The sequence below is a fragment of the Meriones unguiculatus genome, chromosome 12 (assembly GCF_030254825.1).
Source record: "Meriones unguiculatus strain TT.TT164.6M chromosome 12, Bangor_MerUng_6.1, whole genome shotgun sequence".
NCBI classification, from domain to species: Eukaryota; Metazoa; Chordata; class Mammalia; order Rodentia; family Muridae; genus Meriones; species Meriones unguiculatus.
Window position 1 is genome coordinate 68,200,295 of NC_083360.1, and position 144,179 is coordinate 68,344,473.

At 42.0% G+C, this 144,179-nt stretch overlaps 1 protein-coding gene and 1 long non-coding RNA gene across 4 annotated transcripts; one reads left to right on the forward strand and one right to left on the reverse strand.

Annotated features, from left to right (window-relative positions):
- Positions 1 to 11,944: 11,944 nt before the first annotated feature.
- Positions 11,945 to 33,728, reverse strand: LOC132646830 (uncharacterized). Its single transcript, XR_009585152.1, has 5 exons — positions 33,418 to 33,728; positions 31,800 to 31,890; positions 31,166 to 31,238; positions 17,841 to 17,919; positions 11,945 to 12,056 (listed from the first exon to the last, which is right to left on the reverse strand). It is a non-coding gene; the product is annotated as an uncharacterized LOC132646830 (long non-coding RNA).
- Positions 33,729 to 33,783: 55 nt separating this feature from the next.
- On the forward strand, positions 33,784 to 109,155 carry Mtap (methylthioadenosine phosphorylase). Of its 3 annotated transcripts, XM_060365836.1 has the most exons (9): positions 33,784 to 33,881; positions 51,950 to 52,031; positions 77,019 to 77,105; positions 78,080 to 78,138; positions 82,214 to 82,381; positions 98,897 to 98,999; positions 99,799 to 100,038; positions 105,670 to 105,792; positions 107,406 to 109,155. In XM_060365836.1, the coding sequence occupies exons 1-9, from the start codon at positions 33,799 to 33,801 to the stop codon at positions 107,442 to 107,444; spliced, it is 984 nt and encodes a 327-aa protein (XP_060221819.1). In that variant the 5' UTR covers positions 33,784 to 33,798; the 3' UTR covers positions 107,445 to 109,155. The 3 variants fall into 3 exon arrangements, with proteins under 3 accessions (XP_060221819.1, XP_060221820.1, XP_021502697.1); XM_021647022.2 differs by lacking the exons at positions 33,784 to 33,881; positions 51,950 to 52,031 and adding an exon at positions 63,616 to 63,777; XM_060365837.1 differs by lacking the exons at positions 77,019 to 77,105; positions 78,080 to 78,138; positions 82,214 to 82,381; ... (2 more) ...; positions 105,670 to 105,792; positions 107,406 to 109,155 and adding an exon at positions 54,244 to 61,121 and having other exon boundaries at positions 33,841 to 33,881.
- The last annotated feature ends 35,024 nt before the right edge of the window (positions 109,156 to 144,179 follow it).

A 144,179-nucleotide genomic window follows, 5' to 3' on the forward strand; every position in this document is an offset into this window, starting at 1 on the left:
CATATTGAGCTTGGACGCCAATAAATGTAGAAAACAAGCTTAATAGGCAAATACTATTGACAAGATCCGGCCACGTCAACACTAAGTAGGCACTAAGGCTTAGAAAGTACTTGTTGCTTCTCTCATTTGGGGGGGGGATGCTGTCACACGGGTAGGGAGCAGACATGAAAAGACTGGGAAATTAGTGTGACTGGGGTGCATGATGTGATTTCCCTAAGACTCAATAAAAATATTATGGTAAAAAAAATGCAAATGATGGGGGAGGGGGAGTAATACAATATGGGTCCGGCAAGATAAAGGGTAAAGGTCCTTGCTCTTTGCCTGATGGTCAGGCCAAGCGTAATAACCTGAATTAGACCACATGGTAAAAACAATCAACTCCTGCAAGTTCATCTCTTACTCTCTCTCTCTCTCTCTCTCTCCCCTTCTCTCTCTTTTTCTCTCTCTCTAACACACATACACAAACATGCATGTGAGCATTATTATCATCATGCATTGTACGGCACTCATATGCTTGTATGTACAGACATACACATGCACTATATAAATAAATATTAAATACAATTTCAAAGAAGTACAGTAAGTCCTTTGGCAAAATGTATCTTTTTTCCTACTTGTGGGTCCAGGCTTTTATATAGTTACATTAAATCATTTGCATACATGAGAACAGAAGTAAAACTGTCAAGGGGAAAGACGAGGATGAATGGGGAAGAAAGTGGCAATAAAGGGGAAAGCAGGAGAATATAAAATTTTAACACTGACAATGAGTCATCATTGAATATCTGTGGGTGATTTTAACATGGGCAGAGTTGGTATGCTCATGTTGTGGACCTTTGAAGGCCTGATCCATGTCAAGAGCAAACTATCTAAACCTAACGAAGATGGCACAGCATAGTGATAAGCTCTGAAGTCAGTTTGCTTTGGTTCCAAACCCCACATCTTATGTCTCCTAAGTTCAACCTTTCTGAGTCACACAAACTCACCTGGTATCAATTTTTTTTTCTGTCCACAAAGCTAACAGTTTCACCTTGGGAGGCTGGTTTGATACTTAAATAAAACAATGCGTGTATTCAGCTGTGGCACAGACACTATTCCACGTGAAGAGACAAGGATTGGTGGAGGAGTCAGACTTTCTCTGCACTCTCACTCATACCTAAACCTTTCCTTAGTTAGGTCCTCGGCATAGTCCTTAAGACCGAGCCTTGGTTTCCTCATCAATATGCAAGCAATAAAAACACGGGGTTCTTATGGAATTCAATAAGGTTTTCTGTGGTTACCAAAGCACACGGCACACACAGTGGGTATTCAAAAAGACAGCTGGGGGTGGTGTCATTTTAAATTTTCCTCGGTGGCAAAGCATTTGTCTAGCAAGCATGGGGCCCTGGGTTCAGAGATGACAAAAGAAAAATGGAGAAGCTACAGAAAGAGAGTGGTTTCTAATATATAATTTGTACCTATGGGCAAATAAAATTTTCAGTAGCCATAGTTTCTAAACAAAAGGCAAGTGGTGACACACGCCTCTAGGCTCAGTACTCAGGAGGCAGAGGCAGGCAGATCTTGTGAGTTCAAGGCTAGCCTGGACTACAGCGCTGACTCCAGGACAGTTAGGGCTACATAGAGAAACCCTGTCTAAAAAAAAAATCAAAAACAAACTAACAATAACAGAAGTAACTTGAGGGAAGATTGCATGAGTGCTGGAGTTCATGGCTACCTGGTAATACAAGGCTTTGTCTCAAAACGAAAACAAGAAAGAAAAAAAATCAAGTAACGAGTGCATGATGTTAAAAATACTACATGTTCAATAACTTTAAGCATCAATCAAATGTACTTTGCAAACTCCATGGAGACTTCATTGCATCCCAGTGAAAATGTTTGTCATTCAGAAAAGAAGAGTGAGAGACGATGTGGGGAAAAGAAACCATTACACACTGCTTCTGGAATGTAACTTTGCTCAGCAGCTATGGGAGTCAGTTTCCCCAAAAATAAAAATTAAAAACTAAATGTAAAAATACCACGTGACCCATACATGCCACTCATGCTCACATACCTACAGAGCAAAATCAGCCTTTTGTGGGCGTACCTGGATGGCTACATTTCCACAGCACCCACAATAGCCATGGCGTAAAATTAGCCTAGCTGCCTCCCAACAGATGAATGGGTAGAAAACATGCTGTATCTAGACGTGAAGTTTTAGCTAACTATAAAGAAGAGTGAAGTTGTGGGATTTTCAGTAAAATGGATGGACCTGAGGGTCCTCAGGTAAGTGAAGTAAGCCAATCTCAAAAACGTTGAGTGGCACAGGAAGTGGAAAGGGGTGATTAAGAAAGGATAATAGAGGTGGATATGATGAAAGTTTAAAACAGGTCAGAAAAGAATAGGATGAAACCCATTATTTTGCACAATTGATGCCAATTAAAATCATACACAGCCGAGCACAGTGGTGCACACCTGTAATCCCAGCACTCGAGAAGGTAGAGGCAAGTGAGTCACTGTGAGTTCAAGGCTAGCCTTTGTCTATAAAGCAAGTTCAGGACAGTCAAGGCTACAGAGAGAAACCCTCTCTCAAGCCACCCCCCCCCCAAAAAAAAAAAACCCAACACAATGAAGTAGATGAATGAACAAAATGTTACTCTCTCTTGATCCCTGCCCTTTTTCCTTCTATTTCTGCTGCTCTGGACTCAGGTATAAATGGCTGTCCCAGGTTTTAGCACCATCTGCTTCATTCTGAGCTCATCCCCTAGAAGCTGGGCTAAGAGAACATTTAGCAATTACTCACTGATGACTACGTCTCCAATATTGTCCTGGGGATCTAGATTCTCAGAGCCATCTGATGACACAGATAACCCCATTTCTTTCACATGTGCAGGACTGTTAAGCAAGTTTCACAAGCCCTACAGATAGAAATGGATTTTAGCATTGAAGGCCTCACTCCAGAGTGAGTCTGTCTGGCTTTGTTTCTGTAGTTAAGTCTGAGGATCAAGTGTGCTGGCTCTTAAGTACATCCTTAAATGGGTATATGCGGTGTAATTCCATTAGTAAGGGTGTACTTAAGAGCCAGGCATATTATGACAAATATGTAACTGATTAGAAAATTTGAATCAAGTAAAGGAAAGTCAGCTAAAAGTGATAACTTTAGAAAAAGAATTAGAAAAATGAGCTTCTATCTGCCTCCTAAGTTCAGTTAGCTATTTAAATTTAGAAGACAGCTATGGTAATCACTATACCATCACCTAACCTAGCCATTTAAATTTGGATAAATGATGTGACCACTCTGTGGTCCAGTTTTCCTAGCTGGAAAATGAATGTACAAGTTTGGAAGAACTGAACAGACTGTATTTAGAAAAAATATTTTTTCCTGAAAATTTTAATGGATCCATAGTAACCATATCTATTTATAGGGTACAGTGTGACACTTAACACAATGTACATGTAATGATGGAATCAAGGTAACTGTATGTCACCTAAGATAGTTATCATGTCTTCTTGTAGAGAACACTCAAAATCCTCTATGCTAGCTATTTGAAAATATCATTCAAATATTATTAATTATAGTTATCTTACTCTGCTTTAGGACATTAGAAGTTATTCTTTCTTTGGTGTATCCTGGTAGCCAATGGGCATCTTCTCCCCATCCCTACCTCCCTAAAACATTTTCCAGATTCTGCTAAATACTATCCTATGCTTCCATGAGGTTAGACATATATATGAGAACATACAACATTGGTGTTTCTGTGTCTGATGTTTCACTTAACACAAAGCTTTAAGAAAGTATTTCTAAATATTAATGACTGTCACTATCTCCATAAAATATTATTATTAACAATTTTCTGTGTATCTATTAAATTTTATAACAGTTTTTACATCTCCAGTAAAAGACACAGGAGTCTTTTGAAGTTAATGAAATAGAATACAATATGAACTTAAAGTTCAACAACAGCAAAAAGCAAGGGGGAACTGCAAAGTAATTAGACCTAAGACTATGATGACTACACAGCATAGAGGCTGGCTACCCTTGCTTGTGCTGACAAATCTCATTTTATTTTATGGTTTATGACAGCCAACAAGAAGGGAGAAACCCTACCCACTGGGGTTGAAAATTCAGCCAATTTTCCAGATGACAATGAAACTAAATTTCTGCATTGGTTTGCACAAAGTCTTGAGTGGCATCTTGAGCAGTATTCTAGCAACTCATATATACTTTCCTCACTACCGCCTGATGACAACACATTAGGTTATGATTATAGAAAATAACTCCTGGAACTACTCACTGTGAAGCAGTCGAAGGCATTTGACTCAAACTTAGGTCAGCTTTTATAAGATCTAATTAAATCAATAAAACACAACCTAATGCTTACAATAACAATAGTAAGATGGTAATTATTACAATAGTAAAATGCTAATAACTAATCTTTCCATTGTTTAACAGCCATTGAACAAATCCTCCATGAAACAGCCACTTCAGACAGAAGTGGACAAAGCTCATGAAGAGTCCTGGTCTTGTGGGCTTTCATTTTGTGCAATGAAGGCACAAAACAATAACATGTCTGGTAGTGATAACTACTACAAAGTAAATAAATAAAACAGGGAGGTACAATTTAAAGAAAGCAATGCCAGAATTACAAGTCACTAATTCAGCAGTGTGCAGCCTCATCTAATGATCACCCCACAGGACATACATGAAACATTTAAAGGCTAACATGAAGAAGTATACACACACATATATATGCATATAGATATTTTTTCCTGTGAGTCATTTCAATTAAAACCTCTATGTAAACTGTATGAAGGTTGATGAGCATACTAGTAAACAGAAAGTGAAATCAGCAATGAAAACTTCATTTGAAGCTACTACAGTATGGGAAAGAGGCCAGAGCTCAGCCTAACTCAAATGTAGTAAAACAAAAGACCTTTTGGGGGCTGGGATGAACAGCTGGAAGAGCTCCAGGGGATGTTGCTGAAGGGGTGGCCTTGGTGAGGCTGAAGTTTGCAAATGCTTTTGTCTGAGGCTGAGTTTGCAAATGCTTTTGTCTGTGATTAAGTCATCTGTGTTTCTAATTGCTGCCCAGTTATTCCCCTACTTCCCAGAATAGAGGAAGTGGGGAGTCCTACACTCCTGCATGAGTTCATTTCAAAAGGATGGTGGCTGGGTCCTCATGAAAGGCCATCCTGAGCTGTAAAACTAGCAAGAGGGTGCTTAAAAAAGATTTATATGTCGGAGATACACAGAAAGAATGTACAGTTACAGGTGTTCTAAGTAAATGTTCTAAGGAAAAGGAGGTTAGGAGCTTTGAATCAGAGAGCAGCTTGTCAAACTTTAGTAAAGCTGAGTGACCCTGAAGACCCTGCTGGTCAGTGCAGAGACACACACACCACTGTTGCTCAGAGTTGATTCTCAAAGCATCAGCTATGCTAGCAGTGTTCACATGTTTCTTTTTTTATACTTGGATCATATTTATTTTATTTATTGTATTTTAATTTTTATTAATTACAATTTATTCACTTCGTACCCCCCCATAGTTCCCTTCCTCCTCCCTCCCTCATCTCCTTTCATGTCCCTCTCCCAGTCCACTGATAGGGGAGGTCCTCTTCTCCTTCCCTCTGATCCTAGTCTATCAAGTCTCATCAGGACTCGATGCATTGTCTTCTTCTGTGGCCTGGGAAGGCTGCTTCCCCCTCAGGGGGAGGTGATCAAAGAGCAGGCCAATCAGTTCATGTCAGAGACAGATGTAGCCCATGGCAGTTCAGTGTCCAAGTGGGTTCTAGAGTAATGGGTACATGTTTCTTAATTGTGTCATTTACCTGCTAGAACATGAACAATAAGCATTTCAGAGTATGTTTTAATTCTTTGAAGGTCACCTTATAGCACAGATGACATCAGGGAGCAAATTACCAATAGGATATAGGCATTTATAGGATATAGGATATAAACCGGTTGACAGAGGGAATTTTTTTCAGCCACTGGTTCATATTAATGTGTACACTCTTGATGCTCAATAAATGTTTGTCTGTTGATATTTGAAGATTGGTGGATTATACAAGTTGTTTATTCCTAAAATAACAATCGTGGCTACTAAGCTGTTCCTTACGTTTTAAAAACACTTGGAGAGTATTTCAGGGGGTATCATAATACAAATGGTGGCATTGTGAAATACCACATGTGATATCCCAGACCCTCCACAAGTTTCCAAGGAGGGAACTTGATTATATTTACAGAGGCTATATCTTGGCATTCAAGTTTCCACTGGGTGGAGGACCCATTCAAGTCAAACACAGTTACTCCACCATCCAATGAGAGATTAATTGAACAATGTCCCCCGGTTCTACAGTGAAAAAACGTAACAGTCAGAAGGTGCCTAAGAGTAACCAAGACACGTCATTCTGGATGGTACCGAGACCATAAGAGTGAGGGTCGGTCACCTTCCTCCAATATACTTCATAAAGACCACAATCAAATCCTTCAATATCATTACTAACACCAAGGTAGAAAGAGCTAACCATCTTAGTGAAGGTCAGTGGGTGACACTGAGGGTTATACAGATGAAATTTGATAGGACATGGATTTTTAAAAGAAGAGAAAACAACATAGGACCAAGCCAGATAGCACAAAATAACATGAATTACTGTAACTTTTGGAAAGGCAGAATAAGACTTTTGAAGAAATTCTACAAATTTTTTGCTTGAAATTTGTCAGTCATTGTGCTTAAGATAGTGGGAACTCAGTTTTAATTTCCAATGCACACATTCAGTTACTCCACTAAGACCTTGATTTTTGTTCGTAAGTCCAGAGATAAGAGACTATTCTGGATATTTAAGTTGGGAAACCAGATCTGCGAAACTCTCAGACAATCACGATAGGTAAGATTTCAGTGCTACGCAGGGTAGAGAAGACAATCAGGGCCATGCTGGGTTGCTCCTGTACTGTAATCTAGGGTACCTGCCGCCTGCTTCCCCTATACTGCAGAGCTCAATGCAAAGATGTTGCATCTTACGAAACACAGAAGCAATGTTTAAGGACCCTTGGCAGTGCGCCTAGCAAGATGAACTTTTCAGGCTAGCCGCTGAAGAACACGGTGTATTTTTAAAATACAGGTGAAGATTAAACTTAAAGTATTTGCCTGAATCTTGTCAATAAGATGACTCCCTTAAAAAGAGGGCTCACCTCCTCCTGCCTGGACTCAACTAAGCCCTGGAGGGTAAGACCACGTGGCATGCCTAACCTAACATAGCACGGCCCTCTAGCCTTTTGTCAGCACGGAGGCATAAGAAGCACTAAATCTCACCCATTATTTCCTTGTTTTCATCACCCTCACTTCCACCCATCAATGCCATGTGACTGAGATAATTATGTGCAAAGGAGAAGGACAAGGAGTGATACGTGGGCTTTTGTATCTTTTGTATCCAGCTTGGTCGATCATTTCAACGGGGACAGTTCTCATATGGGAATTACATCAGGTGGGATAATTCATCTCTGTTCTCCTGGCAGTCAAGAAGTTATTAAATAGAAGGTATCCCATATCTCTTTGGCCTATGATTTCTATCTTTAAAGGAGAGCAGTCAGCTGAAAGCAGCATGGAATTGTTTAAGTGCAGGTCCGTTTGTGTCTTGTTACAGATGTTTTGTTTAGGGGGTGGGGGTTAACTTCTGTATGTTCATTTCTGTTTTAGCTCTCCCAATGTTTTCTACTCCTGACATTCCCAGGAGTCATTGGCACCTTGTTAATTACAGTAGACAATGATTCTACCTGAAAAACTTCAGGAAACTGGCAGGTGTGTGATGCCATAGAGCCTGAAAAGAATACAGCAGAGGCTCCAGACTGTGGACAAAGTAGCTCTCAAATGGCCAAGGGCAATATCCTTTGCTGATTCCCCATTAGCATTTATTGTGATTCGTCATTTTTTCCCTGGAAAAATAGAGATCACTTATGAACTGTATAGTACATCAAGGTTTTCAGTCTCAACAAGGAAGCATTGTACTTAAAAACTTAACAAATAGACAGTGTTGCTCCCAAATTCCAGGAGGAGACGGAGGAGGCTAAAATAATTAAACCATAGAGTTAATAATTTAATAAAGTGACCCTGACAGACCCTGGGCTTGTAAATGAAACATATTGTTTCTTTTATTTTGAGTTTCTCCTTTCATGAGAAAAACTCCGAGATACACAGAATGGGTTCTTCTCCATGGCTTGAGGCTCTTATATTGCTAATGGCTTTTGACAGTGGGTTACAGCTTGTTTAATCCAATTGAATTTGATTATTCATGTCACTAACAAGATAAACACGTTGACAGAGGGAATTTTTTTCAGCCACTGGTTCATATTAATGTCTGAAAATTCAGTTGTCCAGAAAAGGAGAAGGGGTGGGAGAGAAGCCAGTGGGATGGCATTTTAAGCCAGACTATTCTTGTAATTGGAATTTGACTGTGGAGAAAGGATTGACTGTGAGGATTCATGTAAAAAAACAGGAGAAAAATGTTTTGGTAAAGTGCACACTTCCCATCAAAATTTAGTCCCCAGCTGTATATTAAGCATATCCAGTCCACTTGTCTACTATACATGGGCATGCTACATCACATGCGCGCATGTACACACACACACACACACACACACACACACCTTGGTGTCTCCTGGATAAAACTGTTGGAGTACTTTTTTTTTAATTTTATTTTTTTCTTATCAGTTACATGTTATTAACTCTGTATCCCAGCCGTGTCTCGCTCCCTCAATCCCTCCCAGTCCCTCCCTCCCTCTCTCATATCCTCCCTGCCCCTTTCCAAGTCCACTGATAGGGGGGACCTCCTCCCCATTCATCTGATCCTGTTTTATCAGGTATCTTCAGGACTGGCTGCAAAGCCCTGCTCTGTGGCCTATCAGGACTGCTCCTCCCTTGGAGGGATGGAGTACTTTTTAAAAACTTTTAAATTTACATTTCTTTTATCTTTTTCTACCTACTCCACCCCAATCCCTTCCAAAACCCCAACACCAGGTAGGAGACAGAAAAGGTTAGTGGGAGAAAGGGCACAGTTCTTTCTTAGCTGCTTCCTGCTGGTTAGGGTTGTTGGGTCTCTTGGAGCCAGTCCAGTCCTCATTTCAGGAGATCTCCATCTTCTTGTCTCACAACAGTAACCAAGAACAGCAAGGGGGAAGCATGGGCAGCCTTGATCTTTCTCTTTGCCACGCTCTCTTTTTCTGACTTCCACACTCTTTAGGCTCTGGCATTTATTCTCTCTCCAGAGTCCTCATATTTAAACTATCTGTAGCTATCAAAGAGCTCCTCTCAGAGCCCAAATGAAGCAAATAGTCTGATGCTGTGGACCATCTAAATCAGTCCCACATCCCACACCTGAGACCAAAACAAAAACATGTTTATATCCACAACATATAACCATTTCCTCTTTTTTTTTCCCCATAGCATTGTATGTTAAAATTTCTATGTTTTTTTTTTTTTGTTTGTTTTTGTTTTTGTTTGCCTAGAATGCCTCTGGACAGACTTCTGATTCCTCCAACAGGAACAAAACTATTGTCTGTTCAATGATATCATCTGGGGTTCCCCCAATGTCCTTCAGAAATCTATATGTCCTATTAGTCCATGTCTCTCAACTTTTTTCTTCACATCCCACATCCCTGGGACCTAACATGGTCCTGTCAGTCATGTAGCTCAGTGGAATGCCATATGAATAGAGGCAATGGTGGCAGGGAGATGAGGCTGAAATTTCATTGTTTGAACATAGCTTAAACCTTGGCCATTTTCTACCACAATAGCAACCCTATCATAAATCCTGGTATAGCCATCCTTGATTCCAGAGCCAATTGCCATTCTGCTTTTTTTTTTTTTTTCAATGCAGTTTATTCAGAAACCTTGAACAATCCTCGGACCCTGGGGAAAGCCAGCCCACAGCTTAAATAGCCTCTGGGTAGCCAACCCAGGCGTGCCACGTGGGCAATGCAGATAGGTCCACATACATGGAAGCAGCCAGATCCTCAGCCTTAGCCAAATGTGGAATTGTACGTGACAGAGAGCACTCACCATCGGGAAGGTGGAAGGCGGAAACCAGCTCCATCTTTAAGGCATAGCATTCCGCAGCTCTCTACAGTTCCCCCTTTTTGTTTTAGATGCATCAGGCAAGAGTAGAGGTCTGATCTCTGATATTAGAAATAAATTGGGACTTTGTACCGATGTTCGTTTAGGTGTCATCCACCCAAAGAGCATCAGATCCGTCCGATACCTTTTTCTCAGAGGCGGGACCTGGGGCATCAACCCACATGCAACCAGACATGCTCTTCTCTGGGTCCAAAGTGGCTGACCCTGAGTGCAGTGCTTAGCCTCACATCCTGAGCGTAACATTTTAGCTTTTTATGGTATCCAACCATGCTTGGGGAGAATGTCCTGCTTCAATGGCTGTAAGGCCTGAATGATCAAGGCTGCATCACACTGTTGTGAGACTCTAATCTTGTATATACACCACAGGCAAACCAAGGAGACCAACACCAGAAGGCCTGCTAACGCTCCCATGCCCGCCCATTCCTTCAGATGATTCATGGCTGCAGCAATCCATGATGATAATCCTGTGGCTAGTCCTGCGTCCACTCTGGTAGAATTTACTGTGACAATGGCCACTCTCAGCTGCTCCATCGTAGTATCGAATTCTCCAGTCCAATTACCTAAAATATAGCTCAACAATTGTTTAGACAGATTTGCAGCACAGGAAAAATTCTCATGTTATATGCTAGTGACTCAAAGTCCAGCATATTTTCATTGACAGCCAAGTTGAGCGATTTGCCATAGGGTATCAATTTGCTCCTGCACAAGGTCAATCCTCTGATTGAACACCATCAAGCTTCCTTTTAGTTGAGCATTAATGCATTTATGTACAACTAAGGCATGAGTTACATTGGCTAAATGATTGTTCAGGGTCTGAGCAGTCTGCCCAGTATGACTCATGGCTAATGCCCCGGTGGTAGCTCCAACAGCCGCCAATGAGATGGTAGTAACAATGGTGGCTGTAGTTCCAAGATCCCTTTTCTGTCTGAAGAGAGTCATAGCGTGAGGGGCATCAACGAACACAGGCATGCAGTGAGGCATGCGAGTAACCAGGGCATACCTAAATTTACTAGCATTCCAGCATTGGGCAAAAAAGCAAGTATCATCACCACAATTACTTGGCTCTATCTGGCTAATAATGAATAAAAATGGGGGATATAGACAAACAGGTGTGGGCTTATAGGAAATATTATTAGAAGCCTTAACCCCCTCGTTGGAACATCCTGCGTCAGTTCTAGAACTAGCAGTGGTGGTGTCCGAGGTCTGAGTAGGTTCAGGAGACCATTGCCCCCAGGGGCGAGACGTGCTCCATGCCAATTGACTAACTCCATGTTTTCCTCCATTTTTGAAAGTCATTTAAGTTTCTTAAATTATTTTTTTCCCTTTTATTTTAAATTTTTCATCAATTACACTTTATTCATTCTGCATCCCCCCATAAGCCCCTCCCTCCTCCCCTCCCAAACCCACCCTCCCTCCTCCCTCTGCTTGCATGCCACTCCCCAAGTCCACTAATAGGGGAGGTTCTCCTCTCCTTTCTGATCTTGGTCTGTCAGTTCACATCAAAAGTGGCTGCATTGTCCTCTACTATGGCCTGGTAAGGCTGCTCCCCCCCAGAGGGAGGTGATCAAAGAGCAGGCCAATCAGATTATGTCAGAGGCAGTCCCTCTTCACATTACTATGTAACCCAATTGGACTCTGAACTGCCCTGGGCTACATCTGTGCAGGGGTTCTGGGTTATCTCCATGAATAGTCCTTGGTTGGAGTATGAGTCTCTGGGAAGTTCCCTGTGTTCAAATTTTCCTGTTCTGTTGCTCTCCTTGTGGAGACCCTGTCCTCTCCAGCTTTTACTATTTCCCAGTTCTTACCTAAAATTCCATTCACTCTGCCCAACAGTTGCCCATCAGGCTCAGCATCTGCTTTGATAGTCTGAAGGGCAGAGGCTTTCAGAGGCCCTCTGTGGTAGGTTCCTAGGTTGTTTCCTGTTTTCTTCTTCTTCTGATGTCCATCTTCTTTGCCTTTCTGGATGGGGATTGAACATTTTAGTTAGGGTCCTCTCTCTTGCTTAGTTTCTTTAGATGCACAGGTTTTAGTGGGTTTGTCCTATGTTGTATGTCTATATGAGTGAGTATATACCATGTGTGTCTTTTTGCTTCTGGGACAACTCACTCAGGATGATCCTTTCCAGATCCCACCATTTACCTGCGAATTTCATGATTTCCTTATTTTTCATTGCTGAGTAATGTTCCATTGTGTAGATGTACCACAATTTCTGCATCCATTCTTCAGTTGAGGGGCATCTGGGTTGTTTCCAGCTTCTGGCTATTACAAATAAAGCTGCTACAAACATGGTTGAGCAAATGTCCTTTTTGTGTACTTGAGCCTCTTTTGGATATATGCCCAGTAGTGGTATGGCTGGATCTTGAGGAAGCGCTATTCCTAGTTGTCTGAGAAAGCGCCAGATTGATTTCCAGAGTGGTTGTACAAGTTTACATTCCCACCAGCAGTGGAGAAGGGTTCCCCTTTCTCCACAACCTCTCCAGCATGTGTTGTCACTTGAGTTTTTGATCTTGGCCATTCTCATGGGTGTAAGGTGAAATCTCAGGGTTGTTTTGATTTGCATTTCCCTAATGGCTAGTGAGGTTGAGCATTTCTTTAAGTGCTTCTCTGCCATTCGGTATTCCTCTACAGAGAATTCTCTGTTTAGCTCTGTTCCCCATTTTTTAAGTGGATTACTTGGTTTGCTGCTTTTCAGCTTCTTTAGTTCTTTATATATAGTGGATATGAGTCCTCTGTCAGATAAAGGGTTGGTGAAGATTCTTTCCCAATCTGTAGGTGGTCGCTTTGTTTTGATGACGGTGTCCTTTGCTTTGCAGAAGCTTTTCAGTTTCATGAGGTCCCATTTATTGACTGTTGCTCTTAGAGCCTGTGCTGTTGGTGTTCTGTTCAGGAAGTTTTCCCCTGTACCAATGAGTTCTAGGGTATTTCCCACTTTTTTTTCAAGCTGATTTAATGTGTCTGGTTTTATGTTGAGGTCTTTGATCCACTTGGACTTCAGTTTTGTGCAGGGTGATAAGTATGGATCTATTTGCATTTTTCTACATGTAGACATCCAGTTAGACCAGCACCATTTGTTGAAGATGCTATCTTTTTTCCATTGTATGGTTTTGGCGTCTTTGTCAAAGATCAGGTGTCCATAAGTGTGTGGGTTTATTTCTGGGTCCTCTGTTCGGTTCCATTGATCCACCATTCTGTTTCTATGCCAGTACCATGCAGTTTTTAAAACTGTTGCTCTATAGTACAACTTAAGATCAGGGATGGAGATACCTCCGGAAGATCTTTTATTGTAGAGGATTGTTTTAGCAATTCTGGGTTTCTTGTTATTCCAGATGAAGTTGAGAATTTTTCTTTCCAGGTCTGTAAAGAATTGTGTTGGTAATTTGATGGGCATTGCATTGAATCTGTAGATTGCTTTTGGTAAGATGGCCATTTTTACTATGTTAATCTTGCCAAGCCATGAGCATGGGAGATCTTTCCATCTTCTCATATCTTCTTCTAATTCTTTCTTCGGAGATTTGAAATTTTTTTCATACAAGTCTTTGACTTCCTTGGTTAGGGTTACTCCGAGGTACCTTATGTCATTTGTGGCTATTGTGAAGGGTGTTGTCTCCCTAATTTCTTTCTCAGCCCTTTTGTCTTTTGTATACAGGAGGGCTACTGATTTTTTTGAGTTAATTTTGTATCCGGCCACTTTGCTGAAGGTGTTTATCAGCTGTAGGAGTTCCCTGGTAGAGTTTTTGGGGTCACTCACGTATACTATCATATCATCTGCAAATAGTGATAATTTGACTTCTTCCTTTCCAATTTGTATCCCCTTGATCTCCTTCAACTGTCTTATTGCTCTAGCAAGGACTTCAAGCACTATGTTGAAGAGATATGGAGAGAGTGGGCAGCCTTGTCTTGTACCTGATTTCAGTGGGATTGCTTTAAGTTTCTCTCCATTCAGTTTGATGTTGGCTATAGGCTTGCTGTATATCGCCTTTACTATGTTTAGATATGTGCCTTGTATCCCTGATCTCTCCAATACTTTGAACATGAATGGATGTTGGATTTTGTCAAAGGCTTTTTCAGCATCTAGGGAGATTATCATGTGTTTTTTTTCTTTCAGTTTGTTAATATGGTGGATCACATTGATGGATTTCCGTATATTGAACCACCCCTGCATACCTGGGATGAAGCCTACTTGGTCATAGTGGATAATATCTTTGATGTGTTCTTGGATTCGGTTTGCAAGTATTTTGTTAAGTATTTTTGCATCAATGTTCATAAGGGAGATTGGCCGGAAATTCTCTTTCTTTGTTGAGTCTTTGTGAGGTTTAGGTACCAAGGTGACTGTGGCTTCATAGAATGAATTTGGTAATATTCCTTCTGTTTCTATTTTGTGGAATAGTTTGAAGAGAATTGGTGTTAGCTCTTCTTTGAAGGTCTGGTAGAATTCTGCGCTGAAGCCATCTGTTCCTGGGCTTTTTTTGGATGGGAGGCTTTTGATGACCGCTTCTATTTCTTTGGGGGATATAGGACTATTTAGTTGATTTACCTGGTCCTGATTCAGCTTTGGTAAGTCAAATCGATCAAGAAAATTGGCCATTTCATTTAGATTTTCAAATTTTGTGGCATATAGACTTTTGAAGTAAGTCCTAATGATTGTTTGGATTTCCTCAGTGTCTGTAGTTATAGCCCCCTTTTCATTTCTGATTTTGTTGATTTGGGTGGTGTCTCTCTGCCTTTTAGTTAGCCTGGCTAAGGGTTTGTCGATCTTGTTGATTTTCTCAAAGAACCAGCTCTTGGTTTCATTGATTCTTTGAATTGTTTTATTTGTTTCCAATTGATTGATTTCAGCCCTGAGTTTGATTGCCATTCTGCTTTTTATTTGTTTGGTTTTGGTCAAGGTGTAATTGGGACAATGTTCTTGAACTCACTATATAGCCCAGGCTTAACTCAAGTTGTCAATAATCCTTCTGTTTGAGTGTCACATGTTGTGAAATTATAGTCCTGGGCCACCATACCCAGCTTACAGTTTTGTTTATTATTCTTGTCTACCTTTAATGCCAGCTGGAGCTCTTCATCATTACTTGTCAGTCATCCTGCCCCTCTTTTTTTCTTGAAGTCCTCACACATGGTAAGTTATCAACAAATATTTGTTAAAAGAACCAGAGAATGAGTGAGTGAATAAAAATAAAAAATTAGGGAAACAGTGTGAGTATGATCAAAATACATTGTATGAAACTCTCAAAATCTATTATAAAAAATATATGCTGAAATTGCTTTTGAAATTCAACAAGTTTTCCATGCATTTTTTGCAAGAGGTAAAAAAAAATATCATAAGCAACGTGCTCTGCAAATAGATGCTTGCCTTAAGTGGTAGGGTAATGACTATGTATGATCGTGCTCTCTCTCTCTCTCTCTCTCTCTCTCTCTCTCTCTTTCCTTCTCTCTATTGCTCACTCACTCTCTCGCTCTCCTTTCCCATCTCTTCCTTTCCTCTCTCCTCTCCTCCTTTATTATGTAAATTAGTCTGTTTGCATTGGTATTTATTTTGATCTATAGCAACAGCAGGAATATTTTATACCATTTTGGTACAAGAATCACTAACATGTTTCTACATAATTTCATGACACCATCCTGAAGCATCAATGACTTGTGTTTATAACTAGTCCAGATTTTCTATTGTTAAGAAAACTCTAGTCACCTTTTCTGTGCCTCAGGGCAGGCAGAATTCCTAAGGAAGCTGTAGTGGGCAGAACTGTGTCTCCTCTTATACACACCTCAACACCTATTCCATGTGTTGAAGGTCTAGCCCTCATGTGGTGAAATTTGGAGGGCTTGGAGGTAATATAAGGTCATGAGAGTAGTACCCTTATATTAGTGTCCCTATATAAAGGGTCAGAGAACATATGGTCAAGCTCTCTCCCACCACTGTATAAAGACATTGCATGAAAACCAGCTTCTTCAAGTCAAAAAGAAACTCTCATCAGGACCAATATATGATGATAACTCACTCTCCTCCCAAACTCCAGACTGCGAAAAGCACACTTCTGTTGTTTCTGTCACCCAGTCTATGATATATTGTAATCTCAATCTAAGTAAATTGGTAGAGAAACTCAGATTTGTTGGTGTTCAGCATAGAATAGTCCTTGACCAACTGAACAAAATGACTCGCTACCAAGATGTAATTTTATTTTCTCTGTAATTCAAGGAATATATTTCTAATCTAGAGTTTATTTGTGAATTTCAATCTGGCAAAATTGCATGCATTTTTTTTCTGACAAGAGAATTCATCACTGTTATCAACTATCAAAAATAATCTGTGACCCAAATATAATTTTATAAACGTTCTGTCATATTTCCTTTGGGCCCTTAAGTTCAGAAGCCAAAGAGAAATCTCAGGCTTCTGCACATTGGATAGATGACTGGGTGTCAATAAACGAAGGACAAATGGAAGGAGAAGGGAAGGGCAGGATGATGGGGAAGGTGATGAGGAATTAAAGAAAGCATTAAGAAAACCAATGGACAAAAAAAAAAAAAAAAAGCATTGAGTCAATGTGTTGGTCACTTTTCTGTTTCTGCAATAAAACACCAAGGCCACTTATGGAAGAAACAGTTTATTTTGGTTTAAGGGCCCAAAGGGTTGGGATCCATAATGGCAGGACAGCATGGCAACAGGTAGCATACATAGTGGCTGAAGTCTGAAGCTGAGAGCTCACATCTCAGACTCAAGCACGAAACAGAGGCACATCTGGGAATAGCATGAGACTTTAAAACTCCAAAGCCTATCCCCAGTGACATAGTTCTCCACCAAGGCCACCTTTTAAACCTCCCCTAATAACGCTACCAATGGATGTGTGTTTGGTGGGGGGAATCAAGTATTCTAATATTTGAGCCTGTGGGGGACATTCTCATTCAAACCACCACACTCAGCTTTGAGGAGCATAGCACTGAGTGATAGGGAACTCCTCTTAGAAAAGCATATTTGAACACTCACATGACCTGCTCCTCTTCCCTTTATTCATATCCATATCCTTACTTCCTTAGTTTAACAAGCCAACAGAGTGTAGTTATATATCAAAGGATTTGGTTGTTCTGTCTCCAACACTGAAGATAACTTATTTATGCCCTAGGGTGGTAAGACTGGATGTCAGCCTATCCATCAATGTGAAATACACAAACACCTATTGATTTAAATACAAATATCTGAGAAACAACTAGATCCTCCTATTAATTTCAGGTTTCAGAAATATCTAGGTGTGTGAATATTGTGGTAACTACATTACCTACTTTTCTTGTTGCTGGGACAAAATACCTGACAAAAACAACCTAAGAAACTAAGAAACCTAAGAAACAACTCTGTTTTCCTCCAGAGTTGAGAAGCATCCATCATGGCAAGGAAAGTGTGTTGGCAAGAGTTGCTCAAGATGTGTCTGCTCACATTGTGTCTGAAGCAGGAAACAGGGAGAGAAGAATGCTGGTACCAAGCTTACTTCTCCTTGCCTCTCTTAATCAGTCTGGGTCCCCAGTCCATGGGATGGTGCCACCCACATTCAGGCTGGGTCTCCCCTCCAGCTAATCCTCTCTGGACACTCCTTCACAAACATACCTGGAGGTGTGTGTCCCAGGTGACTCAAAATCTAGTTTAGTTGACAATATAACTTAATGATCACAAACAACTGATTAAATTCTAATTTTCTTCCAGACATCTGGAAATTTTTGGACCAGAGCTCTGTCAATCCTAGTAGACTTTTCTCTTACCTGTGTCCTGAATTTGTATTTCAAAATATTGCTCATTTCTTCTGTTTCCGGTACGGCTTTGTGCTGGACTAGACAATTCCTGGGAAAAGAGAATTCAGTAACATAGTAAACTGGGAGAATTGCTGTCCACATGACAGCTGCACTAAACTCCAAGCTGCCAAAGCAGAGTTTCCAGCTCACCCATGCAAGGACTGAGGGATTTGCTAATGCTGTTGCAGTTTCTATTTCTGTTCTGAATTGTTCTTAAATCCCTATTGAATGAAATGGTGCTGTCATCCTACTTTTATATGAGTAATCACAAACCCTCCAGTCTTCTTGTCTGAATCACCATGAATAGTGCTGGGAACCATTGTGGCTGGGTCCTTAAGTAGCTCCTAGTCCCCAGGGGAAGTGCTTGAAAGGTGCTGACTCACTGTCTAGTGAGTATAATGGTCTTCACGCTAACATTTACTGGGAAAACTTTCTCCAAGGTTTTAAGTGTCTTTAGGTAAATTTAGATAAACATGATAAGATGTCAGAAAGTTCTAGTTTTCCACCAATACCAGGGAAACTTACTGAAGGCTGAACTGAGGATTCAAGTAAAACCCAAGGCTCTGATTCTTGATTCTATAGTTTTACCTCTGCAAATAAATACATAAACAACTTGCCTTCTTTATTAGATTCTAGAAGAGAGGGGACAATTTGTATAGATAGATGATAGATACATACATAGATTTGCTGACCATCAACCTAGAAAACTGGTTAAGATACTGTGCCCATGGAGCTCACACTGTGGAATCAAGGCTGCTAACCAAGGAAATTCTGACCAAGGTTAATGTGTGTTACCAGAGGAAATACAGTGTGCTGTGGTGTCAAGGGAAAGCTCAGGAAAGCACCTGAGCTAAAGATTGCTTAGCAGGTAAGAACGCTTGCCAAGCAAGCCTAACAACCCGAATGAACTCCAACCCCAAATCCTCTGGTAGAAAAAGGGAACTGACTCCCAAAAGCTGTCCTCTCGACTCCACGCATGTGTCTGTACTCATACACACTTTGTTTTGTTTGGTCTCTTTATTGCTATAATAAAACACTGACTAAAAGAGAGTTGCAGAGAGAAGAGGGCATTTTATTTTTTTGGTGTTTTCAAGACAGGGTTTCTCTGTGTTGCCTTGGCTGTCCTGGACTCACTTTGTAGACCAGGCTAGCCTTGAACTCACAGTGATCTGCTTGCCTCTGCCTCCCAGAGTGCTGGGATTACAGGTGTGCGCCACCTCACCTGGTGAGAGAAAGAGGGGTTTTTTTTTGTTTTGTTTTGTTTTGTTTTTTAATCTTACAGTTTAGAGAGCCCATCATCAAGGGAAGCCAGTGCAGAAGATATGCTGAAGCTTGAAGCAGAAACCACAGAGGCACGTTCCCCACCAGCCTGCTTTCCATGGCTTTCTCAGCTTTGTTATACAAGCTAGGACTGCCTGCACAGGGGAGGCACAAACTTACAAAGAGCTGGGCCCTTCTTCCTCAGTCATTGATCCAGAAAATGCCCACAGGCCAATCTGATGGAGGTAATTCTTCAGTTGTGGTTCCCTCATCCCATGTGACTCTGGTTAGTATCAAGTTGACAAAACTAACCAGTGTACACACCCATGGGTATACCTGTGAGTGCACACACACACACACACACCATCATCATCATTATCATACACACCTTATTAATAAATACAATTTTAAAGATACAAATAAAAGGTACCTGAAGGCTTGGGGATCTGATGCTTAATCTTAGTTATAAACTTGACTACATCTGGAATAAATTAAAACCCAAGCAACTGGGCATGCCAATGAAGAATTTTCTTGATTGGATCAGCTGAGGCTAGAAGACCCACCCTAAATCTTGGCCATACCCCCAAGTATCAGCCTGTATAAAAAGGGCATGGAAGAATGAAACTTTTGATTTTTAACTGCTTGCCTAACTCTCACTGGGAAGTTCATTTATCCTGCTGTTGAGGTATTCCTTCTCTGGTATTAGAACCTACTTCAGGATTCCAATGTAGACTGAAGACCACCTGAGACATCTAGCTTTGGGGATTAAACAACTCCAGGATTCTTGGCTTTTGTTTGTTTGTTTGTTTGTTTGTTTGGAAACAAGCCATTGTTGGACTAGTTGGACCACAGCACGTAAGGCAATAAATTCCACATATTCATGCTCTTCAGTTCTGTTTCTCTAAAGAATTGATAAATTAGCCAAAGGAGATGAAAAAGAAGAGGTTTTGAGCATTCCAAAGCATTACTTGTTCTTGCAAAGAGAACACTGTGAAAACAGAGAGCCTAAGGAAACTCGGAACTTCTCAAGATTGTGGTGGGATGTGTCTAAGAGTTTATGTGGTGGAAAGTAAATCCCTGAATTCCTATGTTGACAAAATGAGACAGTGAAGTCTTTGGGTGAATAACTACACAAGACTATGATGATAGGACCCCTATACTGGCAGTAATGGCTTCATGAGAGGGCAGAGAGACCCAAGCTAGCTCTGGCTCACCATCCCATGACCCATGTATTTGTTTAATACAGGAAGACTGCCCTTGACAAACAAAGACACATTTGGGCTTCCTAGCATAAACCTCTATTATTCACAATGTGTCTAATTCTGGGTATTCAGGTTTAGTAACAGAAAATAGCTTTCTTCCCTCAGATGACTGAAAACTGAGACCACTGGCCTATACAGACACCCCTCACCCCCACCCCTCACCCTGACAGATTAACTAAAACTGTCTCCTTGCTTAACTGTGTACCACGAAGCTACCTCTTCATTTGGCTTTATACAATAAACCTGTTTCCTCAATTCAGATGTAAATAAACAAGCTGAGCGCTCAGGTGCTGCTGTTGCTGTAGTTAGCGTCCTCCCTCAGAGCAAGCTCAAGCCGCTTCCCAGCTTGCCTATACCCGTAGTGTCTGCATGTCTACCCATTCTTCATTCTCTTTTCTCCCCAGTTAGGTCAATCCCTGAAGAGTGCCTTGGAGAGCACAGCAAAGATGGAGTATTGTGAGATGAATCTGAAACCCAACAGTCAGGTTGTTGGGAACATGGTTAGCCTATTTGTAAATTGTGTTCTGATGAAAATAGGGCATCGATTAAGTAGTGTCTTTCCTCTCCCCCACCCCTCCTATTCTCCACTTCCTTCTCCTTTTTCTGGAAAATATGGCACTAGAGGCAATATGACCATGGGATCAGGGGCAAGTTAGGATGTAAGATCAGGAAGTATGAATGAATGCAAGTAATGACTTATTATAGGAGCAGAGAGAATAAGATGGAGTCAGGGGATTATTAGAAAGCCAGGTAAAGATCTTTTCCCAGTCTGTAGATTTCTATTTTGTTCTGTTGACAGTGTCCTCTGCTTTACAGAAGCTTTTCAGTCTCGTAAGGTCCCATTTATTAATTGTAGATCTTTATCCTGAGCTGTTGGTGTTCTGTTCAGGAAGTTGTCTCCTGTGCTGATGAGTTCAAGGCTCTTAACCACTTTCTCCTCCAGCAGATTTAGTGTATCTGGTTTTATGTTAAGGTTTTTGATCCACTTGGATTTGAGCTTTGTGCAGGGTGATAAATATGGATCTATTTGCACTTTTCTACCTGTAGATAGCCAGTTAGACCAGTATCATTTGTTGAAGATGCTGTCTTTTTTCCATTGTATGATTTTGGCTCCTTTGTCAAAAATCAGGTATGCATAGGTGTGTGGGTTTATTTCTGTGTCTTCGATTCAATTCTATTGATCAACCAGCACAGACACAGACTATGTTGCTTGCTTTCTGATCACTTCCCCCTGATGGGACTTCCCTACAAGACCACAGGGGAGGAAGATGAACTCAGTCCTCATGTGAATAGATGAGCTGGGGGTGTCTGGGTAGCCCCCCCATTCTAAAGAATAGGGAAGAAAGGATGCAAGAGGGAGGTTGGGACTGGGAGAAGAGAAGGGAGGGGCCTAAGACTGAATTAAATTGAATTAATTAATTTTTTAAAAAACTCTAAAAAGAAGAAGAAAGTCTGGTACATTGAAGGAAAGGGGAAACAATGAAGAAAGTATTGGATACACTAGAGAAAGGGCTCAGCTGGTGCTTGCTGCACATACATGAGGATCTGAGTTCAGATCCCTGGGATGTATATAAAAAACAGCCATGGAGGTCATGTCTGTAGGTCCAGCATTGGTCAAGTAATACAGGTGGATCCCTGGAACTCACTGATTGGCCAGCCTAGCATATCAATAAACTCAAGGTTTAGTGAGAGACCCAGTCTCAAAAAAAAATAAGGTGGAGATCAATGAGGAAAACACCTCTGGTCTCCATGTATACATGTACACACCCATCTGAATACAAAGATCATACACAAAAGAAAGGGGAACTGGATACATAGGGATCGAGATGACTGCTTGAAAGCATGGCTGTTTGCTGAGCTCAAACCTGCGATTCCAGAAATATGAGACAGAGCTTTTTTTTCCCCCCACAGGAAGGAAGGAAGGAAGGAAGGAAGGAAGGAAAGAAAGAAAGAAAGAAAGAAAGAAAGAAAGAAGGAAAGAAAGAATAGAAATCTCAGTTCCTGTTCATTGTTTCTGTTTGTTTTTTGTTTTTTTTAAGTCATATGGTGCTGGAGACAATCTAATTTTCAAGTTACCATTGGCTGTAAGTAAAACCTACAATACTATTTTTAAAACACCAGATGGAAATTTATAAATCAGTCCTCAAAACAGGAAAAATATCCTGGTTTAGGAGGTGGATCCAATGCTATCTCAGAGTTATTGAATGCTGGAAAGGGAGCCGGAGATCTGATGTCAAAGTGATGCAGCAAAGTCATGATGTACCCCACAAAGTCATTGTATCTCTGGCTGTTGCTAACTTCAGAGGTGCCAGAACCTGGGTAGCCTTGGGAACTGGAAAATGAAGGAAGTCTTTACCCTCAGGCTCCAAAAACCATGCAACTCACCAGCCCCTTGATTTTAGGTCAACATTATGCTTCCAAGCCTCAGAGCCAAAAGGCAAATGTGTGGTTTCAAAAAAGCTTGTGGTTGTTTCTTGTATACAAGGATGTAGTATTATAGCCCTTAATGTTAATGTACATTTTGAGTTCCAACTTAGGAAAGTTAATTGCTTCAATATGCAAATACATGATCAAAGTGAGGTCTCATAACTTGAAGGGAAGCAATAAGATACAATGGTTCTGATTCTTATTTCTAAAAATGTTTTTTACTACGATTGTATATGTCATACATGTGGCACATGACAAGGCATGGAGTTCAGAGGACATCTTGTCGACTCTGTCCTCTACTTTGCCTTTATGTGGGTCGTAGGGATTGAAATCAGGTCTCTATGTCTGTGCAGCTAGTGGCAATGCCTGCTGAGAGATCTCAATGACCGTAGTTTCTGTTTATGTAGCTACCACTTCATCACTCTCACCTCCCCAAATGGCTGTATAACACTAATAAGTTGCACTTATAATCATATAACATATGACTTTGAAAAATACAAAAAAAACCCACTTAGAGGCATAATAACATTTTTTGAGACTTCAACTCAGTCATAAGATGAATCTTTTACATAGCTGAAGAGGTAGAAGAATCCTCACCAATAACATACTTTTCCATGTCAGAAGTCTAAAGACTCAAAGTGAATAAATGGGACGAAGTATCGTGAAGAAATCTATGACTTAAACTGGGAATAACTGTGGACCTCTCTAGCCAAGCACTGTTAAAGCACCAGTCCTGCTGTGTATCCCACAAAGTCATTGTATCTCTCGAAATAAGCCTCCTCCCAGGAACTGGCAGCTTTGTCAGCATGTAGCAGAGCCTCAGTACCAGTGCCAAGTTCCCTCAGGGTGTCAGACACACCACACCAGCATATTTCATGATAAGCTTCATATGTGTTTCATTAACTATTATAGTGAGTCCCACCTGCAAAACTATGAAGAATGTATCGCTGTGGTAATTCCTTCATCAAGAAATGATCTACACTGAGGACGAAAAATTGCCTTCAGCAACTTCATTTTTAATCCTTTGTTGCAATGCCTTTAATCTACAGCTTACTTCATAAGCAAAATACACCAGTATTTCTAACAATGCCTAAGTCCTATTTAGCTGAAGGCAGCATTCTACAAGGATATGAAATGAAATGAGGTCTATTAGTAACATGACAGCTATGTACCAATTCACTAATTTCACTTGTAAAGCAGGAGGGTGGAGAGCCAAGACAGCCATTCCTTTATCCCTTTGTCCCTTAGCCCATTTCCAGTGACAGGCAACCTTGGCCTGGCCTCCAGGGGGATGCTTACAAGGCTGGCTGGAGAAGCACCCTTTCCCTGACAGGGCTTCCCTCTGCCTTTCACCCTGCTGCTTATTCTAGTCCTGCAAGTAAACCCAGTAGTCATTCCATTCCTCATGCCCAGGCCATGTCCGGCTCCTTCATCCTGGAGCTTCATTTCTGACTTTCTCTACTTATTAACTCAGAAAGGAAAAGGAAGAATAGTTTTCTTCTTCAGCATGTCCAGTAAATTTTAGGGCAAAGCATGTTTATATTAGTGGTCTGGAAATATAATATGAATGTGTGTGCATGTGTGTACATTAAAAGTTATTTATTTTTACACTATAGGTCTGTAGGTACATAGTTTAGCTAACCTAGACTCTATTTCAGGCTGTACATTAGCTGATCTTGGCTCCCTGCTGTAAGTTCATCTCAAATCTGTCCCACCTATGTTTATTCTAGGAAACCACTATCCAGGCCATGTTCTTATTCTGGAACACAAAAGGATAAGATGAGTATTCAAGTACATTTCTGGGTGTTTTTTTTTTTTCTGTGTACCAAGATCCTTACAGCCAAATCAAGTTACATGTTTAAGCCCAAAGTTGAGGAATAGGAAAAATGTAACTCACTAACATGAGGGTCAGGTGAGAAAGGCCATAATGAAACTTGTATCATGAGCCAAAGAACCACTGAGGCCAACACACTGGTCCTGGCATTAGGGGATGTGCTGCATTTTCTTGTGAGCCAAGTTCTGAGAAGAGCAGGAAGGAGAAAGGGGAAGAAGATCAGAGAGCATTTGTGATAGATTTGGGATAGCTGAGTTCCCAGCAATAAATCCTAAAACAGTTCCAAATTCGGGTAACATGAGCAGGCTTTATTTAGTAGTAAATTTCATTCTTGTTCTTTTAGTGTAAGACATCCACCCCATCTTCTCCAGCTGCTTTTCCCATGTCCCACTCACTTAGATATTTCTTTACTAGCACTGAGATACATGAAAACTATGCCAGACCTGGAATTTGAAAGACTTAAGTTTTGACCATAGACCTTTGAGATAGTTGTGGAGTAACTTTGAGTAAGCCCTTCATTATCCTGAGCTTATGTTCTTGTTAGTCTTTCAATTATGATGACACCTGCTGCAAAGTTCTTACAAAGATTAGCTATAACAGTGTGTATGGTGTGTAGAAGGTTACAATATATAAAGACTAATTTTCTTATAATCAGTACTTAGTCTTCACTCTCCTGTCCTATATTTCACTCAGAACTCTACTGGCATAAGCAATCAACAGATGGCAATGATAATCTGAGCCATGGCACTGGGAGTTGTTGAGAGCACACCTGTAATATAAATTATATTGGAAAGCTGTCATGTGCTCTTCATGCTTGATGAGAGCTTAATGATGAGAATAAGAGACACTGCCCTTGCCTCAAATGCATCATGTTTATTTGAGCTGAGATCCCTTGTCCCAGGTCAGGCTGACTCAATGACTCTGTAACAGAGAGGACAGGAAACTGAAAATGTCTCCTAACATTAAATACTTTGTGCCTTTGGGCAAAGAAGGTGGTCCAGTGGGGAAGGGTGCTTGCCACCAAGCCTGATAATCTGAGCTCAGTCCCTGGGACCCACATGCTGGAAGGATAGAACAGAGTCCTAAAAGTTGTCCTGTGATGTCCACAGGTATGCTGTAGCATGTGAGAACACACATACACACACCACAGGCACACACGCATGCACAAACACACAGATAAATACGTAAAATGTAGTAAACATTTTAAAAATTAAGAACAGATACAAGGTAAACCATTCCCAACTGAGGTTACTACTGTTTATCCAACAGGATGAAAATGAGAAGCACCGCTCCGCTCAGCCTGTCACTCAGGCAGGAACCCCGGCAGACTGTTCCATCGAATTCGCCAGTCATGTCTGCTGGATACCATAACTTGATGATACCATGACTTGATGATGTTCTACGGACTATGTGCTACCCTCAGTTTATTCTTTTACTTCTGCTTGCTGCACATAGGTAATAAACTCACTTGATGCCGAAAGTACAGCTCTCTAAGCTCATTCTGTGCACGGAGCAACACTGTCTGGAGGGCGGTGTCATGGTCAACAAGCTCTTGGCTTTACTTTCATTCCATGAACCTATAGGATGTGGTATACACTATAAGAAACACAGATATGGACTCTAAAGAATAATTGTTGGGAACTATCCAGTCATTTTCCATGAACTCAGTGGTTCTTAACCTCCCTAGTGCTGTGACATTTTGATATAATTCCTAATGTTTTGGTGACCCCCCCACCATAAAATTATTTTCATTGCTACTCTGTAACTGTTTTAATCATTTAAATTTTAGTTTGAAGTGAATTAGTTGAAGGGCCAACAAAGAATTGTATAGACACCGGATGATAGATGGGTGTTTGCTTAGACAGAACACATGTTCTGATTTGTTGCTTGATGTAAATATGTGTACTATACCTAAGCTCTATATTTTATACGTGGTTTTATATAACATGCATACAATGCAAAATCTAGGTTTTTTTTTTCCATTTCTCTAACAAACGTTTATTGAATGTTTTTTATGTGATAGGCAGGATGGAAAAGAAAGGTGATTAGGACCATCCACTCCAAGGGTCCATTTGGGGACATACATTTGAAAACAAGGGTAAAGCCATTCAACAGGAACTGTAACAAAGGTTTCTACAATGTCCTCCTGGAACATGGAAATGTTAAGACGCATATTTGGCCATTTCCTGGGAGAATCTCACTGGAGCAGGGCTGTTAGAGTTGTTCATGTGCACAGTTTCCAGAGGTTAGACAATATGTGACCTGTTACAGAGATCTTATTGCAGAAACAGAGGCAGGAACTAGTGTACTTTCTCTCTCTCTTCAGAGGTTTTATTTTATTTTACTTTATTGCTTTTTTCATTTATTTTAATTTCACTTTGTATCCCAGCTGTGGCCCCTTCCCTCATTCCTTCCCAATCCCTGCCTCCCTACCATCCTTTCTCCCTCCCTCCCTCCTTCCCTCCCTCCCTCCCTCCCTCCCTCCTCTCCCTTCATAGCCAAGCTTTGGGAAGAGTACAGAGAATCTTATGAAAGAAAGGGGAGATAGAAAGACCTGGAGAGGACAGGAGCTCCACAAGGAGACTAACAGAGCCAAGAAATCTCGACCCAGGGGTCTTTTCTGAGACTGATACTCCAACCAAGCCCCATTCGTGGAGATAACCTAGAACTCTTGCACAGATGTAGCCCATGTCAGCTTAAGGGGAACAGGGACTGTCTCTGACATGAACTCAGTGTGTGGCTCTTTGATCACCTCCACATGATGGGGGAGCAGCTTTACTAGGCCACAGAGGAAGACAATGCAGACAGTCCTGATGAGACCTGATGGGCTAGGGTCAGATGGAAGGGGCGGAGGACCTCCCCCATCAGTGAACAAGTGTACTCTTGAATGTGCATCTGAATAAGAAGGAATAGAATGAGAAAAAAAATTTCCTGTTAGCACTAGTAGGGCTTTATCCCTGGAAATAATAGGGGAAAAGTTAGGGTCAGAGGGTCAGTTTCTAAGTTTAATTGAATTCCCAGGACACACATTAACTGAAATAAAATATAAGGAAAGAAAATTTGCTTAATGGTGCTAGTGAGTTTATTTGGGACATATTGACTTTGTAGGGGTACCAAAATAAAGTTCAAGGTTCAAGAAGAGGCAAGCCCTAAAACATAAGTCCACTTGTCATTGTCACAGGCGTGCGATATCTAGTTTTAAATAAAGCATAAAATTTCAGAGTGCCTTTTTGTGGAAAGGTTTTTAAATAACATAATTTTACTTAAATTTTAATGAAAATTATATATAAATATATTATTTATGTATGTGTATATACAGAGGAAATTAGCAAAGCTGAAGTGATATTATATAGCACAATATTGTTTTTCTTCTGTTATTCAACAATACATGTTATAGAATGATTGTTTCAATATCTACTTGAATCATTTTAATGACTATACAGCATCCCACAGCATGTACTTTCATTGTCCTCTAATGTCAGATACTCAAGATGTTTTAAAAACCATAGTGCCATATAAAAGACAGAGGATGACAAAGGAAACAGACTTTGACTTTACTAAATTGAAGTTTTTGAACTCTCAAACCAGACCAACTAGCCAATAAGCAAACTATAGTATTGTAGAAAATGAAAATGGCTAATTGGCTAATAATGTTTATTATTCATGGTGGTGAACACCTGTAATCCCAGCACTCAGGGAGGCAGGGGCAGGCAGATCTCTGTGGGTTCAAGGCCAGCCTGGTCTGTAAACTGAGTCCAGGACAGCCAAGGCTACACAGAGAAACCCTGTCTCAAAAAAAAAATAAGCCTATAATTGTTGTGGTGGGTTTATTTAGCTTGCTATCAATAACAGAAGACACAGACACTTGACAGAATTTTAAATAAGCCTTATTTCATAGGGCTGGGCAAATAAAAACTAAACTACCTTGTTACCTCCCAGCCCTATCTCCCATGCCATTTGCCTTAATCTTTCCTAATCTGGGCTACTTCCCATCCATAATTTCATAAATACTTGCTTATGCTTTCTATCTGGACGGCTTCTCTACAACACCACCTGAGAGCAAATTCATGCCAGCCATGCTAACCCATAGCAGTCCCACTTCCTTCTTCTCTTCTCCTACCTGTCACTCCCCTTCCCATAATCCTTCTGTCCTCCAAGCCTGTGAACCTTAGCTCTGCTTCTCAATTCTATCCTGCCCAGAAGTGTAGGCCTTTCATTCAGCCAATCAGGTGTAATTTTGGAGGCAAAGTTACACAGCATTACTTGGAGTACATGATAGTCTGCAGACAGCAAGCTGATCTCAGAGAGCAAAATAATTAATAATCAAGTACAAAGGCGCCAGACCATGCCACAGCACTATAGATTAGTTGTTCTTTGACTGTGTGTGAACGGCTGATTGAACCAGTCAGAATCATCAAAGATCATTCCATTCACGGGTGCTGTGGGACTTTTTCCGGGGAGAGATGAGAATGCTTATTCATCCCAGAGAGTACACCAATGTCAGACCTAAGAAATGATTCACTCAAGTCTGGCTCGGTCAGCTTTGGCTCTATATGGATGTACTTACAGAAGCATGAGGGGTTACTTACAGGATCACCTCACAAAAGCTACATCTCTAACGATCCCCACAGCACAACTTGGAGTCAGTGCCAGAGGACAGACTCCTCTTCTCCCAACAAGTGCTGGTGGATTTTGTAACTTTTATGAACTTTCCAAGCCTGTAACTTTAATGATGTGCCTGGGTCTTGAGCCTCTTCCCACCCCAGACAAACCCTCACTGCCTCCCCACCCCAGAATGTTTTAATTTGCAAGAAACAGCTGCCCAGCAGAGAAGGAAAAGTACTACACAAGGCAGAGTGTGCAGTAATTAACATTCAGAGGTACTCAAGACAAATAGAGGTAGAACTTGAATAGCAATGCCTTTTTTATGAACAATAAATTGGTATCAGGCCTGGGAAGATGGTAAAAGTTCTTGCTGTGCAAGCCAGAGAATCTGAGTTCCAACCCCCAGCACCTATAGAAAGCCAGGTATGGCTTGTGTCTGCCTATAACTCCTGAAGGAGGATCTCAAGAGCTCCCTGGCCAGCAGCCCAGCCTAAATGGCAAAAGTTTGGTTAAGTGAGAGAATTTTTATGTATGCATTAGGGATGCTATTTAAATAGAATAGCCAAACCTTCTGATTTTGGGGGCTTATATTTTGCCAGAAGAAACAAATAATAGAGTAAACAAATATTAGAGTTTAAGTAGTAAAGAGAAACATGGAGGAAATATCAAAAAGAATGAGAAATGACTAGGCAGATTGGCTTCAGTTTACACAGGAAGGTCTTGGAATATCTTTGCTTTGAAGGCACCCTTTCTGGACTCTTACTATGGGATTAGAAAGTGAGCATTGTGAAGAACTAGGGGAATATCATTCCAGGCAGAATAAATGACAAGTGGTAAGACCTAAACAGAGGCCAAACTTGGTGCATAAGAGGGAGCAAGGGAAGGCAGCTTTGGCTAAGTAGACTGAATGGAGTGATTCACGGTTAGTTAAGAAGTGTCCATGGCTGTGGCTAAAACACCCATGACCAAGTCAACTTATAAAAGAAAGCATTTAATTTGGGGCTCACAGTTCCAAGGAGTTCATGGACATTATGATAGGGAAGAATGGCAGCTAATAGGCATGTTATTGGAGCAGTGACTAAGCTCACGTCTGAACCCATCAGCACAAGATAAAGAGTTCATTGAGATTTGCATGGACTTTTGAAACCAAAAGCAGGCTCCTGGTGATACCTTCTCCTGCATGGCCACACCTACTAATCCTTCCCAAATAGTTCCAGTCAATTATTTGAGCCTACAGGGCCCATTTTTCTTTTAAACCACCACAGTAAGCTTGGATTAAGGACTGCCCTTGTTCTTGGTTTCACACCAAGTCACGGGAGAGTATTAATCCAAGTTAACTGAACATATTTATATTTTGAAAAATAACCCACGCATGTATGGACAATTCATTAGGAAGACATTGGAATAAAAATAGGAAAGCCATCTAGAAAACCAATTTCACTTTGTAGCTAAATATAATGACAACATATTTGGTTTTGCATGGTGGTGCACATCACCTTTCCATCCTATTACTTAGGTCGAACGGGCAGGTGGATCTCTGTAAGTTTGAGGTCAGCCTTGTTTATAGAGCATATATATCATATATAGTCTATATAGCATATTGCAGGTCAGTGGGGACTACACAGGGAGATGTTGTCTAACAACAATAATGTCAGAAGTGGAGGTGGTAAGATACTCTCAATCATGGTATGTTTTGATGACTGAGCTGTCCAGACTTACTGATGGGAAAGATGACAATTTTAAGAAAACAGACAAAAAATAAAGGCCAGGGCTGGGGCTCAGGGGCTGCATACCTGTCTAGCATGTACCAGTCCCTGGGTTCAATCTCCAAGATGGAAGGAAAGAAGGTGTGAAGGAAGCATAGGAGAGAAGGAAGAGAGAGAGGAAGGGCAGGCAGATCTAGATACCTGAATATTTGATTGTGTGACTCCAAGCGTAATGGCACCATATGCTGGGCAGGAAATCGCTATAAAGAGCAGACTTGAGAAAAACAAAATAAAACAAGCAATCTTTGGTTTAACATTCGATGTGATTTATACAAACCAGTAGATATTCAAACCTGGAGCTCCGAAGAGGCTGGGGGGTGGGGGTGGAAACTGTTATCTCTGTGAAGATGCTGTTTGAGGCTGTGTGCTCAAACGAGACTGCCTGGGGAAGGAGACCATCAGGGACTGCAGTATCAAGAGCTTCCAGCTAGGGCACCCAGCCCTGGGAGCTGAGAGGGAGGGTGGTGTTTACGGAGAAAACTTGAAAGCAAGAGCATCTACGTGATCTGACAGCATCCAGGACAGTGTGATGTCTACACCCAAAGGAAGGTTCCGGAGGAAAGTGCCTCAGGGCAGCCAGGGGTTGTGTCAAATCTGCTGCCACGTTGCATGCATCTCTGAGTCTTCCTCAGCTGAGGTAAGGGTAATGTCAAAGGGCAGGGGGCTACAGCCCTGTCAACTGTGAACTGCAAGCCACCTGGCTCTCACAGCAGTTACATGGTCTGAATCATAGGTCTTAGGAAATTAGGTTGCAATCATGTGATTAGGTGCGTACCTGCAGCAGGATTCTTTTCCTTTTCACTCAGGGAGTCCAACACAGTGCCTGGTATGGATCAGGTGACTGGTGTCTGATAAGCCAAAGTTAACTGCAGGAAAAGGAAAGGATGACGTTTTGTTGTATTTTAGTCAAGTAAAGACTGAGGCAATCTTTTCTGTTAGCATTTCTGGATTGTAGCTTTACCTGGATGAAACTATCATAAGTATGCTAACACTTTGTAACCATAAACAGTGTTTGTTTGCTTTTTTTTTTTTTTTAACTCCTGGAAAGAACTAAATTAAATTAGCTTTGGCCAAGACTTGATATATGTTTAATGTTTAACTTTAGAGGAGGAAATCAATACTTCTACCTTATAGTGCACACATTAGACATCATTTGATTTAAAAACACGAACACAAGGAATATAAGAGCACTCAAGAAGAAATATAAATTGCAAATAAGCAAACTAGCGAAAGTTTAAAAATTATACACATCCAATGGTTATATAAATGCCATTGAAAAGATGCTTGAAATATTGATACATTGCCTGAAATATTGTAACTTAGAACAGCCCTTTTGGAAAGTTATACTGAAATGTCATTTTGTATAATGTTTATGTTTTATATTTAGCAATTCCACTTGCTAAGCAAAAAAAAACAAAAAACAAAAAACCCACAAAGAATACAATTAATTCAAAAATGTTTCAAGATGTTCACTGCAGAATCATCTATAGTTATAAAATAATAATAAAGCACACATTCTAAAAGAAGATTTCATTGCACTATGAGCCCGTAAAAGATGAATGACATTTTTAATAGCTGAAATTCAACAACTCCATGGAATTATTAGAGATTATGCATATGGATTTTATACAGCCATGTGGAAAAGAGATTCATACAGAAAAATGAAAAAAGCTTAAAATTACACCCAGTAACAACAGTCTACTATGAAATGAACCATACTTCTAACATGATAGCATAAAGTCTGATAATCGGGCAGCTAATATTTACTGAGCACTTACTTTGTAACAGACCTTACTCTGAGAGCTTTGGATATTTAATCCAGCATAATCCTCGTGCAAGCTTATTAAATGGTATTGCGTAAGTGAGGAAAACAGATTGAAAACAGGCTGATGGCATTTTTCAAGATCACACAGCTCCAGAAAAGCAGGGAGAGAAATCAGCCTCAGGTACCCAGCCTCACTCGTAGAATCACAAGTTGTTAGCCTTCGAAGGCTGTGCTGTGCCGTGCTGGTGATGTTGATTGAATTGCGGGAAGTGGGTTGTTGTTTTTAAGATTTTTCAGAGCTAAAAGTACGTGGCTCTGACTTGAGAGTTCACGCTGCTTCTGGACAGGACCAGGGCTCAGTTACTACCACCCTGCAGGACTGCTCACAACTACCTGCCAGCAGCTCCTACTCCAGGGTGGCTCCAGTCGCTGAGAGTGTCCTTTTGTGTGTGTGTCCACACACACACAAACACAATTAGAAACAAAAAAAAAAAAAATCCTACCAAGTAAAATCTTAAAGAGAATTTTCTGTAACTTCTTCTGCCCTGAGGACATGAAAGGGATAGAAAGCCTATCTTTACATAGCCCCGCGGTTTCCCTGTGAGGGTGATTTAAGTTAGAAAGGCACCTGGGGACGAGCATTAGCATTCTGCTGCCCACAGAGCTTCCGCTGCAGGTCCACGAGGAGGGTTATGCAGCCGGCTGTCGGAACCACAGCTCTGTAGTGCCTGCTGGGAAAAGACCACGGCCACGTGTGTTCACTTACAGGGTGAACACAATGCACACTGCCGCGAGGACGTCCCGCTCCTCGTAAGAACGACAGCGACCTTGCCGGCCACCGTGCCTTTCCTGACACAGAGGCACCAGCAATGAGAAAGTTGCAAGAGCTGGGGTTTCCCCTGTGACGAATAAAAACCTTATGGGGATTTCTAACAGGCTTTTTCCCAGATGACGTAAAATCAGTTTTACTTTCACTCGGGTGCTTCCTGCCTAGACACACCCCCTGCGGATGAATTTAGGGTACAATCATCAGATTCTCTTTCACAGCTCAGGAGCACAAGATTGTGATGACATTCTCTCGGTGGATCTCAGGTATCTGTTCACCATTTTAAATGACTCTAATCCATGCTCTCTAATCCACGCCTAACAACAAAACCCTTTGTGTTCATATGTTTTAAGATGTTAAGATTTAAATACTTCATGGTCTTTTCCTTCACGTTTTTAGCTGCAATGAGAGATCTAAAATAGGAGAAGGAAACAGCAACTGCTCAGAGACGGCCTTTCATTTGAGATGCTTTACGTCCACTGTTGAGTTTCTGCAGCTGCTTGACTTGGCTGGTTTGTAATTCAGACAGCGTAATATGTTTGGCCAGCGGGTAACAGAAACCATCACTTTATCCTGCCTCAGACTATCAAGCAAGTGCCCTAGCCACTGAAATTCCGGACATGCCGTCTTCCCAGCACAGGAGGTCAGCCAGTGCGGCTCCTGTAACAGAACGGAAGCGTCCCTGGCCACTCAGGCCTGCTTTGTTTGGCCTTCCCTACTTGGCAGAAGTCACTTCCGGCTACTGGTGTCGCTTCGTGGGCAGTTGAGAAGGGCAATCAAAACCCAACCGTTGCAGTTCCTAACACACAGAAACAATAACATTTGAAGAGACGAGAACGCTGACTGCTCTGAGTATTGTTTTGTTGCTGTTTTAATTATTCATTGAAATTTTCATATATCGGTATGCTGTGTTCTAAGCATGTCACTTACCATTCTTGCCCTCTTTCATCCATCCCCCAACTGGATCCTTTCTTCATCTCACACTATCCCTGCTACTTTGAAGTTTGTTTGTTTGTTGTTTGTTTTTTGACCCACTAACTTTAATTAAGGTTCTTTGTATTCGCACGAGGGGAGGCTTATGTATTGGAACAATTTATCACCCAGTGATAAATGACGGCCCTCCTATGGCAACCAATTAACTTCCCACAGCCCCTCAGTGAGGGCTGAGGCCTCCTGAGCCCTCCCACCAGCATGATGCAAGGGTGTTGGGCTCCAGATTTTGCAGATAATCGTGGTGGTAAGTGATAAGTGTGATGGCTGCCGTGTCCACAAGACCCTGTTTTAAAGTAGCACTCTTCTACAATCTCAGGATCTTACACATCTGTGTAGCTCCCAAAGCTTGGTGGGAGAAGGGGATTTAGATGTCCCATGGGGGACCAAGCCCTCCACACTCCTTTTTCTCAGAGCTTAGAGCGGTTGTGAGTCTCTGCCCTTGATTTTTCTCGAGGTTTCTATGTAACCTGGGCTGGTCTTGAAGACCAGGTTATTCTCCCTCAGTGCTGAGATTATAGATGCATAGATGCCCACCCCTACAACCCAGCCTAACTGCCCTGATTTAATCATTAAATGTTGTATAAGTGTATGTAATTATATTGCAATCCAAAAGAAATGCAAACAGTAAATTACAGCTAAGACAGAGTGACAAGGGAGAGCCTTTTCTTGACTTATTTTTCCATTAGTTAATTATTTATTTAACCACTTTACATCCTTATCCCAGCTCATCCCTCCTCTACTCCTAGTCCCACCCTACCCCAATCTCCCCCTAAGTGTTCTCTCTCCCACTGAGACCAAACAAGGCAGCCCAGCTAGGGGAAAGGGATCCAAAGGCAGGCAACAGAGCCAGAGACAACCACTGCTCCCATTGTTAGAATTCCCCCAAATGACCAAACCAAAGAACTTGACCTATTTTTAAAAGGCACTTTGAGCGCTCCTAATGGGATTTCTCCTATAAAGTACAAAACAGTAAATTACATCAACTATATTGAATACTATACTGAGGGGAAATTACATATAATTTATGACAGATTGAATTTAATATATAGAAAGCGGTATTGCTTGCTGAACAGAAAATGTACGTATAAAACACATGATATCATATATTACTTGAAGATATATAAGATAGACACCTGGAAGTTACACTGTCTTCTAGAAAGCCTAGTGTCCTACATTTACATTTTTAAAACTTCTACTTAGGAAGAACATAAAGAAAGTGTCCACTAAGACAAAGGGCATTTTTCAGGAAGATATTATTTGGCATAAAATCTGTAACAGCTGACCTGAGCAAAGATTTATGACCAATATCTCAGACCGTGACTTTTAAGGCTTAAAGTGCGTTGTTTTGAGTCAGTGTGTTGGTTTTCCTTGACATGACCATGGAGATGTGTGGCTGTGAGCATGGAGGGGCATGGAGGCATGCTTCTTGAAGTCTCTGGGAATGGAGCTGGGTCTTAATATCAATGTCTGATAGAAGGTTAGAGTACATTCTCACCTACTGAGCTCCATCCAGATGCTAGAAGCAGAAAGGACATTTTCAAAAAAAAAATTTGGGGGAAAAAAGAAAACATTGATTTCATCCTTTCCAAAAACTCACTGGAATTCATTCCCAGTTGAAATTAAGTTGCTTGTGGCTGTGAATTCTCACGCTACCCGTATTCTGATCCTTGCTTTGAACTGCAGTCTGATCTTCACTAGACTGTACAATCCTTAAGGACAAAACCTGTGTCATTCATTGATAGATACCTGCAGCTTGAGGGCCATATAACCTAATGTCCAATCTTGGACAGTTACAAAAGCAAAAGGAGAATTTAAAATTCGTTCATTCATTATTATGATTGTGGGTAGCTGCAGAGACCAGAAGAGGAGGACAGATCCTCTAGAATTGGAGTTACACCTGACATGAGTCCTTTGAACTCACCCCAGGGCCAATGAAAGTGCAGGAAGTGCTCTTAAATGCTAAGCTAAACTGTCTCTCCATCCCCCAAAGGAGAATTAAATACATATTCCTGACTGTTTCACACTGATAAAACAATTCAATGAGATAACTTATAAGAACAGCTACATAACACGCTGTTCTGCAGAGTCTATTATACACTTTTCTCAGAACTATGACCAACTAGCTGTGGGAAGATTTGCTTCAGCTCATGGCTTTAGGGGCTGCAAGCCATGGTGGCTTGAAGGGCAAATTGGCGGTAGCATTGTGTGTGCGGTCAGGAAGTAGCTGAAAGCAAGTTGCCTCCAGCTTCGTCCTTTTGTACTTTCCATTCGGTCTAGGACCCCAGCTGTGGAGTAAGATGGGACTAGCATTCAAAGTGGGTCTCACCTCCTCAGCTGAGTCTCTCTGGAAATACCCTCAGAGACACACCCAAAGGTGTGTGTCCTAGATGATTCAAAATCCAGTCATATTGGCAGAGAATTATGAACATCACATACAGGGAGTATTTAGGGGTCAGGGGACTGAATCCTTCAATGAAATAAATCTTTTTTTCTTCAAAATATTTGAGGTGTTTTTTTTTTAACTTCTACTTCCTCTCCTTCATGATCTTCATGTGGCTTTACTACTTCTCTCTAAAACTGCTTTAAGAGTTTGTGGTTTTTATCTTTCTGTTTTGCTTTGTTACAGTGGCAGGGAAGATTTTTTAATTCATTCACTCCGTGAGCGTCTGCAGAGGACTGCTTGTATGCTCAAGGCAGTAACAAATCTCTATGCCAAGAAACCGTTCACACTATAGGCCTTCCTGAGCCTCTGTCTTTCTGATCTTTCCCACGTCTGCTCTGAGTAATTCATTTTGAGGTCTCCATTTTCCCATGTATGCTAGCCTGGCATTTATAAACCTTTGGCTTCCTTGAGTATGATTCCTCAAGGCTGTGTTGGCACAACTAATTTGCTGAATTAATGGTCATGAACTGGTCTATGTAATCTGCACCCTCAGATATGTATGAGAAGCTGAACTATATATATGTATATATATATCATATATATATATGATGTGATGTGATGAAAGCATATATATCATATATATATGATATGATGTGATGATGCTTTCATCACATCACTTCATATTCTCTGGTCAAAGCCTGCTCTTCTCCAGTCTCATTCGTTATCTTTGTTTCTTTATGGATGAGTGAAGAGCTTGTTGGTAGCACTGAGATTGATCCACTTTCCCAAGCTCCACATAGTAACAGGGTCCCAATATCAGATCTCCTATTATTGCCTACTACCAATAAATTTTAGCTATAATAAATACATGTACCATTTAGTCACCAATATATGGTCAAGTTTTAAAAAGTGTTGAAGGACCAGAGTGATGGCTCAGCTGGTAAGATCACTTACTGTTCTTGCAGAGGGCCAGGTTCACACAATGCCTCATAATCGTCCATAACTCCAGGAGATCCGAAACCCTCTTCTGGCCTCCAAGGAAACCTGGCACAAATAAATGAGAACCATATACTCATATACATGTAATAAATAAATGTTTACAAATAAAAAGATGACCCACCTCTGTCAATGCATTGAGTAGAGAAATCAATTTCACTAAAAGTGGACTGACCCTTTCTATATTTCTCATCCTCCCCAAACAATCCAGAACAATGTTAAGCCATCAACAGGCCATAAAATTGGTTCTTTTTACTAGATCTTTGTGACCTAATGTAGATATTCTATAGAATGCATTCATGCAGAGAATGTAGTGAGAATAAAGTCAATACCAGGCCAGACTACAAATTAATACAGAAACCTATTGCCAAATTATAGCTTGCCACCTTCAGCAAGTGAGCTAAGAGGAATTTGAGTAGCTTTTAGTTTTCTGGGATTTTACAAATGTTTTATTTAATATTTAGATATTCATATAATGTGTTTTGATCAAATACACTCCCTATTCACTTCCCTCCAGCCCTTTTCCTACTACGTTCCCCTCCAAACCTTATGTGTTCTCTTTTATTATTCAATACCCAGAGTCCATCGAGTGTTTCCTTTTAATGTAGTTCAGAGAATTTATACAAAGCATACACTTAAACTCGTGCATTTGAACTTTCCTGATATAAAAGCCTGGCGATTACATGGTTGTAATAACTTCTTAGAGCATTTAGGATTCTAGCACTCGATGTTAGACTCTAAGAACAGTGTTTAAAATTCAAAACTCAGAACAATAAATGGAGACTATAGAATTTCTTTCTGTATGAGTCTAGACTTCAGATCAATGTCAGGTCCTACCTGCACACAGATCTTACTCTTGTATTTTGGCTTCCCAGGCCCCAGTTTACATTGTAGTATGAGAATGGGAATAAACAGTCTTTCCCAGGGAAGAGCACATCAATTGCTTATCCAATACCAAAATGATTAGCCTTGAAAACGTACAAGTAACATTATACAGACCAAGCAGGTTACACTTGTGTGTGTGTCCTATTGGTTCTCTTTTTCTTGAAAACCCTAATATAGCTGGCATAAGTCTCCCACTAAAAACCAACTAGCATTGTTACAGTATAGTCCCCTGGAAACCAACCAAAGGCCATGCATTGAATACAGAATGAGTTCATCCACTTCTCATCATTAACTTCCAGTCTCCCACTCCCTAGTCGGTGTGAGACACTTCATCCTGGCCTGCATCATCCCACAATCGGATCAAAGCACAGCCGCTTCTGTTCGGTGTGTGCTAATTCCCAGGGTACTGAAGCACAACCCGGGATGGAACCCTCTGGGTCTGTCTGCACATCAACCTAGTTTAAAATAACATCTTGCCTCTAGAAAGTCATACATTACCCCATATGAGAGGTAACCTTTAGTATTAAGAGCCAATTTCAGATGCAAATTTCAGTCTACATGAACTATTTTACTACCTTTTAATAAATGTTGTGTTCTACCAGCCACTCCCTTAGTAAATACATACATTCCCTCTAGTCCTTTTCCAGGCGTGTCAATACCTGAATCTTAATTCCGCATTATCAGTTCCAGTGGGGACATCTGCCGATGTTTATAGGACATGCCACACTAGAATGAGACTTCTTCTTAAAGGGCTCACGTAAAAGCAATAAAGCACACTTGCCTGAAAATGAGCCACTCCTCCATAACAATATCAGAGACTAAATTTCTAAAGAACAGAATCTATTGTCTAAGAGAATTTAGCAGTAAAACGTAATGATGCTCAACCGTCCTTACATGTAAACGATAACTACTTAAAATGAAACTTTTGTTAAAAGATTAAAATTTATTATATCCTCCTTCAATTTATCTCTTCCTTCAATTTATCCTCCTGACAAAAATATGAGTCCGAATCAACTGGCTAAAGAGCAAACATGCAGTGCATGTCCTGTGGCATAAAAGCGGAGCTCCTCCGAGAGAATGTAGAAAGATCCGAGATGCCAGTGCACATAGTATTCAAGATAATGTCGATGGCTGAATGGGATGGAGAGCGTCTGGGACCAGAAGGACATTGAGTGTCGCCCATGGATACTATACTAGATTACAGAATTGAAGCACTAGACAGTGCAACTTCCCTGGAAATCCTCAAACTTCAGGTTTTCCTACTTAAAAGATACCAAATTTTAAAAGTTGACATTTATTTTGTATGGGAGGGGGTGCAATTGTGTATTCGTCTGTGTACAGACATGTAGAAGCCTGAATTTTATGTCTCATGTCTTCTTCGGTCATTCTCCACCTCATATAGTAAAGCGTGGTCTCCCAATTGAATCCAGAGCTTACTGATCATCTAGCCTAGGGTAGCCGGCTTTGTCCCAGGGATTCTGTGGCCTCTGGCTCAAAGTGCTCAAATTACAGGTAAGCTACATCTGCTCAGCTTTTACATGGGTTCTGGAAATCTGAACTCTGGTCTTTGAACTTACATGGCAAAGACTATATCCACTGATCCATCTCCTCAGCCCAATACATTATTTTAAAAACAAAAATCACTGGGTGAGCCAAAGGAAACTTGACTGTTTCAGAAATGCTGCCCAGGCTCCTCCCACAATGCTGCACTCTGACCTCTGACCACTAGCCGGACTTCATTTCTCACTGCCCTCTAAACACGTAGTCCATGCTCAAATCACACTTCGACAATGGCATTTCTGCAAATGTAACACACTGCTCCACACTCTGATGTCTTCGGTATACGTCCTCTAGCCTGGCCTCAGCCACACATCTTGAGAGCCTCCCTTTGCCCTTTTCTTATCTGTGAACACGTAGAAAGTCTCTTTCACCCCTGGCTGTGCTAAACCTAACACGCCCTGAGATCACGTATAATATCTTGCTCTTACTAAACTGACGCCTGCTAAAACTTCTCCAAAGCAGAAGTGCTTTGTCATTCTCCCTTCATAGTCTCAACTTTCCTCCTCCTCCTTTTCCTCCTCCTCAGCTGTTTTTGTTTGTTTGTTTTGTTTTTTTCAAAACAGGGTTTTTCTGTATAGTCCTGGCTGTCCTAGAACTGGCTTTATAGCCTTGAACTCAGATTCACCTGCTTCTTCCTCCTAAGGACTGGGATCAAAGGTGTGTGTCACCACCTCCTGGACATATTTACAACTTTCCATGCAACTCCTTCGCACGGACCAGGGAATCAAACCAAATCCAAAGCTCATTCCCTCCTACCTGGCCATTCCTCAACGTTGCTAGTCCTTCTCTTACGTGTCTTTCAGTTGATAATCAAATGCAGTCTTGCAATAGTCTCCCAAAGAGTGATTTTGGGAAAATAGTGCAGTTCAAAGACTACCTCCAACTGGCCTTCCTGAATCTACATTCGCCTGATTCAGACTTGGTGAAAACAGACATGAGAGGCCTGACCCTCTGATAACCCTACTAGGCAGTTTCTTTCAGTGCACACAGCAGTTTAACCAAATATGCCCTCTTGTTTTGTCTAGTGCTCTTTGTCATTGCAGTGAAATCCAAGTTGTGCTTCCCGTGAGAAATCAAACAGCAAAGGCTGGGAGATATGTTTTTTTTTTCTTTTTGTCATACATAAAAATGCAGCGGAATGTCTTTCATTCCCATTCAAGCAGGTATTACTTATCTACATGACTAAAAAATGGTGGCTCTAAAGAGAAGCTCTGTGCAGGTCTGGCATCTGCTCCTATACCCGGATAGAAGTTTCACAGGCATGTTTGAAGTTTCGGGTCAGGGCCGGTCACTCTCAGAAACCAGTGTGTCTGCATTTTCGTTTGTACTACCAGCGCTTGTACTTCAGACACTGTTCCTGGTTTTATCTGATTACAAATATCCAACTAAGGTAACTAAATGTTAAAAAAAAAAAAAAAAGTGATCTGAGACTACATGAGGCCCTGTGTGGATACTTGGATAATTTATTCAGGACAGCAGGCAAGTCAGTCCATACAATTAATCACCAGTTCAAGAGTATTGTGTCTGTGTGAACGGTCTTTCTCCAGCTGACACCAGTGAATTGACTGGTCACAGGCTGATAAAGGAGTGTTCCAAAAGTTTGTGGCAAAACACAAATGATTTCCATCAGTTACAGTCCAATTTTTTTTAAGGATTAAATGTAACTTTTGACACTTTAGTTGCCACTTGCTTCAAAACAGATCATGTACTTGTGGTTAAAATTCTATGTCCCTTTGTTTTGCACTTACAACATAAGAAGTTTTAATCTTTTGTTTAATGATAATTTTATTTCTCTAGTTTTTAAACAAAGTTTCATTCCCTATACATTTTTTTAATAAACTAAATTAAATTTATTAAAAGTTAAGTTTGTTTGTGTTTGCTTTTTTCTCCTGCCTTCTTCACTCTTTGTTTATTTACTTTACATTCCAGTGGTAGCCCCCTTCCTCCTCTCCTTCCAGTCTCACCCTCCCTCCCCAACACCCTCTCCTATTCCTCAGAAAAAGGGAGCCCCACCCACCCACTTTAGCTCATCGAGTTGCATGAGGACTAAATTTGTCCTCTTCCCTGCGACCTGGTAAGGCAGTCCTGTCAAGGGGAGGTGATCTAAAAGCAGACGACAGAGACCAAGTCAGGGACAGCCCCTGTTCCCCTTACTAGGGCACCTACACGAAGCCTGAGCTGCCCATTAGCTACATGTATTGCAGAGCACATAGGTCAGGATTTGACTCTTTTCTATAGCTTGTGTCTCGGGACAGGCCAGACACTGGTTGGACATTTTCTCAATCTCTGCCCTATCTGTCCTATCTTTGTCCCTGCAGGTCTTATAGGCAGGGTGAGCTTTGGATGAAAGTTTTGTGGGTGGGTTGGTGTTCTCCTCCCTCCACCAGGAGTCTGGTCTAGTAAGAGGGTGTCCCTCCAGACCCCTGCTGCTAGGAGCCTAAGCAAGAGCCCCTCTCGTATCCTTCCAGAGGCCTACTCTGACATATTTTTTTTTCTAAAACCAAAAATCTGTCTTTAATCCACTAAAGCTTTTAATTGCCACTTCACAGTGCATTTTATTTGCATTTCTTCCTATTTGTTTTAAAATCAATTTATTTTTTATTAATTACAGTTTATTCACTTTGTATCCCAACTGTAGCCCTCACCCTCATTCCCCCCCAATCCAACACTCCCTCCCTCATCTCCTCCCATGCCCCTCCCCTAATCCACTGATAGGGGAGGTCCTCCTCTCCTTCCATCTGAGCCTAATCTATCAGGTCTTATCAGGACTAGTTGCATTGTCTTCCTCTATGGCCTGGCAAGGCTTCTCCCCCCACCCCCCTCAGGGGAAGGTGATCACAGAGCAAGCCACTGAGTTCATGTCAGAGACAGTCCCTGTTCCCCTTACTAGGGTTCCTACTTGGACACTGAACTGCCATGGGCTACATCTGTGCAGAGGTTCTAGGTTATCTCCATGAATGGTCCTTGGTTGGAGTATGAGTCTCAGAAAAGCCCCCAGATTATTTGGTTCTGTTTGCTCTCCTTGTGGAGCTCCTGTCCCCTCCAGGTCTTTCTATTTTCCCCTTTTTTCATAACATCCCCTGCACTCTGCTCAAAGTTTGGCTATGAGTCTCAGCATCTGCTTTGATACCCTGCAGGGTAGAGCTTTTCAGAGGCTATTTCTCCTTCAAAAATCTGATTTTATATTCCTGACTCGTGAGCAATGCTGCCACCTGCTGGTCATAGGTACTTGACGTCTATGAACCTCGGTCAGGATCTGGAAGGAACCCAGGGCTGAAGCATTATTCTACAACTAACTGATGTATATTACAACACAACACATTTACCACTTTAGAACAGGCCTTTACGTTAAGCATTTTTCACACTCTGCATCTTTCTCTTTCACATGGGAAACTAATACTACTGAAGTGCTAGACTATGTTGAAAGCCCATTAAGGAAGGGCTCAATTTACTGCCCTCTGCTGTTCAGACTCCATAGCGCCTAATGCTCTTTTTTTATTTTTGAATGACATGAAATAATTGCATAAGGCAATGCATCAGTACAGGGTGATGGTCATATCATTATGATTGACATGTCTACCACTTCTAACATTTATCATTTCTTTGTTAAGGACTGAAAATCCTCTCTATTCTGAATTACTTGACTCTTTATCCCATTGTGTCATAGAACATCAGGAGCCATGTCTCCTAACCAACTGCCCCCCCTACATGTTTTGTTTAAACCAAAACAAAAATAATTAACTCAGTTAAATGAATATGAATTTATGCTGAACCATTCAAGATGAATGAATTTTGAAACTGGTCAATGTGGAAAAGAAAAAGAAAAAGAAGGAAGAATTTCAAGACAAGATTGGGTGGAGATAAGTTTCAAAGTGTTTCTCAGTGACCCATTCAGTTGCCAAAGCAACTTCTGGAGAGAGGGGAAGAGGATAGAGAAATAAGATAGGAAGAAGAAAGGAAAGATGGGGAAAGAAAGAAGAGAGGAAGGGAGAGGGAGGAGGGGTGCAGAAATGATGTAGCCAGTCATGGAGAGGACAGCTCAATGCTTCCTTTTAAGTCAAGTGCTTTGTATACTTGAAACTCTTAAAATAAGGGTTAGACAAGAGTAAAGAGAGCAAGATATGTCTAATATTCGTAGTTCGGTGGGAAGAGGATACTTTATTAGCTTTTCCGTTAAAGACACTTCACTCATTTTCATCATCACTGGTCCCAACATGGGGGAAAATGGACATCCTACTATCATGTAAAAAAATTAAACTTTAAAATTAAATCTATGAAAAAAAAAACAGAAAATATCTGTCATGATTAAAAACTTTCAATCAAATTGTGGGTTATATATTTTACAAAAATAGGAAAAACAAAATTATTAGACTAAATCCAACTAAGAACAGGTAAAAGATCTATACACTAAAAACCAACAATCATTGGTGGAAGAAATTAAAGATGGCATACGTAAATGAAAGTTCTTTGTGTGTTCTTGAACTGAAAAAGTTAACATCATAGATATGTCCATCATACTGAAGGTACTCTATTAATTGAATGTCATCCATATCAAAATCCAAATGGCACTCTCCATAGAAAAATAAAAAATCTGAAACTTTATATGGAAATACAAGACCCTAAGTAGCCAAAAACAATGAAATCAATGAAAAGAAATAAAGCTGGAACATCACAGTACAAAGCATAATTTTGTATGAATATTTTGTATAATTTGCATGAATGTTATCACTATACACACACACACACATTGATTGAAATAGCTACATTAACAAAAAAATTATTCTGTTCCATTTTTCCCAGTGCTTTATGAGGACTATTTTGGATATGTGTGTGTTCATATGAGCCTGCACATATGGAAGCCAGACACTGAGTGTCTTTGTTGATCTCTCTTCAGCTTACATTTGGAGGCAGTGTCTCTCACTTGAGCCTCAAGCTCACTTACTCAGCTAGCTAGACTTGCTTTGGGGATCCTGTCTCTGCTTCTGAGTATAGGCAGTCACCACACCTGCTCAGGTTGTACGTGAGCCCTGGGAATCTGAACTCTGGCTTTCAGGCTTGCATAGCCAGACACTGGAAGGCTGTAGGTTCTATACCATGGCTTGCCTGTCTCCGGATCAGTACCAAGCTGTCTTTGCCTATGGCTTTGTGGTCTGTTCAAACTCAGGTATTATAGCACCTTCAGCATTTTTATTCTGCTTCGGATTAGTTTGGCCCTTCTGGGTCTTCTGCTTTGTATAAGTTTATCATTTTATTTTTTAATTTCTCCAAAGGAATTTTAGTGGAGTTTTGATAGAACTTTATCAAATCTGTATACCACTTTCGGTAGTACGTCTATTTTTACAGTATAGTGCCTGTCAAACCATGAGCAGAGTAGGTCTTTCTCAGTTTCTTTGTGTGTGTGTGTGTGTTAAAGTTTTCATTGTAGAGATCTTTTGCCTTCTTGGTTAGTCTTATTCCTAGGTATTTTGTTTTTATGCTCCTATGAACAGAAAACTATCTGCCCTCCCCCCAGCATGTTCTTTACTTACACTGTATAGATGAGCTGCTGACTTCTGTGTGTTAATTTGTTCCTGCTCCTTGGCTTGAAAGTGTTTGTCACATCTAAGAGCTTTCTAGTACAGTCTTGAACGTCTATTAAGTATGAGATCATCTTTATACAAATAGGTACACACTGCTTTCTTTCTTTCCCTCTCTTGTCTTATTTCTATACCTAAAACCTTAAGCATCATATTGAGTAAGAAGGGAGAATGAACACCCTTCCCTTGTTCTTGAAGTTAGAGAAAATGCTCTCACTTTTTCACCATTAATTTAATGTAAGTTGTATGCAGACTCTACTGTGTTGAGACATTTCTTTTATTGCTAGTTTCTTCAGGGCTTTTGTCAGGAAGGTATTTTGACCTTTGACAAAGGCCTTTTGAGCTTCTGTTGACATAATCAGGTGACCCCTGTCCCATAAGTCTATTTATACCATGCGCTATGTGAAAAGAGATCTGCTCCTGGCAGCCAAGGGCTACTCTTCCATGTGCACTTTGCTAATGGAGTCAAGACTCATGCCAGGTCCACTTCCACTTATCAGCTTGCCTTCCTGTTCTCCACAACTGCCTCCCAAGGCTCTCTCTTGTCTTGAGGCTATGGAAGATTAAATTGAGGTTCCTTGTCTCTCAGAAGTTCTTCAAATCCATGCTCCCAAGGGAGGCTTAGATTTACAAGATTCTTCCCGTGCTGGTACCCATACCCCTGCCCACTGAGTCCTGCAAAATAACAAAATGGGATTTGGGTCCAATGCTGACCCATCTACTAGAGAAATTGTTGCTTACCAAAACACACAATTGGCTTTGAAGCTTGTGAGTGCTGTGTGCTTCTCCTGAGGGTAGGATCTGTGGTCTCTTTTTGCAGGGTTGGAGGATGCTTTTGGTTCCCTTCCCAAAGGATGGAGAACAGCATGATTGGAATCGTATTCAGCTTGGCTTCTTTCCCATGAATCTATGGTCTTTTTTCCCCCCTGTACTTTTAAAGTATCTTTTAATGTATTAAATCAATACCAGGAAAATTTCTAAAGCTCTTTCTCTCCCTGAGAGTCTATTTTTTTATTCTGGTTTTCTACTTTATAAGAGTATATAAACTGATGACATGACCACTCCATGGTATGATTGAGGGGAAGGTTTTTATTGCAGGAGAGAGAGAGAGAGAGAGAGAGAGAGAGAGAGAGAGAGAGAGAGAACAACCAGGAGGTATCTGGAAGAGTCCAGAGCAGAGAGAGAAAAAAGTACACTGAATATGACCAACAGACTGGACCTTGGCAGCGCTATCTGTGAAAGAGGGAAGAATAGCAGGGCATGGAGAATAGAGAAAACATAGAGAAAGAAGCATGAGGAGAGAGAGGGAGAGGTGTGAGAGAGAATATAACAGGGTTATAAGGAGAATTGAGCACTTGGGGAAGAAAGCCCATGAGCTGAAGAGAGTTTAGGGTGGAGGAGGAGGTGAGAAGGACTAGAATGCTGGCTTGTACTCTGAAATGTGTACAGCTATTTGTGATGCCAAGGAAGCCTGGAGGCCACTGTGAGCCTTGATACGCTGACAGGTACAACAGGTAAGCCATATATGTCCCTTCTGCCAGAGGTAAGGGAAATTACACGTTTTGGTAGATGGGAAATGGCCTCACAAGTTCCTAAGGAATGCTGGCTTTTCTCTAACTGCTAGAAATTCTCCTATGGTCCAGGCTGAGCTCATTTCTGGATATTTGGTCTGCGTTTTGGAGTTTAGGGAATTGGAGTTTCCTTTTGGACCTGACAAATAGAGGGACTGTCTCACCCTCCATGTTACCCAGAATTCTATTATTTTAGGCAAAGTGGGGGATTGGTTGTGGATTTTTTTTGTTTGTTTGGTTGGTTGGTTGGTTGGTTGGCTAGTTAGCTGGTTGCACTGTACAGGCTGGAAAGGCCTGAAACTTTCTATGTAGCCTAGGCTGGCCTTGATTTCCCAGCAATCCAACTCCTCAGTCTCCTAAAGGCTGTGATTTCACGTGGACATTTTCTACTATACTCTGAAATACTTAAGTACTAACAAATTCCACTACAACCTCAACCTTATCGAAGGTGATCTTTCCCACTTCCTTGCCTTTGTTTAAGTTGTATCTGTCTTCTCTCTAAACAATGGATAGTCTTCCAATCCCAACTCACCACAGGACAACCGTGAAGGATGGCATTCTCCTGGGTCCCCTCTGCTCATCAGAGGCCAATTTGCCTCTACAACCTGTATGACTAACAGTATCAAGCAGAGCTCAGTACAAACCATGATGCACCTCCTGCCCTAAGTTGGGCCAATCACTGGACCAATCACAGTAACCTAGAGATGCTATGACTGTGAACAGCACACACACCAAGACTCTCTTCCCTATCTGGTTATCTCACTCAGCTGCCCACTTCCTGTATCTTGCTGTAACTTTTCTTGCCGTGACTCCTTTATCTAAAGCCTTGAGCTTACTGGCTTCCCTCTGGGTCCTTCTCAACTTCCACTTTTCACATCAAGCCCTAGCTTTATTGTTCTTAGATTCCTCTGAGTCCTCCTGGTCCTCGACCCTGCCTCCACTTTCACTTATCACCCAACTTCCTCCAAGCTTCATTTTTCTCCTGCAAGTCTTGAGTCCTGTGATTGATAACATGAATTTGTATTTCCCCCAAAATGGCCTCAATTCCTTTAGGGCCTATCTTGTTTTTTCTACAGGAGCCTAGCCAAGTAGAATATAAACCTTTGCAAACTAGTATCATTTTAGGGTCATGGTCCCTAGTTTGAAACATCACACATCCATGTGGGACACATGAACTGTGTGACTGGAGAAACCAGCATGGAGCTAGAGTGAGGTCCAGATGTGTCTAAACCTCAAAAGTCTCAATCTTGAGACTGGCAGGAGTAAGGATCCTTCCCTCCCTGTTCTGTGCCTGCATGCCCAGGTGCACAAAGCCTAGCACCCGGACTTCCTCTTCATTCGAACGAAGCATTACCAATCCCAGACAAGGATGGTCACTCACCCAAAAATTCCTATCCACTTCCCCAGGGTTTATACAGCCCCTATTCCGCCCCACCTCCAATAAGAAGAGCTGGGAGATTTGTGTCACTAAAGGAGATGTAACACTGAAAGTGCAGTATCGAAGATGGTGAGACACACACACACAGCACCAAACTCACTGCTGAATCAGGATCCTGCAGACCCGACCACCTGGCTAAGCTTCATCCCGTCAAGCTCAGAACCTGAACACATCGATGCCTGGATGTCCTGGATGCCCTGAAGGGGAGTGGACCCTGCGCTCCAGACCAACACAGCCGTGCCATGCCCCTACCGTGTGCATGTACCCCTTAACCATGTATCCCCTATCTCCTACTTTGTTTAGAAATCGGGGCCACAAGAACTTGTTCTCCATGAGGTTCTCCACAACTACTACTGTGTATTCTAGTGTTTCTATTCTTCCCTCCTTTCCTGTAGCCTCAAGTCTCTGTCTGAGTATATGACAATGATCTCTGAAAGTGCTTCTGGTCCCGTGTCTCTGTGTTTCTCTGGGATCTCACCCCATGTTCTGTTGGTGTCATCCAATTTTTCTTCCATTGGTTTATTCGTTCCAAAATACAAATATTTTCGAAATGCTCAGATCATTGAAAGGAGAAATTCTAGCTGGGAGTGGTGGTGCATGCCTGTAATCTTAGCACGAAGGAAGGCAGAGGCAGGTGGATCTCTGTGATTTCGAGGCCAGCCTGACAGCCAAGCCTACACAGAGAAACCCTACCTCAAGAAGGAAGGAAGGAAGGAAGGAAGGAAGGAAGGAAGGAAGGAAGGAAGGAAGGAAGAAGGAAGAAAAAAAGAAAGAAATGAGAAAAAGATGAAAAGAAAAGAAAGGAGAAAATTCCACCCACTAGAAGAAAGGTCTTCTAGTTATTTCCCAATATCTTCTCCCTTTTCATTAAAACTATGAAGGAGAGATTCTGAATTTATAAAGAGGCCATTAAGATGTCTGGGTTATACATAGAGAGATGGCTTGGTGGTTAAAGACCCAGGTTTGGTTCCCAGCACCCGCATGGTGGCTAGCAACTCCCTGAACTCCACCCCAAGCAGGCGAAACACTCATAGATATAAAAATAAAGATTATAAAGATGTTTGGCTTTAGTAGTCTTCCTATATACCAGAGACAAAAATATCAAAAAAGAATTCGAGAAAACAATACCTTTCACACCAGCCTCAAATAAATAAATGCCTTGAAATAAACCAAACCTAGGAAGCAAAAGACCTCTAAAATGTAAAATTTAAAACACCAGAGAAAGATATGGAAGAAGACACTGGGAGATGGAAAGACTCCCCATATCCATGGATTGGCAGGATTAATATTATGAAAACGATCATACTATCGAAAGCAGTCTACAGATTCAATGCAATCTTCGTCAAATCCTAATTCAATATTTCACAGAAATTTTTAAAACAATAATACAATTCATATGGAAGAACAAAAGAGCTCAGAGAGCCAAACAAGCCTGAACAATAAAAACTGTGCTGGTGGTATCATCATAGCTGATTTAAGATGATACTGCAGAGGCATAGTTGTAAAAATAGCATTATACTGGCACCAAACCAAGAATGTTGTCAATGGAGTAGAACTGAGGACCCAGATATAAGTCCACACATCTACAGCCACCTGAGTTTTTATAAAGACACTAAAATCATATATAAAAGAAAAGACAGCATCTTTAACAGTGTTAGGAAAACTGTATATCTACATGTAGAAAAATGAAACTTGATCCTTTTCAGCCTTACACAGATCAATTCCACGTGGATTAAAGATCTCAAAGTCAGACGTGAAATTTTTAGAGGGAAAAGTAGAAGACAGACACAGGTCACAATGTAGACTCGGGTAAGAACTTTCTGACTAGAACTCTTGTTGACCCAGGTATAAGACCAACAATGAGCAAGTGAAATTTCCTGACATTAAAAAGCTTCTGTACTGCAAAGGAAACTGTTAACGCAGCCTACACAATGGGGAAAAGATCTTTGCCAGCTATACATCTGACAGATGGCCAGTGTCTAGAACACACTAAAAACTTAAAAGCTTAACACCATAAAAATAAACTACCCAAATAAACTCTATGGGACTGAACATTGAGATTTCAAAAGAAAAAAAATATATTTAAATGACTACAAAATATTTTAAAGCATGTTTTCACCTCTCACCATTTGAGAAATGCAACTTAAAACTACTCTAGGACTTTTTTTTATCCCAGTAAGAATGAATAAAAATAAAATTTAAAAAAAAAACTAGCAAGGATGTAGAAAATTGGGAACCTCATACACTTTGGCAGAAGTGCAAATTGGTGCAGACAGGACGGAAATCAGTGTTGCGTTCATCAGAAAACTAGAAATAGATCTATCCTATGACCCAAATATACTACTTTCAGACATACAGCCAAAATACTATACCCTACTACAGAGACACATGCTCATTCATATTGGTAGCTGCTTTATTCACAATAGCTAGGATGTGAGAAGAGCTTAGACATCCATTACCTGATGAATGGAAAATGAGGATATGGTATAATTATATATATTAATATATAATGGATTTATATATAAAAAATCCACTTATATTCAATGGATCTTTATTCACCTATAAAGAAAGAATGAAATTTTTAAGTAAATGGATGGAGATGGAAAACATTATTCTAAGTGAGATAACCCAGATTACATATTCTCACGCATACCTGGATCTTACCATGGAATCTTTAGATGTGTATGTTTAAGTTGGAGTACTTGTGAATCCAGGAAATCAGAACAAGAACACAGGTGGGAAGGGGAAAGACCTCAAGGGAGAGCAGAGCATAGGTGATATGGCCTGGAAAAGAGAAATGCTGGGGTGGGAGGAGTAAGTGGAGAGAGGGATGAGAGGGTAGAGCAAGGGAAGAGGTGGAGATGATCTGAGACAGAGGATGTTTGAAAAGGCCATGTGGAAGCCTAAATTAATATATATGTTGTCATTCCAGGGTCCAGGGTCTTCTTCTTCCCTTCAGAGCATCTAGGCACCAGTGTTGTACACAAGTGGGTCAGCAGGACTTCAATCGTGCAGTGAGTACCTGGGGGGAGGGTGCCATCTCTGATACAGCTCTTTCCATGCTCCAGTCCTTTTAGAGACACAGCTCTTCCAGTGACACAGCTCTCTTTATTGGGGGAAATAGGGCTATATAAATCTTGAGGAAGGGGATAAGGGTTTTCAGATGAGTGTAATCATTGTCTGGGGCTGAGGTGTTTGGGATGCTTCATTTGCATGGAGGAGTTCCAGGTGCTGGCTGGACATGTCCTGGTCCCCAGGTTATGTGACTACCTTGAGAATGGTAGAGGTGAGGGTCCAAGACTATGTTTGCTGGGGCACGCAGGCACAGAACAGGGAGGGAGCGATCCTTATTCTTGCTGGCCTCAAGATTGAGATTTGGGGGGTTTGGACACATCCTGACCTCACTCTAGCTCCAGGACAGTTTCCCTGGTCACACGGTTCCTGTGCCCCACAATATGTATTTATATAAAGAGTTTAATAACAGTTACCCTACATAGGGGATTATGTTTATCTAAGGATCATAGGTTGCCAAAAAAAAAAAAATCTCAGTGCCAGGTATGGGATAACTTCCCTGAGTTGCTTCTCAGAGGTGTCCCAGAGACCATCAAAACAATATAAACTGTTGTCACTGTTCTTGATTGCCCACCAGAACTTGATGGCAGGACCCCATTACTGAAACACTGTCACAGGTCATAAAGAACTCAAGTTGATGTTGACCAGGAAGCTTCCTCCATGCCAGCTGACTTTCATAGTTCCAGGTTCTACGTAAGCTGTTGGAGGATAAGGGGTTGTCGTCAACAGCCTTACCCAGCTGTGAACCCTGTGAAATGCAATAACTACTGATGACAATATATGCCCATGAGTACAATATTGGCACATTGTTGTGATGATAAAAAATAAAGCACGTCTGGTTGAATTTAAAGCCTACCCCACAGAGGGAAACATAATCATAATAATCATAAACATAATCATAATCATGTAAGTTTGGCCGAAAACTCAAGTATGGGAAGTTCACAGACCCAGGTGAGAACCAATTACTAATATTCAGCTAAATAGACAGTATCAAGCTGCCCTCTTAATTTTATCTCTCTACCCATCAATAAGGAGTTTCTTTTTCAAATGAATGAAAATGAAAAATAAAAAATAAAAAGAAGGACATGACTGCTCCTAGGTATGGTGGAGGAGAAGGCTTATTGTAGATAAAAAGGAAAGCATATCTAGAGGCAGAGACAGAGACATCTGGGTGACTCCAGAGTGAGCATGGCTAGACCAAGTTGGGCCATGTGAGGAGAACAAGAAGAGAACAGCCAACCAAGAGGCAGCCTGAGTCAAGAGACAAAAGGGCCAAGAAAGGACCATGTAGCCAAAATGGCTAGATTCTAGAGGGAAGAGCAGCTGGGCTGTGGCGTTCAGGGTAGGGCACGGTGTGTGCTGGCTAGGAGGATGTGGGAGAACCTGGAAGCCACCATCAGCTAGGTGCCTCAATTAGCTGTTTCCACAGTGGATGTCAGTTAACAGAACTCACAATTGGTCAAAGCACAGAGGATGAGTATCAGTGGAGTGCTTTGTCACTAACAGGACATCTGTATCAAGTCCTCTCCCAGAGGCCCAGGGAGCATCACAGAAGAGGGCAAGGAAGAATTACAAAGGCCAGAGGTCAGGAAAGACAAGAGCAAAGAAGTGTCTTCTGGACATGACAGGACCTTGGCAATCATGAACTCACAGCAGCTGTGGTTGTCTGCACAAGACCTGCCCATGACCAAGCCAGTCAACATCCCAGCATAGAATAAGGATTTTATAAGCCCCTACTGCTACATGAGGATCTATGGATAGCTAATAACTTCTGGGTCGGCAGAGTCAGTTTTTTTTAAAGGTGTTATTTCTGATAGGTTGATTACACTCTAATGTAGTATACAGTACACAGCCATTGTAGTATAGTATATAGCCAGGAGTATATGGGCAGCATAAATTGGAGTTAATGGCTAACTAATAAAAGAAAGAGCATGAAGTTGTGGGGTAGGAAGGTAGAAATGGGCCTGGGAAGAGACAGAAGGAGGAGCGGGAAATGATCAAAATACAGTATGTGAAATTATCAAAGAATTAATAAAAAATTTTTAGATATCTGGAGTTGTACGTTAATTTATTACAATTGGAAAGAATGCAGGGCTGTTCCAAACCAGACTGGCGGTCACGCATAGCGATTCATTTTTTAATTTGTTTGAACAGATTTCCTCGGTCAACTGTTCTTGGTCACTACCTGGTTGTATAGGTCAGAGATTTGAGGCCAGGACTCAGCACCCAGAGACTACATGAGAGGTTCTGTCCATGTCACACAGCTTCTCCTCTACAAGGGGATATTGAAAGACTATTGCTTCAGACCTGAGGTGACAGCCACTCCTGACAAGCACTCAGTACTTGTTGACTAGCAGCTGGAAGCTGGGAGGCATAATATAAAATGTTAAAAACAGGGGCGGACAAGATGGCGGCGCCAGGAGAACACTGCTTCTGAGGAGCAGGACATTTCCCATACAGCAACCAAGAGGCTGAACTCTGGGCCCTAAAACAACAGCGATCGTGTTTCCCAGGTGAGAGGAAACCCCCACGACGAGGGAATCAGTCGGATCCACGCTCAGGCCACCCAGCCAGACCCGGAAGAGATCCCGGGTCGCGCAGGCACTAGGTCCCCAGACCAGAGCCACACTCCTGTGTGTCCCCATCACCTTCCCAGGCTGATCTGTGGACACAAAAACACCAGAGACTGGGAGTCCCAGTCGGGAGAAAACCCCACAGGGAAGGAAGGAAACGGGACTGGCCTCGGGTCACCCAGTCTTTCCCTGGAAAAGGACTCACAGACGAGCGGGTGTGCGCTGACGCCATCACTGAACTGGGCTCCAGCCACGAGCACAGAGACTTGGTAGGCGCCCAACTTTCCTCTTCTTCACAAACAGAACTGTGCGCCCCAGGGCATTGAGACTAGGAATCCTGTCAGGAGGAAACCCCACAGGTAGGAAGGAAATGGGGGCTGAATTAGGTCATCCAGTATATCCCTGGAATAGGTCCCACAGACCGGCGGGCGAGCATGCTGCCAGCCCAGAAACCTGCTGTGCACCAACTATTCGTCACAGACCGAACTGTGTACACCAGGGCACCAGACACTTGGAGTCCCTGTCTGGAGAAATCCCCACAGGGAACGAAGCAAATGGGGACGGGCTTAGACCACCCAATATATTCCTGGAAAAGGTCCCACAGACCGGCCCAACCCGGGGACCTGCTGTGTACCAGCTAGCCTGCTGCTACCAGGAGAGCGGTACTCACCTGCCACAGCGGTACTCACCTGCCACAGATTACTGTGGGTACTGGGGCACAGAGCTCCAACGTCAGACCTACAAGAGCCCAGAATCCCTGAGATCAACCCCCAGATACTGCTCCAAGGGGCAACCAGTTATCCCTAACAAAACTGACCAAGTCACAGGACACTCAGGCTACAGAAGCAGCTCACTAAATTCACAGCAAGAAATCCAGAAGCAGGACAGCTGTCTCCGGGACTTCTCTGGGTGAGAGGAGAGCCCTCTCAGCTAACAAGGACGACAGTTACCACTCAGGTCTGTACCCCTGAGGTGAGCTGTGGCAACTCCTGAAAAACACCGGCCATACAGTGGCCATACCCAAAAAGCTGAGGAGGCTTCCTTCAGGAAAAAACCATCTTTCTACCAAGGGAATTCTCTCCACTATAGGATTCTAGGAACCACCAGAAACTAACACCCAATACCTAAGATAGCCTAATGGGTAGAGGCCAGTGTAAAAGCTCAACCAACAAAAGACAGAGGAATATGGCATCACCAGAACCCTGTTATCCAGGGGCAAGTAGCCGTGGACACCCCAGCATAACTGAAATTCAGGAAGATGACCTAACATCTATGCTCATGAAGAGGATAATAGAAGAAACAAATAAAATTTATCTTCCTAGAGGAAGATAAATTCAAACAGATTATGGCCATCCGTAAAGAAATACAGGAAGTTGCAGCTAAACAGTTTGTGGCCTTTAGAGAGGAAATACTTAAATCACTAAAAGAAATAAAAGAAACAGAGGATTGTTCAAACAAACAGCTGAAGGAATTGAAGGAAAAACAGGAAAACACAGTCAGACAGGTGAAGGAAATCAACAAAATGGCTCAAGATCTGAAGATAGAATTGGAAAAATTAAAGAAAACACAAATGGAGGAAATTGTGGAGAGAAAGAACTTAGGGAAGAAAACAGGAACCACAGAGGTAAGCATAACCAATAGACTACAAGAGATGGAAGAAAGAATCTCAGGTGTGGAAGGTGCAATGGAAGAAATCGATGTATCTGTCAAAGAAAATGTTAAATCTAAAAAATTCCTGACAAAGACCATCCAAGAAATTCAAGACAACCTAAAAAGACAAAACCTAAGAATAATAGGAATAGAGGAAAAAGAAGATTCCCTCCTCCAAGGCCCAGAAAATATTTTCAACAAAACCATTGAAGAAAATTTCCCCAAATTAAAGGAGAGCCCAATAAGAATACAAGAGACCTACAGAACACCCAATAAATTAGACCAGAAAAGAAAATCCTCCCAACACATAATAATCAAAACAATAAGTATACAGAACAAAGAAAAAATACTAAAAGCTGAAAGGGAAAAAGGTCAAGTAACATATAATGGCAAACCCATCAGAATCACACCTGACTTCTCAACAGAGACTATGAAAGCCAGAAGGGCCTGGACAGATAACATGCAGGCCCTAAGAGAACACAGATGTCAGCCCAGGCTACTATACCCAGCAAAGCTCTCAGTCCTCAGAGACGGAGAAAACAAGATATTCAATGACAAAAACAAATTTCAACAATACCTACACACAAATCCAGCTTTACAGAAGACACTAGAAGGAAAAATACAACCCAAGAAAACTAGTTACTTTCAAGAAAACACAGGAAATAATTAACCTCACTACAATAAAATGAAAAGCAACCAAGCACACAAACTTATGACCACAGCTAACATAAAAATCAAAGGATCTAACAGCCACTGGTCATTAATCTCTCTCAACATCAATGGACTCAATTCTCCAATAAAAAGACACAGACTAAGAGAATGGATGCATAAACAAGACCCAACAATCTGTTACATTGAAACACACCTAAACACAAGAAACACACCTAAGTCAAGAAGATAGACATTACCTGAGGGTAAAGGACTGGAAGACGGCTTTCCAAGCAAATGGACACAAGAAGCAAGTAGGAGTAGCCATTCTAATATCTGATAAAATAGTCTTTAAACCAAAATTGATCAAAAGAGATAGGGAAGGACACTTCATACTCATCAAGGAAAAATTCCACCAGGAAGACATCACAATCCTGAACATCTATGCCCCAAATACAAGGGCACCCACATTTGTAAAAGAAACATTGATAAAACTTAAACCACCCATAGATCCCCACACATTAATAGTGGGAGACTTCAGCACCCCACTCTCAACAAAGGACAGGTCAACAAAACAGAAATTAAACAAAGAAATAATGTCTCTGACAGAGGTCATGAATCAAATGGACCTAGCAGACATTTACAGAACCTTACACCCAAACACAAAAGAATTTACCTTCTTCTCAGCACCTCATGGAACCTTCTCCAAAATAGACCATATGGTTGGTCACAAAGTGAGCTTCAACAGATACAAGAAGATTGAAATAATCCCTTGTATCCTATCTAATCACCATGGAATAAAGCTGGACCTCAACAACAACAGAAATAGCAAAAAGCCTACACATACATGGAAGCTGAACAACTTGCTACTAAATGACAGCTGGGTCAGGAAAGAAATAAAGAAGAAATAAACCCACACACTTATGGACACCTGATCTTTGACAAAGATGCCAAAACCATACAATGGAGAAAAGATAGCATCTTCAACAAATGGTGCTGGTCTAACTGGATATCTACATGTAGAAAAATGCAAATAGAACCATACTTATCACTCTGCACAAAACTAAAGTCCAAGTAGATCAAAGACCTCAAGATAAAACCAGATACTCTAAATCTGTTAGAAGAAAAAGTGGGGAACAGCCTAGAACTCATTGGCACAGGAGACAACTTCCTGAACAGAACACCGACAGCACAGGCTCTAAGAGCAACAATCAATAAATGGGACCTCATGAAACTGAAAAGCTTCTGTAAAGCAAAGGACACCATCATCAAAACAAAACGAATTCCTACAAATTGGGAAAGAATCTCCACCAACCCTTTATCTGACAGAGGGCTAATATCCAAAATATATAAAGAACTAATGAAGCTGAAAAGCAACAAACCAAGTAATCCAATTAAAAAATGGGGAACAGAGCTAAACAGAGAATTCTCTGTAGAGGAATATCAAATGGCAGAGAAACACTTAAAAAAATGTTCAACCTCATTAGCCATCAGGGAAATGCAAATCAAAACGACCCTGAGATTTCACCTTACACCCATCAGAATGGCCAAGTTCAAAAACAAAAGTGACAACACATACTGGAGAGGTTGTGGAGAAAGGGGAACCTTCCTCCACTGCTGGTGGGAATGTAAACTTGGACAACCACTCTGGAAATCAATCTGGAGCTTTCTCAGACAACTAGGAATAGTGTTTCCTCAAGATCCAGCCATACCACTCCTAGGCATACATCCAAAAGAGGCTCAAGTACACAGTAAGGACATTTGCTCAACCATGTTTGTAGCAGCTTTATTTGTTATATGGAAACAACACAGATGTCCCTCAACTTAAGAATGGATACAGAAATTGTGGTATATCTACACAATGGAATATTACTCAGCAATGAAAAATAATGAAATCATGAAATTTGCAGGTAAATGATGGGAACTGGAAAGGATCATCCTGAGTGAGCTGTCCCAGAATCAGAAAGACACACATGGTATATACTTACACATATAGGCATATAATATAGGATAAACCTACTAAAGTCTGTATATGTAAAGAAACTAATCAAGAGGGAGGACCCTGACTAAAATGCTCACACCCCATCCCGAAAGGCAAAGAGGATGGACATCAGAAGAAGAAGAAAACAGGAAACAAGTTAGGAACCTGCCACAGAGGGTCTCTGAAAGGCTCTGCCCTGCAGACTATCAAAGCAGATGCTGAGACTTATGGCCAACTGTTGGGCAGAGTGCATGGAATCTTATGAAAGAAGTGGGAAATAGTAAGATCTGGAGAGGACAGGAACTCCACAAGGAGAGCAACAGAATCAGAAAATTTGAACACAGGGGTCTTTTCAGAGACCCATACTCCAACCAAGTACCAGGCATGGAGTTAACCTAGAACCCCTGCACAGATGTAGCCCATGGCAGTTCAGTGTCCAAGTGGGTTCCATAGTAATGGGAATAGGGACTGCCTCTGACGTAATCTGATTGGCCTGCTCTTTGATCACCTCCCTGAGGGGGGAGGAGAGGAGCTTTACCAGGCCACAGAAGATGACAATGCAGCCACTCTTGATGAGATCTGATAGACTAAGATTAGAAGGAAGGAGAGAGGGACCTCCCCTATCAGGGGACTTGGGGAGGGGCATGCGTGAAGAAGGGGGAGGGAAGGTGAGTTTAGGAAGGGAGGAGGAGGGGGTTTATGGGGGGATACAAAGTGAATATAGTGTAATTAATAAAAGTTAAAAATGTTAAAAACAAAATTATATAAGTCAAGGCTCAGGGGATGGCTCAGTGGGTAGGAGAAGTTGATATGCAAGCATTAAGACTTGAATCTGAATCCCCAATACATGCTTTATATGTCTTCACGTACTTGTAATCCCAGCATTGCCAGGTGGAGGCAGGTAGATCCTGGGAGCTCACTGGCCAGCCAGTCGAGCCTAGGCCTCCTGGCAGGCTTCCAACTCAGCGGAAGACACTGGATCAGGCAATAAGGCAGAAAGTGACAGAGGATGCAGGTAACATCCTCCTCTGGCCTTCACATGTATGTGCACAGGCACACTGGCATACTCACATGCATGCTCCAAACATGCACAACGCATAAAAGGATAAGCCACTGAATGTCTGTATAGTTTTATAAAGCAGTTTCATAAATGTTGGCTGGGTGTAGTGGTGCAGGCCTGAAATCCCAGCACTCAGGAGGCAGAGGCAAGTGGCTCTCTGTGACTTTGAGGCCCACCTACTCTCCATAGTGACTTCTAGGACAACCAAAGCTACATAATAGAGACTCTGAGAAAAAGAGGCATGGTTATAGCGTGTCTTGGGTACTTGTTTAGAATTATCTTCATAAAATAAGTTTATAGGTTGGTGGAGGGGAAATGTAACAAGAATGGGAATCAAAAGGTATAACAGATATTAGTTACTTTCCCAGATTTAGCCTTGGCATTTCTTGTCTCATGGTATTCCCCATAATAACCCAAAACCCAAAAAGGAAACCACATATTATTTAATTTTTTTGCCATTCTTATATTACATACTTACTAAGAAAAAGAAAATCCAAAAGTGTATATAATATATATACACAATAGGGCAAAGTTGTTAGCACCAACCCTTTCATGCCACCACAGCGAAGCATGAACCCACAAGTCTTCCTAAGAGCAATCCCATCTGCAAACTCTGAGTAGCAAAGGAGCAGCTGAGTTCTCCATTTGTTTTCTACATCTCTTCAAGGTGACTTTGTAATCTTAAGTGTCTGGAAAAATCACCAGACAAAAGTGTTTTGTCATGTTAGTGCCTATAAATGCACAGCTACATGGGAATGCGGCCACGGTCATTTCTTCAGTTACTGCCTGCATCTTTGAGTTTCACAGGCTGCTCAATTTTGGCTCCTTCCCCAAGGGATAAAACTTGCCTTATTGTCTCTTATTGGTAAGAGCTCAACAGTTATGATTTTAGGTATTACTTTGCAGATTATTGATGTTATAGGTTGGTGTGATAGTTCAGTGGTGAAGGGAGCTTGCCATGAAAGCCTACTGACCTGAGTTTAATTCATGGGTCCCAATAAAACTAGGACAGAAATGACTTCACCAAATTGTTCTCTACACATACACACACACACACACACACAAACTCACATAAATAATAACAAATAATAAATGAAATTTGGTATCCCATTCTTCTTCAGTCACAGATGTGAACTGTATCTGCTGATCAGAAAGGATTCCATAGGAAATAGATGCATTGCCTTGATATATATATATATATATATATATATATATATATAATCACTTTCGTATTTTACTATTTTAGCGTTCTCTTTCTGCTCATTGTTTCAACTTATCATATCCTGCTGATTCTTTTATTAATCAGTGAAACCTATTTCTGACAAGGCTGGATTGTATTTATTAGAACGTATGGTTTGGTTTCTTCTCTTTTTTAGAATGTAGCTGTGGCCTGGAATTCACTATGTAAAGCAAGCTAGCCTCAGACTCAGAGATCTGCCTGCCACTGCCTCCCAAATGCTGGGATTAAAGGTATGCACCACCATGCCTGGCCCAGAATATTATGTTTCTAAACTTTCTACAACTCCAGTTTGACATGGTCTTCTAAAATAAAATATTTGACCTAACAAGATCACTCAGTGGGTAGAGGGCCTTGTATCCAGAACTGATGAGTTTGAATCCCAGTTCTCACAGGTGGCAGCAAAAAATAAAAATTAAAAAAAAAAAAAAAGAGCTATTCCTATGAATTGTCTTCTGACCTCTGGAAGCACAGCTGGAACTTTCAATATCCCAAAATCACAAAAAGTACACACACTCAAACACACACCTCTTTTAAATAAAAGTTTCAGAAAATAGAAAATCAACCATAGAAAATCCTATGGTTGTCATTTGTAATGTAAAATCACACACTCATCTCTTTTCTGTAACGTACAATGAAGGAAGCTGCTAAGACCCCTTGGAGGGTGGGGTGGGAGTGGAGCAGCTTTTCCTGAACCACGCATCCCCATATATGGAGAAGGAAACAGTACCCAACAACTTCTAAGGGGCGCCACATTTCTTAGAAGAGCGCAGGAAATTGTTTCAATTTAGTCCAGAATTACAGATTTATTCAGTGAAATGTAATGTAAGGTATATCACTGGGAAAGTCCGAGCAGGCTCGGAACAAGTCCATCCTCACAGGCGTCCATGGTCTTACAGGAACCGCTTGAGTGTGGCCGGCACCTCACAGGAGGAACTCCAGGAAGGGCGGTATATCCCACTTCAAACTTCTTTTCTGTCTAGGAATCTATTATATAATACATCTATTATGTGTGGCTAGCTTTCCACAGAGAGGCATCGATGAGAAGAGCCTAGACCTGCTTGCACGAAGTTGGGTTAAGATCTGTCTCATCTACAGGATGTAAAACTCTGAACCGAGTCCACGCTGCATAGCAAGCTTCCAAAGGCCCAACAGATCCATCAGCGGAGAGGCCTTGAGAAAATTGCTCTCATTCACCAAGTATTCTCAAGCTCCTGGCTTTTCTCTAGTAGATTTACTGTGTGTGTGTGTGTGTGCTTGTGCGAGCGCGCATGCTCGCTCGTGTATGTACATGCCTTCAAGCATGCATGAGGTCAGAACAATCCGTAGGAGTTGGTTCTCATCTCTTACCATGTGGGTTCTGATATCAAACTGAAGCCATCAGGCTTGCAGCAAGCTGCACACACACACACACACACACCCAGAGAGAGAGAGAGAGAGAGTTGCAAGCATATGCGTGCACACATAGACATAAATAAAAAAAATCTTAAAAAAATAAAACAAGATAGCTGCTAAGCCAAATTTTGCTTGAGACAGCTTATTCCATCAAAGGCTATAATAATCATCCTAGCGGAGAAAGGATAGAGCCTGTGAGGGTGAGTATCCAGGGAAAAGGTCACTGGGGTCTGAGTGAGTCCTGCTGGTAATTCATCATGGCAACACAGGTCCTGACTCTGAAAATCCTGCTGTACTGTATGCTGCCTTGGCAAGGGACGTTTTGTTTTATTGGGAATCCTTGGATGTTAGATAAACACTCTAGTGCAGAGCTAAATACCAAGCCTTCTTATTGCTTTTTGAGTTAGGCTCTTATGATTGCTCAGAATGGCCTTGAACTCACTCTGTAGCCAAGCCGGACCTTGAACTTGCCATACTTGGGCTCTGGCATCATGAGTGGCTGGGACTGCAAATCTGTACCCCTAGGCACTGTATGAAGAATTAAAATAATGATAACAAAAATAATAATAAAGAAAGAAAAAGAAATGCCCCTTGCTTGGTAGCACTAGGCAGGCAAACTGAAGGTGAGTAAATCAGTTTGTAAATCAGAGCTCTGGGGGCGGGAAGCTCCGGTAGCACCCTTCAGCCTCCTTTCGCTCTCCCAAAAGCCGGGCTGGAATGCCGCAGGGCCTGATTTTTCAGCCCAGGCCACCGGAGCAGCCAGTGCAGTCCAGAGCTGCACCACCTCCCGAAGTTCTTGTGAAAAAGTTAAAAGACTAGGCGCCGAGCACGTCCTCAAGTGACTGCTTGTCTACCTCGATCGCGGACACGCCGTGGAACGGCACAGCCACAGAAGCCCCGAGAAACCGAAAAGTGTGCCCAGGGGTCGGGAGGCGGGAACCTGATTTGAGGAGGAGGGTGCCAGAAGGGCAGCCAATCCCGAGCTCCCCGGGAGGAAGAGGCGGAGCCAGAGCCCGCGGGCCCCCGCACTGCTCACTCCCGCGCTGCGCTGGCTCCGCCGCCGACTCCCGGTCCCGCGCCGCCGCCTGCTGTGGACTTCCCCGGTGCAGACATGGCCTCGGGCGCCGCCTGCTCGGCGGTGAAGGTGAGATCACCCTACAAGCTGCAGAGGGGTCAGCCCTGCCGGGTTCCATTGGCGCCTCCGCTGGGGCCGCGCCTCCTGGGTGGATCCCCAGCCTGGTCGCCCCCCACTCGTGGCACAGCGGAGAGGGACAGGGGCGCGGCACCCGCCGCCAGCACACCCCCATTCCCCCAGCCTTTGAACTCATCGGCATACCGGGCCTGTACGGTGGTAACCGGTGCTCGGATGGGTTGGGGACTGGGGGTGAGGGGAGCTATGCGCAGCCTGCAAACGGGATGCCACCCTTTCTTAATGCCCGTAACTCCTCTCCGGAGATGCCCCGGCGGGAGCTGACGCGTGGCCCAGCTCCTGCGGCTGCTGCGCCGGTCCTTTTAGCCTTACGGGATTCGCGCTTCCGCTCCCTTGACTTGGCCCACGTGGGAGAGCTGTGCACTTGCTCTTTTGCACGCCTCTGGCTTCGTCTCCTCCTCCTCTCCCCCCCGCCCCGCTCCCCAACTTAGATTTCCTTTTGCTTTGTTTTACGCCGGTAGCGCAGAGCTGTGTGAGCTTTGAGACTTTTAACGGCGGCGTGCAGACCGCTCCCATCTGTTAGGGCCGCTCCCAGCCTGGAGGCCTCTGTCCTTAAACCGTTTTGCAGCCGTGAAAGTTAGAGCTATTTTCTTGGGCCTCGAGTCCCCGGTCCCCAGAGATCTCTACCCAAGGGATTCTTGTGCGCCCGGGAACCGCTGGCTAGAGGAGACCATGAGTTCTGAGTCTTCCCCTGGGTCTTTTAAACAAGTCCTGATTGATGAGTATGGAGTGGAAAAGTCTAAGTCCTTTCTAGGCTGTTTATTATTAGCCAAGAGCGCAATAAACTTGATTCACTTTAGGAATTTCTAGCTTGTGGTACAGGAAATGCACTGTGTTCTCCAGGCATTCTTTTTGATTCCCTTGAAAGAGGCCAATACCTGCAGTTAGCCTGCAGCCTGCCTGTTTTGTTTTGTTTTGTTTGTTTGTTTGTTTGTTTTTAACATTTTGAAAAGGATTATTTACATTTATAAAAAGCCTCCGTTCCAGTCAGCAGGAATGGGCCAGAAAAGGTCAACACGTATTTATAAAGTGGGAATTTTGCTACAGTGTAGGCTGGAAAGGCTAGAATCATAATGTCTGTATTGGGAATACTTGAGTTTTTAGGAGTGGAGATAATTCCAAACTATGTCCATCATTATCATTAGGCCACAGCGTCACACCTCTCCCTAAACTTCGTATAAAGTGGGGGACAGATTAATAAACTGTCCTTAGGGTATCTTGTCGTGTCGAACCCAAATACTTTCACTGAGGTAGAGGCCTATGATTAGAAGATAGATTCATCTCTGACCTACAGTGTGAGTAAAGCCAAAATGGCTGGTACTTCTCACTCACTCGGCCCAATTGGGATAATACTATCCATGCAAGGACCAGTATATTTCAACAGAAAGAATTCGCCTTGATCTGGTTAGCATTCTGCCTGGCACACAGTTTCCTTGTAAAATGAATGCGGTCCACTTAGGAGCAGGCGCAGCTATGTAAATATTGAATGATAATGTATTTTTTTTTTATCTTGGCAAGCTTTTGAAATAAAACTTAGAGCTATAAATGGTGGTAGGGATGCCTGCTGATTTCTGTCCTTGAGGCTGGAACAGGTGAGAGCATTGCTGGTAAGAACTGGTGCCAACACCATAGTCCACAAACTGTTCAGGCAGCATTCTAAATAGAAAATACAAAGGGCCCATAAACAGTGAAATAACGTATTGAAAAACGTATCTTAGGACTAGGGAATGAAGTAGCCCAGTCTTTGGAGTACTTGCTACCCAAATGTGAGAACATGAATTTGGACCCTCCACCCCCATGGGATTCGGGGTCGGGTAGCTGCTTGCAGAGGTAGCATCTACAGTCCTGACAGTACAGAGGCAGACACAGGTAGACTCTGAGCCTGAAAACTGGCCAGCCTGGCCAAATTGGTGAACTCCCTATTCAGTGAGAATGCCTTTCTCCTTTCTCATTGAAAGATAGGTTAAGATTACATGAGAGAGACAGCTGATGTCTGCCTATGGCTTCTTCATATGCACATCCATGATACGTGTATGTATACACTCACCAGACATGGACTGTATTTTATTATCTGTACATCATCTGGTAATAGGGGTGGCTTGTTTGAGACCACAAGACCATGCACACTCTTTCTTACAGAGGTAAAGCTGAGGCCCTGAAAGGTCAACTTCAGTGTCCTATATAACAAACAGGGTTTAGATAAAGACAGTTACACTTTAAACCCGGTGTTCCCAGCAAGTAGATGTGAGATAGTTTCTTAGACCTGAAACATGGCCTCTGTGTTGCTTTACTATGTGAGTGAAGGAGTCATCCTACCTTAGGAAACAGAGAGCTTGGGCTGCACATATGCACAGGCCATCACTGCAAAAACCACTGGGCATTCTCCAAGTATGGGTGAGGAGTCTCATTGGTGTCTGGCAGGTGGCATGTGGCCTGGCTCATTGCACCATTTCTTCTGTTACTGAGAAATGACAGTTCAGTTGGGTACTGTTGTGCACGGATTGCGATACCCCAAAAGACTGCCGTTGCAATGCACATGAGGATCTTTTTATTATAAATCATTACAAGCTGCAGTTTGGGGTCACGTCCCCCACCGCCGAAGCGGTGAGAGGAGAGAGCCCCGTGCTCTGGTTAGTTGGGTGATTTAAAGATTCTGGTCCCTCCCAGCATGCCCAAGGCAGGGGCGATTCCTGCCTGGCAAGCATCTGTTGGTCAAAATGCTGCATTTTGAATTGATTGGCTATAGGAAGGTCCCCAAACCATTAATGATCTGGTATCCCTCCCTAGGGGGATGGGCCAGTTTCCTAGCAACTGTATCTCTAGTGAGTGTGGAAAGAATGCAGTAAGGCGGGTTCTTCCCCTCAGGGCATTACTGGACCTCACCCAGCTAGTTCAGGCCTTAAACATTAATAATAACTGCTTATTCTTAATCTTTTGGTCTCTCAGTTTCTCAGTGGAAAAATTCCCACGTTGGTATCAAGGACCCAAAAATCGGAACTGAGAGCCCTGGCTTCTTGCTCCAGTGCTGGCTGCCTTCTGTCCGCAATGTGCTCTAATAGGCAGTGAGCCCTAGGGTCCTCCAATAGAAGACCAGTGCTAGTCACAGCTACTTTGAGATGTTGGATTTAAATTCAGTAAGCATGTTGCACATATCCAGCTTAGTTCTCGTTCCATTAATGCCAGCCAACCCTGATACCTTCCTTTGTAAAAAAATGGAAACATTACCAGGATTGTGAGTTTAAATTTGATGCCCTTGGTTTGAGAGATAATACAGATGACCATTCAGATGAAAAGCCTCCGGTTTTATATGGGCAGTGTAATGCTTGGTAACTCAATGAAACTTAGCTGTCTACTGGCAGAATCCCACCCAGAAGTACTGGAGACCTACCAGGCTCTGAGAATACATATTTGAGTAAAACAGTGACCCTTTTTCTTTACGTTCGTCTTTTACTGGGGCTGGAAGACTAAATAATATGTATGGACTAGTTAGTAATAGTCCTGGGAGCGGACAGAAAGGGCCATTAGGTGATGGTTTTAAAGCTGTGCTGCTAATGTCGCTGTTTGAGGAGATGGGGTGGCTGGAGGGGATTATGTCATGATCACGGAGCTTCCATGAGGGCAATAGCACCATTGTAACAGAGCCTCATGGTTCTGCCATAGACCTATGAACCAAAGAGCAGGCTCTCCCAGACACTGAGTTGGCCTTTATCTTGAACTTAAGGGCCTGCAAATTGCAAGAAATAAGTTTGTAAGTCTGATTTTATTGTAGGAACTTCATGGAAGACAAACTGATAGCTGAGATGATGATAAAGAACCTGAGATTTTAGTGGCCTGCTAGGACTGGGGAAGAAATAAGCATGACAGCCTTGAAATAGATACCTCTGCTTGTGATATGAGAAGTATCTGGGTGTAGGCCTTCAGGATGTAAACTATGAGAAAGAATTTATATTTGCACACACCTTTGAACCCAGTACCCTGGAGGCAAAGGCAGGCACAGGCATAGCCCTTCGTTTGAAGCTAGCCTGGTCTGTGTGGTGAGTTCCAGGTCAACTATGGCTACACAGTTAGACCCTATCTCAAAAAAATAATAAAAACAAGCCAACAAAAAAAAAAAGTTGGATTTGATTCTAAATGCTTTGGAAGCCATTTAAGGATTCTGAATAGAGAGGTAGTGTCTGATTTATATTTTTAAGTGATTGCTTGGCTGCTCTGTACAGAATTGCCTGTACTGGGCAAAGGAGAGCCTCTGGCCAGAAGCCATTGCACTTGTGCCAGTCTGCTCTGGCAGCCACAGAAGTAGTGAGGATCTGCAGGCAGAGTGGAGATAAGATGTGGGGAGTATAGCAAGAAGGAAAGGGTGGCCTCTGTGTCTGGCTTCCAACCCCAAAGGTGCTGAGGAATTACTTCCAAATAAAAGCCTGGAGGGTAAATACGGTATTTCTTCTGCTAGCATGTTTCTGCTTGGGGGGCCAAGGAAAGCATGAGGTACAGCAGTAGAGTTGCTGCAGAGTATGTCCAGGTTCCCACAGTGGGAGATAATAGAGACAGTGTAACAGTTCCTGCCCATGAAGCAGCTATGGATGGGAGGTAGCAGGAGGCAGGGGCCAGGGATTAATAGCTACTATTGTCCGGAGAGACTTCAGGGAAACATTGTCCAGCTTTAGCCATGGGCTGGTGGTATGCTTGACTCTACAGAAGGCCTACAGACTCTTTGGCATCCAGAGAGGGAGGGGATATTTGAAAAGCTGCTTCAGTGATCTGGATTGCCCCTGGCCAGTTTCTGGGAGATAAGGAAATAATGTTAACCACGTTTAGAGTGATAGAGGGTATGTGGACCTTCTGTAGGTCAGTAGTCGACCTCAAACACTGGTATGAAGGGAGACAGCAAATCAGAGTGTCCTGGTTAGGAAAATGCCTTTTAAAACTCTGGCCCCTGTCTTTTATCCCAGCACTTGGGAGACAGAGGCAGGTGGATCCCTGTGAGTTTGAGGCCAGCCTGGTCTATAAAATGAGCCCAGGACAGCCAGGGCTCTGTTACACAGAGAAACTATCTCAAAAGCAAACAAACAAACCCTCCTTTGGGCTGTGTTGAGCATGGTTGACTCCTATAAGATTCTTCTTTAAGATTGTCCTGAGCTTTGCAGCACACAGAACACATCCTAAAACTCCAACAAAGTGCAAACAGTATCTCCTCCCCACTGTGACAGCTGAATATGTTGCACACTCACATGTGCCCTGGGAAGCTATTTCATATTTAGTTAAAGACCCCTGGGCCATTGTCTGAGCGACCTCCTGGTGAGGAGAGGTAGGAACCCTGGGTTTTGTGTATCTAAAAGCAGGCAGAAAAAGGGCCAAAGATGCCTTGAGGGAGTTACTTTTTGTTCTTTGTGTTTTGCTAGGGGTGGTAGGGTAGGAACAGAAATTGATATGATTCAGCAGTTCATTTGATTTTCAAACTGGTTCTGCATGCTAATTAAAAATCTGACCCACATAGAAAAAAGATGAGAAAACAGATAACATAAATATTTGCTTGTGATGGTGCCTAGATCCTTAATGGTGATTATAAGTGTATTCTAATCGGTACCTCAGTGGTTTTCAAAGGATGCAATGAGTCTGCCTCATCTGGTACCCTGTTAGATAGCAAAATCCTGGGCTTCAGCTCGTTAAGTTTATAGAGTATGGCCCAGCGATATGGGTGCTAACTAGCTAAGGATTTAAGATGCCTGCAGACTTACACAGTGCTGACATAGGGGAGCTTTGGAAAGTATGGGCATGATTCGTTCTCACTGTGTTTGTACACAGTGGCTGCAAAAGCAATTCATGTTGATTGCCTTCAAACACCAATGTGTTCTCACAGTTTGTGGGCCCTTGAGTCCAAAATGAGCCTCTCATTTTGGGGCTTACTCCTCTTTTTTTATTTGTTAATTTATTTAATCACTTTACAACCTGATTGAAGCCTCCCTCCTCTTCCAGTCTCACCCTCACACCTGCTTCCCTTCTCCCTCCATCTACTCAGAGAAGGGGAGTGCCCCCCCCCATGTGTACCTACCTGCCCTGGTCACAGCAGGACTAAGCTCCATCTCTCCCACTGAGAAGAGCAAGGCAATCCAGCTAGGGGAAGGGGATCCAAAGGCAGGCAACAGAGACCCTGCTCTGTTAGGGGACCCACATAAAGAATAAACTGCAGATCTGTTACATATGTGCAGGGGACCTAGGTCCAGCCCATGCATGCTCTTTGGTTGGGGGTTCATTGTCTGTGGGTTCCTATGGGCCCAGGTTCGTTGACTTAGTAGGTCTTCCTATGGAGTCCTTTGTAGTTCTCCATTTTGCGGGGGCCTGGAGTTCAGCTTCCAGACAGAGAATAGGGGTTCTGAGAATGGGGGTTCCATTCCTCTCAGGGGCAGCTAGGGCGCCTTAGGGTGAGGCCCAACGCTACTCTGGGGTGTGGAGAAGATTTTCCACAGTGTTCCAGTTTAGCTCTTTTAGCATGAGATTGCCATTGCCATGGCAATGGAAGCTCGGGCAATCCAACCTCTATGACTTTGTAACACCAAAGTGTTACAGCTCCTCCTTACTCCGCTGTGCTAAGACATGGCAGAGGTGCGGTTGAAAGCCCAGGCCTGGTCAGCTTGCAGCTGAGACACAGGCTGGGTGAGGCTAAATGACGGATCTCAGAGGGTCTTGAAGTGAAAAAGCGTTTACCTTATTCATGTGAACTCAAAGGCAATATAAACCCTGGCCAAAGGGAGGGATTCTGAGGGTGAATGTGCTTGATTCGTTGGAGTCAGGGGTCAGGGATACTTCATGATCCTATCACAAGGAAAATACAGCATTGCCATTGTGGCAGGAATCTCCAAGAACAATGGAAGGTCACTGCTGGATTAAACTCTTTAGCAGGGTGGGGCTATTCTAGGGATTCCTAGATGCTTGCTAGAGCAGTTTTCTTATTGGGATGGGTCTGGCCTCTAATCTTCCAGTACCTCCTTATAAGACCTGGGATCATCCAGATCAGGGGAGACTTTTAAAACCCGCTGAGAAAAGGGAGTCTATCATCATAGACCGAGGGCAAATAAGTGGCTGTCCGGAGGCTGCGGACTTAAACCGTATCCAGGAGAGCCCCATACCTTGACTCCTCTGGCTCCCTTCATCCTTCCCCAGCTCTTCCAAAAGACTCAACTTCCGCCTGATGTTTGGCTGTGGGTCTCCCATCTGTTTCCATCAGCTGATAGATGAAGCCTCTCAGAAGATAGTTACGCTAGGCCTGTTGTCTGCAAGCACAGCAGAGTATCATTAATAGTATCAGGGATTAGCTATCTCCCGTGGGTTGGGTCTCAAGTTGGGCCAGCCATTGGTTGGGTATTCCTTCAATCTTTGCTCTATCTTTTTCCTTATACTTCTTTTCTTTTTTCTTTCTTTCTTGGCTTTTCAAGACAGGGTTTCTCTGTATCTATCCTTGGCTATCCTGGAACTCATCCTGTAGACCAAGCTGGCCTTGAACTCAGAGATTCACGTGTCTCTGGCTTCCCTACACTTCTTGTAAGGAGAACAAGTGTTGGGTCGGAGATTTTTATGGGTGAGCTGATGTCTTCCTCCCTCCACCGGAAGCCCCAACTCTGGATACCCAAGGTGGCAACTTCAGGCTCTATATCCCCCGCTTCTAGGAATCTCCCCTGTCCTAGAGACGCCTCCCCAACAATATCCATTCTCTCCACACCTGGTTGCCACCCCTGCTCCTCTTCCCACCCGCTCTCCCAACCAGGTATGTCCCTCCGTGTACACCAGATGCCTGTTACTCCTGAGTGAGATTCTTTCTGGGTCTGTGGTACCTCACTCAGTGTATTTTCTAATTCCATCCATTTGCCTGCAAATTGCATGATGTCTCTGTTTTTAACAGCTGAGTAGTCTTCCATTGTGTAAATTTACCACAATTTCTGTATCCGTTCTTTGGTTGAGGGACATCTAGGTTGTTGCCAGTTAATGGCTATTACGAATAAAGCTGCTGTGAACATAGAGTAAATGTCCTTGTGGTATGGTAGAACATCTTTTGGGTTTATACCCCGATGTCTGAGAAACTGCCAGATTAATTTTCAAAGTGGTTGTACACGTTTGCACTTGAGCCGGTTCCTCTTGCAGGTAGGAAGCATTATTTGACTTGATTCTACAGCTTCTAGAGACACCAGTACTTGTGTCCCAGCCTTACCTACCACATCCTCCATCACCACGTGGCCTTCTCCCTCTTAACTTCCTGTTACCAGCACTCTCTGGATTCCATTTAGGGCCCATCCAGATAGTTCAGGATAGTCTTCTGTCTTAATTTATTTACATGGAAAAGCATATATAGGTTCTGGGGTCTAGGCTGTAATCATCTCTTAGGGGGAGCCTTTTGTAGTTTGGATTCTAAATATTCTGTAAGAGCCCAAGAGCTGAAGGCATTACAACCTGCTGTGTTGTTGGGAGCTTAGAAGGAAGCTGAGTCATTTGAGACGTACTGGTAGCGGGTGTTGGAACTGCAGGCCTTCCCATTTTACAGCAGTGATTTGAGCAGCTTTCCTCTGGGTGAGCCTCTGCACCCAGTCACAGGCTCAGCCTTGAGGTGACCACAGATGAAAACTCTGAGTCAGAGTAAACTGTCCTTCTTATTTTTCCTCACAGATGTTGTTCTGCCCCAGTGACAGAAAGTCAGCTGACTAGCACGGGGGACATTATACAGCCTGCCGTTCTCGTCTAGCTCGCTTTGTAAGAAATCTGTGTTTGAAGCAGAGCCACACACTAGAACCAACCAACAAGCTTTGAATAAAGTGTGTGCCTTGCCCATTAATCAGATCTCCTGCAGCTCTGGGCCTGACTTTGGCGTAGAGTGGATGCTGATACCCATCAGCTGAGTAGGAAGGAGCCTAGGCCACATCCTGCCCTCGTTCCATAAGCAGGGGAGGCTTGGAATGAATATGGTGAGTTTTGACGAAAATGCTCCTCAGAAACCGCTAGTCGATTTCAGGTGGGAGCCGTACCGGCTTTGGGGTGTCTAAAGGTCTGTGACGTGAGCCACGGCTGCTGTGGTCTGCCAGGCTTCTGGGACTTCTGTGCCTATGTTGGTTTGCTAGTATGGCCTTAACAGAGCTCTGCAGGCCGGAGAGCCTGAGCAGCAAACACCGCCTCCCAGTGCTGGAGCCTTGTAATAATCTGCCAACAGGGTTGCTTTCTTCTGTGGTCACCCTCCTGGGCTTTTAGGTTTTGGATGACCACGTTTGGGGTTTTTTTTTTTTTTAAATCTCTCAAATGGAATAGGAGATATTTGAGCCAAGATGAGTTGCCCCGAAGAAAATGTTTCAGTGTATAAACAGTTTCATGAAGTTTCTTTTGTTGCAGAATAAAATGAAGTCATAAGTCAAATAGGTTGGTGGGAACTGAGATTAGACCGTTTACGGCAGAGCAGGACGCCTTTCGGATTTCATCTGATGACATTCTTAGCGTCAAGCTGCTAGAGCTTGGTGGACTGCTAAATCAATAGATTCCATGTGTCCGCTGCCGGTAGCTCTTTGGTGGGTGAGACGTGGGCAGGCAGGAGAACCAAAGGTGTGGCCTAGGGTTTGACTCTGGAGCTGCAGCATCTCATCTCCTTACAGTCCAGAAGTCCTAATGAGTCCATCAGCCTTGTAGAATCTTTAAGCTGGGAGCGGCCTCTGTTTTCTGAGAACTTCAGTTCTCAGGCTTCTGTGGTCTTCCTTCTGGGTGTAGCTGTCTGTTGCAATTTCTTTTCCTAAGCCCATCAGTATTTTTTTTTAGGTTTGACCCTGTCACTAAAGTACTGAGCATCATAACGTGTGTATAAATTTGGACCCAGGCACACTTCAGCCCATAGGCATTCCCTGTAGAGGAAGCTGACTTAGGGGTTGTCAGAAATAGAGCCAGTTGTGATACAACCCCTTTGATTCGTATTGCAGGTTTTGTACAGACCTCCCAAGCTCAGGTACTTGGCCTCTTTGTCCCCGTAAACCTGGACTTCCTGGTATCAGTGGGATCCTACAAGACCACACACACATAGCACCTCGGTATTTGTTGGTGGTAACTGGAGCTGAAGGACTGGAAACCCAGATGAGGGACTGTAGCAGATCCCGCCCTAGCTGTCTTTCCTCATCTTGAGCTTGACATACCCAAAAGCTGCCCATCTTCCTGGCATTAGTTCATGTCTTTGGTGTGTTGAGAGTACACTGGGGAGGCAGGCCATCCGGGGTGCAGCAGGATGGTCCCTGAGACCAAGTGGGGTAGGTGAAGTCCTGGTTTTGAGGTAACAGTGAAAGCGCACAGGATGGCACAGGTAACAGCTCCTGTTTCCGGGAAAATAGCCACAAGGTGCGGTGAAGCAGGCACCTTCAGCCTTGCTGGAAGCAGGCGTTCTTTTCGAGGTGAGCGGTGGAAAACTGGGGAGAATGATGAGCAATTAAAGGTGTCCCTTGTTTCAGAACCTTGTTTAGTATAGGAAGACTTCCTGGAAGTACAGTGTGACCCATCCGTTCTATCTGAGCCCTCGAGTCCATTTTGGCATTCTAGAGTCACCTGAACTTGGGATCTGGTAAGGTGCTTGCTGCCTCCTCAGTGTGGACAATGGATCTATCAGCAGTGTCCTTAGGTCATTGGTTCTCACCTGCGGGTCCCCCGCCTTTGGGGGTTGCCTATCAATTTTTTTTACCTTATGATTCATAAAAGTAGCAAAACTATAGTTACGAACAAAGTAACAAAGTTAGTTTTATGGTTGGGGGTCAGCACAACATGAGGAACTGCAGAACCACTGCCTCAGATGCTCGCGTAGCTACCCAGAGGCTCTGCGTACTGTGTTGTGTAGTGTGCTCTGTGATCTTGGGCAAAAGCTCGTCCTGAGCTAGGGTGAGTTTCTTTAGATCGTAGAGACAGTGACTGGACTCCTGGAAGACCCCAAGAGGATGCTGGGAGTTAGAACATGGTGCTGAAGCCAGGAAACAGGAGTTCTTCTCATTCTTTGTTTTTAAGTGGAAGTAGTCTCTCAGGACCTGTCTAAGAGGGTGGCTGTGAAAATCAGATAGGGTGAGGCCAGTGAAGTGCTCAGCCCTTGCTAAACCGTGCTTGGAAGCTTCATCCAGCTGTACTTTGCCTGAACGACCAGCAGGGGGTGATATTGGACACATTGGCTCTGCAGGCAGCTGAGTTCCATTCGGCAGAGCAGTGTTCAGTGTCTGCTCTGGTTTCCTGTGCGATCCAGTTGGATGACTGGGCGGGCTTCATAGACCGCTGTGGCCCTCCAGGTCAGCTTGCCCAAGTACTGCCCACTCCTTTCTGAGGGCTGAGTTGCCAGCTACCCAATGCGGTGCCGTCATGTACCTGGGAGGGTTTGGACTGAAGCTCAAGCTGGGAAATAAAGGACTGTGAGTTTCCGGAGCTTCTTCTGTTCCAGTTGCTGCTCTCATCCTGGCCCAGCTTGTCTGCACTCTGAGAGTGATTCCAAAACACAATGAGATCTATTTTGTATTCAAGCCCGAAAGTTCAGTGTTGACTCGAATTCTGAGATGCTGTGGTCCAGGGAGCATCGTGAAATGATTGGGCAAAGAGGTCATAAATAAAAAGTTTCACGTTTTTTATTTGATTTTAGCTTTTTCATGTTGTGTACCTCAGGCTGGCCACAAACTCCCTGTATATTGGAAGACAACATTGAACTTCTGATTCTCCTGCGCCAAGCCTTATAGCTAAATCTCTCAAGAGTCAATGATGGTCATTTCATATACTGCTTTTTCTGATGCCCAGTGGGAGGACGTGGGCGAGACAGTCTGTTAGCCCAGATTTGTGAAAGATGGAGAAGCCACACCAGCAGAAGTGCTAGGATTTTGTAAAAATATATTAAGAATGACTTAATATATTTGTTGAACTTAAGTGTATTAAAGAAATAACTGTTGTTGATTAGAAAACGCCAATATATTGGTTGGTCTTTGCCAGTTCGTTGTTGTAGAATACAAAATTTGCTGTAATTTCAATAATGTACCACAAGGTGGCACCAACGTCAACTATTTTAGCCACCAGGAAACGTAAATCCGCCATTCTACATGCAGCAAAATCTCACAAATTCTTTATTTGTAATTTTACTCTCTAGAGTCAGAAACTTCTGTTCTACTTTGTAGGAATTTTATTCAGTGACAATACATTCGCACCTTTTCATTGTAAAAAGTGCTGGGGTCATTTTCCATGTGGTTTCTCCTAAGGCCTCATGCTGTAGCCCCATTGACCTATTTAAGTCCTGTTTTCCTTTAAGGGAGTCAACACAGGAAAAAGTTCATAATGATGTTCCTTATTTTTGATAGTAAGACTTTAATATTTGACTTTGTAATTGCTCTTGTTTCTTAGACTAGGGTTAGATCAACCCAATTTTTAAAACAGGTTTATTTGTTTTTGTTTTATGTGCATTGGTGTTTTGTCTGCATGTGTGTGTACATTGCCCTCAGAGGCCAAAAGTAGGTGTCCTGGAACTGGGGCTACAGATGGTTGTGAGCCACTGTGTGGGTGCTGGGTTTGCTCTTCACTTTTTCCAAGAGCACAGATTTCTAGAAAGTCTCAGGAAGCTGAAATAAAATGCTTGAACTTAAAAATTAAAGCTACTTCAAATACTGGCTTATTTTTATAAACATTGGAATTAATGCAGTGTATTAAATGCTGTCTCCTGTATGTGTGTGCATATGAATAGTGTTTTGACTAAGTATGTAAATTAGTGTGGATTTACTTGTCATCTTTTACCTGCATTCCCCTCCAGCTCTGTGATTATAGCGGCAGAAAAAGAAAGTTTCTTATTTTATAACCTGTGTAGTAAGAAAAAACCATTATTAAAAAGAAAAACATACCTAAGTTTTTAATATCAAGCTTTCTTTATTCTGTAGTAAAAGTGGTAGGGAAACAACCTTGGTCAGGAAGGTCTTCCTACAGCTTCTGGGCTCAGTTTCTAAGCTAAAGTTGGGAATACATGTGACGCAAAACAGCGGGTCTATGTTTGGCCGTTTCAAGAATATAGAAGAAGGTTGTGTTGTTTTGTTTAGGTTTTTTGTTTTGATTTGATTTGATTCTTTCTTTTTAATGAAAGACCTTGAAATGAATAAGTCTATTTGCTTAAAATGAAGCATGACCAGATATGACAATCTTCTTTCTTCTCTTCTCTCCCTTAGATTGGAATCATTGGTGGAACAGGCTTGGATGATCCAGAAATTTTAGAAGGAAGAACTGAAAAATATGTGGATACTCCATTTGGCAAGGTTAATGTCCGGCTGACACGGTGTTGGCTTTGGCATTGCTTTTTATGGGCTTCGTTTCTTTTCTTTAATCAAGAGCAACGTTGGTTTTGCGTGGACAGTTGAGAGATGTCTGCTCAGGCAGAGCCAGTAGCCCTGCCTCTGGGTTTCATCAGTTCAGGTGTCCATGAGGCCACAGGAGAGTACTGTTTCGATACGGCTTTTGAACACACAAGTGGCTTCTCGGATTACATTTCTAGAAGCCAGGTTGCTCATTTTCAATTCAAATCTTTCTAATTTAGAGACCAGGTCACACCACAGTAATTTAACAGATGGGCTGGTGACTGATGGATGGTGAATCAATCTGAAGAGACGTTTTCTGCCCCAGAGCCGTGGGATGGGAACAGAGTTGGTAGGATTTGTAGGGAAGGCTCCTTAGGCTGGTTGAGTAGGGTGTCTCCTAATTCCAAATTGCTTCCAAACACTGGCATTCCTCTGACCCTCTTGAGAAGAGCTTGCGCCCTGGTCACACCCTCCTTTTCAGCCTGGTTCTTAGCGTGACACGGGCATCTTGCTGGTAGCCTCACGGGCTTTCTTGCTCATCTCGGTTCTTGGGTTTTTTTTTCCCTGTGTCACTTCAAGTCATCCCTTGGCTGCCTGAAGCCCAGTCACCACAAGCAGGCTATTGAATCACTGAGCTCTTGGTGCCACCGGTCAGCCTTTGACTTTCATGCCAGTCTGCTGCGAGTCTTCTGGGGCACTTGCTACAAAGCCCCTGCAAGCCTCAGAGCCTGCTGAGTCTGTGCCCTCCCAGAGCTCAATCAATACTGGTGGATGATAATGTTGCGCAGTAAAAACCTAAACTCATTTCCCTCAGCTGTACCTCCAAACTGTATTTCCACCGAGCTGTTGTGGTTTAAAGAGTCACATTTTTAAGAACTGTTTATGCATGTTTTGAAATTACTAAGCTGCAGCTGTTTATTTTTTATTGCATGCAGCCCTCTGACGCCTTAATTTTGGGGAAGATAAAAAACGTCGATTGTGTACTCCTTGCAAGGTAAAGTATTTTAATTTGGCCCTTTTTTTTTGGTTTTAAATATTACTACTTCGGGAAATATGAATGTTGTGGATATGAATTATATGTTTGTAGAGCCAGAACACATCATTTGCCTTTACTTAACCCAAGAGGTTCTGAGATAAAGCTCAGATTACAAGTATTTAGGAAGTCAAAGATCTCATTCCCCAATTTAGTTTGTAAAAATAGGTCAGCTGACTGACATTGAAGCTTCAGTTTCTGTCCTAACAACAAAACAAAACTGCTGATGATTTTTCTTTCTTCTCCTTATCAGATAAGATACTTTGTTCATGACAAGTCCTTGTGTAGTTGGTTGTATTCCTGTGGAGAGGAGGTTTCAGGTCCCTCCGGGTTACCCGTGTCTCTACACTCGCTCTCCAGACAGGATGAGCCGTGTGCTCTGCTGCACGGAAGGTAACACTAGAGAGTGCCCCTGACCGCGTGAGACCTCCACAGCAGCTCAGGCTAGCAAGCAGATCCTGGAGCTTGACAGCAAGATGGCAGTGTGACTCAGGAGTGGCGTCTAGAAGCCTTCTGTGGTCTAGCAGTGAGGAAAAAGCCTCAGGCCGACCCACGCTTGAGACATGTGGACTATATGGGACACGAAGAAAGGATTCTTCAAAGCTTTGTCCTCCACGGGGAAGTGGAAGGTTCTTGGGAGCCAGCAAAACTAAATGTAGTTTTTAATGGTAGTTTTTAATCCCCTCATATGGATTTCAGACAGGTCTCCTTCCTTGGTCTGTAGTTATTGCTGCAGAACTGTCTGATTTTTTCCCCCCAAGCTTAGGGAAGAAACAGTTGCTTAAGTCACATAGGTGTTTAATTTCTCCTGGAAAAGCCAGCCCCTAGGAAAATACATGTGTCTCTGTGTAATGAGGGCCCCCACTCCTTTAGGAATTATCTATGAAACTGGAAACTTGGGGTGCCGTGTTGGTCCACAGCTTGTTAGCTTTCAAAAGAAGGCATCAAAAATTCTTTTAAAATATAAACAGGGTGCTAGTGAGGCATTATTTAACAACTCTGTAGAGCAGGTGGATATTTCAGTATGTGTTTTACTGATGGTGGGGGGAAATCCTGGCCTGGGTGTTCATGGAGGCCTCAGGGGAAGTCAATGAGAGAGCTTTAGACCGAAGCAGTTGCCTCCCAAAGCCCAAAAGATTTTACTTAAATGCTTGGATATATTTCTTCTCTGTTCTAAATGTGACTATTTGAATAGTAGTCACGTAGGTGGTTATTCAAATGTGTATGTATATAAAGTAGATTTTAAGTGTTCTTTTCAACACTAAGTAAATCTGTAACAAACAAACCTTTCAAACATTGAACAAAAGTCAGGCTGTGTGTCACTTGCTCCCAGCCACTTTGTCTTATCGCAGGTAAAGAAATGAACTCTTGACAAAACTACTCTGGTGGAACATCACTTACGTTAGTTATTCAAGAGGCCCGGATAGCTTCGGCATCTTTATAGACTATTGCTCATAAGAACATTGGAATGCCATGCAACCAATGTGAATTTTAAAATTGATTTTAATAACTGAGCCATTGCCTGGAATTCCCAAAGTGGGTGTCGATTCTCAGGTTCATGATTATGTGTTTCAAGTGCTTAGATAATTTTAACCAAATGCATTTGTTTGTCCAACAGAGTAAACTGCTTTCCTGATGGGTGGGACTGAGGAAGACAGACAAGGTCAATGCTCTTGTGGCAGATTATAGTTTTAGAAGTTAGCACCAAGAGACCAGTCCAAGCATTACTGTAGTAATTAGGTGTGGCGTAGACACAGTGCCTAGAGTACCTACTTCTTGGCCTTGGTGCTAAGATCTAAAGATGGTCAAGAGCCTGGGTAACAGTTAAGTATGGAAGCAGAGAAGACCAGTGAGCCTGTGTTAGGAAGGCCTAAATAAACAGAAAGTGGTTCATCAAAGTTCTGGTAGCTAAAACTCCAAGGTAGAGGAGTTGGTTCCTCTGGGGATTGTGAGGAATCTCATGGCCCTTTTTGATATGTTTAGTAATAATTCTTTTTTTGTTTGGTTGGTTGGTTTTGGTTTTTTAAAGATTTATTTATTTGATGTATATGAGTGCTCTATCTGTATGTACACCTACACGCCAGAAGAGAGCATCAGATCACGTTATAGATAGTTGTGAGCCACCATGTGGTTGCTGAGAATTGAACTCAGGACCTCTGGAAGAGCAGACGGTGCTCTTAACCACTGAGCCATCTCTGCAGCCCTAGTTTTGATGTTTTGTTTGGTTGTTTGGCTGATTTGGTTTGGTTTTTTGAGACTGGGTTTCTCTGTGTAGCCCTGGCTCCTTAGAACTCACTCTGTAGAACAGACTGGCCTCAAACTCAGAGAACTGCCTGCCTCCCAAGTGCTGAGATTAAAGAAAGGTGTATTAACAATCCCTTATGGGTCTTGTCATAGGTCTGATGTGCACAGCATCTTAATGAAATGGCTTTTAACCTGTAAACCCTTTGAAAAAGTAATGCCTACTTGGTTTGTGGCTATAAAAAAGATGTCTGGTGTATTTGGAAAACTAATGCACTAACTAAGGAAATTGGAAATTGAGAAGGATAGTCTTAACAGAAGAAACGCTTTTTGTTACTGTTGTGGGTATTAATATTTACTATTAACTTATCCTTTAGTTAATCAGCGGTTAATGCTAATCCAGCTGTATACCCAAATCACCACACAGAGACTAGGATTATATAATTAACCTAGAGCACAATGCTGGGCAATAGTTACTCCATCCTAAACCTCCAAGCCTGCATAGCTTCCTACCATTCAGATTTCACCCATTATAATTAGACATATCTGAGAGGTCCGGTTCATCCCTCCTCTTGGTTCCAAGTTCTCTCCTGCTGACTTCTGCTCCTCCATCCTTCTTCCTCTCTCTCTTCCCTCCGGACCAGGATGTCCCACCATATCCTCTCCATTACACAGCATTGGGCTGGTTGTTTAATTGACAATATAGAGAACAAACGGTGGCATGTTTACACAAACTTGAGACACGGGATGCTTAAGCATCACAATGCCATGTCTGGATTGAAACCAGATAGTTGGGTAGAGAAATCAGCGTTTGAATAAACAAGGGTAAATTGTATACATTCCACAAGAACATTATAACAACAGTTTTACACTACAGCTTTGGGCTCATCTTTAACTGAGAAACAATTATATACAAAACATTTTATGTTCTATACTATGTATAAAACATTTTTGGATAAACATTTATTATCTACAGAGTCTAGAAAACTTTCAAGTAAAATAGTGGCTCCCTCTTCTATAATTATGCTTAAAGCCCTTTGTCTGCTGTTGATATAGTACGTACACTGCTCCATTTGGTGTCCATGTCGTATTCCCCATTTCTCGCTTTTGTTACCAGGTAAGAAACATTCATGCCCATCTTAACATAAATGCTTTGGGCCTCCTGGGCCAATGGTCTGAGTTGCCACACTTCTAGAAACCTGTGCTTTCTCTCTCTAGCTGTTTCCTACTTCTTGGAAGAGTAGTAGCTCTCTGTAGCATTGTCAAGTTTCAGTGGAACCCAACTTTTGCCATCAGAAAGTGACATTATATTGAACAATACATTGGAAAATTAATCAAAATAACTTTTTTTTTTTTTTTCAAAAACAAAACAAAGAACCCTGTTTCCAAGTACAGCCACAGCCTGTGGTACAGGTCGGAATCATATCTACAGTTCAGGGCTGAACAGTGGTGTGTTTCTCTAATCCCAGCACTTAGGAGGCAGGGGCAGGTGGTTCTCTTGAGTTCAAGGGTAACCTTGTCTACAAAGTGAGTTCCAGGACAACCAGGGATTATAGAAAAACCGTGCCTTATAAAAAGAACTTTGGTTCAGTGGAGCCCACAACAGTGTCATGAAAGAGCTGATCTGTCCTCCAAAGGCAGCAGGAAGTCATAGATTGAACGGTTGCATAGTTTATTCATTTCAGGAGAAGGGATTGGAGGAGTCCCAGCAGGAAGGTGGGCTTGCCCTGTTTCTTTGTAACCGTTTAATTCCCTCCTCTGATGGCTGATGCCCTACTTCAATCTCCTTCCTTAGACACGGGAGACAACACACCATCATGCCTTCAAAAGTCAACTACCAGGCAAACATCTGGGCTTTGAAGGAAGAGGGCTGTACACATATCATAGTAACCACAGCTTGCGGGTCCTTGAGAGAAGAGATCCAGCCTGGGGACCTGGTCATCATAGATCAGTTCATTGACAGGTAAGTGGCGGAGCGGCCTTGTAGCTCACCGTTTTCAGCTCTGAGGGACGGTGTGTGGGAAACGTGGGGAGACAGGAAGAGCAAAGGCAATCACGTGAAGCTTTTCATTGTAGAGGTTTTATGGTTTTTTTTTTTTGTTTTATCTGTTTTTTAAACTGAGCTGACAAATAGGAATTATATATTGATGAATAGAATTGATGTGTGTGGTCATTGTATAGTTCACCTATCACTTCACATATACACCTCACAAGTCAGTTTGGATACAAACACTGATTTTTTTTTCCACTATATAATAGATAATACTGCATTCCCATGCCATACAGGAAATTTAAAAAATCTTCCTGCTCAACTAAAATGTAATATCCTTTGACCAATTATCTCCTCAGCTTCTGAGTCTATGTTTCAGATCACACATGAGTTCGTGCATTGTCTTTCAGTGTCTTGCTTGTTTTACCTCACAAATTCCTCCAGGTTCATTCATTTTGGTGTAAATGACCATTGACTTGTTTATGGCTGACCAATGTCTGTTGTTGATATATCACATTTTCTCGATAGGTAAATGGGCATCAGAGTTGTTTCAATGAATTGGCCATAGATAAAGCTGCGTGTGCAGGCATCTCTTTAATCTGTTGAATTAGAAAAATCAAGTGTACGCCCAGGGTTGGGGTAGGTTCTGCTGTTTTCGCTTTCTTTGAGGAACCTCCAGTGGATGAGCTAATTTACATTTCCACCAATAATTTATAAGGGCTTTTTGTCTTCCTTCTCTATCTCTACCAACCTTTGTTGCCTGTTTTTCTTTTTTTTTTTTTTTTAAGATTTATTTTATTTACTTATGTATATTTATTTACTTATGGAAGCCAGAAGAGGGCACCAAATCTCATTGTAGATGATTGTGAGCCATCACGTGTTTGCTGGAAATTCATCGCAAGACCTTTGAAAGAGCAGCCAGTGCTGCTCTGAGCCATACATACCTCCAGCCCGTTTTTCTTGATGTTAGCCATACTGACTAGGCTAAGATAAAATCTCACTAAACATTTGATTGATGTTTCCCTGATGGCTAAAAATGATGAACATTTATCACGTATTTATTAGTTGTTTCTACATCTGAGAAATATCCATGCAGTTCATTTCCCTGTTTATTGATTGGATTGTTTGTTGTTTAGATTTTCTTTTATTTAGTTTTTTCATATATTTTGTTTTTTTTTTTTTTTTAATTCCTTGCTGGCAAAGATTTTTCTCCCAGTTTGTGAGTACTTTCTGGTAGTGTGATTTGTTGTGCACGCACTTTTTAGCTTGGTGCAGTCCTATTTGCCCTTTGCTAACTGGAGTCCTGCTTTAAGGAAGTTCTTGCCTTACCCAGGCCTGTATCTCAATGTGTTTTTCCTCTGTTTTCCTCCAGCACTTTTCAGGGATCCAGATCTGATGTTGAGATACTTTTTTGATCCATTTTGAATTGAGTGTGTGTGTGTGTGTGTGTGTGCGCGCAGAATAGGGTGGGTGGAGGGCATCTCAGGGGTATTTAAAGAACACAATTATTTTTCAGTTGTCACTAAGGTGATCACGGAGAGCAAAATATTTGACTAGAACTTTAATACCAAAGAAACCTACTATCTTCTTCCATTTTTTTTTTAGATGAAATGGGTTTTTTAATTTATTTAATTTTTATTTTATGTGCATTAGTGTAAAGGTATCAGATCCCCTAGAATTGGCATTAGGACAGTTGTGAGCTGCCGTGTGGGTACTGGGAATTGAACCTGGGTCCATTAGGAAGAGTAGACAGCGCTCTTAACCACTGAGCCATCTCTCCAAGCCCTACCTACTATCTTCTCATTTCAGATTTTTCCCCCAAGACAGGGTTTCTCTGTGTAACAAGCCCTGGCTGGCTGTCTCGGACTCATTTTGTAGACTAGGCATTATAGTTGAGCTGGCCCTGCTAGTGTGGATGCCATTGAACCGGGCCCCAGGCAGGAGAGCAGGCCCCGCCCCTTCGCTGGCTTCAGCATTGGGTGAGCTAGCTGAGGCAGTGCTCGAGAACTTGCCCTGGTGACGTGAGTGTGGGAGATCTGGTGGGCTGACCAACTCAGATGCCGCCAGGCTCAGGTCCAGGGCTTTGAGTAGGCCCACCCCATCTATGAACTGCAGAAGCATGTGAAATGGCCAGTCCTGCAGATCGGAAGCTGCAGGATCTTGTCACAGGGCAACAACAGGATGTCTGAGCGGAGTTCCTGTGAGAATCCAGTATTGATAGAGTAACAGAAGTCAGAGGCCTTGAACCAGACCAGTGGACTCATTGCAATGAACACTTACAGGTAAAGATATATGGACAAAAAGGTATTACTGCAGGGCACACTGACACACTGTAGCTTCCATGACAAGATTTGTTTATTATATCCCATTTTATTTTCTTTTGGAGTGGTGGGAATTGCAAAGGCAGAGGGTGGATAGGAAAGGATGGGAGATGAGTGGGATTGGGGTGCATGATGTGAAATTCATAAAGAATCAATAAAAAGTCAAAAATAGATATGTGTGTCTTTGGAGGTGTGGTGTCCTCCAAGCCCCACAGGACCAAGGATGAGGTTTCTCATGAAGTCAGACCCCTCCTCCCTGCCTGTGCCTTGGCAAGGGCCCTGTGTAAACAAGCTGGATTCTAAGAAAAGGCTTAGATGAGTTTGGAAGCATGGTTGTTTAGGGTTGCTTAGCCTTTGCCCTATTGTTGCTTACCAGCTTTGAGGGTTGATTTTAGAGTGTTGCGTAGGGGTCTTTCTGAGGGATTCTGCTGGCTTCTCCCCAGTGCTGGGGCATTCTGTTGTCTCTTCTATGTTACTTGTGACACTTGCTCCCTCCGTCTTCTAAGCTAATCACTTTTAGATACTGCCTTTGTTAGGGTTCCTAATGCTGCAGTGAAGACACCATGACCAAAAAGCAGGTTGGGAGGGGGGAGGGGTTATTTGGCTTATACTTCCAGATCATAGTCTATCGTTGGAGGAAGTTGGACAGGAACTCAAGCAGGGCTAGAGCCTGGAGGCAGGAGCCGATGGAGAAGCCATGGAGGGGTGCCGCTTACTGGCTTGCTTCTCATGGCTTGCTCAGCCTCCTTTCTTATAGAAGCCAAGGCCACCAGTCCAAGGATGGCACTACCCATGGGCTAGACCCTGCCCCACTGATCACTAGTTGAGAAAATGCCTTGCAGCTGATGAAGGCATTTCCTCAACTGAGAACCCGTCCTCTCTGAGGACTCTAACTTGTGTCAAGTGACACACAAAAGCAGCCAGTACAGATACTATGACAGATACTATTATCTGGGTGGAAGAAATGTAATCCAGTAGAACCATTCAAGAGTTCGAGAGGCCCAGGGATGGGGACTTCCAGCAATTTCTACATGTCTCCTTCCCTGTGCTGTCAGTCTTTGCTTTATCACTGAATTCGTTGATGACACAGGGAAGAAAGGATATATGCAGAATTGTTGATGTAGGTCCTTATTTTAAGGTTAAAGCGACATTCATAGAAGCACCATCACTTCTGTGTCTCAGAATACCGGGTAGAACAAGAACGCCAGTGAGAAGGAAGGAAAATGAACTTTCTATTTTTTAATACTAGCCTTCATCAAGAATGTTTTGCAGTTTAGGGTTTTGTCTTAAAAAAAAAAAAAACAAAACTGAAGATCAAAGCAAATAAGGTCATTCACTTGAGGTATCACGTGGTTTCTTTGAAGTGTGGTTGGCGTGTTAGCTGCACTTCTGGACCCTGGTTGGGTACTGCTTAAAGAATGCAAAGACCCACCCAGTGAGCAGTGAAGACTGGCTCTGCCCCTCAGATGCCTTTGTCCTTCAGTATCCTTATCTTCTACTGGAAGATTTTTGGGGGTGTCAGGTTCTGATGTGCTCCTTCTCAAGCTTGGTTTTGGCCTTTGTTTTTTGCTTTTTTTTGCTTTTTTTTTTCCTAGCTTATCTTCTTGCAGGAAGAATAGGAGAGGCCTGGGTATGCTGTTGCTTTGCATTCTGACTCACCAGGAAAGTCCCGCAGTAAACACATGGGCTGGTAGATTCTGCTGTTTATTTCACCATCCCAGAGATGCAGCCCTGCCTTGGGCTTCCCCTGTGATGTCATCCTTTAAGGCTGTGGTGAGGTGGGGGTATGCTCTGGTGTGCGTGCTACATCGTCCTCTTTTCATCTTGACAAAATAAACTCGCCAGTGGAGCGTGATGGTTTGCACCTCAACCCTCAGGAGGCCACGGCAGGAACACTGAGTTTGAGGACAGTTTGCACACCTGCATTACATAATGACATCAACCCTGTCTGAGACAAAAAAAAAAAAAAGGGAGGAATGACATTTCATGATGAAGTTTCCCAGGGGTTCTTGCATTGCTCTGCCCCATTCCTCTCAGAGGCAGGTCCAGACAAGGCAGGAGCATCCTGTTCCTTCAGCGTCTTGTGTGTCTTCCTCACTCTGTGCTAAGAATGTCATCTTCAGTTTTATAAGGATGCAGACACTGTTGGGCATACTCTCACCCTCTCACCGCCTGCCTCTGCACGCCCTTTCATCCGTAACCTGTGTCCGAGTTCTTTTGTATCTAGCTGTGCTTAAAGTGAGGTTGAGAACCCCAAGAAGAATCCAGTGTAGTTATAGCTCTTCACAGTGTTACCACATGTCCTGTTGCAAAAACTGAGCTGTGGTATGGGTGGGGGGTAGGGGGCTTTGTAGGTAATGCTTTTTCCGTTAATTGCCGGCATGCAGTGATCATTGCCCCAGTTATGTTCAAGGATGCTGCTACGCCAGCAAGTGGGCCTTAGGGGACTCAAATTCAGGTGACTCAAGACTGTCACCTCAGCCACCCCTCAGCCTCGGTCTTACAGCTCTGCCCACCCCAGTGAGATAGCTTGGATTTTGTAACCGTCTTCTGTTCCTATGCTCGCTAATTCATGACACCGCTGGGGCCGTCCTCCCTGATCCTTGCAGGAACCGTCCGTCACTCTTGTCTCTACATCACAACTTCTTGTCTGCGAAAGCTCGTGCCCACCTTCTTGCCGGCACCTTTTCTGGACAGCACTCCCCTTCTCTGCCTGACCGCCCTTCAGTAGATGCTTTCCATATACCTGATTGTAGCTGTGACATAAACCAAGAAATGGCAGCCACAAATACTCCCATGAGTATGTCCTTGGGGCTTTGAGAAGCAGAAACTTAAGCAGGGGAAATAACATTCTGGTTAGCTATCCTTACAGACTGATTCAGCCCTTCCTGTCGTTCGTTCGGTGTGGCTTGTCCAACTTATGGATCCAGGCTTCGTGAACTCTTGCCACTTTTTTAGGAATGGTTTTTCTTTCTTAAGTTTATATTTAGGAAGCCCCGAACCTTTGCTTATTTATCTCTTTCCAGAGGAATATGAATGATTATGATGCTATCATATTTGGTCTTCTGAAAAGGAAATCAAGTTACCCATGAATAACTCCATAGTGAAAGAAAATGTCACATCCTGCTCTTCAGTCCACATCTTCAGTTTCTTAACTATGACTATTGCTTTTAGAAATGGACCTTTTAAAACAGTAATCTGACCCCTCAGTGGAGTTTAAAATGCCAAAGTCTTTCCAGCCAGCTTTCTCCTGCTTAAACAGTTTGCAATCCTAAGCATAAAAACAGAGTGGTACTTTTTTTCTACCTATAGTATACCTATCTGTGGCTGTTGTTTCCTGGGTAGACAGCCTAGGGCAGTGATTGTGCAACCTGATAAAACTGTTTACATTGACCTGGAACAAGTGTGGGACATCAGGAAACAATAGCATTATCAGTAAGTATTGTCCCCTTTTACAGATGCACACCCTGAAATTACATCACTGTCTCTTTCAGAGCCATGAGCAAAACCCTCATTGCTGTGCTCTGAAGTCTTCTATGACCCTCCGATTTTGTGTTGAAATCCTAATCTTTACGAGAGTATTATCAGATGGCTACCCCTATCAGAGTTAAGATTTTTGTGATTGTTGCTTTTGTGTTTTGAGTTTTTTATTTTAAGTTTTTTTTTCTTCTGTGAATGAATGTTTTGTCTATGTGTCTGTATGTGCTCCACATGCTTGTCTGGTGCCCTCTAGGGTCATTTTTGTTGTTTCCTTTCTCCCTCCCTCCATCCTTGTGAGCAAAGCCATGTTGTTTTTCGGAAAGTTGACTGAGTCATGTGCAATCGTGTTGGGACTTGCTAGGGTCAGAGGCCACATTTGGAAAACACCTCAAGAGGTTTCCTGGAGGACAGGTGTTACTCTTCAACTTTCTTCAAGGAAGAGTATTAACTAACAAATATGCCATCAAGCTAATTTTAAGAAACTTTTTTTTTCTGCTCAATTTTTCTGCTTTTTTTTTTTTTTCTCCTGTTCTGTGTCCGAAAGAGCCCAGTGACAACCTTGAACTCATCTCTCTTGGCAGTACAAGCCTATGTGTCCCCCTTCACTTTTTCAGCGATGTTTTGTTTGTGCATTACTTTTTTTAATTTTATTTTAATTTTATTTTTTTATATTAATGACAGGTTATTTACTTTGTATCCCAGCCATAGTTCCCTCTCTCATTCCCTCTCAATCTCAATGTCCCTCCCTCAGCTCCTTCCTGCCCCTTTCCAAGTCCACTGATAGGGGAGGTCCTCCTCCCCTTCCATCTGACCCTGCTTATTAGGCTCATCAAGACTGCCTGCAATGTCCTCCTTTGTGGCCTAGCAAGGCTGCTCCTCTCTCAGGGGGTAGGGGGGAGGTCAAAGAGCCAGTCACTGAGTTCATGTCAGAAATAGTCCCTGTTGCCCTTACTAGCCCACTTGGATACTGAGTTACCATGGGCTACATCCAAGCAGAGGTTCTAGGTAATATCCATACATGGTCCTTGGTTGCAGAAATAGTTTCAGAAAAGACCCCTGTGCCCAGATATATTTGGTCCTTCTGGTGCTCCCATCCTCTCCAGGTTATACTAACTCCCCCTTCTTTCATATGATTCCCTGCACTCTGCCAAAGGTTTGGTTATGAGTCTCAGCATCTGCTTTGATACACTGCTAGGTAGAGTCTTTCAGAGGCCGTCTGCAGTAGGCTCCTGTCCTGTTACTTGTTTTCTCCTACTTACAATGTCCATCCCATTTGTCTTTCTAAGTGAGGATTGATCATCTTACCCTGGGTCCTCTTGTTTATCTTCCTCAGGTGTATAGATTTCAGTATGTTTATCCTCTCTTATAAGTCTAGGACCCACTTATAAGTGAGTATATATTGTGTGTGTTTTTCTGCTCCTGGGAAACCTCACTCAGGATGATCTTTTCTAGATCCCACCATTTGCCTGCAAAATTCATGATTTCCTTGTTTTTAATTGCTGAGTAGTATTCCATTGTGTAAAAGCACCATAATTTCTGTATCCATTCCTCCGTTGATGGACATCTGGGTTGTTTCCAGTTTCTGGCTATTATGAATAAAGCTGCTACAACCATGGTTGAACAAATAAATGTCTTTGTTGTGTACTTGAGCCTCTTATGGATATATGCCTAGGAGTGGTATAGCTGGATCTTGAGGAAGCAGTATTCCTATTTGTCTGAGAGGAGCGCCAGATTGATTTCCAAAGTGGTTGTACAAGTTTACATTCCCACCAGCAATGGAGGAGGGTTCCCCTTTCTCCACAACCTCTCCAACATGTGTTGTCACTTGAGTTTTTGATCTTAGCCATTCTGATGGGTGTAAGGTAAAATCTCAGGGTCATTTTGATTTGCATCTCTGATGGCTGAAGATGTTGAGCATCTCTTTAAGTGGTTCTCTGCCGTTCTATATTCTTCTACAGACAGTTCTCTATTTAGCTCTGCACCCCATTTTTTTTTTTTAAATTGGATTGCTTGCTTGATTTGTTGCCTTTTAACTTCTTTAGTTCTTTATATATTCTGGACATCAGCCCTCTGTCAGATATAGGGTTGGTGAAGATCCTTTCCCAGTCTGTAGGCTGTCGTTTTGTTCTATCAATAGTGTCCTTTGATTTACAGAAACTTTTCAGTTTCATGAGGTCCCATTTATTGATTGTTGCTCTTAGAGCCTGTGCTGTTGGTGTTCTGTTCAGGAAGTTGTCTCCTATGCCAATGAGTTCTAGGCTCTTCTCCACTTTTTCTTCTAACCAATTTAGTGTATCTGGTTTTATGTTGAGGTCTTTGATCCACTTGGACTTTAGTTTTGTGCAGGGTGATAATATGGATCTATTTTCATTTTTCTGCATGTAGACATCCAGTTGGACCAGCACCATTTGTTGAAGATGCTGTCTTTTTTCCATTGAATGGTTTTGGCTTCTTTGTCAAAAATCAAGTGTTCATAGGCATGTGGGTTTATTTCTGGGTCTTCTATTTGGTTCCATTGATGCACCTTTCTGCTTCTATGCCCATACTGTGCAGTTTTTATTACTATTACTCTGTAATACAGCTTGAGATCAGGGATGGAGATACCTCTAGATGATCTGTTTTACAGGATCGTTTTGGAAATTCTGGATTTTTTTGTTTCTCCATATGAAGTTGAAAATTTTTTTTTCCAAGGTCTGAAAAGAATTGTGTTGGTATTTTGATGGGAATTGCATTGAATCTGTAAATTGCTTTTGGCAGAATGGCCATTTTCACTATGTTAATTCTACTGATCCATGAACATGGGAGATCTTTCCATCTTCTGATATCTTCTTCAATTTCTTTCTTCAGAGACTTGAAGTTTTTTTCAAACAGGCCTTTCACCTACTTGGTTAGAGTCACAGCAAGGTACTTTGTGTTATTAGTGGCTATTGTGAAGGGTGTTGTTTCCCTGATTTCTTTCTTGGCCCTTTTGTCTTGGGTATACAGGAGGGCTTCAGATTTTTTTTTTTTTTGAGTTAATTTTTTATCCAGCCCCTTTGCTGAAGTTGTTTATCAGCTGAAGGAGTTCTCTGGTTGAATTTTTGGGGTCACTCAGGTATACTATCATATCATCTGCAAATACTGAAACTTTGACCTCTTCCTTTCCGATTTGTATTTCCTTGATCTCCTTTACTTGTCTTATTGCTGTAGCTAGAACTTTAAGTACTGTGTTCAAGAAATATGGAGAGAGTGGGCAGCCTTGCTTTATCCTTGATTTCAGTGGGATTGATTTAAGTTTCTCCCCATTGAGTTTGATGTTGGCTATAGGCTTGCTGTATATTGCCTTTTCTATGTTTAGGTATGTGCGTTATATCCCTTATCTCTCCAAGACTTTAAACATGAATAGGTGTTGGATTTTGTCAAATGCTTTTTCGGCATCTAAGGAGTGGTTTTTTTTCTTCAGTGTGTTTATATGGTGGATTACATTGATGGATTTCATGGATTTCCGTATATTGAACTCCCCTTGCATGCCTGGGATGAAGCCTACTTGGTCATAGTGGATGATATCTTTTATGTGTTCTTGGATTGGGTTTGCAAGTATTTTATTGAGTATTTTTGCATCAGTGTTCATAAGAGAGATAGGTCTGAAGTTCTCTTTTTTGTTTGGTCTTTGTGTGGTTTGGGTATCAAGATGGCTATGGCTTCAAAGAATGAGTTTGGTAATATTCCTTCTGTTTCTGTTTTGTGGAATAGTTTGGAGAGTATTGGTGTTAGCTCTTCTTTGAAGGTCTTGTAGAATTCTGCGCTGAAACCATCTGTGCTTTTTTGGAAGGGAGACTGTTGATGACTGCTTCAATTTCCTTGGGGGATATAGGGCTATTCAGTCTTTCTACCTGATCTTGACTTAATTTTGGTAGACAAAATCTATAAAGAAAATTGTCCATTTCTTTTAGATTTTCAAATTTTGTGGCATATAGGCTTTTGAAATAAGACGTAATGATTGTTTTTATTTCCTCAATGTCTATAGTTATGTCTCCCGTTTCATTTCTGATTTTGCTGATTTGGATAGATTCTCTCTGCCTTTTAGTTAGTTTGGCTAAGGGTTTGTCTATCTTGTTGATTTTTCTCAAAGAACCAGCTCTTGGTTTTATTGATTCTTTGAATACTTTTATTTATTTCTAATTGATTGATTTCAGCCCTGAGTTTGATTATTAAAGCTGTGTGCTCCTCTTAGGTGTTTTTGCTTCTTTTTTTTCTAGGGCTTTCAGTTGGGACATTAAGTTGCTTGTATGAGCTATCACAAATTTCTTAAATTTAGTTTTGTCATGGAATATTTTGTTTTCTCCATCTATTTTGATTAAAAGCTTTGTTGGGTATAGTAGTCTGTGTTGGCATCTGTGGTCCCTTAAAGTCTGCATGACATCTGCCCAGGCCCTTCTGGCTTTCATACTTTCTGATGAGAAGTCTAGTGTGATTTTGATAGGTCTACCTTTATGTTACTTGGCCTTTTTCCCTTGCTGCTTTTAATATCTTTTCTTTGCTTTGTAGATTTAGTATTTTGACTATGATGTGCTGTGAGGAGTTTCTTTTCTGGTCTAGTCTATTTGGTGTTTTGTAGGCCTCTTATATGTTTATGGACATCTATTTCTTTAAGTTGCGGAAATTTTTATCTGTGATCTTCTTGAAGATATTTTCTGTAGCTTGGAGCTTGGAATCTTTTCATCAATTCCTATTATTTTTAGATTTCGCCTTTTCATGGTGTCTGATTTCTTGGATGTTTTGTGTTTGGGACTTTTCCGATTTTACTTTTTCTTTGAGAGAAGCATCAATTTCTGCAAGTGTATCTTCAGCACCAGAGATTCTCTCTTCCATCTCTTGTATTCTGTTGTGATGCTTACCTTTGTGGTTCCTGATCTTTTCTCTAAGTTTTCCAGCTCCAGGGTTTTCTCTGTGTTTTCTTTATTGATTCTAATTCTATTTTATGCCTTGCTCCATTTCCTTCATCTGTTTGAATGTGGCTTCCTGTCTGTATATGATGGCCTCTATTTTTTTTTTTTTTTTCATTTCTTCTCTATATGCCACTAATTGTGCCTCAACTTGTATCTCTATTTGTTTGGCTATATTTGTCTGTGTTTCTTTGAGAGCTTTGTTCATTTCGTGTTTATTTGCTTCCATCTGTGTGGCACTTTCTTTGAGAGATTTGTTTGTTTCCTCTTTATGTGTCTCTAATAACTGGATAAGCATATCTTTAAAGCCATTTTCCTGTGTTTCCAGTGAATTGGAGTATCCATTGATTTTGGATGTTGTTAGTGAAGCCATGATTTCCTGATTTTTGTTTGATGTGTTCTTTCGCAGTCCTCTGGCCATTTGCTTATCTGTAACCTTCACTGTTTGTTCTTGGATTCTGCAGTTCAGACTGGTACCATCTTTCTCTGGTGTCTGGAGAATTCTTCAGGAAGATGAGAGAGGTCCAGTGGTTTCAGCGTGTGCATTGGTGTTTCAGCTGTACCTGTGGGAGGAAAGTCCACAAAAGGACAAATGCGTGTGTGCATGCGTGGAAGTATGCCCTGAGGGACAGGGTGCTAGAGAATGTAGAGGCCTTCAGTGTGAGGGATGGGTACCTTATAGGCACCAAAGGGGTCAAGCGCCTGTGATGATCTGCGGATGCAAATTCACTGAGTACATCAGTGGCCTATAGGCTACTGGTATTTATCTCTAGCTGAGCTCCAGGAGTTATTTGCCTAAACTTCTCTGGTAGATCTGCAGAACAGGGGTTTCAATGTCCCAAGTAACCCTCTGTTTCCCATAGTATATGTGTGGGTGGGAGGGGATCTGATGTCTGGCTGCTAGCAACCTGGATCTGGGGCTCTGTAGGTACTTGAGGGTACACTTGTTCTCTAGCAGGTCAAATTGAAAAGCACAGGGGTTCCTCCTGGTCTCTACTACTGGGTTTGGGCCTGCTGAGTCAAATGTGGCAGCTTGAGCTCAATCAGCTCAGTGATGTAACAGCCGCTGAACTGAACTGGGGAGTCCAGCTGCGGCTGCAGAACTGGAGTGTCCAGGTGCCTGCTGGGAAGTCCTGGGGAGACACAGAAGTGGTCCACAGACCTAGGTTGCCCGGCATCTGGTATATCTGGGTGGCTTTGCAGGTCTGTGGAGTCGGTGTGGCCATTCGAGGCTGGGACTCAGCTGGCGGGTACTTGCTGGCCCGTACTTGGTGGCGGGCAGATGCTGGGTGGTGGGTGGATACTCGGGGGTGGGTACAGCTGGCCGCTGTGGCTGAGTAGCTAGGAGCCCTGCCTCTGTTGTCTCTGACCCCGAGAAGGAGGGAGGCCCATACAAGGGAATTGTGCCTCTCCGTTCCCAGAGAAGTCTGAACTGAACCTAAATGTTCTCTGCTCCTGTGATGTCCCCTCTTTCAGGAAGCCACAGGTTGATTTTCTAGCTTCAGTTGCCCCTTCACTCACTAATTTTGGAGTTTTAAATCTTCTGTCTCTCAGGAACAGTGCGCGCTGGTCGCTGCCATCTTGGATCCCCCTCCCCTCCCAAAGTACTTTTTTTGTTTGTTTGTTTTAGCACCTGTGTGCTTAGTCTTTCCTGCCACCTTAACACGACTTAGAACCATCTGGGAAGAGAGTCTCAATGAGGAATTACCAAGGTCAGCTTGGCCTTTGGGTGTATCCTATGGGTGGTTGTCTTGACTACAGGGAGAGCTGGTCAGTTGTGGGCAGTACTCATTCCCTAGGCAGGGGTTCTGAATAGCAGGAGAGGGGAAAGCCCCCTGCAGGCACACATGCATTCTCTCTCTGCCATATTATGTGGATGTGCTATAACCATCCACATAATCTCAAGCTTCTGTTGCTGTGACTCCCCCACAGTGATGGTCGATAGCCTGGAATTGGGAGCTAAGCCCTTTCTCTCCTAAGTTGCTTGGTCACAGGAACAGAAACAAATCTAGAAGAATATCCACCCCTGCTTGGAAGCCTGAAGCAGTTTTAAAGGTTTCCTTGATTTGAGCCCCGTCAAAATGGCAAACTCCTATCTTGGCAAAAGACAGCCAGTGAGCAGTAAAGCCAGCCTGCTCGTAGTTCCCTGAAATCCATGTTTAATCAGGAGGCAAAATGAATTTCTTTACTTTGGTAGAAGGAACAGACCCCTTAGGCAGTAAGTTTTTACTGCTAGAGAAGCCATAGCTGGGGTTGATCATATATAAAACTATGGAAATGAGTATATCTACTCCTTATTGATGCTGTAACAAATAAATTACAAAGTTAGGGACTTACTGCAAGTTTATCATCTTCTTAGTTAGTTAGTAGTTTAACATGGGTCTCACTGGGGCTCTAAAGAAAATAGCTGTTGGCAATGTCGTGTTACTCTCTGGGGGTCGCTTATGATGGAGTCCCTTTCCTGACCCTTTGTCCTCTACCATTCCTTGGCCTATGGCCCACGTCCATCCAGAGCCAGCACTAACGGATGAAGTTCTTATCTGACATCTACACATCTGCTACCCCTTTGTACATGGAAGGACCCTTGTAATAATAATGCTCCCCAATAATTCATCCAGAATTACCTTTCTACTTTGAAGTAAGCTTCATACTAGTTATCTGCTACCTTTGTTTCCTTCTGCCATGTACGGTAAAGTAATCACAGGTTCTGGGAATAAGCCTGTGGCCATCTTTTGGGGTCAGCTTTACCCAAACGTAACTGTTAAGATGCGATGGCATCTGACTGCGTTGAGGGGTAGCCACTGACGTTTTCGCTGCTGTTTCCATGTTTAAGCAAGGGTGCAAGTGAGTACTTTAGTCTTTCAGCCGCTACAACAAAATGCTATAGGCTGATTGGCTGCTCACCAACAGAAATTTCTCAGTCAGAATGCTGAGGTCAAGAAAAGGTGTCAGTGAATGTTGTGTCTGAGACGAGCTGGCTTTCGTGACGTCGTCTTGCTGCGTGCTCTCGTAAACAGGGAATGACTTAGTTCCCTGAATTGTCTTTTGTGAGGGCCCCAGGACCAGTCATGAGTATGCTATGTGCCTGTTCCTCATGACCTGGTCTTAGCCTCCTGATAGTATGACCTCCAGGGGTAGGATTTCAATATAGAAATCTAAAGGTTGTACAAATCCTATATGTTGCTGTAAGGATTTTGCTTTAAATATTGCATATGGAGTTTGGGGTATTAAGGAGTTTATATAAGACACGTTGATTAAAAAAATTTTTTTTCAAACCAGCTACACCTCATGCCCGTCTCACCCAGCCTATAACTGAACTACGCAGTTCAACTATAATTATGAATCCAGCCAAGCTGGTTTGATTAGAAATGGGAAGTGACCTTTTGGGCTTTGTCAGCACTCTCTGCTCCCAGGCTGTGTCTGCCAGACTGTTCCAGACTTCGGGTTGAACTCTAGAAGATCCAGCTCGTTTCTCTGACAGATTCTCAGAGGAAGTCAGGTGCTCCAAAGATGGCAGGCACTTTGCTTTAGGGTGGCCTTGCACATCTCTCGGCTGCGGTTGTAAGCCCCTTGTTCTGTTGATCCATTTAGCGTGGATAGTTCTTCAGTTTACGATGGATGGGGATGTTCTGTTTATAGCAGTTTATGTTTTGGTCATTAACCATTTCACTGAGCACAGTGACGCTTAAGCTAGTGGTGCAGGCACCACAAGGAGATATATCTTCATGGGGAGTGGAGCATTGATTTTTCATGCTACTTTACCACTCTTCCCTGGGGTCAGGTTCTCTGGGTCCTCAGCCAGCTTCTGACTTTGAGGTGTCTCTGTTGGGAGTTATCAGGGCATCTTGATTAACTTATTTCTCCTACTGTGCTTATAAGTGACAGGGTGAGCACTGTGGACTATTTTTTTATGTTTGTTATTTTATTGTTTGAGACAGGGTCTCACTATGTAGGCCTGGCTGTCCTAGAACTCACTATATAGACCAGGCTGGCCTCGTATTCAAAGAAATCCATCTGTCTCTGGCTCCTGAATCAAAGGCATATGGTGCTAGGCACAGCAAATACTGTTTTATTAGAAAATGGTAGAATGCAAAATATACAGAATTTGCTATATCTGTGTAACTGGTAATTAGATAACTTCATTTAATAAGAAAAATGTCAGCTGGGTGATGGTAGTGCACACCCTTAATCCCATCATTCAGGGGACAGAGGCGGGTGGATCTCTTGAGTTCAAGGCCAGCCTGACCTACAGAGTGAGTTTCAGGACTGCCAGGGCTATACAGAGAAACCATGTATCTAAAAACCGAAAAAAGAAAAATATAAACTCTTCTATTTGAAGGAGGGAATTAAGGCCAGCCAACAAGTATCAAGTAACCTAGTGATATGTACTGTAGATGTGGGCAGTCAGAGAATCAGTGGACCTGTCAATGCCAGGGGTGTTCCTGCATGGACGCCTGTTGCCATAGTTACTGGAAGTTTTAGTGTCCCTGCTTTAAAATCCCAGTTGCAAGGGGGCACATTGCTACAACTTGACTCATCAAGGACGAAAACCGGGCAAAACCGGGCAGAGGTGATAAGATAGCACCGTTTTGTTGGTCAGACTTCAGGGGAAACCCTGTTGGTGTAAGCTAGAGCCCTCATGTGCCCCGTTCTTCAGCCTCAGTGGGGCTTGCTGTGGGATTAACTCTGACTTCTTCAAGCACATGAAAGAGTCTCGGATTGTAGAGGTGAGGCTTGCTTTCTTCCAAGAGTGGTGGCTTTGGTGCCAGCTGGAGTTACTAGGTATGACATGGCTCAAGGAAGAGTTAATTTGGGACAGTATGTGTACCAGCTGGATAAATAGAACCAGCAGAAAGATTTTTTTTTTCCATTCTGCCTGAATCCTAGTCCCGGAAAAAGACACTAGATTTTCTGCCTTCGGCCTTCCTGTGTCCCATCCCTCCCTCATCTCTCCCTCTGAAGGAAAAGGCGTGGACAAGGGGATGCACACAAAAAAGTAGTTTGTAATTTTTTTCTGAAAGCTTCCAGGAAGAAGTTGAGTGAGCTGGCAGAGAGTTTGTTTTAGCCTCTCTTTCATAGATTGAAAAAACAAAAATTACAGCAAAAAACTTGAAATAAAAAAACTTGAAAATTATTTATAGCAGGTGGAGAAACAAACTGAGCAAGAGACAGATTTCCTGTGGAGTGGGACAGTCTAGTTGCTTTCTTCAGTGGATCAGTGGCCTGGAAAAAAAGTGACTTGGGCTGAGGCAGCAATTATTTTTACTTTAAGCACATGACAGTCAAGTGTGGGTATGGACCTTGTATGGACTTGAAACAAAGCAATTGTTTTAACAAGTTTTTTGTTTGTTTGTTTAAGACTTTGGGGAGATCTTGGTTTTTGTGAGTCAGTGCTCACAAGTTACAATTACGAAAAAGCTAACAAATAAAATGAGTCTAATACAGTTTTGGAAACTAGTGGCGAGTCTGGGCAATGGCACACCAAGATCTCTCTGCAGTCTTCTGTACACATTATGATGGAATGTTTCTCTTTGATTGGTCATTACCTGCCCTTCGTGACATCTCAGTGGGTACACTTTCATTCCTGGTTAGGAGTAGGTGGCGGTTAGCCCAGAGCTAGAGCCTGAAAGATGCTCTACAACAGTTACCTTCACTTATCTACACCTACTGGATGTGGAGTGGCCTAGACACAGTGGGTTCGCTCAGCCTCAGAGGACAGAGATGGTGCTTTCTCAGAAGTACAAACCACTTTATCTTTCTAGGACATCTCAAAGGCCTCAGACCTTCTATGACGGAACTCAGTGCAGCGCCAGAGGAGTCTGCCATATCCCGATGGCTGAACCGTTTTGCCCCAAAACGAGAGAGGTTAGTAGTCTCTCTGACAGGCCTACCAGAAGAGGGTATAAGGGCTTAGGATGGTAAGAGTGGGTAAAACAGTTGGCTGAAGGGGGTGTCCCTCTTCATCCTTCAGCCTTAGGTTTGAAATGCAGTGGTTTCATAATGAGCCTGTTTCCCTTTGCTAAGAATACCTCCATTCTTGGTTATTTTAAGCAGAAACGTTTTACCCACTGAGCCCTCTCTCCCGCCCCAGTAAAACTAATGTTTTTGAAAATCTGTGCATGGCCTTGCAGTAAGGAATACCCAAATAAGTTGATCTCTGGAGAGGAAAAACAAATCAGGAGAGCCATGCTCATTTCACCATATATCCCCAAAGGGGCAGCAAGCTAAAGAAAGAAAGAAAGAAAAGACTTCCTGACAAAGCTTTCCAAAAGGCCACAGGGTCCGTGTAAAAGAACAGTGACTAGACAGCTGCATCTTGGAGAATGACATTTGGCCAGCACTTTAATCTGTCATGAGAAGTGTTTCCTTAGCTGAGCCAGTGTGATGGGTCAGGAATTAAGACACAGGTCCAGATTAAAGCCCTGGCTTAGCCTTCCTGAGATTCATGTCTATAAATCAAAGTCTGGTGTGTTTTCTCTAAAAGCTCCAAGGTAAGCCTTGCAGTAGACTTGAATACGTAAGTACGGGGCTGGATGGTATCTTTCAGTGATCTGGGTTCCCTAAGGACAGTATAGCAAAAGCCTACTACTGTAGGTGATAAAGAAAAAGAATAAAATCGTGGACTGCACGTAGGTTTGTGTGATTTCTGCTCTCCCTTTTCCAGGTCCTCATAGAAACAGCTAAGAAGCTTGGACTTCGATGCCATTCAAAGGGGACAATAGTCACAATTGAGGGGCCTCGTTTCAGCTCCCGGGCTGAAAGCTTTATATTCCGTACTTGGGGTGCAGACGTTATCAATATGACCACTGTTCCAGAGGTGGTGCTCGCCAAGGAGGCTGGAATTTGTTATGCAAGCATTGCCATGGCAACCGATTACGACTGTTGGAAGGAGCATGAAGAAGCAGTAAGTGGGAGTCCCTTCTAATCACGGGTGATGTGGGCCTCCGAGTGTCGTGAGCCATTAAGAGAACGCATCGTTGGTTCAGTTTGGATTTGTCTCGGGAAAGACCTTTGTATAGCATATTTTAAAGTGTTCATTAGGCTTTATTAGATATTTTCTGCAGCTCCTATTGGAATGTAAGATCTTCCACAGAGGGTGGGAAGGTACTGAGAATCAGCACTGAAGTACATTGTAGGCAGGTGGCTGTATTGAGAATCGTTAGGACTTGGGCCTTACCTTAAAGATAAAGATGTACCCTGTGTTATTGCCTATCGTTTGTATTTTCACAAAGAAGGAAATTCTAATATGAAAATTCTGAGTTCCTGTTCTGCTCATACTGTGGCTGAATGCTGTGCTCAGCCTCAGAAGGTGCCAGCAAATATCCATGTTCTTAAGCTGCCAACATTATGTTTGAGGAAGATGGAGGCTGTCTTGGTTAGTATTCTATTGCTGTGAAGAGACACCTTGACCCAGCAGTTTGGTCCGTTATCGTCATGGCAGAAGCATGCAGATATGATGCTGATGAAAGTTCTGTATCTCGAACTCCAGGCAGCAGGAAGAGAGAGCCACTGCACCCAACCTGGGGCTTCTAAAACCCCAAAGCCCACACTCAGTGACACACTTTCTACAACAAAGCCACACGCCCTAATCCTTCTCAAGTGCTAGTCCCTGATGACCAAGATTCAAACATGTGAGCCTATGGAGGCCATTTCTATTCAAACCACCACAGAGGCTAAGCAAATCGGTACAAAAAAGCAAAGGCTTATAAAGAAATAGTGCTGAGTTTTATGAATATTTGTCCTGTTGCCTGAAGCAAACATTTAAAGTCTGTGGGTATGACGTGGAAGTGTGATGAGAAAGATGGCAGGATTGAGAGACGCACAGAGGAGGGGGAAGTCAGAACGAGTGTGACAGGGCCATGCACCATGGTAAGAATTCTAGACAGGTCAATGAGGGTGCTAGACAAGAACGCCCAAGGCAGTATTTTCGTTACATAAAACTTGAACTCCATAAAGAGGCCTCAGGTTCCACAGTTGCCAACCACAGCCACACATGGCTCTATCCACTCCTCGCTCCCCGCCCTCTTTGGGGGCCTTCTTAAAAGCAGAAGCAACTATACCACAAATTGTGTGAATAAATGATATTTCTTATTCAGTCTCTATACTATTGACATTTCTCTTGTGATCACATAATTTCTCTTCTGATCACTTAATTTTTTAGCAGTTTGAACTTTTCTAAACCCATGCTCTGTATTAGTGATAGGCCTTTTAAATCTCTCTCCTTTATTTATTTCTTCTTTCCACAGTACTGGGAATTGAGCCTAGGGCCTTGCGTATGCTAAAGTACTCTGGTAGCCACATTCTTAATCTATGTTTTTATTCTGGGTCAGGGTTTCACTAAGTCTCCTGTCTTGGTTTGAGCTTCCCGTAGCCCTCCCTGCCTCTGCCTCTGAAGGACCCAGGATTACAGGCTCAGGCCACCAGGCCCTGCTGAGTCTCTGTTATTTCGAGCTCCTTCCTCTTGTAAAAAAGTCCTAGATCATTTTCCTGTTCCTTGTCTCATTTTAAAAAGGAGAGGGGATGAAAAAGCATGAAAGGGTTTTGAGAAAACCGTGAGGGTAGCCGAGTACATTCATCTGCAGGGCTTGACTCTTCGAGGGCCACTATCTCGGAGAGCCCCTGTTTCACCAGTTATACATAATGCAGTGTCGCCCGGTCCTGTTGTCTGTCTGCCAGCGTGTACACGGTGGGCAGCAAAGTGAACCCCGGGTCTTTGGTTTTAGTGACAGCATCACTGTGTGTTTACAGGAGTGTTTGGAGGCTCACTATATCTGGCTTGGCAGCTTTGTGAGCTACTCCCACCTCCATGATCCAGAGAAGCTGCTTTCAATTAATGGGAAACATCAGCTCCCGTCACTTCCTGGCAGCAGATTGCTTCCTGTCGGAAATTTTCTGCTCAAGCTAGACGCCTCCTCTGCAGAAGGAGGGTGGTAGCTGTTAGGCCATTGAGGGCTGGAAAGCAGAGGTCAAAGTTCTGTCAGTGGGAAGATGTAAAGACAAGGCATGTTAAATGTCACGGGAGAGACACATAAGCATGGCATCCACTCAGCCTTTCGTGTCATTGTGCTTTAAACAAATGTACAGCCTGACATGACAAGGTTCTGGAGTGGCTTAAATTCACCTCAGTTTCCTTGAGACACTCAGCAAGTTATTTAATTTAGTTGTTTTCTCTGAAATGAAACCAGGGACAGGACATAGAGCAAAAGAATGACCCTGCTTTTTTTTTTTTTTTCTGTCACTGTAACCAAAACATCTGACAGAACAGCTTATGGGCAGGCCACCATATCAGCTCCTATGCCACAGCCCAGGAAGGAAAGAGAGCTAGAGTGAACGAGGATGGGGCAGTAGCTTCCTAAGGCAATTGCCTCAGTTCCCTGCAACAACCCATCAGGCCCAACCTCCTAGCACTGGTTCTCCACCTCTGGGTCATGACCCCTTTGGGGGTTCAAGTGACCGTTTCACAGGAATCACCTAATACCATTGGAAAACACAGGTGATTACAGGTCATAGCAGTAGCAAAATTACAGTTTGTATGCAGTAGCAACAAAGATAATCTTGTGGTTTGGGTGGCCATGACATGAAAACTGCACTAAAGGGTTGCAACATTAGGAAGGCTGAGAACTGCTGTCCTAAAGGCTCCAAAGGCTGAAGGACAAGCATCCAAAACAGGAGCCTCTGATAGACATTGCAGATCCAACCCATGAAAGAGACGTGAGAACTGTTCATGTTGTTTAGGAGCAGGACTGAGGGAATGGTCAGACAACCTTCAGAAGCTCATCTCCGCTAGCTACTTTTGTCAGCTACAATCTGCCTCACTTTTAATTTTTTTATTACAATTTATTCACTTTGTATCTCAGCTGTAGCCCCCTCCCTTGTCCTCCCTTCCCCAATCCTGCCCTCCCTCCCTCTTCTCCCATGCCCCTCCCCTAATTCCCTGATAGGGGAGGTTCTCCTCCCCTTCCCTCTGACCCTAGTCTATCAGGTTTCATCAGGAGTGGCTGCATTGTCTTCCTCTGTGGCCTGGTAAGGCTGCTCCCCCCTCAGGGGGAGGTGATCAAAGAGCCAGCCACTGAGTTCATGTCAGAGACAGTCCCTGTTCCCCTTACTAGGGAACCCACTTGGACACTGAGCTGCCATGGGCTACTTCTGTGCTGGGTTTCTAGATTATTTACAACTTGCCTCTTTAAGATTCCACAATCTCCCAGAATATCACTGCTCAGTGAGAAAGAAGTACTCAAAACATTAGCCTGTGGAAGGCTGGCACGAGTCAGAGCACAAGCGGTTAGGAGCATGCTGACTCACAGGAGTGTTATCACCAGTAACTCTATGGAGTGGGTGTGCAAAGAAACTAGGCTTGAAGGTTTGGCCTTGCCCTTGAAGTGAGGGTTAGGTTGTTGCTGTGAGTCACAGGGTCAATAGGAAGGGCATTTTGAGTGGAACCCAACAACAGAAACAGAGAAAGTTCAGAGTCACAAGGAAAGTATATGGAAATGAGTAAAAAGGAATAAATAAGGTGAGTCCCTGGCTGCCAGACGCCCCTGCATTTAATGACTCAGCGTAACTTTGCGTATGTGCCACACTGTGGCAGAGCTTCTGCTGCTGTGGCCCTCCTGCCTTCTCACCACGTCTTCATGTTTGTGGAAGCAATCCGTCAGAGGACGCAAAGATGTGATCATCTTGTTCTTGGATCTTAACTGTCTTCTAATCAGGGTAAAGCTTGGCAAGGATTCTGGGCTTGATTGGCTTCCTCGAAGGAACCAGTTCATTCATGAACCAAGGTCGATAATAACATGCGTACCTATGAACCCAGCCATCCTCTTCCATCATCATACCAGTTTATACCCAGTCATGTTTCATAACTTTAATCCAGAAACATCACAGAAAGTAGTTAAGTAATTAGAATACAATTACGTAGTAATTACTTAATACACTCAAGCAAAATTCTAGTTCCTAGTTAAGTATCTTAAGTGACATGCACATCCTAACAGACAAGTGCAGGCACATCTCTCACACACACACACATACCACCACTACCACCGCCAGTTTCTGGAGATATAATTTAGGGCCCTTTTTATCCTGGGTGAGCATTCTACCACTGAGCTACATCCCCGTCCTAGAAGTGGTTTTTGTAAAGAAACTGAGATGCCAAGCATAGTTGGCACACACCTGAATAGCAGCATTTTGGGGGGAAACAGAAACGGGAATCATGTGTTTGAAACCAGCTTTTGCTACAGAGTGAGGCTCTTCCCCCCCCCCGAAAAAAAATGGGGAACAAGGAAAAGGAAGGAAGGAACCAAGGCCCTAGTCCTATTGAGTCTCCCACACTCAAGGCTCCAATAGCTTCATCTTACACGTGTGTCTCTGTCTTAGGTATTGGATGCTGGATCTAGATAGAGAAGGAAAATTAAGTGTCATGATGTTTTGTGACTGGAAACGTAGAATGAGTTGAAGTTTTTGTTCTGGGGTAGTGTGTCCTGGTTTGTGCATTCCTTCCGGATCTTGGGTGTAATTTGTGGGGTTAACCACCAGTCCATTTACTAGGATTCAAAAATGATCAGACTTTGACCATTTTTGTTTTTCTTCAGAAATGCTCTTAGAATACTTAGCTTTTGTTTAGTTATCTAGTATGATACAATTTAGGCTAAAATTCACTTTTCTGTGGACCAGGAAGACAGCTGCTGCTGCTACTACTACTTGACATCTATAATATTTCCTCAGGCTTTTCAGAAATAACATTGGGCTGCCCTATGGTAAAGAACAGTGTTTGGGCTCAGGGGATTAAATTTGGGATAAACAGACTTCACAGCACAGGTTTGTTTTACTCTACTCAGACAGTGGTAAGAAAACCCCATTAAAAGTAGCTTCTAGACCAAAAAGAAATCTAAGATCAAGAGTGACCGACTGTTATGTCTGGTGAGAACCCATTTCACAGTCATATTCTCACTGAACCTCACATGACTCATAGTTCGTGTGTTAGTTACTTTTAAATGGCTGCGATAAGAGCCATAACCAGGATATCTTACAGAAGTAGGAGTATACTGGAGGCTCACCAGTTCAGAGAGTGAGTCCCTGTCTGCCCATCATGGCAGGAAGGGTGGGAGCAAGCAACGGGCATGGCCCTGGACCAGTAGTTGACATCGTAATCCACAGGAGCGAGACAGAGAGAGCTACAGGGAATGGTGTGGGCTTTTGAAACTCAGTACCTGCCCCAGTGACGAGATCAGATCTCCTAATCCTTCCCAAACAGTTCCACCAACTGGGGACCAAACATCCAAATAGATGAACCTGTGGGGCCATTCTCATTCAGACCACCGTGGTCAGGAGCTCACTGTAATCCCAGACAACCGTTCCTAAGAGTCTGAGCTTATCAACTGATGTCCCCTCTCCCCAACACCCTCACAAAGACAACTAAAATTTCTTCAGATGAATTTGGAAGGCACACAGACATTTCACACAATAGCAAAACAGGGACTCGGGTAATTGTTCTGTGAAAATTGGTTAATGCTAGTAAAAGTCTGTGTTCTTCTTTGTCTAGGTGTCAGTGGATGGGGTTTTGAAGACCATGAAAGAAAATGCCAATAAAGCCAAAAGTTTACTCCTTACTACCATACCTCAAATAGGGTCAATGGAATGGTCAGAAACTCTCCATAACCTAAAGGCAAGTGTCCTTACTTACATCTGTGGGCAGACACTTCTGTGGCCTTTAACCATATTTTCCCTCTCAGCTTGGTCCAGCTCATGTATTTTATGCAAGTCAGCATTTTGTTTAACAAGCATTTATACACTTGCTACTATTCCCTCTACTTGCAATTGATAATGCTAGAACCTGAGGCAGGAGATTTGGTATCTAGTGCCCCGGGTTCTTTACATTGTCCTGGAGTTGTCTTCATTCAGAAGGCTGATGAGTTTCCTCTGTATATGGCTTTCCATGTATTCAGCCATTTTCTCATTGTTACATTCATTCAAAGTGTAGACAGGCCTCTTCAACCTATTCTTCTAATATATCAATGACAAAATGGAGGGAAGTGTCTGCTTCAGGCCAATATTATATGAAATTAAGACAATTTTTGATGATAAGCAGATAACAAGTTGCAGATTGGTAAATTCTCAACTCTGGTATTTGTCCTAAGGATATAATTTATACTGGCTGGGCAGTTTAGAGAGTGCCATTTTTATTTGAACATTTTGTGACTTGATTAACTAGAGTTAATAAGGAGACTCACTCATTTCCCTTCAGCTTTCTCTTGTATCTAAAGAGGAAGTGCCTCCAGGTGGCCTAGAGCTTATCTGTACTCCCGGATCAGTCACTGCAAGAGGATGAGACAGGTCTACAGAAGCTGCCATAATTTTCCTCCCATGAAGTATTCTGTCACAGCTAAGATACAAAAAGACCTGGTGATTGTTCTAATTCTGGGAGGGGTAGTGAGAGACACGAGATGGCAATCTACCAATTATAAAATGGTGGTTTGAACTAAACGGGCAGTTTCGAACAGATGCACTCAGATGTTGGTTTGCTGGAACTGTGACTCACTGTGGTCTCTTCCGAGTCAGCGTTGGACTTATGACATGATCCAGTTGTGAACTTTTTCATCTCCCACTAACCTTATGCTCACTGTAGTTTTTATACTCAAAGTCAGTTCCTTAAAAAGAAATGCTGGGACATGCTTAGATGATACAAATCCGTGATCTTTTTGAAGCTGATGTTAGGTCTTGTAAATACTCATTTTTAAAGTGGTTTATTAAGAGTACTATTCATTAAGTTGCAAATGAAGTAAAAGGTTGAAGAAATGAAGAATTACCGTTTAGACAGAATTGAGTGCTGTGGCCTCCACTTTGGAATAGCAAGGAACACAGTACTAATAATTTTTGCTCTGAATCGTACTTTCAGTCATCAAAGCACTGAAATGTGTGCCATTCATTCACTCACTAGTTCATTCCAGAAACAGCAAACTGCCTGCTGTGTGTCAAGCTCCAGATTAAAACAGTACCTAGCTGCAGAGTGTGGCAGCGCACGCCTTTAATGCCAGCCCTTGGGAAGCGGAGGCAGGCAGATCTCTGTGAGTTCAGGGTCCGCCTGGCCTACGTAGTGAATTTTAAGTCAGCAGAGGGAGTATCTGAAGAGATTTGCTAAATATGCATCCCAGAAATCCTTACTATAATCCCCAAAGTCTCAAGGCTTGGCTTGTTGCTCTTTAAGAAGTGTTGGGGGGAGTTAGCATGCTCTCTGCTGCCTGAAGCGCCTGTCACCTCTGCGTACTTTCTTCCTTTCAGAACATGGCCCAGTTTTCTGTTTTGCCACCAAGACATTAAAGCAACATGGCTGCTATAAGAAGACTTTCTACTTCTAATCCATGGGGGATTTTGCTTAAAAATGGGGAAGATATGCAGCCTTCATGCCTTTGCCTGGAAAGAAGAGCATGTGTTAAGAAAGAGAGTATACTGTTAGAGATTCCACCAAGTACCGCCACCTCCAGGACCCAGAAGAAAAGCTAACGGCCAGCAGAAATGTAAGGGGCAAAGCCCAAGACCGAATCAGCCTCATTTCTCCCGATTAATCGACAGCAGCGAAGACTGTTGAGAACACCCACTGTCCTACACAGCTAACGAATAAGCATGAGCTTGAAATGCGACTGTCTGGAAATCGGCGCCATCTTTCTGGAGGGCAGTTTGGTACAGTGTATCTGAGGCTTACAAATAAATATTCAATGCACTTTGGTACTCTAGGAATTTCTCTTTAAGAAATTATGGGAGAGTCATTCAAAGAATCATGTGTAAAGAAGGACATTACTTGTCATAGCAAATCTGAATGTCAAAAGAAAAAAAGTTACTTGTACCATGTTTCCGTTATTCTTAGGCTATGGAACAATCAAGTAAGTATAAATCATGTTTGTTTGTTTGTTTGTTTAAGTAAGTATAATCAAATAAAGTTGTAAAAATTAAACTGGACTTAGAGAACTTTGGAACTCTTATTGGTGAAACAAAGATGGCAATATAAATGTGCTGTGTATGTAATTCAAGATATGTAAGCCAGGTAACCCCTCTCCTCCCAAAAAAATAAATAAAGTACTTTGAGGAATTTACATCTTTGCTTAGGGGCGATCTTGGCTCATCACACAGTAACAAAGAAGGCAAGTGTTTAATGCTAAGGTGTGTAAAACTCGAACTACTTCCAGGATTAAGATAGTGTGACTCATTATAGTATATCAGATTTTTTTTTAATTACCATTTGTTTCTACTCCTTTTAAAGAGTTGGCAAATTATCAGTGGGCAATGTTTTATTTTGTTTAAGAAAAAAAGAAACCAGAAGCCTAACTTTTTTGTTAATTCTCCAGGATGCTTTTTGTTATCTGTCACCAGGAACTCATAGTGTCTTCCTCAAATTACTGCTGTTACAGGTGCCCTGTGGCTCTTGTAAAGAGTCTGTAAAGTGAATGTGCTTGTGTTTGTGCAACTGACTGCAATAAAATAAACTGTTGATTGTAAGCAATAAATGAAACAGTTGCTCCAGCATTAATGTTGAGCATCAGGATAAGTGCAATTGTAACGTCTGGCTGTGTTGCGATGCTTCCATCTCTGGTTATTAGCCGTCCCTGGAGACTCCCTGAGTTCTGACCAGGGCTCTTGATTGTTTTTTCTTAGTGTGTTATTTGCTAGAAAACAGTGGGTTTTCTGTCAGTTTCATACACATATCATGTACGTCAACATTCACCCCACATTCTATTTTCTTGTGCTCCCAGTCATCTCCCTTCTCCCAAATGATGCCCCTGATATTTTAATCCACATTCTGGATATGAGAGAAATGTGATTGCCTTTGAGTATGGCTTAATGTGATGCCGTCCAATTCTGTCTACTTTCCTCCAGTAGACACAATTCCACTCTCTTCTGACTAAATAAAATCCCATTGTCTGTCATTACTACATCCCTTATCTATTCATTTGTTGATAAACATGTTGGCTGATTCTAAAATGTGGCTGTTCTGGATAACGTGTTTCAATAAACATGTATTTGCTGACTTCTCAAATGACCAGATTATGCTTCTGCTTTTGGGTTGGTCTTGGCTATTGCTGTTAGTATAGAAACTTCACGTTGAGAACCACTAGTTAAACCGTTTCTGTCTGGTTGTTCTTTAGACCTATTCCAGAGCTCAGACCTAGTCAGGGATATCACTTGGACCATAAACCTTCTTGTTGGATCTTTGTGAATTTCACATCATGCACCCCAATCCCACTTTTCTTCCCAGTCCTTCATACACACCCTCCACCCTTGCAACCTAGCCCTCAACAGAGGGAAAAAAAATCTCCTGGAAGCTGTGGTGTGTAACGTGTCCCACAGTACACCCTTTTGTCCATATTTCTTTGTGTGCAAATGTTTATTACAATGAGTCATTGGTCTGGTCTGAGGCCTCTGGCTTCTGTTATACTATCAATACTGGAACCTCACTGGGACTCTTCAGATATCTTTTTGCTGCCATGTGTCAAGGTGATCCTGTAGTTTTGGATCTGTAGGACAGGGCTCTTCAAGCACTCCAGCAGTTCATAGATGGGGTTGATATTGGGATGGGCCAACTCAGAGCCCTAGAATAGGGCCTGAGAGGCATCTGAGCTGGTCAGCTCTCCCACACCCACAGCTCTCCTACCCTGCCCCAGCTGGCTCATCCAATGCCACATCCAACAAGAGGCAGAGCCAGCTCTCCCACTCCGTGCACTCAAAGCTAGCTGGTCAATACCGATGGCATCAGGACCAGCTCTACTGTGCTACACAGGCCAGATGCAGGGCCCGCTCGCCTGCTCTTTTACACTTGGGGCCTGCTCGCTCACAGCCCCTGCAACCAGGGCCAACTCTACACTGCTTCCCAGGCAAGGTACAGTGTTGGCATAGTGTTGTTATTGTGCAGTGTGTAAATTATCCTTACGTTATTCAAATGCTGATTTCTCTGACTGGTTGCAATCTGCATATGGCAATGTAATGCTTAGACTAAGAATTTCCTGTCTCAAGTTTGTGTAAACATGGCTCCCAATTTATTATCCAATTTGTCAATAAAAGCTGAACAGCCAGTGATTGAACGGAGGAGAGAAGAGAGAATAGGGCTGGATTTCCAATTCCAGTGAAGGGAGAAGAGAGGTTTCAGCCATAAGGAGAGATCATGATAAAACAGCTGGAGCAGAGAAAGCCATAAAAATTATCTTGGGGACTTGGGCTGGAGGTAGCCAGATTAGCTTAGAGGATTAAAATTGATTGATACCGCTCAGTTGTGTCATAAACCTTATTGAATAAGACTGTATGTAGTTTCTGCCTCGATTATTTGGGAGCTAGCCGAGTTCGAAAAAAACAACCTGCCATTTTAAATTTCTTATAACAATACAGGGTCATTGTCCTGAGTGCTGCAGCTGTTGAGGGTCAGGGCCAGTTTTCCCACCCTTGTGACCCCAGGGCCTGCTGTAGATGGCGTCTCACCGTTTTCCATGGCACTGCACGGCCAGCAAGAGGCAGGGCCCACTCTCACCCTCAGAGCCGGCTCATCCAAGGCCAGCTCTATTCTGCTACCCAGGCAAGGTACACGGCCTGCTCTCCTGAGTGCTGCAGTGGGTGAGGGCTGGGGCCGGATCTTCCACTCTAATGACCATTGGAGCCAGTTTTCCTGCCTTAGCTGGCAAGGAGCGAGGATGGGGGGCATCTCTTCCTCACCCATGTCACTACAGGGCAGACAAGTTGCAGGGCCAGCTCTCACAATGTCATGCCCTTGGGCTGGCTGGCTCCTGCACACATACACAGACAAACATCCCACTACCAGTCAGCTCTACTGTGCTGACACAGGAGATGCAAGGCCCTCTGGCAGCCCAGACCAGGGACGGCCACCTGGCCTTTTGTGGTAACAGACCACGGCTGCTACAGAGCCAAGGACATTGTCCCCAGTGGCCGCTCAGGCCAGGACCCAGGTGGCATCACTGGCTACTCACATCAGGCTGTTGCTCACTACTGTCCGTCTCCAGTTCTTCTCTCGTCATTGTGGCCATATCCTTCTGTTTCTCTTTCATTTCCGTTTCTTCACCACCTACTTGCTCCTCACAGGGGCAGCCAGACCTCTCAGGAGAGGTCTCTGGAGTGCTATGCCCCACCCTAAATGGGTCCTCTTGGGCGTGACCTGGGCACCGGACTGGTGGTCATCTCAGGCTAGCTCCGTCTGGGCCCTATGGCACCAGAATGGTGGACATGCTCCTTGGTCAGGCTGCACATGTGGCCCCATGTGAGTGTCATCTGTCTGGGACTCACTGTGGCCTGAGGCCTGTGGTCCCAGCGGGCCTTCCCAGTTTGTGAGATCGTCGAGGGCAACGGACTGGCGCTCGTTGCAGGCTAATTCTCTGTCCAGGGGCCAGACTGGTTGTTGACTCAGGCTCCGGAATGTTAGGCTACTCATCATTCAGATGCACACAGAGAAGTAGATACAGCCTGGCTCACTGCCATCTGCTCACATGTAACACACCTACGATACCTCTAGGGACAAGGCGATTGTACTTTTGTTTCAACTATTTCTCACTCCTTATTAAGTTATTTCAGTGCACAAATGTGCTTCATTTCTTCCTTTCAGTCAGTGTATATGTGGTGCTGTGGATCAAACCCCAAACCTAATGTGTCCCAGACTCATACTGTACCGTGGAGCTATACTTCTTAGCATCCATTAATTTTTTGTTTGTTTGTTTGATTTCTTCGTGTCACTTTGGAATAAGATCTTGCCTTATTTTGTTTTGTTTGGCTTTAATGTGTATAAAATAACTTTGTTGCTGTGACAAAAATACCTTGACAAAGGCAGCTTACGACATATGGGTTTAGTTTGCTTCACAGGCCAGTGCTTGAGGTAGCAGTTCAGATTGCATCGACAGAGAAGAAGTGGAGACTGATGAATGCTTGTAGCCAGCTCACTTTGTTATTTTTGGACAGCCCAGGACCCCAGCATAGGGAATAGTGCCACCTACTCTGGTCTAACCCACTTTAGTGAAAGTTAATATAATCTTTAATAGGCATGCCCAGAGTTCATCCCCTGGGTGACTCCAGATCTCATATAGAGTTGACAACTGGCATTAAGCATCACATTCTTTATTCTCTAGCTCAGTTGAATTCAGATTTTTTGACACCATTCCTACCTCTGATAACACCTTCTTCGCCTTTATCAAATCCACTCACTGACCTCTGTATGTCCCAAACACTTTGTTCTGTTGTCACACTGTTCTAATTGCCCGTTTCATTGTCCACTGGTGTGTGGTTGTATTCACTTTAGAACCCCCAGATTCTTGACACAGTGACTACCACAGAAGAGGTATTGTTTGTACTTCTTAAAGAAGTGTGCAAGTCTATGAAGTGTGCAAGACTCTTCACATTTCAGCCATCTTTCCACTTCCAGCTGGAATCACTGGTTCCACAGACCCTCATTTAAGTGAGCCCAGAGCATAGTCAATCCTGTGTATTTTCAGACCACCTAGATAGAGTCTTTCTTACCCAATAACTATTTGTCATAATATGCAACAGAAAGCTATGTACATATTCTGTCTCCCCACTAGATAATAAAAACTGGAGAAACAGAAATTCTGAGATGTGTTAGGAATTCAATAAAAGCCCAATGACATATTTAATGCATTGCCTGATATGAGTGTTGTACCTAATGTTCCTTCAATAAATGAATGAAACATTTTCTTCCTTTTTAAACTATGACGTTTAAAACTATCTGTTCTTAATCCTTAATGATTGTAATTGAAAATCATTATTTAAAGAAAAAAAATTTCATGGAGACCTTATTTGCCTTGTTAAATCCTCATAGTTAATCATCAGAATATCATTTTGTGTATACATATACACACACATGCATATATACATATACTTTACATTGGTTTAGTGTGCGTGAAAGCGTGCACATGCTACTGCAAGTGCGCGGAGGTCTGAGAACAGCTGTCTGAGTCAGTTCTGTCCTACCATGTGGGTTCAGGTGGTCAGGGATGGCAGCGAGAGCTGTTAACCACTGAATCATCCTGTTGGCCCCTTCCTGTCCTGTTTCTTTGTCTTCCAGCTCTTACATTTCCCTGCCCCCTCTTCCACAATGATCTCTGAGCCGTAGAAATATTGATGTGTAATATAAGTGTTCTGTTTAGAACCAAGCACTCGGCTGTCAGTTATTTTGAGCACTTTCAGCCTGACTCCAGTGGATAATTCCAAGTTCATGGTCACACAAATGATCCTGTGTAGACTCAGTGCCTGTCAAAGCAAAAAGGAGACCACGGTGTTCGAAATGGAATTACAGGAATGGAGCTAAAGGTCGTGACAGGCAGATTGGAGGAGGATGAGAGGGAGATTGGAGAGATTGGGGAGGAGAGATTAGAGTAATCAGAATATATGTGTATGAAATTGCCAACAGATCCAATGAAAGTTATAAAACTTTTTAAAGATAAGGATGCCTTGGTATGGCAGAAACCAACCGTTCACATGTTCCAATAAGAAAATAAATCTGTTCCTTAACCAAGGAGTGCTGGTAGTTTAGTGTTGCTAGAGTCCTATTACTAATTTTTTAATTTGTATCTTTTCACCTTACCCAAACTAAAGGTTAATAAGGATACACTTTTGTTCATAAAGTACCCAGGATAGAATGAACTAGAGCTTCTGGTTATTGGATTTTGAGTTGATCAAAGGAGAAGAATAATAAGTACTCTGCTATCTTGACAGCTCCTCACTGCTTTTTGCTATTCACGGTGTCATAATTTGGGAAACTAGGTTCTGTGAAGTGAAGGCCACTTTAGACATCACTCTCAGCAGTGTGGCATATGACTTGGTCTTAAAAACAATGTTCAAGGCCAGCCTGGTCTACAAAGAGTCCAAGGCTACACAGAGAAAACTTGTCGGGGGGGAGGGGAACAGAGTGAAGAACAACAGTTACAATTTGAATATGGGTCCTCCCAAAGTTCACATATAGAAAACTAACTCTTTGTGCAATAGTATTGAGGAAAGGGGAGATATTAGATCATGAAGGACCTTAGACACCCCAAAGGACCTTATATGCTCCTTCAACCATGTTAGGACACAGCTAAAAACACAAAAGCAAAACAAAACCTTAATTTTATGAATCAGAAATAGCCCTGGTCTTGGATTTCAGTCACCAGAACTATGAGCAATACGTTTTTGTTTATGTTTTTGCCATATAAGGCTGTTGATGAACTCAACAGCCAACAAAAGAGTCGAACATCAGTCGACAATTGAAACTGAACAGCCATGGAAACAGAACTGCAGTTATATTTTCGCATTTCATAGGCTTCAACGAGGAACTGAAAAAGAGGCTGAGTGGTTTCTTAAGTATTTTGTTGCAGTGTTCATTTTTCCTCCCCCAGAATTAAGAAACAAAAAGAAAGATAAAATAAAACAAAACAAAAACTCAATTTAATTTCATCTGGAGAAATTTAAGAAAAAAAATGTATCAGTGTTTTCAAATTGGCCTAAGTTTTATGAATAATTCAGTCTGTAAGTCTTCACATAAGAATGTGAGATGTATTTGTTGGTTGTTCTCTTTGTAACCTCACACTCTGTAAAACTCAGGATTCCAAAGCTAAAGCAGTAATAGGAAAGTCAACTTCAGAGATTTATAAAAATTTAAAGAATTCTGTGGCAAATCCCAACTGTGCTGGTCAACTTGACATAAACCTGGACATTTGGGATGAGAAACCTCAATTGAGAAAATGCCTCCGTAGGACAGGCCTGTGGGAAGTGTGCAGGACATTGTGTTGATTGCTGATTGATGTGGGAAGGCCCAGTGTACAGTGGATGGTACCATCCCTGGGTGATTGTCTTAAGTTGGAGAAGCAAGCCAGTATGTGGCACTTTCCTTGGCTTCTGCTCCAGTTCCTGCCTTGGCTCTTCTCAGTGGTGGAGTTGTAATATGAAATAAATCTTTTCCTCCCCAAGCTGCTTTTGGTCATGGTGTTTTATCACAGAAATAGAAAAGCACCTGAGAAGGAAGGCACATACCGTGGAGAACACGTGAAAGTCAGGACAACTTTGAGATGGATTTTCCCTGTCTAGCATGTGGTTCCCAGGGCTTGAGCTCAGGTTGCCAGGCTGAGGCATCATGCCAGCTCTCATTGCCTGATTTCAAAAATTATAACTTCATAATCTATGTCTTGTGTAATCCCACCTCTCCCCACTTCCTATATTTAAGGAATTTTACATGCTGTATCTCATTTGCACATAGGATTGAATGCTACTTCTAAAGGACACATTTTAGTCACAGTAACACTAACATAGAAATGTGAATAAAGATTCCTTAGTCTCAGCAAATGGCAATTATTAAAAAATCCAATTGTCTTAGAAATGCTAACTTTGCACATTATTTTAAACCAGATCCAAAGATAGAGCACAGTTCTGTAATAGCAGTAGTCAAAAACCTGAAACAGGACTCCATTATCTTTCTATCTAGCCATCCATTATAAGACATAGATAATTAACATGAAGCCTGTAGGCTAGGCAAACCTGCTTGCCTTCTTTAAATAGAAAACCTTGTACCTGGTAATTTTAACTAACTAATAAGTTAACCAACACATTAACAATGGATCTAACTATCTGCTCTTTAGCTGCAAGGCTACCATTATCTTAGCTTAGCCATCAATGTAATCAGAGACCTGAGAAGGATAAGTATGTACCAATCCATGTACCAATCAAAATGACAGTGAATATGTAATAATGATATAAAAGTAACGTTCGGCTATTTTCTTTGATTGGTTGGCTTTTTACATACCCCAGGTGCCCAAACGTGGCACCAACACCCACTAGGCCCTCCCACCTTAATCATTAACCAAGAAAATGTCCCACACTACTTGCCTACAAGGCAATCTGATGGATTCATTTCTCAATTCAGGTTTCCTCTTCCCTAATGACCTTATCTTTCATCATGTTGACAAAATACTAGCCAGCATAAGAACAAAACAGTCCAGGAGTCATAGAGAAACATGAAGGAAACATGAAGGAAAGCAACAGAGGTAAGTCCAACTGTAGCAACAATCCAATGTCATGATGTCAATTCAGCAATCAAAATGTGGATGTTGTCAAGCTGCATGGAAAAGGAAAGATGAAAACTGAGTACAGCATTATTCTTATTGGAGAACTGGAAAAAAATCTGTTTTGAGTAAGGCAGCCTGAGGTTAGGAATGCCTACACTAGAGTGTCTTCTTTAAGAATGAGTAGAGACTAGAAGGATAGGTAAGTAAAATTTTAATAAAGTGGCATTGGAAAGATATACACTGGAGAGTGAGGGTGGGCACACCAGGAGGGCACCAAGAACTGAGTTCTTATCTCTTATTCCACAGGCGATCCCACTAGCCTGCTTTCAGGGTCCTAGCAACATCTTACATCATCACCTGCTGCTAGATGAGTTCAGGGATAAAAGGAACTGAACCCCCTCCCAGCTCCCTCTCCTCCTTTCCCTCTCTCCCTCCTTCCTCCTCTCCTCTCTCTCTCTCTCTCTCTCTCTCTCTCTCTCTCTCTCTCTCTGTTCTTCTCTGCCCTCATGACTCTGTCCCTGTCTGTCTGCCTGTCTACTTGTCCAATCATCTGTCTCTACCTCTCCTCCTGGAGGCCCTATCTTCTCTCCCCTTTTCCTCTCTCAAATAAACTTCCGCTTACCAGATGTGTTGTATGGCTTGTAATCCTCAGGGGGTACACCTTGACACAGGCCAGCCATGGTGCCCTCCCCCCCACTATACAACATTACTCATTGAGACTTTTATTGAGATGTACGTGACAACTGCATTTGGTCCAGGGTTATAGGAGCTTCAGACAAAAACCTCTTTTCTTGGGATAACTGAGGAAGAAATTAACTGCATTCTAGGACTGTAGGATTCAGCTTTGCAGTCAAATACAGGCTCCTCAGCATAGCTCTAACCTCAGGATGGATGCTTGAGCTAAAAGGGAGCTAGCTAGGATGTTGGGAGATGGTTCAGCAACTGAAGTACATTAGATGAGGATGAGAGTTGTTGGGATCCTCAGAAACCCATATATATGATGAAAGCTGGAAATGGTAGCCTTAATTCCAGCCAGGGAAGGCAGAAAAAAGGGTCCCCAGAGAAAGCTGGCTAGTAATTAGCTATGTCTGAGAGGTCTGGGTTTCACTGACAGACCCTGACTTACTTAATCAGGTGGATGTATCATTCAGGATGACTCTACTTCATGCCAGTCTTTGCATGCACATGCACATTCAGACACAGGTAAAAACACAGATATACACAAAAAGAAAGAAAAAAGGTGATAGCCACTACATTTACACCAGGAGTTAAACTTTTAGATATCAGGATTTTGGATCCAGAAGGAATAGCTAATTCTATCTGATGTCATTCACTGCCCTTGCTCTTGGTCCATCGTTAGCATGATAATCCCAAACTCTGAACTGCTCTGCTGTTTCGTAGTTGTTGTTGTTTTCCTAAGTGACAAGCAGTTTGAGGTTTGCTAGTTAAAAGTTTGTTTAGAAGTTGTAAGTAGATCCTTCAAGTATCTGCCACACATTCCAGTTTCCTACCCTCTTACTGTCTCAACGTTACGGTTTATGCCTACAATGTCCCTTCTATGCTAGTGTTCTGAGTTCTCACTCCCATGTGTAGAGCCTGAAGGCTATGGAGCCTGGCTGGTGGCAGTAACCCTTGGAATACCTACCCTTGCTTCTAGGCTGTACTGTTTTGTGGCCCAATATAAACTTGAGGCCTCAGATAGAGATTCTCTGTCCTGTCTACAACACCTAGATGGCCTTGTCCCATAAACCTGAACCTTTCTTCTCTTAGTTGTTTCTTTCAGGCATTTGGCCACAGCAATGAAAAATTAATACAGGCTATCTACAGAAAGCATGCTGTAGATGAAAAACACAAGTAGGTTTAAAGTGAGTGTATATAAAGATATACAATTCTATAGTATACAAACATCACCTGCAAGAAAACTAGAGTGGCTACACTGTCAGGGTGGGGAACATTGAAAAATAGAACTAGAAACAATTAGTAACATTTTATTATAATTTTTGTTTTATGTGCATGACTATTTTGCCTGCATGTATGTATGTGAACCATGGACATATCCATCGAAGAGGTTGTAGGATCCCCTGGAAATGGAGTTAGAGCTGTCAGTGAATCTCTGTTGTGCACTGGTAACCAAATCTGGGTGTTCTGCAAGAGCAACAAGTGCTCTGTACTGCTGAGCCATCTCTCTAGTCCCTGAGAAAAAGTTGTAGTGATAAAAGTTGTCAGACTAAGAGTAATAGATAACAACTATAAATATATGTCTACCCAATAATAAAGCATAAAATACCTGGTGAAAAATGATAGAAATTAAAGAAGAATTAAGTGAAACATGATAGTTGGAAATTTCAATATCCCATTGTCAAAAGTAAGTACAATGAACAATTAGCCAGAATATAAATAATGAAGTAAAAATACTTCGAAATTATAAACCAACGATGTATAATTGGTTTACTAGAGCATTATACGAAATAAGATTAAAATGTTCTCACCTACACAAAGGCCAAAGACTATATATCAAAGCTTAATAAATTTAAATTATGAAGGAAAGAAATAACTTAAGCATTAAAGGGATAGAAGCAGTATAAGGACATATGGGAGAATTCAAAATCATTAACAACAACAACAAAAAAAAACATTTTAACTTATAAATTTGTACCAACTAACACATTTAAAAATAAACATTAGATCAAAGAAGAAATCGAATGGGTGGGGGTTGGAGAGATGGCTCAGGGGGTAAGAGCACTGGCTGTTCTTCCAAAGGTCTTGAGTTCAGTTCCCACCACTAACTTGACGGCTCACAACCATATATAATGAGATCTGGTACCCTTTTCTGGAATTCAGGCACACATGCAGGCAGAATACTATATAAATAATAAATAAACAAATCTTATTAAAAGAAAAAGAAATACCAAGTGGGAAGTGAGTGGTTTGAATTAGAGAAATATCCTTATAGGTATTTGGACATTTGGTTACCTTTTGGTGGTGCTGTTTGGGGAGACGGTGAAAGACTTGCATCTAATATCAACTAAAAGATAAAGATAGTCACATCATTTGTGTTCAACATAAAACACTGAACAGTAACTGCAAGAGCAATTAGGCAAGAGTAAAACATGTACACTGAAAAACAAGTAAATTTTTTTATTCCTATACAATATGATTTTTATATGGGGAAAATCCTTCAAAATGCCCCAAAGAACTAATTATTATAGTTAGAACTAATAATTCGATGTAATAATTCAGTAATTCAATGTAGGATCCAATATCTGTTTAAAAATACCAGTGTTAGCATGTTTGTAGTGACTAATTTAACTGAAATTGTGAAAAATAATTTAAAATGAATAGTATCAAATATAATAATACTATTGGAAATAAACAAAACTGCAAAACTTAGAATATGCTGCCCGTTGAAAACTAAACAAAAACATTGCTGAAATAAATTGAAGAATACACAAATGAAGTAGAATATATTTTTGTTTTGAGACTAGAGGATTTAATACTGTTAAGATGCCAATTCTATACAAAATGACATACAGATTTATGAATTCTCTATCAAAATTTCAACAGTATTTTTAAAAAAACTGAAAATCCACCATAAAATTCAATATCTCAGAGGATCTGAGATAGGATGATACAGGCCACATTCATGTATGTCTTCTCCTCTTATTAGTCTTTATGGAAATATTATCATAGATATTCCAAAAGTTTTATCTGACTAATTTTCTAGTTATCCTTTAATCCAATGATGATAGCCTAAATTAACCATCTCAAGTTCACCCTTGTTGAGTTTACTCCTCAACACATCAATTTCAAGCAATAACACACAGCAATGTACAGTCAGTGTGTAACATGGCCCCAGACCTTAGTAGGCCTGGGGACCTTAGCACAACTGACTCCATGATGGAAGCACCATTCAGGCCATAAAACTCAATACATAGACAGCACCACCTGGCAAAACTAAAACAGAGACCTAATGCATCAAAGCCCATAGTTTTAAGAAAGTCTTTAAATGTACTAACCTTGCTTTTGGGGTTATGTAGTTCTGCTCTGGCTGTTAGTGTTGAAGGAAGTATGTCAATACAGGACATGCTTTTTTGTGCTTAAAGGCTCACAATGAGAAAGGCTTGGGGATGTGCTGGAATGCAAACACCCGTCGTAGTTACCAGTGAGTTAATGAAGACTTTCTGTTGGCTTAAACCCATGACCAAGCAGTTTTCTCTGGTGAATACCCCTTACCAAGTGTACAAGAGATAGCCCTGCTAAACGGAACATGGTTAAGATGGTATATTTGGAGACTGGACATATCGTTCGGTGACAGAACATTTGCCTAGCCTATACAAGACCTTAGGCTCAAGCCCCAGCATGAAATTTGTACCATGTGGATTCTGTCCCAACTTAAGTCATATTTTCTATACAATAACTAGCAAATATCCAATCTTAAAAAAAAAAAAACAAACACATGTTGCATGCTATACTCAACAAATTTTAAAGTAAAAATAGCTGAGGATTTATGCTCTAATTACAATACAAAGTAAAGTTTAAAAATGAAAAAAAAAATATGAGTCAGTCTTATCGTCTGGAATTTTACAGAATCCGCCAGGAGGAGACATACATGCACATTCAAGGCGAAGTCACTAGGGAGCACACTGAAGCATGTTTCAGACTTGATCCCTCTGGTGAGAAAAGAAACTGCCTTTCCCACTGGTATAGCTGATATTCTTTCAAAATCTTTTGTTTATTTTTTTTCACGTTACCGGATAGTCAAATCCCACGTGGCAGTTTCGGACAGGTCATGTGTCAGTACCTTTATTAGCTGTGATAAATTTCTCTGATAAAAGCAACTTAGGGGAAACGGGTTTGTTTTCTTTTTTTCTTTACTGTTCCTGGGGAATAGAGTTCATCATGGCAGCCACTGTGGAAGGCAGGCGTAGCGGTCAAAGCAGGAAGCTGACAGATCATCTTTCATCTATACTCAGGAAGCCGAGAGTGAACAAGACATGGGGACAGTCTAGAAAGCCTCAACACCCAACCTCGTGACTCACTTCTTCCTGTTAGGCGCCACACCTAAAGATTCCGCAATCTTCCCAAATCGCGCCATCCGCTGGGACCACGTGTTCAACACTGAAGCCCATGGGGACAGCTGTTGTGGTGCATAACCTGTCCTTGCTATACAAACCTGTACTTGTAAGATTAGAAGTCTAACAATTTTGTCTAAGGCCTGAATGGATCTCAGGCAAACATGATTAAAAAGCTATGATCTCATTGGATCTCAAAAACTAATCAGGGTCAGACCTGGATAGTACCTAGCTATGACAAATATTCCACATATGTAAAGTGGTTATTTTATAGAGTGGTCAAAATGCATGACAAATGTCCTGATAATTAGCACACATAATTCACTTCCAAGTTTGCTATATCATCAATTAAGTGAATTAAGATTGCAAATTGTTACTTGTACACCCAATTATATTTCAACCAGTCATAGATCAGTAACCTTCTATTTGTCTCCTAGTTTTAGTAGGAGCATTTAAAACATAGATATATTCACGTTTCCTGGATCAGTCTAACTTGACCAATAATAAAATTTCAAATGCTTGCTTTGCAGGAGTACATAGAATAAAAATCCTTTCCAAAGTCACCATCCAGAACAGCAAATGATTATTGCTAAGAAAAGAAACATAGTACGTCCTACTTACTTACTCTAAAATAAATTAGCCACTACATGAGTAAAAATTCAAATTTCCAACCAAAATATTTTTAAACTTTATTTTATGTGTATGTGTACTTTACCTACATTTATGACTGCACACTGTGTGTATGCCTGATACCCATCAAGGCCAGACGAAGGCATCAGAAATCCTGGAACTGGAGACTGTTGTCAGCCATCATGTGAGTGCTGGAAATCTAACCAGGTTGTCTGAAAGAGCAGCCAGTGCTCTTAACTGCTAAGCCATTTCTCGGGCCCCAAAACATAAACATTTAAGTGATAAAAGTGTATGTGAAAAATAATTAAGATGGTAAACTGCAAACATCATTAAAAAACTATGATGAAAATTAATTCACTGAAACACACACATCTCCTCAGATGGGATTCTCCTACTTTCTCCCCAGAACAATGGCTGAAAGTGAGAGACCTGTTTGTTTCTTGGGAGTTGGGTTTTGCCTGTTTTGTTAGATTTCCATCACACGCCGTTTTAGAAGGTGTTATTAAAGGTAACAGACCTGGCTCTGGCCTCTGGCAAAATCTGAGACTTGGAAACCCCTGCCCCTCCCCCATGACTCAGTATTAACAGCCAAGTAAATACTTACAGTGGATGGTACTTTTCCACTAGCTCACTGGGCCTGCTCCAAAGACCCCGTAAAAGCCTGCTGCTCTGACTAGCCCACTGTTGTCACTCCTCCAGTTTATAGGCAGCCAACATTTTGTGTCTCCCCAGTAAATCTGTGTGAGGTTGCATGGTATGACTTCACGATATTCCTTGGCCCCCAACTGTCAGGTGGCCTAGTGCTGCAAAAGTCCTTTCTGTTATGTTTAGAGTGCCGTTGAGAGAGATCATGGGTGAGGCTTGTGTAGGCTTGCTTCAGAATGGTGATCCCTGGATGTTTTGATTGTTAGTCTGAAACATGTGAGTCAGAAAGAGAATGAATATATATCTCAGCTCCAATTTTGCACCAATATCTAGAATATCCTTGGTAATAACCCGAGACATGAAATCTAAAAACTGATTCTAGGTAAGTAACTGTATAGGGAGGAGATAGAAAACACTGAGCAGAGCCACCAAGAGAAGAAAGTCCTTTACAGATGCACCTAATACTTCCTAGGACACTCTGGACTCCTGTGTGCACCTTCCTCAAAAACACCTCTCCCCTGCTTTTTTCCGCCAGGAGCCCCAGACATTGGACGTGAGTCACTGTCTACCATGAACACAGACATTCCTTAGTAACTGTTCAACAATGTGAAGAAACTATCCTGGTTCCAAGAGTTGTCGGATTCATGAGATTGCTTAGTCGCTCAGTAATTGTACGGCGTGTTCCTTCAAATCACAACATTCCCGCCAACTTGAACCATCTCCTCCAGGAGGGAAGAGATGGCCCATAAGCCTCCTGTGGTAAACAGGTGCTAAACAAAAAGTCACATGTACAGAAGAGCAAAACCTAGAAAGATTCTTGAGGACACTGGTGCAGTTACTACTTCTTTGGTCTGTCATAGGCCCCTTTCTGGGTTGAATGGAGTTTTTGTGTGCGTGCGTGCGTGCGTGCGTGCGTGCGTGTGTGTGTGTGTGTGTGTGTGTGTGTGTGTGTGTGTGTTGCATCACCCCAGGGGCATCATGTCTGCATAGGACTATTGGTTGCTTTCTTCCTTCAGAAGCCTGGTACACAGTGGTCTTATTCTCAAGGACGAGGCAGCTCAGGGAGTCTCTGAGCCTTGTCTCTGATATGCATGGTGTCTTCAGCAACTGAGAATTATCATCCCTTCTGGGGGAGAACCAAGGGCAACAGAGCACTGGGTTATATGTTTTGGGGAGTCTCTTGGAGAGCTCTAGCCAACAACTGAAAAGGTGGCTTCTCCACAAGTCTGGTAGGGATTTTTAATTCTATCTTGATTTCTGTTTGAGCCTTCCTCAGTATTTCTGGCTCTTTACTGAATTCCATGTTTTAAATCATGGACTGTCTTTATCATTTCCATCAGTCTTGTGTTTTGCTCAGGTGTTTATGCTCTTTAAGTTCATTACGTTGTTTCATTGTGTCTTCTTTAAACTCATTGAATTCTCTGACGAAGTTTATGATTGTTCCTTTAAATTCTGACTGTAGAGCTTTATCTAGCTAATTTTTATTGGCAGTCACAGTGAATTGGTGAATTTGGGGGGGGGGAGAGAGACTGCCTTCATCTTTCATATTGTTTTTATTTTTGTGATAAGATTTGGGTGTGTGGACTTTTAAAAATTATTTTGTGTCTGATATGGACAAAGCAGGCTGGGGCGGAACACAGAATAGGCTGGCAGTGTTGAGCCTAATATTGGATATAGCTTAGGTGGAATGAAGTCAATTGGGTAAGAGAGGGCTTCACTGGCATGCCAGATAATGCATCCTGGCCCAAGTCTGGAGTTTGGGAGATAGATAGATCTGAGGCCTGGGAATAATGCATAGATGGGAGAATCCAATGGACTCAACCCCTGACACAAGGTATTCAGGACCTGAATGGACAGAGAAGTTGAATGTTGCACACGAGGAGCATGTAGGTTGGAGATGGCTGGGGCAGCTCTGGACCTGAGCCTGGAGACTGTGGGCCAATTCAGCAGGGCTGTCTAGGCTAGGCTGGGTCACTGAAAACAGAACACAGACTATACCTGAGGGGCTATTGGGTTGGGAGTACAGGAGGATAAATCAGAGTCACCCAGCTAGAATCTGGCCCAAGATGAGCAGGGTCTGTCTGGGCAAAGAACTTGGATATGGTGTGTGAGGGGCTTGTAGGTGGGGGTACAAATTTTATAACTGCATAGATGAGGTTTTAATAAAGTGGAGGATTCCTTTAGGCTCCAGAAAAAAAAAAAAAAAAAAAAAAAAGAACTGATCCGCAAAACCCAAATGAGAAGTTTTTTGTTATAAACAGTCAAAATGAGCTTCCTAATAGATCAATGATATAAAAAAGGTTTCAATCCAAAAATTTGAGTGATCAGAATTGAATTCTCCACACGGAAATAGATTTTTTCTAAGAGATACGACAGCTGGCATGATCTATAAAAGGTTGCAAAGGGAGAGGAGAATATTTATGCTGTTATAAATGACGTTGGTGAGGAATATTATTTCATTAAAATGTCTGCCCTTTGATTGGATTTCATATTTATTTTAGTTCCGTGGTCCCATTATGTACCTACAAGTCAAGAAAATAACTTATTTTTTAGCTGGCTTTCTATCCAGCTATTAGTTTATAATAGATGGTTATAAACTGGTAGTGTTCATTCTGTTAATATAAATTAACAGAAGATAGGTGCTACAGAGGGCTTCATTTAGGTCTAGGTAACACCAGACTTTTGTGGATAAATCACAACTTAAACTGAAGTGAAGGTACAATCTCTGGAACATGGGATTCCATTTGGTTGGTAGAGTGCTTGCCAAACAGCTGTGGATCCCTGGGCCCCATCTCCAGTAATAACTGTGTCATCACACACCTATGACATCAGCACCCCGGAGCGGAAAACAGAAAGATCAGGAGTTTAAGGTGATATTTCTTGATAAGGTGAGTTTCAGGTCGGTCTGGGATGTATCAAATCTCATTTGAACAAGAAAAAAAAGTATAAAAGTCAAAAGGAAATATTTGGGGCTGGAAAGATCACTCAGTTGTTAAGAGTGCTTTCTGCTCTTCTGGAAGGCCTGAGTTTGGTACCCAGCACCCATTCTCTGCTGGCTCACAGCTGCCTATAACTCCAGGTCCAGGGGATCGGACACTCGCTCCTTGCCACCTGCACACACGTGGCATGCATTCCAAAATTACCCTCCTTACACATTTGCTTAGGACTGCCTAGGCTCACCACCAGTTTCATTGTGAAAAATCTGGCTAAAGGCTATCCAGGGTAAATCTATATTATTTTTTTAGAATTGCATGTAAATCAATAATTAATGTTAATTATTAAAGAAGACTTGAAGTATCCTAAAAGTCTATTTCCTGAAAAGATTAGAGTAAAAGAAATTTAATTTAATTAACTTATCTCCTCCTCCCTGTGTTGTGTATATAAGCATGCGAGGTTCTGGACTTTTGCAAAGTTGGTGTTACTCCAACACAGCAAGCTTGGTCCTCCTGATTCTGGCTTTTTTGTACATGTGTCTGTGCAACTGTTCTTTCTTTATTCCCTCATTGTTCTAGTCAGGTTCCAGGGCCAATTTACATATGGATCTAAGAAATAATATTGATTTAATCTGGAAAGGTTTTAGTCAGTTTTCAACAATGGTAGTCTTTTAAAAGACAATACTATAACATCACAGTCAGGATGTTAAGGTCGACACAATCATGAAACCACTTAATACAAGGATTCCACTTAATACAAGGATCCCGAGTTATTCTCTTATAGTCATATGCACTGCCCTCTTGTCTTTTAAATTCCCAACAACCACTACTAACCTAGTCAACATTTCTATAATTCCATCATTTTAATAATACTATTTAAATGGAATTAAACAGTATACAATCTTTCATTCAAGACAATGCTCTGGAGATTTACCCAGGATGTTGATTTGAGTCAGTCCTTCAGTTCCTTTTCATTGCTGAGTAAAAACATCATGTGGTATGATTCCATTAGGTCATCTCGCTGGCCTCCAGCTACTGTTCATTTCCAATAAAGCTCTGTCAACGGTCATGTACAACTTTGTAGGGGGTATACCCTCATTTCTATGGGCTTCAATTGTTGGGAAATGTCAGACTTTAATTTTTAGTTTCTTCAGTGACTACCAAAATGTTTTCAAAGAATCTGCATCATTTTAGACTCCCCCATCTCACTAGCTTTGGGTGTGTCACTACGGAGGTCTGCATTTTTTAGCCATTGTGAGAGATGTGTAGTAGCATCTCTTTATTTAATTCGTGGGTTTTGTTGAGTCTCCCAAAGGCTAGTGATATTGATGGAGATGACTGGTGATCTGTATGTATTCAATGAAATATCAGAGATATTCATTGAAATATCTCTTTATGTTTTGTCCATGTTATGGCTAGATTTTGTGTGTGTTTCACTGTTGTATTTTGAGAGTTCTTTGTCTATTCTAGATTCTAGTTCTTTGTCAAACATGGAATTTGGAAGATCTTTTCTCCAGCTCCACGGTTATCTCTTCATCTAATTGATGGAAAGTCAATCAAGTTTTAATTTTGGTGAAGCCAAATTTATCAACTTCTCTTTTTATGGATCTTGTTTTGGTATCAAATATAAGAACTCTTTGCTTTGTCCTAGATTTTAAACATTTTTCATATTATTTTAACTCAATTTTTTGTTATATACAGTCTGAAAAATTATCATATTTTCAGTTTTGAAGGAAAGAGTTTATTATGTACATAACTAGCTTGAATAAAAAAATAGTAACAAGAGAGATAGAAAGAACACAAATGCAAAACATCAAACCAGGCACTCAGTAAATGCACAAAAATAGACTGGGGAAGCCCCTTTAAGGAAATCAACTGAAGTTTTCTAATAATAAGAGTTCCAAAGTACTAGCTAGAGTACAGGAAAAAGAATAAGTAACGGTAAGATGGTGATGACATCAATTTTCTGGCTTGCAGATACCCACCAGAAACCACATAGGATATACCCATGGATAGCTCCACAGCCATGCACATATGAACAGCACCAGGTGGACTTAGTGCATGTTGGGAGTATATGGGAGAGCTAGAAGGGGGCAGCCAGGAGATATACATGTTCATATTTCATTATATACATGCATGAAAGCTTTAAGAATAAAACAAATTTTAAAAGATTAAAATTGCAAAGAGAAAAAGAAAGGAAGAAGAAAGAAAGTGCATGAGGAAGTTCCTTTAAGGACATTATCTACAGTTCATGTATGTATGTATGTTTGTATATATGTATGCATTCATGTATGTATGTATTCACTCTACATCCTGTTCATACCCGCTCTCCTTCCTCTCCTCCCAGTCCCATCCTTGCTTCCTCTTGCCCCTCCTCCTCCCCTTCTCTTCAGAAAAGGGGGAGCTCCCCCAACAACCCATCCCAGCACATCAAGTTGCATCAGGACTGCCTGAGTCCTCTTTCCCTGTAGTCTGCCAAGGGGCATGTGATCAAAAAAATAGGCAACAGAGTCCGTGTAAGAGGCAGCCCCACTCCACTTGCTAGGAAGCCTATATGAGGACCTAGTTGCCCATAGGCTACATCTGTGTGTGTGTGGTAGGGGGGGCGCTAGGTCTAGTTCACCCATGGTACTTGGTTGGTGCTTCAGTCTCTGAAAGCCCTCCACCCCAACCAAGGTTAGTTGGCTCTGTTGGTCTTCTTGTAGAGCTCCTGTCCCCTCTGGGTCCTTCTATCCTTCACCCTACTCTTCCACTAGACTCTGTGCTCCACCCAATGTTTGGCTGTGAGTCTTAGCATCTGTTTTGATCTGCTGCTGGGTGGGGCCTCTCAGAGGACAGGCTCACATCTGCCAAGTGTAGCAGAGTATTGTTAATAGTGTCAGGGATTGGCTCTCTTCCCTGGGGTGGGTCTCAAGTTGGTATACATTGGTTGGACATTCTCTTAATCTCTGCTCTTTCTATCCCTGCACATCTTGTAGGGAGGGTAAATTTTAGGTTGAAGTTTTTGTGGGTGGTTTGGTGCTCCCCTCTCTCCACTAGGAGTCGTGTCTAGTTAGAGGGTGGTATCTACAGTCTCCATGACCCCTGCTATAGGAGTCTCAGCTAGAGTCACCCCCATATCCTCCCAGGGTCTATCCTGTTGTGGGTCTCCAGCTTGTCACAGAGATGACCCTGCCCATGGTTTCTCTTCTCTCTGCAGGCCTTCTGTTCTCACACCCCCTTTCTTCCTAAGTCTGATCTCCACCCTCATTTCTCTCCAAGCTCTCTCTCCTACTCTGTTCCTTCTCTTCAACTCGATATTCTATTTCCCCTTCCAAGGGAGATTAAGCATCATTCCTTGGGTCCTCCTTATTACTTATTTTCTTTGAATCTGTGAATTGTAGCATGGTTAATTTGTACCATATGGCTAAAAGACACTTATAAGTGAGTACATACCATGTGTGTCTTTCTGCGTCTGGGTCACCTCAGGATATGTTCTAGTTTAGTCCATTTGCCTGCAAATTTTATGATGTCCCTGTTTTTAATAGCTGAATAGTAGTCCATTGTGTAAATGTACCACAATTTTTGTATTCAGTCTTCAGGATCAGGGACAACTGGGTTGTTTCCTGATTCTGGCTATTATGAATAAAGCTGCTATGAATGTAGTTGAGCAAATGTCCTTGTTCAGTGGTGGAGCATCTTGTGGGTATATGGCCAGGAGTGGTAGAGCTGGGTCCTGAGGTAGATCAATTTCCGATTTTCTGAGAAAGGGACAGATTGTTTTCCAAAGTGGTTGTACAAGTTTGCACTCCCACCAGCCATGGAAGAGTGTTTCCCTTTCTCCACATCCTTGCCAGCATGTGCTGTCACTTGAGTTTTTTATTTTAGCCTTTCTGATTGCTGTAAAATGGCATCTCAGAATCATTTTGATTTTCATTTCTGTGATGACCAAGGACTTTGAGCTTTTCTTGAAGTGCTTTAAAACAATTTGAGATTTCTCTGTTGAGAGTTCTCTGTTCCTTCTCTATCCCATTTTTAATTGGAGTATTTGGGGTTTTGGTGTTTAATTTTTTGAGTTCTTTGTATATTTTGGATATTAGCCCATTGTCAGATTGTAGAGCTGGGAAAGATCTTTTCCAATCTGTTCGCTGCCCTTTTGTTCTGTTGACAGTGTTCTTTGCCTTACAGAAGCTTTTCAGTTTCATGAGGTCCCATTTATTAATTGTTGATCATCAAGCCAGAGCTGTTGTTCTGTTCAGGAAGTTGTCTCCTGTGCCAACGAGTTCAAGGCTGATGCCCACTTTATTTTCTAATAAATTTAGTGTTTTTTGGTTTATGTTGAGGTCTTTGATCCACTTGGACTTGAGTTTTGTGCAGCATAATAAATAGGGATCTATTTGCATTTTTCTACATGTAGACATCCAGTTAAACCAGGACCATTTATTGAATGCTTTATTTATTCCATTGTATAGTTTTGGTCTTTTATCAAAAATCAAGTGTCCATAGGTGTGTGGGTTTATTTATGGGTTTTAAATTTGATTCCATTGATCAAATGAGTCTATTTCTATGCAGGTACCATGCAGTTTTTATGACTAGTGCTCTGTAGTATAGCTTGAAATCAGGCATGGAGATACCTCCAGAAGTTTTTTCCTCTTGATTAGAAGTAAGATAGTTCTAATAAAAATTTCAGGCATCTTTGCCAAAGCCATCATCAAAACCCCTAAGTAGAACAGAATAAAGTCAATGCCTTACATTTCCTGAAGTTCTCACACTGAACATGATGTCTCAGAGGTCATACTTGATGTCTTGCTGTTTATATTGTGTCACAAACCTGATGTGTAATCAGCTAGAGAAGGCCAACTCCTTTCAGCAACAAAAACAATTAGTTATTACATTTCCTGGGTGGATTGCTTCTCCAGTCTGAACGTCTGTTAGTTATTACTAGAGAAATTTCCTTTAAGACTGAGACATTCATCAATTTTCTTTTCTCAGCTTTCAGCTTAAAATTCTTATTTTATTATGACAAGTATGGGCGTACTGGTACTTTCAGATTCACTTGATGTTTTAAGAAAAAAAATGGCTGACGTGAAGTTCTCACCTTCCTGATCCTTTTCAAATTCTGTTTAAAAACTTAAAAACTTTCTTTCCAATGTTGACCTTGCTAAATTTTGTTCATCCTTTTTATGACTTTCTTGTTCTCTCTCTCTCTCTCTCTTTCTCTCTCTCTCTCGTGTGTGTGTGTGTGTAGATGTGCATATGTACAGGTATGTATGTGTGCAGGTCCAATTTCTCTTTAGACATCATCCGCAATGTTTCTCCACATTACTTTTGGGGACAGAATTTCTCAAATAACCTGAAACTCACCAGCCAGGGTGGGTGGTCAGTGAGTTCTAGGAAGCCATCTGTCTTTGCGTTTCCTCCCCCAAGCCAGGATTTTCTTTACAGCCACCAGCTGTTCTTCCCCCCCCTCCTCCCCTCCCAATCCCACCTTTCCTCTCCCTCCTCCATACATGCCCCTCCCCAAGTCCCCAAGTTCTTTTATTGTATAAGATTGTTTTAGTTATTCTGTTTTGTTGTTGTTGTTGTTTGTTTGTTTCATATAAAGTTGAAAGTTGTTTTTTCAAGGTCTGTAAAAAATTATGTTGGTAATTTGATGATAATTGCATTGAATGTGTACATTACTTTTGGTAAGATAGCGATTTTTACTATGTTAATCCTAGCAATCCATGAGCATGGGAGATCTTTCCATCTTCTGATATCTTCAATTTCTTTCTTCAGACACTTGAGTTCTTTGTTACAGCTACACCAAGATATTTTTTATTATTTGTGGCTATTGTGAAGGGTGTTGTTTCCCTAATTTCTTTCTAAAATATTTGTTGTTTGTATACAGGAGGGTTACTGGTTTTTTTTTGTTGTTGTTGTTGTTGTTGTTGTTTTTGAGCTAAATTTGTATCCAGCCCACTTTGCTGAAGGTGTTTATCATCTGTAGGAGTTCCATGGTAGAATTTTTAGAGTCACTTATGTATACTATCATATCATCTGAGAATAGCAATACTTTGATTTCTTCATTTTCAATTTAGATCTTCTTGATCTACTTTAGTTGTCTTATTGCCCTGGTTAGAACTTCAAGTACTATGTTGAAGTGATGCAGAGAGAGGAGGCAGCCTTGTCTTGTCCCTGATTTCAATGGAATTTTGTTAAGTTTCTCTCCATTTAATTTGATGTTGTCTATAGGGTTGCTGTGTATTGCCTGTATTGTGTTTAGGTATGTGCCTTGTATCCCTGATCTACCCAAGACTTTAAACATGAATGGGTGTTGGATTTTTGTCAATGCTTTTTCAACACCTAAAGAGATGATCATTTATTTTTTAGCACTAAAGAGATGATGTATTTATTTTTCTTTCCGTTTGTTTATATGGTGGATATGATTCAGATAATGAACCATGCCTGCATGCCTTGGATGAATCCTTCTTGATCATAGTGGATGATATTTTTTCTTTGTTCTTGGATTTGGTTTTTGAGTATTTTGTTGAGTGTTTTTACATCAATGTTCATAAGGGAAACTGGTCTGGAATTTTCTTTGCTTGTTAGGTCTTTGTATAGCTTAGGTATCAGGGTGACTCTGGCCTCATAGAATGAGTTTAGCAATGTTCCTTCTGTTTCTATTTTGTGCAATAGTTTGAGTAGGGTTGGTATTAGTTCTTTGTAAGTCTGGTAGAATTCTGTGCTGAAACCATCTATCTGGCCCTGGACTTTTTTCTTTTTTTTTCTTTTGGATGGAATAATTTTAATGACTGCTTCTTTTTCCTTAGGGGTTGTAGAACTATGTAACTTGTTTACCTGTTCTTGATTTAATTTGGTAAATGAAATCAATCAAGAAACTTGTTGGGGCTGGAGAGATGACTCAGAGGTTAAGAGCATTGGCTGTTCTTTCAAAGGTCCTGAGTTCAATTCCCAGTAACCAAATGGTGGCTTATAACCACCACTATAATGAGATTTGGGGCCCTCTTCTCGCCTGCAGGCATAAATGCAGACAGAATACTGAATAAATAAAAATAAATAAATCTGTTTTTTTAAAGAAAATCGTCAATTTCATTTAGATTTTCCAATTTTATGGAGTATAGGCTTTTGAAGTAGGACATAATGATTCTTTAGATTTCCTCAGTGTCTGTTGTTATGTCCCCTTTTTCATTTCTGATTTTGTTAATCTGGAAATTGTTTCTCTGCCTTTTAGTTAGTTTGGCTAAAAGTTTGTCTATCTTGTTGATTTTTCTCAAAGAATCAGATCTTGGTTTTGTTGATACTTTGTATTGTTTTCTTTGTTTCTAATTTATTGATTTCAGCCCTGAATTTGATTATTTCGTGCCATCTACTCCTCTTGGGTGTGTTTGCTCTTTTTTTTTTTTCTGGAACTTTCTGGTGAGCTGTCAAGTTGCTAGTATGAGATCTCTCCAATTTCTTTGTGAAGGCACTTAGTGTTATGAACTTTCCTCTTAGCACTGCTTGCATTGTGTCCTGTAAGTTTGAGTATGTGTGCCTTCATTTTCATCAAATTTTAGGAAGTTGTTAATTATTTTCTTTATTTCTTCCCTGACCCAGTGGTCATTGAGTAGAGAGTTGTTCAGTTTGCATGAGTATATAAGTGCTTTGTTATTTCTGTGGTTGTTGAAGTTCAGTTTTAATCCATGGTGATCTGATAAAATGCAATGGGTTAACTGAATTTTCTTGTATTGGCTGAGCTTTGCTTTGTGATTGGCTATATGGTTGATTTTGGAGAAGGTTTCATGAGGAACTGAGAAGAAGATATATTCTTTTGTGTTTGTGTGAAAAGTTCTGTAAGTATCTATTAGATCTATTTGATTCATGACATCTTTTAGCTTCATTATGTCTCTGTAGTTTCTGTTTTGGTGATCTGTCCATTGGTGAGAGAAGGCTGTTGAAGTCTCCCACTATCAATGTATAAGGTTGATGTGTGATTTTAGCTTTAATATTGTTTCACTTACAAATGTGGGTGTCTTGTATTTGAAGCATAGATGTTCAGAATTGAGACGTTTTCGTGGTGGGTTTTTTTCTGTTATGAGAATGAAGCATCCGCCATCTCTTTTGATTAATTTTTTTTGAAAAATCTATTTTATTAGATATTATAATATCTTTCTTCTTGGCTCCATTTTTCTGAAAAAAAACTTTTTTCAGCCTTTTACTCTGAGGTAAAGTCTTTCTTTGTTGCTGAGGTGTGTTTCTTGTATAAGCAGAATGTTGGATCCTGTTTATGTATCCATTTTGTTTTCCTTTATCTTCTTATTGGAGAGTTGAGTCTATTGATGTTGAGAGATATTAATTCCTAAGGATTGTTAGTTTCTTTTATTTTAATGTTGGTGATGGTAGTATGTTTCTGTGCTTGTCTTCTTTTGGTTTTGTTGTAGTGAAGTTATTTATATGTTGTGTTTTCTTGATTGTAGTTAACCTCCTTGAGTTGAAGTTTTCCTTCTAGTATTTCCCGTAGGGCTTCTTTTGTGCATTGATATTATTTAAATTTGAATTTCTCATATAATATCTTGTTTTCTCCATCTACAGTGATTGAAAATTTTGCTGGGTGTAGTAGTCTGGGCTGACAGCTGTGGTCTTTTAGGGTCTGCAAGACATCTGCCCAAGTCCTGTTGGTCTTTAAAATCTCTGTTGAGAAGTCAGGTGTGATTCTGATAAGTCTGTTTCATATGTTACTTGGCTTTTTTTCCCTTACAGCTTTTAAAATATTTTCTTTGTTCTGTACAGTTAGTGTTTTGAGTATTATATGGAGGGAAGAATGTCTTTTCCAGTCCAATTTATTTTCTGTTCTGCAAGAGTCTTGTATGTTTAAAGGCACCTCTTTCTTTAGGTTGGGGAAATGTCCTTCTATGATTTTGTTGAAAATATTTTCCTGTCCTTGGATCCAGGAATCTTCTCTTTCTTCTATCCCTGTTATTTTTAGGTTTTGTCTTTTCATTGTGTCCTTGATTTCTTCTATGTTTTGTGTCAGGAACTTTTTCAGTTTAATATTTTTATTGACAGATTTATCAATTGTGTCTTCTATGCCTGAGGTTCTCTCCTCCATCTCTTATATTCTGTTGGTTATGCTTACCTCTGTAGTTCCTGTTCTTTAAGTTTCCCATCTCCAGGATGACCTCAGTTTATGTTTTCTTTATTGATTCTATTTCCATTTTGAGATTTTGAACAGTTTTATTCATTTCCTTCACCTGTTTGGTTGTATTTTACTGTATTTCTTTACATGATGTATTCATTTCTTTCTTAAAGGCCTGTGGAGCTTTGCTGGATTTGGTTGAAATCTGAGGCATCTGGATAGCCAAACTGAGCTCAGTCTATTGTGACAGACTCTCTTTTTTCAGTGGGGTTCTCTTCCCCGTGATCTGGGTGAGCCCAGATTTTGTAAGAAGGGTCACATAGGTTGCAGAGAAAGATCACAGGCTCGACCCTTTCCTGATAAGGAAACAGATTCAGCTCTCTTTTCCTGGAGATACACACCCTATGCTAGCAAGATGCCTCAGTGTCTTGACTTCCCAAACAAACTTTGACTTTACTTGAAGAGTATCCCCTACTCATAGAATAATCAAGTATTGTGTTATCTTTCTTGTGATAGGACCATGCTAGAGCATGGAAAATGAGGCACCGTACCACTACAGGCAAATCATGTATCCCTGAAACCCTGACGGCAGCAAATCAAACACATTCACCCTCGAAACCCCTCCCTGTGCCCAAGGTTTACCTTGCCCTTGATTTCACATAAATAAAAGCATGCCTTTTCTCACTTCAAGACCATCCGAGACTCATTTATTCTGGGAAAGATTTGCTGCTGGTCACCCGAACTTGGGCTATCTGCCCAGGCTCCTACCTGTCTACCGCTGTGAGTTCCTGGACCACCCAGGGCTTGACTGCTCGTTGGCTAACCACATGCTGCCAGCTGCTGCGAGCTTTCAGCATTCACCCGTGTGCAGCACTGCCTTTGCAGCCAGCCATTGATCTTTGTCTCACCATATCTGCCTTCTGGTTGGTTCTGGGCCTCTGCCATGTTTAGCACAGAAGCTTGGCCAAGAGCTTTAACATCTTGGTATCACCATAGGCTCTGGAACTCCAAGTTCTCACTGCTACCATTGTTCTCATTCTGAAAGAGCTAAACCGTAACACTCTGTGGAAACCCTTTTCCACACCCCAGCCTAGAGCATGGACCTCACCCTAAAGCATCTCTAGTGGTTCCTGAGAGAAATGGAATCCCCATTTTCCATCTGGAAGATGGGTTCCAGGCCCCACTGAAATTCAGACCCCTCCCAAAAAAATGGAGAACAACAAAGGCCTCTATTTGTTTGAGTGTATTTTTCTGTATTTCTTTGCGGGGTTTATTTGTGTCGCCTTTAAAGTTCTCTATCACCTTCATGAGCATAGATTTAAAGTCATTTTTCTGTGTTAGGATATCCAAGGCTTGCTATATGAATAGTTGGGTTTTAGCAGTGCCATATTGCCGTGTTTTTTGTTGATTATATTCTTACGCTGGCCTTTAGCTATCCTGTTGTCTCTGGCATTGGCTGCTTGTTACTGGAGACTGCTGGGCTTCTGAGGCATGTTGTGTGGAGGGCGGGGGCTGGGTCTTGGGTTAGATCTCTGCAAATAGCCTGGAGCTTTTCTCTGCTGGTTGTGTCCCAGATGGACCTATAGGCAAGGGATTGGGGTTTGCGTGTCTAATCTGTATGATCCTGAGGTCTGACAGATCTCCTCAAGAGGGTTAATAGAGTGGTGAACTGTAGGCTGGATTTATGCATTTCTGGAATCTAGAGTTGTCCTAGAGATGATGGGAATATTAGGAAGGTCTGAGGCTGGAACCCTGCATATCTGGCAGCTGGGATCCCTTCCTCTCTTATGAGAAACATGAAGGTTTGCTGGCATTTTTGGAGTCAGCAGTGTGGTCACTTGCTGACTCTGAAGTCACTGAACTTCTGATAGTCAGACAAGACCCTGTGTGCTCCTATTGTCTGACAGGTCTCCACAGGGGAATACTTACAACTATGGACTAGAGGAGGTTGGAGCTGTGTCTATGGTATCCAGGAGCTATCTTGAGGGAGGCAGGAGAAATCTGGTGTCCAGAGGCTGAAGCCTTGAATCTTGGGAACTTGGGAGTCATGTTTGGGTAGAGAAGGTGCCAGGGACCGTGTGTCCCTTGGACCTCAGCCTCCATGAGGGTCCTGAAATTGTGCATCCCTATCTCCCAGGATGTCTCCTCTTGTCTGGAAAACACACACTTTGGCATTTTGGAGTCCACAGCCTGCCCACTCACTTGGTCCACAATCTTTAATCTCCTTCTACGCTGTGGGTGCTTGGAATCCCTATCTGGAGTTGTTAATGGAGGGATACCCTAGACAGGGCAATGTTGCCTTGAATGAGGCTTCCAGGTAAAAGAGTAAAAAGCAATAGAAAGAGCTGTTATCAAATTAGGTGCTTAAGATTCCCGTAGAAACTGACTGGAGAAGTGGACACAGTCACCAAGGATTTACAGTTGGGCTTTCTTCCCATTGATGATCTGAGCTTCTGGCTTCTCTTTCCCACCGTAGGCACTTTTACACCATGGGAGAAACAGCTGTAACCGCTTTTGGAAATGGTTTACTTTCTAGCTGTTCTCAAGGACATGATGTTGTACTCTTGGGCTGTTTTTGCTATGATCTTCCCTCCTCATCCCAGAGGTAGAGAGGCATGCCAATTCTCAGCGAAGCAGTGTGGGAGAACACTTTGAGACAAGCATGCTTAGGTCCAAAATAAGGGTCAGGATAAGCAACCCTGCCTCCATAGCCAGTTTCTCAGACCACATATAGCAACCTAACATACATTATAAATTATACAGTTTTTAATTTTATCATTAAAAAATCATCCATTTGAACTAAATTATTGTACAAATTATAAGACTCTAGTCCAAGCTCATTTTTATGCCTATTGGTAGCTAATTTTGCTGGCACCATTTGCTGAAAAACTGTCTTACCTCCTTTCAATTTCGTTTTAGCTAAGTTGAGAATATTTACATGCACGTCTATCTGAGCTTGTCCTGTTCCGTTTACCTATGTGTCAGTCTTTCTTACACCATCACCCTCTGTCCTTTAGTATCAAAGTTGTACAATATATCTTAAAATCAGGTAGACAGAACCATGCCGCTTAACAATTTTATTTTTCAAACTTTTAAAGATTTTTTTAATTATTTTCTTTTATGTGTGGTAGTGTTTGGCCTGCATTATGCATATGGAGCATGTTTACACCTAGTGCCAACAGGCATCAGAAGAAGGCATCAGGTTTCCTAGATCTTGAGTTTACATGGTGGTTTGTGAGCCACCATGTGGGTGCTGGGAACCAAACCCAGTTCCTCAGCAAGAGCAAGCACTCTTAATCACTGAGCAGTCTCTCCAACTCTCTCAAGATTTTTTTGGTGCTCTAATTTCTTACATTTCCATATAACTTTTAGAACAATCTTAAATATTTCTATTTTGGTATCTCAGTATAATAGGTCTTTCCACCTATGAACGTAGTACCTCTCTCAAGTTCTTTCAGTCTTCTTTACTTAGTATTATTTAATACTCGCCATGAAAGTCCACATGTACATTTTACTAGATTTAGAACTAGACTTTGTTACTTTGAAGTAAATACAAATATTAATGTATTTTCAATTTTGCTGACAACCAGTGCTCATTGCTCATATGTAGAAATAAAATTGACTTTTATATTTTTATCTTGTATCTTTTCAGTGACTTCTCCAGCACAATGTCTGCCTGTGTGGTGCCATGCCACCTTCCGTGATGACAATGGACTAAGCCTCTGAAATCATAAGCAAGCCCCAGCTAAATGCTTTGTGGTCATGGTCTCCATTCACAACAGCAGGACATTGACTCAGATAGATGCCTCATTAATATCCACATGGACATAGTAAGTAGGCAGCCGGGTGTGAAAGTCTTAAATTCTGGCGTCTGAGCTAGAGATGGAAATTAGTTCGCAGTCCACATAAGGAAGGCATTTTCTCCTATAATGTGGTACAAGACTGAAGAACATCACCAAGGAATGAAGTGCAGAGAGGAGAAGAGCAAGACCTGGCTTGAGTATCCCCTCATTGAGAGGTCAAGGGGAGAAGACCGACCAGCAAAGGAAGGAATGACAGAGAGGGCTTGGAACTGAAAAGGAGAGCAGGTACAGTTATTTTGAAATAAAAATTATATTTCAAGTAGTTAAGAACTTAGCGATTAATTGAGATGAAATGTATTTACCCATAACTCAGATTTAAGCAAGCTTAACCAGTGGCTAATCTTGTTCATTTATTTTCCCACCCATTCTCTGCCTACCAGATTATCTTGAAACAACTTTGAGGCATCACTTAATTTTATTCAGAAAAATGCACCACTGGGGTTAAAGAGATGCTCTACCAGTTAAGAGCACTGTCTGCTCCACTAGAGGACCCAGATTCAATCCCCAGCACTAGCAGGGTGCCTCACAACCACCTGTAACTCCACTCCCAGAAGCCACCATGTCCTTTTCTGGCCTCCACACATATCATGCATGTGCCTGGTGCACAGATATACACAAAAACAAAATGCTCATACACATAAAAGAAATACATTTAAAAATTAATGTATCAATTTTGAGCACATCAAGTGCTCTTTTTTTTTTTCTTTCTGTAAAAGAGTAAAGAAACAAATGATAACCTGCAGGTAAAAGAGCAGTAAGGAAGGATCCTGTGAGTCCACTCAGTTGTGTGAGTTCAAGTGTAAAGTAAAAAGAGGGCTCTGTTTAGTTGGTATGTGTATTTTGACAAGTATATGAGTATAAGGATTTCAGCAGGTGTCGTGGTGCACACTTTAATCGCAGCACTTGAGGCAGAGGAAAGAGGATTTTTATGAGTTTGAAGCCAGCCTGGATTACATATTGGGTACCAGAACAGAGCTATGTAGTAAGACCCTAACTTGAAAGAACCAAAAAGAAAGAAAAAAATGGAAGGAAGGAAAGACAGAAGCAAGGAAGGAAGGATACACATTTTAATTTTGTAAGAAGAATGGGAACATTAGTTAGGCAGAAGACAGTGAAAAAGTGATATAGTCACAGATTACGCATCATGGTAGGTAAGTAGGAAGTGAGCCGGTATAGGAGTTTGGAAGGTAAGATGAATGAAATAGAGATTATGATACTTGTCGTTGCGTGCAGTGGTGGTCTAGGATGTAAAATTACAAGTGACATAGAGTGGAGGACAAGGCACTCGGGGAAAAGACCTTTGAGGCAGAGAAAGCAAGAAAGTAAGGAATGCCATCTACCGACACACCAAGGATGAGACAGGAAAAATTTCATAGAGAGACTGAGCTCAAGATCACAGAATGGAGTAGTTGGTGGCTTTTAGAAAGCAGAAATGGTTATGAGCATAGCACTGACGAGCGAGAAGAACCTGAGATATGTCCAGAGAGAGCAATGGGAGTGTAACACCAACCATCTCTTGCACGCTATAAGGGTTGCAGAGATGATGTTCCATTAAAGCAGAGGAACAGATTATGCTCCATTGTATGATGCATATTTTTACCTACGTATTTTTTTTTCTCTCATCTCTGAGCAGATCAAGGTATTGTAGGGCCTCTAGCTTAGTTTGTTTAGGGGGATTTTTCTTACAAGAAAATTTACATGAGTCATGCAAGTTTCACATCAGCCCCAGGGAATTCGAGTGAGATCAGGAAGAACTGGTTACCTACTCTCCTTGAGATTTTAAAAGGAGACCCTGAGAATGGATTTATATAGTCTGTCTTTCTGAGATTTTGTTCTAGAACATGTGACTAAAATATTGTTCAGGGGTTGAAGAGATGGCTCAGGGCATAAGGGTAATTGCTTCTCTTGTAGAAGACCTGGGTTCAGTTTCCAGCTCCTACACAGGCATCCATAATTCCACTTCCAGGGACTTTGATGCCGCTGATCTCCTCAGGCACTAAACATCGATATGGTGTGCATATATACATGCATGCAGGCAAAACATTAATACAAATAAAATAAATCTAAATACGTTAAGATTATTAAATAGTACCGATACCTAGGAAGCTGGAAAGGGGGGCATCACCTGGGTACTATTTCAAGGCAAATCTTCTGTGAAGCAATGTGCTTACATCCTGAGCAGTAAAGAAGAACATTGTATCATGTTTCGTACCCATGAAAGTGTATTTATATTCTATACAAAGTATCCAAGGATTCCAAGGTTCTTATCCTGTGTTGTAATATCTAAAAACACAATGACCTCATTGCATCATCCCTGGGGTGATGCAATGGGATCCCTGGGAACCTGGGATGTAGAGAGAGGAGCTAACCCTACAATGCTTGGTGAATAATCATTATCTGTCCTCAGAGATTTGTTTCAGCCACCAACCTTAGCAAATGAGATTATTTGAAGCTCTGGTTTCAAAAGCCTCATGATAAATCACTGTCTCTTGAAGTTGGTACTGAAAATGCACTGTGTCAATGTCTAGATATCTTTCCTCAAACCCCATCTATTTTCACTCTCAGTTGTGACTGACCTGTGATTTTAACCACAGGGCTGTGATTACTGTGCTTTTTCTAAATTTTTTATTTTTTATATTAATCACAGGTTATTTACTTTGTATCCTACCCGTAGCCCCTTCCCCCATTCCCTCCCAATCCCCCCTCCCTCATCTTCTCCCTGCCCCTTTCCAAGTCCACTAATAGGGGAGGTCCTCAATAGTGAGCTCTTCCACTCCCCTCCCACGAGGGAAGAGCAGCCTGGCTAGGTCACAGAAGAGGACATGGCAGCCAGTCCTGAGGAGACTTGATAAGCTGGGATCAGATGGAGGGGGATTACTGTGCTTTTTAAGAGAAGTCTTCTGGAACTAGGTACTGGTATTGGTAATAATGACTCATTTGGTTTGCACTGCTTATGAACATATTCTCCCTTTCAGAACTTACACTTTATGCAGAAAGGGGAGGTCAGAATAGTGACACGAGTCTGTGTATTCTTGGTTTAATTCAGAGCAAGATGCCAAAGAAAAATATCTTCTTATGTGTACTCTCCTCTGCCTTCCTTCTTTATTCCTCCTCTGTGGTCTCCATCTTCACTTTTTTTCTTCTCTTCATCTCTTCAGACATAATTATTTGATCATCTTTTTTTTTTGTCTTTACATTGATCAAATTATGCCAGATTTCTCCACTGTACCAATAGATGCCAAGAGCCCTCAGAAAAGATTACTGAAGCAGGACGTTTATTAAAGGTCAGATAATAGATGTGAACTTCCTTGGGGTGTTTCATGAGAGATTGTGTCTCCTGGCTAGGAAGCCAAATCTAGTCTCTTTAAGGTAGTAGAGATCAAAGTTAAAACCACATTTGAATTAAAGGCAAGGAAAATATTTTGTCTAAATATGAACATTCTGGCTGGGGAGACAGTTTGCTTAGTAAAAACACCAGCTGTGCCACCATTAGGACCCGAGTTCAAACTCCCAGTGCCCACATAAGAAGCAAGACATGATTGCTTTGTGCCTAGAACCCCGATGTTTTCGTGGGTTAAGATGGGTGTCACTGGTGTTTGCTGACTACCAGCCTAGCACTAGGTTCAATGGGAGACTGTGTCTAGCGTGAATCAGGTGATAGTAATAAAGCAGGGAACTTGCTATTCCCCTGTGCCCTGCGCATAGATACATACACATGTGCACACTTTTGCATGCACCATACATGTACACCACATACACATGCGCACAAAAATGTGAGGTGCTTAGTTACATCAATTTTGGAAGAGTTAATCAAAGTATAAAAGGAAGACAATTGGCAATTTGATGTATGGAAGGTAACGATGGCTGAGCTGTATCCAGAATTAGAGCAAATTCAATTAAATAATTTGTTTCAGTAACTGTAACAGTATGAAATGTTATGTAGTTGAATTTAATATTGGGACAGATTCAACTTTGTTACAAATAATTTTTTCATAAAAATGACAAAGGAGCAAAAAAATCTTGTTTTTGTATGATTTGGGTCCTAGATGTTGCTAATCCCAAACTATCACAAACAAGGAAATCTCTGAAATAAAAAAAGTTTATTGAACCATTACAGTTACTATTTCAAAAAAGAGTTAGAAAAAAAAATTCTTCGAACTACCAGAGTCAAGGCTAAATAACAGCCAGTGGGGGAAAGGTCTCTTCCTGATTAAAAATAAGAAAAATGAAGCAAGACAGAGAGACAAAAAGACAGAGGGACAGAGGATATGGTAGTCCTATTTCAAGTGCTTGAAGGAACCTTGATACTGTGTTTCATACTAGCTGTTTTGCCTTTCTCTTCTGACAGTGTACAAAAGCTTCTTTGTCAAATGGGATGGATATTGGAAGTAGAAGAAAACAAGAAACAGGACAGGAGCCTACCATAGAGGGCTGAGACTCATAACCAAACCTTGGGCAGAGTGCAGGACTTCATATGAAAGAAGGGGGAGTTAGTATGACCTGGAGAGGACAGGAGCTCCACAAGGACCAAATATATCTGGGCACATGGGTCTTTTCTGAGACTGATTCTCCAACCAAGGACCATGCATAGATATAACCTAGAACACCTGCTCAGACATAGCCCATGGCAGCTCAGTATCCAAGTGGGTTTCCCTAGTAAGGGGAACAGGGACTGTCTCTGAAATGAATTCAGTGGCTGGCTCTTTGACTCCACCCTCACACCAAGGGAGGAGCAGCCTTGCTAGGCCACAGAAGAAGACAGTGCAGCCAGTCTTGATGAGACCTGATAAGCTAGGATCAAATGGAAAGGAAGGAGGACCTCCCCTATTAGTGGACTTAGAGAGGGACAGGAAGGAGATGAGGGAGGTTGGGAGGGGATTGGAAGGGAATGAGAGAGGGGACTACAGCTGGGATACAAAGTGAATAAACTGTAATTAATATAAAAAAATAAAATTTTGAGAAAAAAACTCAAAAAAAGCTCCTTTGTCTCCGAATCTTCACTGACGTTCTTCTATAGTTAATATACATTTTAGCTGAAGGAGGATGGAATCTCACTGTATTTTTAATTTGTCTGATGAATGAATGAGCCAGTTTGTGTGTGTGTGTTTGTGTGTGTGTGTTGTATCCACAAAGTGGTTGGCAATTTGCGTTTCTTCCTTGGTAAATATTAATCGGATTTTCAATCCTTTGAACTACTTATTTTCTTAGGTCAGTTCTTTATATTATCTAAACCCCTGTAGGATAAATAGATGGCAAAGACTGCCTCATTCTGTCGGTGACTCTTCCCTCTATCTGCTTTGGTGTATAGAACTTTTGGCTGTAGTGTACTTTCAACTGTCAATTCTTGTTTGTTTTCTCTACTTTTGAAGTCTTATCCAGGAAATATGTCTGTGCCAACATCCTGAAGTGTTTCTTTTATGTCTTAATTAAGTTTAAACCTTAAAGTCTCCTTCTACAAAGTAAAATCCATCTATAAAGTAAAATAAAGATATAGTTCCTAAATCCAGTTTTTCCATCAGCAGTTACTGAAGAAGCTGTCCTTTATCCAATGCATACTTTAACCTCTCTTACTGAGAATCAGTTGGGTGAAGAGATGTTGATATGAATTCACTTATGCTTCCTGGTTCATATCTGCTTTTATGCCAATAGCATATTCCTTTGGTTAAAATGGCTCTGGTAATGTGTTTGATTGGACTCCCTTAGCTACTTAAAATCTTTTGTGCTCTCACATGACTTTGAGGAATTTTTTTTTCTATTTCTGAAAAGTTCTTCTTAGTC

Coding starts and splice junctions, on each gene's coding strand:
- Mtap (XM_060365836.1), top strand. CDS start 33,799: ATGAATTTAGGGTACAATCATCAGATTCTCTTTCACAGCTCAGGAGCA. Junction 52,032..77,018: donor AGCAGGACTTCAATCGTGCA/GTGAGTACCTGG, acceptor TCTCTCCCTTAG/ATTGGAATCATTGGTGGAAC. Junction 99,000..99,798: donor TTTGCCCCAAAACGAGAGAG/GTTAGTAGTCTC, acceptor TCCCTTTTCCAG/GTCCTCATAGAAACAGCTAA.